Consider the following 144,179-nt stretch of genomic DNA (forward strand, 5'->3'; position numbering starts at 1 on the left):
CCCCCATGGTCACTGTCAGCCTGTCCTCTATTTCAGTGTCTTTGGTTATATTTTGCTTGTTTCTTTGTTTTGTTGTTTAGGTTCTTGTTAAAGGTGAGATCATATGGTATTTGTCTTTCACTGCCTGGCTTATTTCACTTAGAATAATGCTTTCCAGCTCCATCCATGCTGTTGCAAAGGGTAGAAACTCCTTCTTTCTTTCTGTTGCATAGAATTCCATTGCGTAAATATACCATTGTTTTCTGATCCATTCATTTACTGATGGGCATTTAGGTTGCTTCCAGCACCTAGCTATTGTAAATTGTGCTGCTATGAACATAGGGGTGCAAAGGTTCTTTTGGATTGGTGTTTTAGTGTTGTTAGGATATAGTCCCATCAGTGGAATTGCAGGGTCAAAAGGCAGATCCATTTTCAGTTTTCTGAGGAAGTCCCATAGTGCTTTCCATAGTGGTTGTACCAGTCTGCAGTCCCACCAACAGAGCACTAGGGTCCCCTTTTCTCCACAACCTCTCCAACACTTGTTGTTTGTTGCTTTGTTTATGATGGCCATTCTGAATGGTGTGAAGTGGTTTTAATTTGCATCTCTCTGATAGCTAGCGATATTGAACATCGTTTCATGTGTCTTTGGATCTTCTGTATGTCCTCCTTGGAGAAATGTCTGTTTAAGTCCTTTGCCCATTTTTTAATTGGGTTGCTTGTCTTCTTAGAGTGGAGTCGTGTAAGTTCTTTATATATTTTGGAGATGAAACCCTTGTCTGAGGTATCATTGGCAAATATGTTTTCCCATAAGTTGGTTCCCTTTTTATTTTGATACTGTTTTCCTTAGCTGTGCAAAAGCGTTTTATTTTGATGAGGTCCCATTTGTTTATATTTTCCTTTATGTCCCTTGCTCTAGGAGACATGTCAGTAAAGAAGTTTCTGCATGAAATATCTGAGATTTTCCTACCTATGTTCTCTTCTAGGACTTTAATGGTGTCACAGTTTATATTTAAGTCTTTTATCCACTTCGAATTTATTTTTGTATAAGGTGTAAGTTGGTGCTCGAGTTTCAATTTTTTGCATGTAGCTGTCCAGTTCTCCCAACACCATTTGTTGAAGAGGCTATTTTTATTCCATTTTATGTTGCTTTTTTTTTGTCAAATATTAATTGTCTGTAGAGACTTGGGTTTATTTCTGGGCTCTCTGTTCTGTTCCATTGGTCCATGTGCCTGTTTTTATGCCAGTAGCAGGCTGTTTTGATTACAGTGGCCTTGTAGTATAGTTTAGTGTCAGATATTGTGATCCCTCCTACTTTACTCTTCTTTTTCAAAATTGCAGCAGCTATTTGGGGTCGTTTATGGTTCCATATAAATTTTTGAAGTGTTTGTTTCATGTCTGTGAAATAAGCCATTGGTACTTTAATAGGAATTGCATTGAATGTGTAAATAGCTTTGGGTAGTATGGACATTTTGATGATATTAATTCTTCCAATCCATGAACACGGTATATGTTTCCATTTGTTTGTGTCTTCCTTGATTCCTTTCCTTAGTGTTATGTAGTTTTCTAAATACAGGTCTTTTACCTCTTTGGTTAGGTTTATTCCTAGGTATTTTATTTTTCTTTTTACTATTTCAAATGGGATTTTTTCTTGATTTCTGCTTCTGCTGTTTCATTGTTGGTGTACAGAAATGCCTTTGATTTCTGGATATTGACTTTGTATCCTGCTGTTTTGCCAAATTCATTTATTAGGTCAAAGAGTTTTTTGGTGGAGTCTATAGGATTTTCTATGTACACTATCATGTCATCTGCAAACAGTCACAGTTTTGTTTCCTCCTTTCCAATTTGGATTCCTTTTATTTCTTTTTCTTGTCTGATCACTGTGGCTAAAACTTCCAGTACTCTATTGAACAGAAGTGGTGAAAGTGGACACCCTTGTCTTGTTCCTGATCTCAGTGGAAAAGATTTTAATTTTTGCCCATTGAGTATGATGTTGGCTGTAGGTCTCTCATATATGGCCTTTATTATGTTGAGGAATGCTCCCTCTATTCCCACTTGGCTGAATGTTTTTATCATAAATGGGTGCTATACCTTATCAAATGCTTTTTCTGCATCTATTGATATGATCATGTGGTTTTTGTCTTTGCTTTTGTTTATGTGATGTATTACATTTACTGACTTGTGAATATTGTACCATCCTTGCATCCCTGGAATGAATCCCACTTGGTAATGGTGTATGATCTTTTTAATGTACTGTTGGATGTGGTTTGCCAGTATTTTTTTGAGGATTTTAGTGTCAATGTTCATCAGCGATATTGGCCTGAAATTTTCTTTCTTTGTTGTGTCTTTATCTGGTTTGGGAATTAGGATGATGTTGGCCTCATAAAAAGAGTTTGGGAGTCTTCCATCTTTTTGGATTTTTTGAAATAGTCTGTGAAGGATAGGGTTTAGTTCTTCCTTAAATGCTTTGTAGAATTCTCCTGTGAAACCATCTGGTCCAGGGCTTTTGTGTGTTGGGAGTTTTTTGATTACTGCTTCAATTTCTTTTGCTGTAATTGGTTTGTTCAGGCTTTCTACTTCTTTTTCATTGAGTTTTGGAAGATTATATTTTTCTAGAAATTTGCCCATTTCATCTAGGTTTTCAAATTTCTTGGCATATAATTCTTCATAGTAATTTGTTACAATGTTTTGTATTTCTGTGGTATCTGTTGTAATCTCCCCTCTTTCATTTCTGATTGTGTTTATTTGGGTTTTCTCTCTTTTTTCTTGATGAGTCTGCTTAAAGGCTTGTCGACTTTCTTTATCCTTTCAAAGAACCAGCTCTGGATTCATTGATCCTTAGAATTGTGCTTTTAGTCTCTATGCCATTTAATTCTGCTCTGATCTTGGTTATTTCCTTCCTTCTCTTTGATCTGGGCTGTCTTTGTTGCTGTTCCTCGAGTTCTTGTAGACGTAGGGTTAGGTTGTTTGTTTGAAATGTTTCTAACTTTTTTACGTGGGCGTGTATCGCTATGAACTTCCCTCTCAGGACTGCCTTGGCTGTGTCCCATAAGTTTTGGGTTGTTGTGAGGTCGTTTTCATTTGTTTCCAGAAATCTTTTGATTTCTCCCCTAATCTCATTCTTGACCCATTCATTGTTTAATAGCATGCTATTTAGTCTCCATGATTTTGAGTGTTTTGGGTTTTTTCCCTTGGGGTTGGTTTCTAGGTTCAGTTCCTTGTGATCTGAGAAAATGTTTAGTATGATTTCAATTTTTTTTGAAATCATTGAGGCATGTTTTGTGTCCTATCATGTAGTCTATCTTTGAAAATGTTCCGTGCACATTTGAAAAGAATGTGTATTTAGCTTCTTTGGGATGGAGGGCTCAGCATATATCAGTTAAGCCTATTTCATCTAGGTTATTGTTCAACACCACAATATCTTTGTTGATATTTTGTTTGGAAGATCTGTCCATTTTTGATAGTGGGGTGTTAAAATCCCCCACAATAATTGTGTTGCTGTCCATATCTTTCTTGAAGTCCTCTAAGAGTTTCTTTATGTATTTGGGTGCTCCTATGTTGGGTGCATATATATTTACAATATTTAGATCTTCTTGGTGGATTCTTGCCTTGAGTATTTTGAAATGACCTTCTGGGTCTCTCTTTATGGACCTTTTTTGGAAGTCTATTTTGTCAGATATGAGTATTGCTATCCTGGCTTTTTTTTCCTATCCATTTGCTTGGAAAATTTGTTTCCAGCCCTTCACTTTCAGCCTGTGCAGGTCTGTTATCCTGAGGCAGTATATGTGTGGGTCATGTTTTCTTATCCAATCAGGTATTCTATGTCTTTTGATTGGAGCATTTAATCCATTTACGTTTATCATTGATAGGTACTTATTCATTGCCTTTATGTATGCGTGTTTCTCTCTCTTTCTCTTTTTTCCTTTCTTTCCTTAAAGCAGTCCCTTTAGTATCTCTGGCAGAGCTGGTATGGTGGAGGTGTATTCTTTTACACTTCTTTTGTCTGGGAAGCTTCTTATTTGGCCTTCTGTCTTGATTGAGAGCCTTGCTGGGTATAGTAGCCTTGGTTGCAGACCTCTGGTTCTCATTACTTGGAATGTTTTTTGCCATTCTCTTCTGGCTTGGAGTGTTTCCATTGAGAAGTCAGCTGTTAGCCTTATTGGGGCTCCTTTGTATGTTACCTCCTATTTTTCTCTTGCTGCCTTTAATATTCTCTCTTTGTCTTGAAATTTTGCCATTTTAATTATGGTGTGTCTTGAGGTGGGCCTCTTTGGGTTCTTCTTGATTGGGACTCTCTGTGTTTCCTGGATTTATGTGACTTTTTCTCTTATCAAATTAGGGAAGTTTTCCATCATTACTTTTTCAAATAGATTTTCTGTCCCTTGCTCTTCTTCTCCTTCTGGTATCCCTATTATACAGATATTATTATGTTTCATATTGTCTTGCATTTCTCTTAATCCCTCTTCATTCTTTCTGAGCCTCTTTTCCTTTTCTTGCTCCTTCTAGGTGTTTTCTTCTACTTTGTCCTCTAGCTTGCTAATCCGATCTTCTGCTTCATCGATCCTGCTTTTCATTCCTTCTACTGTGTTCTTCAGTTCAGAAATTGTACTCTTCATTTCCTCTTGGCCCTTGTTGATAGTTTCTATTTCTTTTTTCATGTTGATGTAGTTTTCAGTGAGTTCACTGTAGCTTCCCTGTAGGTTCTGGTAGCTCATTGTGAGCTCATTGAGCTTCCTAACGATCATTGCTTTGAACTCAATATCTGATAGTTGAATTGCCTCTATTTCATTTAGCATTCTTTCTGAGGCTTCCTCCTTTCCTTTCATTTGGGGATTGTTTGTTTGTCTTCCCATTGTTTGTGAGACTCTTCTTGTTAGCCTCAGCTTCTTAAATTGATCTATTTTGGCTCCCTGGGTTTGTGGTGTGAACTTTTGTAGTAGAATAGCAGTGAGTTTCAGTGGTGCAGTTTCCTTGATCTCCCAAGCTCACTGGTTTCGGGCTGTCATTTAAGTTGGCTTTGTGTTTGCCTTTGGGTTTTGATTGTTGTTGGTTCTTTCTTTGGTGGTTCCTTCCCACCAGCTGGTTAAATGAGGGTCACTCTGTCCACCACCTGTTGTATTTTGTTGTGCTTGTGAGGGCAGGTTATGTTGAAGCTGGTTCTTTCATGTGTATGAGGTTTAAAGAATTCTCTCTTGCTCTTGTTCAGTTATTTGTATTGGGTACTGTCTCTACTATTTAGCTGTATTTCCAGATAGGTCCTGGATTGAGGTTTGTGTGGTTACCACTCCCTCCTTCACCTTCTTCTGTTGTTGTTAGTGGTTCCTTTGTTGTTGGGTTTCCTCTTCCAGTGGGTATCCTGGTGTTCACCACCTCCACCTATTCTTTTTTCTCATCAGTTGGAGGGGGAAGGCAAAATGGTTTAAGACAGCAACAGAATATTCCATGATATTTACAGTAGCAGCAAGTAGAGAAGAGATAGGAGATCCTTTGACTATGTATAGTGTTAACCATGATCTTCCATGCAGCTAGCTGATTTTTAGAAAGAATGGAAAGAAGATAAGACTCTTGTTGGGGAAGGAAGGATTGTCAGTTGGATGTATAAAGCAGGGAGGTTGTGGGAGGTCAGATTCTGAGGTAAGGTGAGAGTAAAGGATAGTAAATAGGTGTAGTGTGTGAGAGAATAGAGTTAACCACTACAGTAATAGAGTTCAGGAAACTTTGAAATGGGCTAAGATCTGGGGGGTGGGGGGTGTTGTGAAGTAATTACAATTGCATGGAACAGCAGTTATTTACAATAATATTAGGGCAACAATCATATGACAGAATCTATGAGATCTAGGTAACAAGAATAGGGAGTACAGAACCTCGAGTAGTGTGCTAATGGGACACAGGTGAGTTAAAGGACAGTAGATTAGCAATACATTATGGAAAGCCATATCAGGGGAGAGCTGTCAGGTCATACAATATATCCAGCCTAGCAAAGCAGACTATACAAAAAAGGAGGGATACAAAAATACTATTAAAAAAGATGTAAGAATACTGGAAAAATAATAATAATACAAATATGCAATAACTTGCAGTTTCTCTGTAATAGCAGAGTGAAATGTGTCTCACTGTCCCAGCTGTTGTGATGCCCCTTCTTTGGGTTCAACTTTGGTCTTTTCACAGATCCAGGATTTTGTCTCACTTGTAGGTATTTAGAAAAAATTTAAAAAAATAAAAATAGAAAAGGCAGACGAAGGAAGGAAGAAGAGATAAAATTGGAGGAATTGAAGAAGGAAGGAATAAAACAAGAAATCAGGAAAGAGAGGAAAAGAAATCAAAAGAGAATAAAAACAGTAAAAATTAAAAAATTAAGAATTGTTAAAAAATAGAATCAAATTAAAAAAAATAGAACCAAATTAAAAAGTGGCCAAACTGGTTTTTCTGGTCTTGCTGGCTGCGGAAGACTGATGGGTGATTGGTATGGCCTTTCTTCCTCTGTCAGTGGCACTTGCACTGGCTCTTGCACTATCTGGGAAGCTAACATAGCTCCTCAGCCTTGCTCCCTGGGTGTGGGAATCAGGTCTTTCCCCAGGGTTACTGCTGTGGACTGGGGTGCGGGGATGCTCTCCCTGCATGCGTGCCCTCGGCTGGGTGGCAGGGAGGCTGGAGCGACTGATCACTTTAAGAGAATTCCCCAAACAGTATCTGTCTATTCACTCCTTCCTCTTGAGAAATTCCTCCTGTTCAAGCCTGCCGGTCCACACAGTGGCCTGGCTTCTCCTACAGCCAAACTCTCCAGCCAGATCAGTGACTGTGGGGATCAGGGCCCACTGTGTGACCCAGCCCTTCTGGTGTCCACAGCCTCCAAAGGTGCTCACAGCCCTTGTGTGTTTGCTAGCACCTGGATTCCTCCCAGTGCCGCTCAGACCTTGTTTGGCTGGGGAGGGAGCAGTTGTCCCGGCTCCCTCCCAAGGACTCTGTGGCAAACCCAGCAGCGGGCACTGGGCCTGAGGCTGCAGCCCCTGGGCCACAAGCTGGTCCCAGGGATCTTACCTTGTAGCAGCACTCTTGTTAGGGTCCGGTTTTTCAGTTCTGCCACAATCCTTGGTCCCCTATTTTCACATATGCTGAAGTATGTTAGTTGCTTGCTTCTCTACTCCATAGATCAGTCAGGATTTTCTCCCCTGAGCAGAGGGAAGCCGAATCTGCTCCTTCCTACTCCGATGCCATCTTAGCCCCCGAGAAGTTTTTTTTTTTAAACATTCACTTGAGGACAGGTTTATTGATTTTAGAGAGAGGAGAAGGGAGGAAGAGAGGGAGAAAGAGAAACATCAATTGGTTGCCTCTTTCACGTGCCCCAAATGGGGACAGAACCCACTGCCTAGGCATGTGTTCTGACGGGAAATTGAACCTGTGACCTTTCAGTTTATGGGATGATGCTCCAACCAACTGAACCACACCTGCCTGGGCCAACATGAGAGGAGTTTTATGCCCCACCAAAATCTAGGTGGTAAGAACTTCTTTAGTTTAGTTTTCAGTTTTCTTTTAACCTCTGTCCCCATGTAAACTTATGTTAAGAAAGATAGTAGATTCAAAATTCTGAAGCTGAACTGGCAAAATATAACCAGAGTGCACAATATTGGTTCTCAAGCCAAAAAAATATGATGTAATTTGTTACTAAATCAACTTAATGTACTTTACTAAATGCCTTTGTTATAATCCTTGCAATAGTTCCTGTAGCTTCCTGGAAACTTAAGCTGTACAATCCATCATCTTCTGCTACTTTTCTGTTGCTAAATTTTCAAAACCAGGTTGTATTGAGATATCAACCAGGAAACAAGAATTATATACCCTTTTTCCCTCACCTTTTCTCTGGTGACAGTGCAACTTATACTGAATAATATTTTAGGAAATTCCAGAATTTTCCCAAGTGTTAAGCAAATGATCATTTTCACAAATGAGTTTGCATTTTAAACATACATAAAATTAGGCAAATAGAACCTCAATATAATAAAATATATTACAATCAAAGGGAAGATTTTCATCATGCAACATTTCATTTAAAATAAGTATCCCAAAGACATGTAGAAATTCAATAAAGTCTAACCCAGGGATTCTCAGTTTCAGCACCATTGACATTTGAGCCACGTGGTTTTATGTTATGGGGCTGTCCTGTGCTTTGTACGATGTTTAGCAGCATCACTGGCTTCTATCTCCCAGATGCCAGTAGCACGTGTAACTGCAGTTGTGACAATCCTAAATGCCTCCAGTCAACCTACAGATCAGCCCAAGTGGAGAACCACTGGTCCAACCTACTAGCAATCAGCCTTTAAAGCCAGTAAAAAACAAGCCAGGCCATTCAATAAAAGGGGAAGAAACATCAATACATGCTACACTATGTATGAATCTCAAAAACTTTATGCTAGGTGAAGGAGGCCAGACACAAAAGATTACATACTATATGATACCATTTATATGAAATGTCCTGCAAAGGTAACTCTGTAGAGACAGAAAGTAGATCAATGGTTGTCAGTGTTGGCTTAGGGATGAGGATGAACTGAGAATAGGTATGAGGAATCTTACTGGGGTGATGAAAATGTTCTGAATCTGGGTTATGGTGATAGCTTTCTTGACTGGGTAGGTGTCCTAAAAACCACTGAATTGTACAGTTTAGATGGGTGAATTTTATGGCATGTAAATTTGACCTCAATAAAGTATTTAAAAAAACACACATAAAAATAGAAGGGTAAAATGTACTGCAGAAGAAGGTAATCAAAATGGCAGGCAATCCTAATCCCAGTGATTTCTTCTAACTACAGGAAGTAGTCTCCTAAAATCAGAGATCAAATTCCCCATGTTCTGTCAACCAAATGACCGTTAGAGCAAGCCCACAATATTTTTTGCTGGCCAGACAGCTGCACGTCTGTTAGCACCTGATACAACTCCCTGGGCTATTTAATTGCTTGTAGCATTTGTCTCTCTATGGAAAATAACATGCATGCATGGTCACTCATGTTCAACATGGCCAGGAAGGAGACAGGCTGAGCAGCAGGGCACTGTTGTGTAAGACACTCTATGCTTTGTGTTAGTATATAAAATACTTCACTTTCATCATGAAGCGTGCCTAGTGTGACAAGTCAGATATGTGACGGGTAAAAGGTCTTAAACCACTCATAATTCCCCATTGTCCACTCAAACCTCCACCATAGTAAAACAAACAAAAAACACAAAACTTTCCTTTGGTGTGTACTAAATAACAGCTGTTGTGCCTATTCAAAGAAATTCTGCACATATTATTGAGCACATAGCTTCTTGGAAAATGTTCAGCTGCTGTTAATAAAAATATTTACTATATTTATTCTTAGAGGCCTAGTAATTTTCAGGGGTTTGTGGACTGTTGGACATGTTAGTAAGTAGGGTAAAGGAGCCTTCCTGGGGTAAGTTAGAAACACTAATATGGCCAAATACACAACCCAAAGTGAGGCAGCACTCAAAATTTCTAGAATCTTTAGCTCTGATGAAGCTAAGAAAAGGGAGAAGTTGGTTAGAAATTGGGGTTTTGGGGTAAGTTATTTCAAGACCTCAATCTGGCAAAGTTTTGGGCAAAGGGATGTGTCGATAATAAATTTATCCTCCCTGCCTCCACACACACACACATTTTATCTGGAAACTGGGGACATGGAACAGATGATTTTAATAATTAAATTTCCCCCTAAGGCTACACATTAAAAAGGATTCTTTCTTAAATGGCTCTAGCAGTTGATATGTTATATGACAAGAAATTCTGAGAAATTCTGCCTTTGTTTTAAGGCCCAGTAAACTGAGGACTGAAGAAATCACACTGGACCTCAGCATGAAGGCAGTCCATAAGGTGATGCACCCAAGAATGCTACCAACATTTCAGGAAAGTAACTGAAATAATAAGAAATTTTGATGGGCCCCAACCTGCAAACTGGGGGCTGAGGGCAAGAAGGGAGCTGATCTACCTGATTAAATAAATCCCATCAGAGTCCTTGAAAATGTCATACAGAATGTTGCTTTTCGCCTCAACTCTGATGATGGGCACTGGAAGATCATCAGCACAACAATATTTGTTGCACGCATGTTCTGCAAAATGCACACATCATAATTGTACCATGACATTTTGCTGAGCAGGGTTCAGGAAACAAACATATTTTAAAAGTAAGCATCTCCTAATATATGGTGCCATCTCCTAATAAGTAAAAGGTGCCATCACTGGAAAAAATCCAAAGGTTTTTCTCTTTTATTTTTTTAAAGATTTTATTTATTTATTTTTACAGAGGGAAGGGAGGGAGGAAGAGACAGAGAGAGAAACATCAATGTGCGGTTGCTGGGGGCCATGGCCTGCAACCCAGGAATGTGCCTTGACTGGGAATAGAACCTGAGACACTTCGGTTCGCAGCCCGCGCTCAATCCACTGAGCTATGCCAGCCAGGGCCTTTTTTTTTTAAACCTTAAACATTGCCTACTTATTTTTGGAAAAATAAATAAATAAATATAAGTTTAAGAAGTAACTTTGAAAAGTTTTTATACATTGACAGTTCCTGAGCTACATGAGCAAGCTGAGAAGGATATGGCTGACACAAAATAAATCCTTGTACCTAAGTGGTGCATGTTAGACTATTTTCCAAAATACCAAGGTGTCCTTTATTTCTAAAGAACATTATGGTTTCATGCTTTCTAATCATTGAGTTTTAAACTTATAGAAGCCAAAGTGGAGGACAGCACTGATTCAACATCTTGACAAGGTTCATTCTAGCTGTGAAAGTCACAAATATTTTTATCTTAACCCTTTAAAATATTTACACATTGTCTCTTTGGAATGGTTGTCATAACTAGTCTTCAATTGCCCCCATTGCTTCTTGTCCTACTCCTCAAATTTTTCTTTTGAAAAAGTTAATTCTTTTCCATAGACTTGAGGGTTTTTTGTTGTTGCTGTTGTTGTTGTTGTAGTTTTTTTAAGTTTCAGGACAAAATAATTCTTACCTCTGGGCAGGAGATTCACTCTGTGGTGTTAAAAGTATATTAATTTATACCTGATAATTTTGTATAGGACTGAACAGCTGTCATTGATCCAGAACTGTGTTTCTTAGACTCCATAACTCAGAATTGAACCTGTCCAACTACAGATCTCCAGGAGCACATGGACACTGCTACTGTTTACAAACCCATTTCTGTACAATCTACCCTTACCCCCATCATATCCCCTCCTCCCTGCTTGCTGAGTTCTTGGTCCATCTACCTTTTTCCCTCTCCTGTGCAGTTTCTGCCTTACCTCTTGTTTCTTTCTGCACCTTTGTTTTGGTCCTTCTAGCTTGGTTTCTCTTAGCTCTTCTAGCATTGTCCCACCAAGACAAGACCCCATCTCCATCTGCTGCCCCTCCAAATCTAGCTGCCACTCACTGGCCTGTCCAGACTTCTTCAGTGGATTCCAGACAAAACCAATTCAAGTCTATGTGTCACAGAGATGATTTCTGATTCAAAGTCTTCAAGGAAAGCAATTTTCCTAAACAAACATATCAGGTGAAGACATTGCTTGCATGGTATAGTTAATGGTGGCCTCTTCTATTTATCTCAACTTTATTAATTCATAAATTAATCCACTGAGAACAAATTACATCAAGATGAAATTGCTCGACCTCTGTTTCTAAATTATTTTGGCAGATTGCTCACATGAAGAGCTCATTTTTCATTGGTTCCAACACACTGCAGGGCAAAGAGTGCTGGGGTAAGAGTCAGACCTGAGTTCTAGATTTGGTTCTACAGCTGCATTGGGGTGCTCATGATTCCATAGGTTTGTTGGGAAAATGAATAAGTATGTGAAAGTGCTCTGTTAGTGGAAAACATTTGATAAAACATTATAGAATTGACGGAGTAAAAGTGATTTTCTTAATTCCATTGTAAACTTCTTTTATTTGGTGGGGGAACAAATTTTCATAATCTCGGAAAGAACCTGATGGACAGAAAATCTAGAAAGTCTGGCCTTTCTCCCAAGAAACCTGAAGAAAAGATGTGAAATAAAGCAGATGTATATACTGGACACTGTTTTGCAGGGCCGTGCACCAAAGGCACTTCAGATCTGAAATAGGAGTATGCGTAGGAGACTTGGCTATCAACATGTAGGCTTAGGACCCACTGCATAGGTTATTCAGTATTAGCTCACATCTTTTCTACAGAGTGATTTCAGCATCAGAAGTTGTATACCTCTGAAAGAAAAGTTGCTTTGAGCAACGTTTTAACTGGTACAGTGAACTTTGTGCAGAGCTAGTTTCACAGCAAACAATCAGCATCAAACTCTTCTGAGAAATGAGCATAAATTGTGAGAAAGGCAGTGAATGAAGAAATCCAGGAAATACAATGAAGCTATCAGATAGTAAGTGCATGGATTTGAGTGAAAGGTGACAAGAATAAGATCAATGATATTATAACAAATATATAATAGTTAAAAAATCCAAGCCACAGAAGGTAGATAAAACCAGAAAAGTGTAGCTGGGCTCTGGTTGGGGCTGCAGAAGCACTTTAAAGAAGACTCTGGAGAAGGTCTTTCCTCTGTACTTGAAGGCAGCTGACCCTCTGGAGTGGATGGACATGTGGGCTCAGCAGGCCAGGGGGCTGGCCCATTGCTGAGTGCATATGTGGTGTCACCAACAATTTTAATTGATTGACTTAAACACAGAAAAAGGAAATGAACATGTCAGCACAAGTTTGATTTTTTTAAAGCAAAGACAGCAAAAAAAATAAGATTAGGATCCATGTGGGATGGTATTGATAAAAGAAAGTTTAAGAGGTTGATTCAATTCCCAAAATTTGACTCTTATTTATTGTTTAAGAAAGGCTCAGAAACAAATGATGTCAGCACACAGGGAAGATTCTGAGCTCCTACCCATTTCACAATGTGCTCAGATTTCTACAATCCCCAGTGTGCTAAGTGTATGGAGGCAAGGAAGATCCTGAACATATTTGTAAAAATTGGGTAGGAAAGACTCAGTAAGCAGATGAGCTTTTGATGGGCTCGGCCAATCTCACTGACAAAGTGAAGAGATGGAGAACATGTGGCTCTCAGAACACACACTTACAAGGAAACGGGAGAGAAGTTCTGAGAGTGGAAGGTACAGACTTTGTGCCTTAGGATTCTGGGTTTTAAGCTGGAGGGTAAGGATGGGAGCCAGGGGCCTTCAAAGGTCCTTGTCCCCTGCTTGCTGGCCCGAAAGGTACAGTGACAGCCTAAACAAAGCAAGGCCACTGGGAGGCTCTGACAATAGATGAGGCAGAGAGGAGCAAGAAAAACCACAGGACTGATGACTTGAAAGGAGCTCCTGGCAGAATAGGATGCAAGCACCAACTGTGCTCCAGGCTCTGCCCTCAAGAAGCCAAGGTCCACTGGCAGAGGCTTGCAGTCTTATGTTAGAGACATGCACTTGGACTTTCAACACAGAGGAAGCACATATTTTATGACTGGAAAGTATCAAAAATTCATAAATTTTAAATTAGGTTCCGTCACCAAATAGAAGTATATTGTGATTTTTTGCAATAGAGGAAGTAGTCTTAATAAATTGTGTATACACAGAATCACTATAATTCTGACTCTCTGGAAGGCACTAAGGGGGTTGGCAATTTTAAACACATTTTAAACTGGGAATTCTTTGACAAAGAGAAAGGGGGTAGCTTCAGCCTCCACTGACATCTTGTAAAGTGTAGATTTTCTTATACTGAGTTTCTTAATAAAAAAGATATCAGAGGAAAACACAGCAAAGGAAAAATAAAGCAACTTTCTCATCTGGGTTCTCAAAAATAAACAGTTATCTCCAATTATCTTTGAAGAAAGAACCAGAAAAAATGAAACATGTGAAAAAGATATCTTCAAAGATAATTGGAGATGACTGTTTATTTTCATTATCTTTTTACTTCTGACTCTAGTGGAAAAATGAGTGGGCCAAGTCTCAGGAGATGTGATAAAACCAAATTAGAATGAGGGACAGGACACCCATCAACACTGGCCACGTGAAATCAGATGGGATTCCAGGGCCTCAACATTTTCTAAGAAAAGGGTGTTGATACAGAAAGAAAGTGAAGCACATAAAAGTTTCTTTTGTTTTTCATGTGGGACCTTATAAACACAGGGGTGTACTTACTGTATCTGAAAGCCAGGTCACCTATATGACAATCAGTAATAGTTATGGAGTGAAACAAGGAATAACAATGGCTGGGGTAGGTGTGGTGGTGGAGGAAATGGAGACAATTATACTTGAACAACAATAAAAAAGAGAGAGAAAAAAATGCATGCTATAAAAATGTTCTTTTATGGAATTTTCTATGTATCATGTGGATAAGAACAAAAATAAAATATAACAATAAAAGGGAGGAAAAGCTTACTAGTATTTTGATTACAATAATGAGTATTTTGAGAAAATGAGGAAAAACATATACCTGCATGTTGGTCTATCATATCAATGAATAATTACCATTTGTTTCTGAGCCTGAACTTTTGCAAATTTGTGATTTTGTCGAAACAACTTCTCTTAATGTCAGATTTGTCAATCTTTCTTCATTCATCATTGAAATAGATAACTTTTACTTTATTTGAATTTTGAAAAATTTCTTTCATGTTAAGCAACAGATACACAAAGAGTTAGGAAAAGTGTGAAACAAAAGGATGAAATTAGGAGAGATTTATAAAAATCCCATTTCACATCACATTCCACAAATTGCAAGTCTATATTTCTTTGGGACCAATCCCAGTGGCTTTCAAGTATTTCTTCTGTCAAAACATTTTAAAGACAAGAAAACATGTCAGGGGCCATCTAGAATGCCAGATTGAAATACCTGACTATGTTATTTCAAATTTACTCTGCAAGTGTCAAAATGTAACATTACAGGAATTGGAGATGAAACTGCCTCCATGGAGCTCAGATTCCAAATCATTCTGAATTTACTGGGGAAAAAAGGGCTAGCTGATTCCCTATGTGCCATCCCGACTGTCAACTGGGAGTTCTTCGCATTCAGTTCTGTACAGAATACATTGTTAATTAAAGGAGATGTAACAGGAACATTTGAAGTTTATCATTAAAACTCTATGTAGACACAGTCATTGTTTAGACTTAGAACTTAATGAATTTAAGAATCAACAAACAAATTTTTACAGAGAGGTGTATTTTATCACTGGCTCTTTAGGATTGCTGGCTATTGGTGCTAATAAAAAATAGACCAACTGTTAGTTATTTATTAAAATTTGTTCTTATAAAGGTTCTACATTTCCTGTACTGGGAGTGGAGGGTTCTGCTTCAATCTCAGTGGCTGTTGAGAAGGGACAGATAGAACTCCCTAATTCCTGGTGCTGTTTCATGTTTCCCCAAGGGGAGGGGGAGGGCAAGGGAGGGCATCAAGTTGCAGAGATACCCAGTTATCAAACCACACTGAAAGGCACACAGTGGAGTCCTGGAGTTTGGGTGAGGTGTTTTGGGAAGTCCTACCATATAAGACTTTGTGGAGAAGCATCTCTTCAAGATCTCAAGTCAGCACCAGGTATTCAAGAGAGCAGCTAGCTGCCCTACCCTGTGGAACCTGGTGAGGGCCCCTGACTGAGCGCTGGCCTTAGAGACACAGAGCATCCATCCCAAGCCACTCCTCTGGGCTCCTCAGGCTGACAGGAGGTGTTACTGCTTTGTGGCTTGTTGGCCCTCTGCCCCATCAGCCTCCCCCTACTCCCATTGTAGGTGCTACCTGCCAATAACCCTTTGTACCCCTAACTCTGCTAACTTCTGCTTTCAGAGAATGCAAACCAGCACTACTTGTCACTAATTCAAGGTGGCAACTATCTAGCTATGGCAGTTGCCTCACTTGGTAGATTTGCCCTTAGAGAGGTCCCACATGACATCCAGTCAGGCTGTGACGCCTGCTCCTCCCACGTCCAAACTGCTCTTCCTTCCAGCCCTCAGTCCATCCTGCATGGGCCCAAATCAAATCTAAGGTCCTCCATGGCTGCCCACGGTTTATAGGTTAAGGACATCCCTAAGTCCTTGTAATCCAGCACCTTCTACTTTGCAACCTCTAGCTTCTCACCGTCACCTGCCCTCATGCAGGTCCAAGGGCAGCTTCCAAGTCCACTGCATTCACTCCCATCTATACTTTTACTTGCATGCTACCCTCTATCCAGAATGTCCTTGACCCTTCCCCCAGAATATTCAGGAATGACTGCCTTCTCTCCCCAACTCAATTAAAAAGTCTTTGAGGATAGGGCTGCCCTGCCCAATTTTCTCTTTCTCTTCCCTTTTTCTTCTTCCCTTTCTCTTTAGCAAGCCACTCACTGGGAAGCATCTCATAAGTGGCTTTCATGGTCATCCATGGGCACTGGGGCATGACTGAGGCACTGGACACTATCCTTGCCTGCTTGTCATGACTGAGGGTCTTGTCATAAGGGCACAGTGCTTAGCAGATGCTCAGATGCCACAGGACCCTGATGGCCTTCCCCTGGAGGGTGTCATTTCTCCAAACAGGCCACGGGTAAGCACAGATCAGTGGGGGTGCACTGGCAGACAGGGATGCTTCTAGAGTGCTTTCTAAACATGAAAGCAGTGACTCAAAGGCCAAGCTTCAGATAGCACACTTCTGGGCAACACATTAAGACTCAGGGTCCCAACTCAGACCCATTTTCAGTATAAGCTTGTTGACACTCAGATACTTGGAAGCTGGTGGCACTTCCTCCATCCTATCACTGAGTCTGCCACACCCATGGCTGAGGGCTGGGGCTGCCTGTTGTAAGCAATTCCCCTGCTGTCCCCCATGGGCCACATCCTGCAGGCTCCTCTGCTTGTTTTTCCATCTGGTTAGGGGAGACAGGACAGGAGTATATGGGATGGGTCACTTATAGCTTGCTCCCTCTTGGCCTCTCCAACATTTCTTAAAGATTCACCCTTACATATTCCAGCTCTTACTGGCTTCTAGAAATGCCATCTCCCAGCCCTGTACCTTAGCCCCAAAGGTTGGAAGGAGGTACTACTGGTCTCTGGTTGCTTCAATGTCCACTGTTGCTTCCCTTGCCTCTGTCCTTGATGAATGCCTCCATTTGAATTATTTGAGTTCAATGACAGAAAATCCCTGAGCTTTTTGCAAAAACCTCACCAGACATCAGAGTTCCTCAGTCTGAATAGCGATCACCACATCAAGGGCAGGACACTATCTGCTTAGGGTCTTAGGCACTGATCCCCCCACTCTACACACACAGGACACTCTGGATTCCTGCAAAGGGCCTCCTGGGGCCTAAGACATCCCAGGATTCTGTCTGCTTCTCCATGCTAAATTGGAAATGCCCAGTTGGAGGTATGTATGGCAGCCATAGTGTACACACATGGGCAGGCTCTGGTGGAAAAAAGAACGAACTGACTTTCATTTGTGCCACTATCTCTCTTCCACCTTAGTCTCCACGTGAGGTCTCTCATGTAATGCAAACCCATTTTTAGAAAATAACTTTGACACGAATGTCCACGATTGTTAGCATTTCATTAGTTTAGCCTTCCCAGCGGTACTGGCATTTCAAAAGGAGTGTTAACTTACAGGCACACCTGATTCTCACTGCTTGGATTCCAACCCTCATTGAGCCACTTTCTAGCCCTGAGACTGATGCTCAAGTTCTCTATAATATGAAAAATGGGGGTAATATTAAAACTTATCATACAAGATCATCACAAGGTCATGATTTCAAGAAAGTCTCAATGCCAGTTCCTGTGTGTGACAGGAGCACTCGTGTGAGTGCTTAATGTGGCTGACCCTCACGAGGTTGTTTCATTATCCACATGAAAGGTCTTAGGGATTAGAAGGGGCCTTCCTAGACACATAAACTGCCACCCAGGAAGACTGTCAGGGAGACTGTCTCTGGCAACATCACTGGGCCACTAAATAGGGTGCCATCCAGCACTGCTTGTCCCTTCTAGGGAGTTTCTTTCATGGCAGTCTGGAGAAGTTCCCCACATGTGTGGGTTGCCTCCTCTGGTACTTCCCCAAGGTATTCCAGAGAACCGGAATCAAACTGAACCTTAGCCAGGCCTGCCTGGTCACTGGTTCAAGACCTCAGCCTCTCATTTGCAAAGCACTGAGTCTTTTCCCTCAACCTGCTCCATCAGGACCCGCACCTTTATACTCCTAGGAGGTGGAGGATGACAGGAAGTGGCTCAGACAAAGAAGAGAATGGATGGGTCCCTCTGCTTTGAGCCAGTGAGTATCAGGCATGAAGTGGGTTTCAGGCAACCCCTGTTGCTTGGAGCTGGGAGGCACCTCATTTTTGGAGAGTCCTGAAAGCTGCTGCAGAGTCAAGCAATGCTCTCCTCTCATACCTTCTTGCCTTTCCCTCTGTCACCACATCTGTGTGGCTTAACACAAACCAAGCAGAATTGGAACATCTGAGCTCCGGCACATGACAAGCCTCTCTAGGGACTCCCATTCTGAGGAAGCTCTGTAGCACTTGGGCCTCTCACCGTGGTAGACACACCCTTTGCAAAGCAGAAGGTGACATTTCTCTAGTGTATATGTAGGGGCCTTTTGTTTTTTTATTTTCCAAAAAGGCTCCCCATCAGTGCCTTGGGGAAACCCAGAGCTGACCAACAAAAGGCAAACCTGCTTACCAGAAAGTACAGTTCCTGTTTGTGCTAGTCTGGCCACTTCTGGGAGTGGGTGCATGAGGCCAGAGGGAAGGCAATCAGCAACAAGTGAACATTCAGGGAAAAGAGCGGCAAACACCATGTTGATGGCGAACACCACGTTGATGGCGAACACCACGTTGATGGCAATGTTCCATTCATACGTGTCACTTGTTACTAATGTGTGTTCTGGAGAACTGAGCAGCTAAGTGGGAAGACCACAGTAAGCTGACATGGTCTCCTTGGGTCAAGTTGGGCAAATGGGCAAATGATGAGATCAGCACTGTTTCCAAAAGCTATTTCAAACTACATCATTCCTAGAAGAAACCGTTAGTCGTAAAAAATTAATCCCTTCCCCCATTCTCACCTAGTTTTCTTAAAAAGGGCTTTGCCCAAAGGATCCCATCCAGAACGTCTTTTCTATTAAACCTACTGAAGTCAACTCTGCGTTCAATTAGAATATTGAGAGGCTGAGTACTTTCAGTCACCTGTTAAAATAGCTCTTTTGACAACGACTCTAATTAACTGAACTAGAAGCTTCAGGAACTACTAACTCTTTATGATCAACAGTTTGCATAGAGATCTACAGCCAAAATAAACCAAAACTTGCAGATGTTCAAATATGTACTGGTAATTCTTAGCCCCTGATGGAAAGAGACACAGACATAGCATTTGCAACCTTTAGTCAGATGCTTAGTAAGGTGGTTAAGCCTAAACTGCAAAATAGAATACTAATTCTGATACTAACTGCAATAATTATGTCCAGTTATTATAGTTACAGGTCTCAAAATCTCTAGTGTGAGTAGGAAAATCAGAGCCAAATGTCAAGACCTCTCTACATGATGAAAAACAGCCAGTGTGTTACACAATTCCAAGCTTTGACAGTCCTGATGAATCTCAGGCCTGGGAGAGAAGAGATGGACATGCTCAAGCCTTCAGCAACAAGTCAAAGGCAGTTTTTCTTTTTTTCAGTTTCTGCCTTTCTCTGGGCAATAAAAAGGAAAGGGAAGAGGAACTTCCCTCTGAAGCCTTGGTGATTTCTTGTTAAGTACATATATAAATATAAGCATGTTGAAAGCACGTTCTTAATAAAATTATTAATAACTCAGAGTCAGGATGGGAGGAGTCATCTAGTGTGGGATCACAGGGTTTTGAGTGTGTGTTCCCTATTTTTATGATTAGAAGCTGGTTTGCAGAGCAGCCTTCAGGACCAATGCTGGCTGTGTAGCATGAGATCTGACGTTTCCCTGGGAGCCCAGGTACCTGAGCTCAATATGCCCCTTGATGCTGTATGCATGATTCCCTTTGAGGTTAAGAATTTCTAAAACTAAAATTTACAAACAACAAAACACAGCTGTGTGTATGCACACACACACACAGGCACACCAACCACTCAAATTTATAGGTTATCTCTATGTGTGAGTCACATGAAATAGCTCCAGAGGCTGAAAGTGGGGTTCCCTGTTGAGACAGAATCTAAAAAGCACCAGAACCCAAGAAATTAAAGAGGCCACGAGTGGGAAGTCATCCTCATGGAAAAGCAAAAATGCTGTCGAGGACATGTGAGGTCACTCGAGGTTAATTAAGGTACTCTGAAAAACGAGACTTAAGACAAAAAATCACCCTGGGTAGAGAGAGGACATAAACAGGGTGGTCTGCCTAGCACCCAGGAAGGGCAGTGTCAGGGAGCAAGCAGGAGCCCTGCTCAGCCTAGGGAGAGACTGGAGGATGGAAGAGGTGCCGTGGCAACAGCACTGTGATCAGGGGACGAGTCAGGTCAGGACACACCCCTGCCCCAGGCTTTCAGCCCCATGTCCATACTCATAGGACAATGCTGCATAACTGATTTGGCCTCCCAAATATCTTTATTTTGTGCTTCAAAAGATATTTTACTCCTTTTAGATTTATTCAGATATAACTGACATAAAACATGTATGTTTAAGGTGTACAACGTGTTGATTTCTAAAGATCTTGATAATGACAGATGGCCTGCCTATGGGATAAAATTAGTCTTCATAAAGCTAATGTCCTATCTTTCACCATAAATTAAGAAATTGGACATTTGACTTCTAGACTAATTGTCACAAGTCTGGTTCCTGGGAGTCTGCTTTGGGTGCATGGACAATTTGAACTCAAAGCTGGGTCACACCCAGGGATGAGCCCTCTTAGAGGTCTAGCAGTCCCTGTGAATCTAACTTTGACATCACAGAGCCTTCACACCACGATCACAGTGCAGAAAGATGCATGAACCAGGTTAGGAAGTGGGTCATTGGAAGCAAGGTTCCAGAGAGTGGCAAGGCTACCAAACCTCTTCCACCTTCAGTCTGGCCCCAAGCCCTTTCCTTCTCTCTCCCAAGCCTCCCTCAGGAAGTCCATTTGCCTCCTTGATTCCTCTTCATCTCCACACCAAGATCCTGTTCAGGGTGCCATCTTCTACCAGCTGGATGGCTGTAAAAGCTGCCTCTTGACTGGCCCCCATTGTGAACACCCCATTCTGCACCCACACATCAATCACAGCACCTGCTTGCCTGGTACATTCAGCAACCACCTGCCCCTCATACCCTCACACTGCTTACAAGGCTCCAAATTTGGGAATGAGCCCTGCAGGAGCTTGGTTAACTCCACGGGCTGGTGTGAGAAGTAAACCAGTTCCTGTACAGCAAGTAGTGAGCAAATGATAAAAGGTTGTGATAACAACAGCCTGGTTAACCAGGCCTTTGTTCATGTCTGTGGCAGCTTTGTCAGCACCACTTGCCATGGCTGCCCACGTGCTATAGGTTCAGTCATTCTTTGCTTTCTTGTGTCACCAGGCTTCTGCTTGGACTCCCCTTCCTCCCACTGTGCCCAGTGAATTCCAGCACACAGGCTTCAGGTCTCACATTAGGTATCACTTTGTCTGGGATGGTTTCCTGAATACCACCTCCCTCACCCCAGAACTGGAATGGTGTTCCTCTATTCCCTTTCCCACATAGCACCGGGAGTGCCTATCTAGTCCTAAGGATCTGCTCTGTAATGGCCAATCTTCCTAACTGCCAACCTACCAAGTCTTAGAATCAGGATGTGTCTATGCTCGCTGCAGGAACCCACAGGGCCTGGTGTGATGAACACACAGTGAATGCAGTGAGGTAAGTGCAGGTGTCCCAGTTAAGTCTCCTCCACTGTAGCTAGGATTCTGAGTTTCAGGCTAGAAAGGATCTGTGTGCAGAGATAACTCACAGAAAGAAATAGTCTAAGAAAACTTCCCCAGGCCATGACCACCTCATCTGAGAAGCCAAGGCCCCAGGGCAGCAGGACTCAACTGTTCCACCTCTTAAGTGTGACCCAAAAACCTGGTGTAGTCATGGACAGAGAAGGGGACTCTCTGCCTCTAACATCTAAGCATGGTCAATACTATATTTAACAGAAACATCTTGGGCCTCTCGGTTTGGGACATGGGAGTACTCCCAGGTACCTCTCATACCTAGGCAGGCCTGTTGGGTCAGAATAAACATCTTAATGTCCCAAACCGATCAGTGCCATATTGTCTCACACCCACCAGGGGCTGCTGCCAGAGTACCCCAACACAGCTCCCAGCTCTCCCCCAGCTCCTTGCCAGGATCTTCCAGGCATTAGAAACAGACATTTAGAACATATGGCAAGCCTGCCACCTACAGTCAAAGGACCCATGTTTACCTGCCTTCAGTTCAAGCAAAACCTATCCTTGGAGTAAAAAGTTAAATTCCTCCCCCCTAGTCTCCCCCAGCCCTTAGATTTACACAAGGAAAATTTAGAAAGTCCTCTTGAATTACTCTTTGACCCAGTCTGTATTTCTTCTAATGAAAAGCTGAATGTGGAATCAGAATACCTGCATTCAACAACACACAGTAAAACGCTCACAGAGTGCCCAGGCTGCTTCCCTGTGGAAAACACAGTCATTCCAGGGGTGCAGACATTTAGTTCCCATGCTGTACAGAAACACACAACTCCAATATCTGCATTTCTTTCTGCTCAAAGTGAGGATCAACTCTTTTCTCATGGAGACATTAATTCACTTTCTTAGTGTCTGCTGTGCTAGCTCCTGGGGGAAAACAGCATTACTGCTACAGCAGCAGGTTCCGACCCAAACCTGCTTCGTGACACTCACAGGCAGAAATGCAGGTGACGTCCAAGCCTCAGCTAAGCAAGAATGCACTGCACAGGGATAAATGTGGCTAAGTTGCCTTTTATTAACAAAAATGTGTAGTTGTTGGTAAATGCCATCACAGAAAACACAAACCATGGACAAAACACACCGAGAGATATCCTCAGCTGGGAAATAGAAGAACACGAACAGGTTTACACAGCACAACCACCATCGTGAGAAGTAGTCAGATCACTAATGGTAATGGAAACACGGCAGCAGGTGCTGAGACTGCTCTTTACAGGCATCAAAGTCAAGGTTAAAGAAATAGCTGCAGCAGTAAAATTAAGGTAAAATACATTCTTTTGCTAAAGAGTATCCTTAGTTCTCAACATATAATACTATCGCATATGTAGTCAGTTAAAATTAAAAAAAAGTTTACAGATCACTTCTGGATACTTAAAAATAAACTCTAGGTTGCTTTTCTTTTTGGCAGCACCAGACTAAACTCTGTGGCTTTGCAATATTTCAGAAACTTCAGGTGCATTACAGTCTTCTGAGAAAGGCCCAGTACTTCAGAATTCCAGGTGTGGCTGTGGAGAAAGAACATTACTGGCAACAAATATTAAAACGTTTCAAGATCTGCAGGAATATATTTAGATGTTCTTAAGTGTACACACACTTATGCATTCAAGCTGATATCCTAAATACTTTTCCAATTAACATATTTACATTTCTTTTTGGTTTAAGAGGAAAAACACTACAGGCAAATTGTTCTATCTACATATGAATAATTCGGTGGCCATGTTTCCCTTTCAAGAGGAGTGTGTGGAGTCAGGTGACTTCCTTCTCCTGGTCCCCAACAGCTCCTCTGTGACACACACTCTAAAATGCATGGGATAACTGCTCTTCTTATTCGGGGGCTCTTTTTCTGGTGGGGTCAGAGAAATAGACTACATCATCTTTTTAGGGAGAGGCGAGGATATTTTTTCATTCTGTGGCTCTGCCTGCTTAAAGTATCTCTGCCGGTATTAAGGCCTGCAGCACACAGCTGCTCATGGAGCACCAGGACGCCTGCTGCCCCAAACTGCAAACTGCAGCTACTCTTCAGCCTGCTGGCCTTGGCCTGAATGTGGAAATTTACCCACTACAAAGCATTATTGGAGGCCAAATCAGAAACTTTAAATAGCTCAACAACACTGATGCTTTCCCCTTTGGCTTCAAAAGTAATCATGACTGAACATTTTCACCTGTGAGGCCGAGTTGATTGGAATAATGAAAAACATCTTTTCAAAAAACATTTAATGAGGTAGCTAAGATCAAATATATCCACAGCATACACGAAGGTGCCTAATAAGTGCTCAGGCATTTTATAATGTATTTTTCAATGCAAACTGCTACAATGCCTAATAAATGCTCGTTCTTTCCAATACCTAACAGTGCATGCAAATCTTCTGAAGGGCCCCTTGCAGAGTGAGAATAGCAAGAGGTTGGGAGTGAGGCTGTACAGGAGGGGAGAGGAAGGGCACTCTGGGCACACAGCTTTGGCTGAACTGCTACTGCTCCCCGTGGAACTAAAATGCAATTGGTGCCAACAGAGAACAAACACCAAGTAGAACTTGGGGACCTAATGGAGTAAAAAGGGGGCCTTGACTTCAGGCAACAAGAAGCCAAGACCCAGGGCACTTTCATTAAGGTTTAGGCAATGCTCAGAGCACTGGCCGCCCTCACCTTGAGGTCCCTGGAACCCTCCTTGGGAGGGAGTCTGGCCTCCTGCTGCCCTGCCAGATGGCTCCTGGTTCTGTGGAGGCTGCTGCTCTCGGCAGCTTGGCCTGCAGTTCTCACTGTGTGTTCACAGGTATGGGCTGCTTCTGGCTGAGCAGCATTTCAGATGTCAACTTTAAAGCCTCCTGTTTGGAGTCTTGGACCAAGGGAAAGGTAGCAATACCAGTCCTGGCAGGGTGGATTTTGTGACTGTTCAGCATTGTTCACACTCACACACTGACACATTCACACATATGTGCACATGCACACAGGTATGTGAAAGTGTGGGAAGCAGGGCAGCCTCCAGACAGTGCATCAAGTTTTGGAGTGACAGGAGTGGGCAGAGTAGAGGCACCTGAGGCAAGACTCGGCGAAGTCCTGGGATGGAGTCTGGATCCACCATCTTCGCCACCCTCCCTTCCTGTCCTCCAAGGCAAGGTGGCCACCAGCACACCAGGGCACCTGGTGGCAAGGCAGGCACCAGGTCGCAGCATTAGGTTTCCGTAGTATAGTTGCTGTAGGCCAGAGGAGGCAGGGCCTGCAAGCTGGTCCCCCTCCACACGCCAGGTTGGGCCTCCATGCGCCCTTGCTCTTTATATTTACCCAGAATGTTTCTGGCTTCTTCCGTGTCCTTCAAGGGGTTCTCTCCATATTCTTCCTTCAGCCACTGCCGGTACTAAAGGTGTTGAAAAAGAAAACCAAAATTTCACACACTCACCTGCATCTATGTAGACTTTTACGTATTATTAAGTGGTACAGGTTTTGCCACATATAAGCTGGGAAATAAATGGGCATTGGGCAACCAAAGCTCTGTGGTTGGCCAGACAGTAGCAAGAGGAAGAAATCACTGCTTCTCCAAGGTTTTAGCCTGCGAGATGAAAGCAAGCCAAACCAAGAAAACAGCACTTGCCCCAAAGGAAGAGAAATGCAGCTAACATGGGGTCTAGGAAGATGGTAAAGGGTAATGTCCTATGGCTGCAGCTGGTGCACAGGGGCCAGTGAGGGCTTCAATGTGTGATGTAGCTGAGGTGTCCTTGGACCAGATATCCTCTGGGGGCCTCTCTAACTTCAACCTCCATGCTTCTGGGAGTGTACAGAAAGACTGAGGTATCTTCCCAGGGTCTGCTGCCTACATCACCAAAGTCCCCTAAGAATGGTTACCTGATGGACTTCATGCTTCTCAAACTCCTGCAGCTGCCTCTGGAAGCCCAGGTTGGGGTTAGCACAGGACCTCCCGGCACGCACAGTGTGTAGGGCATCTTCCCAGCCAAAGTCAGTGACGGTCATGATGTACGCAGTCACCAGAGTCACACTCCTGGAGACACCGGCCAGGCTGTAGGTCCAAGAGAATGCCACACGGGCAAGGAAGATTTAGGATCCACAAGTCTAGCTTCTGATCCACTTGGAGCAAGGTATTCTGTGGACCCCATTTTAGAAAGTCTTCCTGCTTTGGATTATGAGTGGACAGCAAGCCAGTATGTTACTTGGATATCACTCAGAAACATACAAATATCTCTTTATTACACTAGAATCTCAAGCATTCCACAGCCATGGGTAATGTCCTATGGCTGCAGCTGGTGCACAGGGGCCAGTGAGGGCTTCAATGTGTGATGTAGCTGAGGTGTCCTTGGACCAGATATCATCTGGGGGCCTCTCCAACTTCAACCTCCATGCATTAACCTCAACCAACTTCAACCTCTAGTGCATTAGCTTCATTTTTTATAGATTTTCTGCTGGCTACGGCTCTGGACACTTCAGTGTTACGATTAGCATCCCTCTTCAGATAGTTCCCATTTTCCCAGACAGATAAAATAACTAAAGCACATCGAAGGATCTTGAGGGGTCTGGCATCCACACAAGAAATCCATTTATAACCTACAGTAGTTTAGACTGTAGTAGTAGGTGTAGTAGTTTAGGCTTTCCATGTTTTTAAAAAATCTGGCTTTCTTAGATTTGTAAGGGCTAAATCTATAACTTAAAAATCCCATTAAATACAGAAGCCCTACTAAATAGTTTGTGGTCTTCCTAACACAATTAAGCAGAGCACCCAGAGGACACAATACACATGTGCTCTGAAACTAAGAGTCAATGTGCACACTCTGCAGAAAATATGGTCAAGTATCTCTAGCAGGCTGAGTAAGGGGACCAATTTAAGATCATATGTAAATTAAGGTAGTCACAGAAAGGTTGAGCTGCATCAGACTTAAGAGTGTTTTAGCAAAGGTTTGAGATGGGGAAGTTTAGCAAATTTCTCATTTTGAGAAAAGCCTATCTTCAGATTTTCACAACTGTATGAAATACAATTTCCTAGAATACCAGACTTACACATAGTTAAAGAATAAATAATAATAATATACTAATATTATACTAATAATACTAATAACCACTTTCAAGTAGTGGCTCTTTTCCAAGGCTTCTGTCAGCAAAAATGACAGCTTTTAAAAAATACCATCTCTTGAGTTGAGGAGGCTATCATTCCCCAGGATCCCTAGAAAGCCTGGTACAGGAATTCGAAACTCCCCTTAAAGTGCTCCAACTATAAACCCCCCAAGTGCTTTAAAGCAAATATAAATAATGTTACAAAATCCACCATTTGTATTTATAACATGGCCTACTCTTTTTAAAAGTAAAATAAATAACCACGCTATTTCAAGAACTTTATAAAACTGCAAAACACCCATTTGAAAGCAATCAAACCACCTAGTATCCCCACTGCCCCGACTCCTGAGTGACTCCTGTGGACATCACTCGATGGATCTCCATCCTCTACCCCTGTCCTGGCAGGACTGCCACCAACCCGAGCAGCAACATTCTCAGGAGTCACCACTTTGTATTTCCAATAGCAACTTCTCTGGGGGAAACTCAAGAGATTACTAATTAATACCAAGCCTCACTCAAGAAAGAGAGCAGACATGTTCAGCCTGTCCTTTGACAGCAGAGCTCTGGTTCTGGAACGCTGGCAGCTGGTTCCCTACACAAACCAGGTATGTTATTAGAGTGAATATGAGGTAATATAAATGAGGACTGACACTCACCGAGAGCTCATTATGTGCCATGTTCAGTGCTAACAGCTTTGCGTGTGCTGTCTTTGTGTTATGCGTGTTAGAACTGCTTTTTGCACAGTGTATATGCACCTATGTATATGTATACATCTGCAGGTGGACAGCTGTATATAAACTGTTTAATTCTAAGAGTCTTTTCAGATCCTTTCAAAGCCAAGTAGTAAGCCAAACACACATAAAAAATCCCAGTCTATAAATGGAGATAGTCATTTTGGTGTTACAGTAACACAATGCTAAATATCCATATGTGCAATCAAAACTCTTCAGAAAGAAAATGTCTTGAAAGACCACTGAAGTTTCAGGAATGAGCTTACAAATATGTACCCTTTGTAGGAGGCTATTCTGATGAAATATTAGAGGTAGGCTAAAAAGGGAGTTTCTGTTGTCCAGTAACCTTGACAGTCCCTACAGAAATCCTAACCGTGAAAAGAAAAATCCTAAGTTAGAATGAAATTTTGAGTTCTCTTTCAACAAAAGCAAACAACATCCATCAAGCAGGTGGGGTCAGATGGGATTTATGTTTCAGATTTACAGGGCAGAGAAAACTATTAGGAGATGAAATAATTAATCACACAGAAAGACACTTGATAAGAATCCAAGCTGAGTAGAACATACTAAACTGTGACTAGGCAGGAGGCATACATACCAGTGCACAAGACAGCCTTCTCCCCTCAGCCGGCACTCATGAATGAATTTAATACTTTCTTTGAAATGTCTTGTCCTAAGGGGAGAAAAAAAAGAGAGAAGTGACATCTGTCTACTCAACACATGATGAAAAGAAAAATCCGCCTGAGGTTTGTTAGAAAGGTCTCAGTGCCCCACAGCTTCCCACAGGTCACACTGTCTGGGTCTGGAACTGCCTCAGTGTTAGAATCCATCACATACAACGCTCAGGTCTGGGGAGGGCTGCTGGCTTCTGGGCTTGTCAGAATTTCTCTGCAAGAACTCCTAAAACACACAGTTGTCACTGACTGGTGGTTGTGGTTGGGTGATTTCTGCCCAGTTGCACCCTGGCCACCCACAGCCATTCTCGTGAGGGAGGTGCCAGGTCCTAAAAGCTAGTTTACTTCTGACAATCTGAAAAACCTAATAGCACTCTTCTACATTGGCCTCCCTTGAGTTTGGTAGGTCCTATCTGCATGCAATAGAAGAGCTGTGTGGAAATGCCAATTTCAGCTCTAATACTACATAGCAGCTTAGTGGCTGTGTGGCCTTCCACACAAAAGTCACATGGCTTCCTTTAACCTCAGCAGTAAAGTGGGAATAATGTTTTATGTGTCAATATGCTTTTATATACCCTCAAATTCTCCACAATGATAAAACAAGGATCCTCACTTCTTTTGCCCCTTAGCTTTGCTACTACCATTCCTCCTGCTATTCATTCATTCAGTTGTGTGCACCAGCTCCATTCCGGGTTTGGACTGTTGGTGGGTTAAGCACATTTACTCCGAGGGGACCTACAGAGTTAAATGCTTTTCAATGTCCTCTCCCTTGAATGGCTTATAAAGCAAACAAAACATCTGAAGTTGTCCATGGACTAAATTCATGTTCCCGTAAGCTCTGACTGAGTACTGACTATTTACCAGGGATGAGGATGATATAGTTTCCAACCACACAAACTAGGTCTACTGTCTCATGAAGGATGACAGGACAAATGAACTTAATAAGAATGGGAAATTAAGGTGTGGCATAATAAACTCAGCCAGGTCTGACTGCAGAGGAAAGTTACTAAACTAAATGTAGATGCCCAGATGAAAAAGGACATAAGACAATAGAGGAACTATAAAAGTGTTTGTAGGCAAACACACTCTACAATCAAACACAAAGCACAATGTTGCCACGGGTGGAAAGTCCTCGGGTCCTATCCAAGGACTCAAGTAGCTCATCTGAGATTTCTAACTAGCAGAGCATTGCAAGATATGTTTTTGTTAAACTGCCCAGGGACAAATGCTCCCAGATATAAATTTATAAAGTGACTCAGGGCACTGCAACTCTACTCCCAAAGACTGGCTTGCTATAGAACAGGCAAGAAAAGGTTCCTATTGTAATCCTGACATCTGAAGTGTTAGTACCTAAAGGGTCCTCACAGCCGGGATGTGGAGCAGTGAAGTTGTGTGGAAGAGGTGGAAGCTGGGGGTCATGAGACCAGCAGGAGCCCAGACCAAAGGCAAGGTGCAGTAGCAGGAGTGAGGGTGCAGGCTTCAGTTTCCCATCTCTCAAACAAAACCAGCAATCGGGAGTTGGCAGTGAACTGTTCTGACTTTGAAGTATTAGAACTGTGGCAGAGCATCTTCAGTCACACTGATTTTATTTGGGGCAGCAAAGTGCCTAGTTTCTCAGAATATCTCTTCTTCCTTCCAGTTCTAGCCACAGAAAAGTAAAGGAAAGCTTGTGGTGGGGAATTCTGGGAACGTTTTCCCTTCCGTATAAAAGGAAAATTATCTGTCTCTGCCCTAGGCTTCCTGACAGGGCACTGGAAGTGAGCACCATGCTTAGAGCTCCATAAGACACCTGTAACCACAGATGACAGGCCCTAGAGGTGGAAGGGTAGCAGGATGGAAAGGGGGACATCAAGAAGCTGCTGCCCAGGCCTGGGAGCCCCACATTCAGGCTTCTTGGTCAAGAAAGTTAAGTAAATAAATGTCTTTATACACTCAAAACACTTTAACTTAAAACACTGTCAATCAGTTATTCTGCTACTTACACCCAAATACAATCTTCCTACATATCAGCAACTACTCCAACAGTTTTGAAAACATTGAGCCAAGTCTTCTGGCTTAGGAGTGTTCTCAGAACACTGCAAAGGCTGCCAGTGACATAAGTGTTGTTGTGGCAGTCACCAAGGTCTTGCAAAGATGACAGATGAACCCTTTTATTGAAACTTCGGAATGAAAACCTCTTCTTAAATCCTGTTTTTACACCTGCATGTTCCAATCCACATGCACAAAGGAACCCAGGTCTTAAATATTGTGGGGTGTACCTGGGTTCAAGAGTCAGCCTTGTCACATCTCAGAATAAGAGAGTGGGGAGGATGTAGGTGTGGTCAGTAGGGTGACATCCAAACGCCAGAGCTCAGAGGAAGTACGTGAAGGATCTGAGGAGCCAAGGACGTGCCCTCCTCTGCCCCTACCAGCCCTTTATTCTTTCAGCTCTGTCTGTATCAAGTATTAAGTGCAGGGCAAACTCATGGAATGGCTCCTGTGCATCAGTGCAGAGCCCTAGGGCACCTGTGAAAGGACCACTCACAGCCCTGGCCCAGGAAAAAGTGATGCCAATTAAGTGCCTGCTCTCAGCCCTGCTATGAAACTTGCTCATGACCACATTAGGCACAAGGCCGTGCCAGGCAGACATTCCTAGAAATGCCTTTTCCAAGAAGAGCCAGGAGGCAGGAGTGCTCATGCCTGCTTTGGTGTGCTGTAGGGAGGGGGTGGTTTATTTCCAGGGAAGCTAATGACATAAGCCTAAGCCCTGGTCATTAAACTCCCTCCTCCACAGTGGGAAATACCCACGACTCTGGTCCTGACATTGCTCAACCCTCCAGTGTGAAGCAGAAGCACAATGTGAAGTACCATCCCACCACAAGCTGATTCAATAAACACAGGTTCCCTATTCCTGCTCTTCACTTTGTACCTTTACTTCTACACACAGACATGGGAGTTCTTCTGCCCTAGGAAAGCCAGCTGTGCTAACTCAGAAGGAAAGGACAGCTTACACGTGTTGCAAACTCACCCAATATGACTGCTGCTGCTGACAGCCTCGAGGGAACACCCTGGGCCAGGAAGATGGGCACTTTAGCTGAGAAATGGCCTCATGGGGTTTAGAAAACTGCTGGTAGCTGCCACTGTCCTCAACCCTTCTTCTTCTTCCTCAGTTTGTGCTGCTCCTCCCTGTGAACCAGCATATAATATCCCCAACTCTTCCTTCTCTCTGCCCACAGGCCAAGGACTAGAACCAGCCAAGTTTTGCTGGCCTGCAGAGAGCTCATAGAAAGTATGGCAGATGGACCTAGCAAAGCCACACCATATAGTGTTCATTTGTTGAGGCTGAACAATTTCCTCGTACCCTAAGACGACAATGCTTGGTTGCTGTGATCCCCACTGTGGGAAATGAGGCAGCCCTGCCCTGTTGAGGACTTTGCTTGTGTGAACAAAAGCCCAGAGATCCCGCCAAGCACCTTGAATGGCGGCTGGGCTTACTCTCAGCCAGGTAAACTGAGAGCAAATCCACAGGATCCAGAAAGCCTCTCCTTCCCCTCAACAGAGTATGAATGTGTGAATGCACATATGTGTGCATGTGTGTATGAAAACAAAAAAATAGGAAAGGCAAGCACCCTTAGATTTTCTTTTCCTCAGAAAGGATTGCTTTAAAAAAATGCAGCAAGTGGGTGAAGTGTTTAATTTGGCCCCAGGCCCTAGCAGGTGAGCTCAGATCAGACAGCTGCTTCCTTCTGGGGTGAAATCAGCTCAGGACCCCCAGGTCCTGCAGGGCCCCCTCCAGCTGGAACACTGTCCAGGAATCTCTCAGCCTAACCAGAAGCAAGCAGGAAGGAACATTATGGACCCACACAGACACTGGTAGGACTTTTCTATCAGTGTACTGAATTAAACACATAAAATGAACCCACACTTATATCAGTGATTCCCCAACTTTTGTATTTCCTGTCAACATTTTTTAAAAATGAGAAATGTATATAGCACATTTTTCTTTCTTTTAAAATTATTTTTATTGTAAGTTTCAATTGTACATGACATCTGTATGTACTACAAAGTGATCACCCCTAAAAAGTCTAGTTACCATCCATGACAATATAATTGACCCCCCTTCCCTCCTCTCACCCATCTCCCACCCCATTTCCATCTGGTAACCACCAATCTGCTCTCTGTACCTATGAGTTTGTTTGGGATTTGTTTGTTTGTTCATTCTGTTTGTTTTTAGATTCCACATGTAAGTGAAATTATATGGTATTTGTCTTCCTCCTTCTAACTTATATCACTTAGCATAATATACTTTAGGTCCATCCATGTTGTCCCAAGTGGCAAGGTGTCATTTTTTTATTGGTGAGTAATATCCCACTGGATATAAATGCCACATCTTCTTTACCCACTCGTCTATTGATAGACACTTGGCTTGGGTTGCTCCCATATCTTGGCTACTGCAAATAATGTTGCAGTAAATATAGGGGTACATATATCTTTTTGAATTAGTGTTTCCATATTCTTTGGATGAATACCCAGAAGTGGAATTGCTGGGTCATAAGGTAGCTCCATTCTTAATCTTTTGAGGAACCTCTACACTGTTTTCCATAGTGGTTGTACCAATTTACAATCTTACTAATAGTATACAAGGGTTCCTTTCCTCCACATCCTCCCCAGCACTTGTTATTTATTGTCTTTTTGATCACAGCCATTCTAACAGGTGTAAGGTGATATCCCATTGTGGTTTTGATTTATATTTCCCAAACAATTAGTGATGTTGAACATTTTTTCATGTACCTGTTAGCTATTTGTATGTCTTCTTTGGAAAGATGTCCATTCAGATCCTCTGCCCATTTTTCAGTCAAGTTGTCTGTACCTTACTTTTCATTCTGGTAGGTAAGGTTATTTTAAAAACAAACTAAAAATAAAAAACTTTCTGTACCATGTGGTACAAAATCATTTCACAAAGAACAGTTCAAAACTAAAGAATCTAGGAAGACATGGTCTAAGACTAAAACATAGTTCAAGTTAAATAAGGTAAGTCTTATGAAAAACACAATACACATTTTCCACATATTTCTCATTTCTATAGACTACAAAGTCCTTAGGAGTTGTGTGTGTATGTTCTCAGGTGCATATTCACACATGTGTGTATCTGTCTGGAAGGGCTGCCAAGGGCCACCTAACTTTGATCTTGCATAATTGCTTTCTAAATAATAAAAATAAAGAAAAATGTCAGTGAGTATAAATGATATTAGCTAAACTAAAAAAATACAAAAAGACAGAAAGGTAGAATAAGGCAAGACAATTTTACTGATATTTAAATCTTTGTATTGCTAATGACTCTTCTCCTCACAAAAACCTCAAGAAATTTAGAGATCTGTTTGATTCTCAAACCACTGAATGTCACAAAGACTTTATTGTAATGATGTAATGTTACTGACTCCACAGCACAGACCAGACTCCCCTGAACTTGACAGAAGGAGAAGATAAAGAAACAATAATTATTCCCTCAATGATGTCTAAACACAAAATACTAACTTAATAAACATTAATATAAGAAAGAACTCATGGACATGGACAACAGTGTGGTTGGTGATTATAGGGTAAAGGGCATTAGGTGAAGGTGGAAGAGGGTATAAAGGGGATAAATGGTAATAAAAAAATAAAATAAAAATATAGACAACTAAAAATAATAATAAAAGGTAAAAAAAGTGTCAAAAAAGAACAAATAAAATAAGCTACTATACATTTCACAATTCACCATCAAAGTGCATTAATACTCCTTACTTGATTGAATACACAGATAATGTAATCTTATTTTTGGAGATGCTTAGTGTTCATAAAAACACTTTTAGTTATCTCACCTAATACTGTAACAATTGTATGAGATAGGTATTTTACAGTGAGATAAGTACAATGAAAATAACTTGCCTAAGAAAGCACAGAGAGAAAGCAAAGACAAATGTTTACAAAGACTTAATTCACCCAACCCACCCCGCAATGGCCACTTGGAAAACATGCAGTGTGTGCATTTGACATAAACTCTAGGATGTCTCTAACTGACAAACTATGCAAAACAGGCAGCCCAGGTCTGGGGGGTAATTACAATCATGAGAACTTGAACTTTCATATTTCCTCACTTTGCAAGGCAAGGTAGTTGGGGGAACTGAGCTGAAATTTTAATGTGTTAATGTTATCTCAGTTTTCTGCATATTAAGTTCCTGCAAGATCAGATGGGGAGTTTGGGAATATTAAGGTCAGTACAGAAAATTGACCTTTCTGGGCAGTTAGTTTGCAACAACTGAATGCCACGTGAAAGCAGTTAGTCTCAAAAGGTCACTAACCTCTCACTAAACATACTTAGCAAGAATTCTTGTTGTTATAGAAATTTGTGGGCAAAGAGTTAGGGTATAAAATCTTAAATTATAACCAAAGTTGGAAACAATTTTAAAAATCTGTAAGTTTAAAATAGTAAGCAATACAATTTTCTAGAATTTATTCTGTCATTAAATATAGGCATTCACATCAGACTAAAGAACTGCTAGTGCTAACTGGCTACCCAGAATACATTTCCTTATTACTTATTTCCAAGTAATAGACATAATTCCTCTCTTTTGTTAACAACAGCACTAAGAACATTTGTCTCCAGAGCACCCACACTGATTGATGATAGAGAAATGACGTTTCATCTCAGCTTTCATATGTTCCTAATATTTACAGGCTACATGAAATGAGGCAGGTCATAAACAGAGTCAAGTGTTCTGCCTGACAACATTAAATTAATCATCTGATTATATTTTGAAAGCATGCTCACCACTAGAAAGCATGTTATGAAATGCTTGTAACATGTAAAGAGAAATTCAAGCTACTTCATAGGTTGTCTCAACATATGAAGCACACCCAAAGTTCAAACTTAACTCCATAATCTCCATATAACTTTGGTAGAGCAAGAAATACTTACAGAATCATGGACATTTACATGCCCAAAGCCTTACTATGCATAAGTTTTGCTATTAGTAATGATTTAAAAATAAATGTTTCCCCAAAGAATCACACAAGTGCCTGTGAGCATAACTCCCACAGCAGAGAGCCAGTGTCCCTGCCTTTCGGGAGCTGTGGTCTGACTTCCCTTTCCAGCTGAAATAGAGGTTGCAGTCTCATAAGACTTCACTCCAAAGAGCAGCAGTAGTGCATTCTCCACACAGTTCTGCCATCAGCCCCAAGCATGGATGCTGCAGTAACTTCCTGTTGGAAACTGGATCCCACACTGCACTTTCATCCAGACACAAGGAAAGGGTTAAAAAGGCAAGCCACACATTTTAACAACATCTCTGTACATATTTGAGACAGAAGAGAACTAACTCAAATCTCATGGGTTAGCCCTCTGGCACTAAAGTGTCTGGGGTTGGACTGATTTTGCCAGATCTAAAATGACCCCTGAGACACTGGAGCTCAGAGAAGTGGCTGTTGCACCCTCTGGAACCTGGTCCTTCCACATAGGCATACCTTCTTTCGACTACCTTTTCTGCAACTCTCAAGATACACTAATACATTAATTTTCAAAAGTGCTTACAGTTCATACAAAACACTTTCACATACAGGATCTCATCTCCAAAAATCCTGAAGGCAGGCCTTTTTCAAATGAAAGAATTAAGGTTTAGATGGGTTAAGATGACTTACCCAAGACAGATGAAACTGGGTTTAAATGTGAGATATCTAATTCTAGGTGTATTGGCCCCGTGTCCATAGCAAAGGAACACTCAATTCTCAATCCTCACTTAGTAAGTCAAGGTCACTGCCCTGGCAAGCACAGTGCTTGTCTCCTCATAGGCTGACAAGTCCTGGGGGCAGCTCAAACACAGGGAGGTAGTCATCTGCCCTGACAATACCCAGAATGTGTTACAGTTTGATTCTTCCTAACAGTCAAATCACCAATCAGGTATTGACAAATTCAACAGTATGTCAGAATCTCAGTTTGTGATAAGAGCAAAGCAGCCATTCTAAAAATAGCCATCAAAACACAGGCAGAAGATTGCTGTGGCCTTCAGAGAAAGGCAGAGACTCACTTCCTTCCGTACACACCATGCCCTCCCAACCACTTCTGTTTCTTGACACGACTAGTAACCAAGGAAGTTCTCTAAAGCTTCTTCCCCTCCCTCCAGATCTAAGCTTCTACTGTTTTCCTAGTAATCTTAGTAAAATCCTTCCTCCAACAATTTTAAAGATTGACTTTTCCTGTGAAACATGGACAGTCACTGTGAAAACACAAGCCCTGGGTAGGACATATTTGCCTCCACTTCCAACCTGCTCCTGCCCTTTCCTGGTCTAACTCTATACCACCTGTCCCCTGATCAATCCTCCTCACCCTTCTCTACATCAATCCGTCTGACTCTGGCCCCATTTTCTTTTTTGCCAAACAGGTAGATCCCACAAAATTATTAAATAACCTATGATTTCTCTTCTCTGCGGCAATGAAAAATCAATGTTCCAATTTGATAGCTTTCAGAGAGGTTAGATACTTGGGATAATACACATAAGGATACATGGTATACTTCTGATATGTAGGATGTGTAGGCAATAGAACTTGAGGATCATGAAGAATGAATCCTGACAAGCTTATGGACTCTGAAATTCACAAATACCTTCATAGCTTATAACTTCCCTGATGAAAAGCAGTAGTATGTAATTGTAGGAGGATCATTGTGTCTGCCCTCCAATAACAACGCAAAGCTGCCTGAGAAGCAGAGGTTGAGGTCTGTGGGTACGCTGAATGGCTAAATACCTTACTTCTGCCCCTAGCCTCTCAGCCTGCAAGGTTCAAATCCATGCTTCTGTATACTTTAATCTACTCTACATCATGATCTTTCTGGGTCACTTCTGGAAACTGAAGAGTGTGAATGTTGGAGCTATAACTGCTGTGGGTCTCCAGAGACCTGTCTCCCATTCTAACAAAGTATAATCCTATGGGTCTCCATACATTTTCGGTGACCTGGAAAAGATGGCAATAACAAATTTTTCTTTACAGGAACAAAATGATGTCAAAGATGTATCCAGCTGTGAAGAAATAGAGGAATATACTTTGCTCAACCAGAAAGATCTACACACTCCAACTCGGACAGGCTTTAGAAGTATGCTGTTTCACATAGTGGCCCCCAGCCACGTGGGGCTGTTGAGTATTTGAAATAAAGCTGATCCAAACTGAGGTGTGCTGGAAGTGTAAAAATAGCTAATCTGATTTTGAAGACTTAGCATGAAAAAAGGGATATAAAATATCTCATTTTCTAAAAATTGAGCACAAGGTTGAAATTATAGTATTTTAGATACACTGGGTTAAATAAAACATATTACTAATTTTATTGCCACGTATTTTCTTTTCACATTTCCAAATGCGTATCCTAGAAAATTTAAAATTACACACATGGCTGCATTTGAGGCTTATATTCCATTTCTATTGCGCAGTGCTGCTTTAGATAAAACCTAACATCTTCTTCAAGGGTTTGCCTCTAGAGAAAGGATGAACGTGCTCAAGGTTTGGTTTGAGGTATTCTTTGTAAACATTAGACTCTTCTCCACAGACATCCCATCAGTTAGTGTAGAGCAAAAGGACCTGGAAAAAGAAGCATGCCTCCAGCTTTGTCTACCTCGGCAACACAGACAGACCTCTGTGGGCCTCATGATCTCAGCTGTGAGGCAGCAGCTGTGCATGGCAGCAAGAGTCCCATTGGCTCCAATGGCTTCACTTTCCTTTACTTATTTGACTTTACAGTCCTTTATTCATTTATAATAATATAAATGAATATTTATTCATTTATAATAACAGGAAAAAAAAGCAACTTACAGGTTCTGAGATGGTGAATCGGCTGCTGGAATGCACAGGTATTTAACCCCCTGTAGAATGATAAAAAAGAAAATAAAAAGATGATACCCAGTATAGAAAAATATTTAAAGGAACTATTTACTCAGGTCAAAAAAATAAAAAATAAAAAGGAGAAGTTTTTCACTTATCTTGTGTTGCCAAGGAACTGGAGAAAAACTCTTTAATTAAGGTTCCTGGTTATTTTCCATGACCATGTGTACAAATATTCATGCTCCAGTTTGGAAACAGCTTGTAGACTGGGCACATTGAAAAGTGAAATAACTGAGTCCTTTCCAGTAAGTGTTAACAAGTGTCAAAACTATCACCTCAGGTTCCTGTTCACATATTTCACATTTTAACCTATTTCATTTAGAATCCAGTTAGTAAAAACCTTAGCATGATATCAACAATTCTTATGTTACAGTTTCCTAAATCAAATCTTAGTGTGAGGAGAATTACAATTTCACTGATGCACTTGGGGCTTCTACACATTGAAAATATGATTTATTTTTCTTCCTTTCTGGAAAAGTAGAAGTTTATTTACTAAACTAATATGTTTTTTTAAAATAGACAGTTGGAAAGAAACAAACTTCATATAGTTCTCTATCAAAAATGTATAAAAATGTAGTTCTCTATAAAAACATAAAATGTTTATATAAATTCATGTTGTACAAAAATCACACTAACTTTGAGTTTTATTAAAAACCTGTTTCTTCTTCACAAGTACTTAAAGTATAGTTTAAAAGGTCTTCAATGTCAAGTAAAAATATAAAACCCAGAAATCTCAGCAACCTTTGCAAAAGAATATGGATTCATGAAGACCCAGATGAACTGTTTTGAACCACTCCTCTCTTGGTAGCCTAACCTCAGAATCTTGGCACCATATCATGGATGGTAAGTGTGTGTGGGAACACATCAGAAACTAGAACTACAATCAACCTAAGAATAACTGAAGGACAAACATGCAGAACAGAGGTGGAGGCAACTATAGGTCCCTTAGCAGATAAAGTCATAAAATAACATACATTCTAGAATTTTTGAAAGTTTTGCAATTGATCATTAAAATTTTACTATTAACTCCTGTCATCAGGAATATCTGTGTTGTACATGCTAATGTAGTCTTGTAAGGGAATATCTAAATTTGTAGCTGCCCCAAATCCCATTACAACTCCATGGTTTGATGCTCCTCTACATAGTGAACCACACTCCCAATACAGAATCCACACAAACTACATTACTCAACCTCCTCTGCTATTAGGGTGCAGACTTCGGGTGGGATTTCATCATCTGACATACCTACACCAGGCAGATTTGGAAATAGGGTATGGGAAGAGTAAGATGGGTAAACAGTACCTGCTTGGCAGGTACAGATAGTGGCAGAGGTGGCAGCAGACCTCACTGGGCCAGTTGTGTACTGTGGTCTGGATATTGTTCCTAGAATTTCAGCTGAAATCCTGGTTCCTGCAACTCCTCTGAGACCATAGCTCTCAATAAATCACACTGAACTGAAACTGGCTCAGAGTGAAATCTGTTGTCTGCAATGAAGACACCAGTAATACAACTGCCCTCTCTGTCTCCCACTATTATGAGAGGCCAGAAAATTCTTCCCCACTAAGTTTCTATATTTTTTTATAGTTTTGAGTTAATCATTACATTTCCCAACAAAGCCTCCTTTGCATCTTGAAGAAGATGCTTTTTACCATTGCTCTCAACCTGGTGGGAACACTTCACATGAGATCACACAGGCTCTAATATGTCAAGGATAAAAGTTGAGGATCAGCTGCTAGAAGAAGACAGTGAAGCAGCAGTCTTCCTCTTTCAAGTTTCGCTTTATCGTCCCCAAATGCCCCCTTCTGTCTCTGTCCTGGTTTTCCTGGACTTTGGGTGCTCTGTTCTGCTGAAAGTATCGAGGCAGTTGGCTGAAGTTCTCAAGCTCCTCCAAACCCAGACAGGTATTAGAACAGTAATTTTAAGAGAAAGAACATGGAAAAAGAAATTATACTATAAAGAAAAGTCATTTCACTCCTCCCCTCCATAGAGGCCAAACAGGCTTATTAGTATAGATACACACACTGGTCATTTCATACATCTGCCACAGAAATGATTCATTTTTTTCTTTTACTCTTAAATGAGAGTTGGCCACAGGTCAAACCCAGAAGCTTGTAGAATTCTTTCCTCCCAGACACTACCTCTTTCAGAACAGTACTTTCAGAGGGACAAGAGTATTTTCAGGTTTCCAACTTCTCTTCCATTGTGATCATCAGTCCAAGAAACATAAATTAGTCAGGACACTGAGGTGGATCCTCTATAAGATAGAATGAAAATGCATGCCTGTCACACATGCTGACTGATAGCCACTTAATTTGGGCAGAATCTAAAGTCAGCCCAGCCTATATATTGGGAGGAAAGGAAAAAAATGAAAAAACAAACAACAACAACAACAAACAGAGAATGGCCTGAAGGGGATGCTAAAAAAATCTTAGCTTATTAAGAGCATTTGCAATAAATGCCAACAGTGTAGTTAGAAAGCATTGTGCTTCTTTTAGGCATTAGTGTGACCCCAAATGGGGTCTCGTCCCCCTTTGTGATGCCTGATGCACGAAAGGAAAGGAGGCCAGCCCCACAAGATAGGAGCAAACTGCATAAAAATGGCCAAGGGGATCCCATCCTTCCTGAGCAACAGAGGGTGAGGAGGTAACTCTGGTCTGTGGCAGGACTCTCACCTTTACTAGCTGGGATCAGCATGCAGCATCTACAGCTTCCCATCTGTGAAGCTTCTAAGAGGGGGCAAAGTAGCACCCAGCCATAAGTTTGGGAATCCCCGACTGTTAAAGCAGGACAGAGAAAATATAAAACACAAGATAATATCATGTTCTCTCAAAGATATGACAAAAACCTTCCCTGGAAAGGTGTCAGGCACATAGTAGGTAGGCCCTCACTAAATGTCCATTGAATGATGAGAACAAAGTAAAAAACAATTAACATGAAGACCACACTATAAGAAGGCTGCAAGAGAAGAAAAATGTTGTAAAGGGCCCATGCCTTATCCTGATGACCACACAAACGAGGCTGGACTTCTGGCCTGTGCGAAGGGCACATTGCACAAATGTCCCAGATACCAGTCTCTGCCTGTCTCCTCCAACTGGATGTACTAAGGAGAATCACGCGGTGATCTACAATAAGACGGGAACAAACATGCAAATGCAGTAAAGAAAGGAGTCAAAACTGTCAAATATTTTCAGTTGCTTGCCACCCAAGAACATCTATTTATCTTGGCTTAGTCATTAACAAAGCACAAAACGTATCTCTCTTGGAGGCCACAGACTGTAGAACATAAGGTACCTGAAAAAAGACTGCAGATGCCTGCACATGTGTATAATTCATGGCAGTTAATTACTAATTCAGAAAGCAGCAAGAGTGCTGGCAGCATGAAGGACCTCAATGCTACAAGAAATCTGGATGAACTTAAAATATAAAATTATCCTAGTGGTAATAGATTGGGCTCTGCAAATGTTTTAATGTGATGTAGAATTGATTTTTCATTTAATTGGACCTAAACAAAAGACCATGTCTAGTGCTGAAGTGTGTAGAGAGAGAGATAAGTGACAGGGTGTCTCTGTCTTTAGCTAAATTATAGAAAGTATAATAAACTTAAAATAAAACAAAAGTACATGGACATTCTAGAACAATCTGAAAGATTGTTACATTATAAAAATAGCAGCAGTGTTTCCATTTGGATAGCATTATGCAGTATTTACTACTTTATATTACCTCTAATATTAAAGAATCCATAAAATTAAAATTGTTCATCTTCTTTTTAAAATAAAATTCTTACTAAATAAATTAAAATTCAGTAATTTACATTATGTTTCAAAAAGTGATTGGTGGAAAGCCTAGTAATATTCAACTTTTATGGACCTAATAAATGTCAAGTTACAGATTTTTAGTTTAGACAGCAGGCCCAAGACTACACTGAAATATATATAAAAAAAAATTGAGTCCACACTTTAAGACTATCATGGCTTCTGTGAAGAAGAAAGAGCAGCTAATTTCTTTTGACTACCTGGCAATTTAAATAGCCTAACATGTTCAGATAATGGCACCAATACTGATAAGATGGGAGCCAGAGGAAAAAGGCAGAGAATTACAGAAAAGCCTTTTATATACACTGACCACATGCACACTGAATATTCATAATACCAAGCAACACATTAATTAGTATGACACAATGTGGAAAACATTAGGAAAATACAGAAAAGTAACAATTATGTGAGACCTGCCAAGTAAAGCTGTTTGGATGAAGTTTTCGTTTTGAGTTTTGGAAGAAACAATAGACATCACTTGGTTGAGAACAGGGCTTAGAAAGTATCCCAGTGGCTCTTCTTGAGCAAAAGGTTAAAGCTTTCTAAGTGCACATTCTCAAAAGTTTTAGTACTGTTCAGTTTTCTGTTTCAACAAGCACAGTAACCACCAAAAGTAAGTTTTGGCCTTTCTTTGGGCCTGAAACTAAAGAATACACCTGAAATGGTATGTAGTCAAGTACTTAAAAGTAGGGGGAAGATGCTGATTTCAGGACTAGTTAAGAAATCAAACTCTCGCTTGTTTCAAGTACAATTTCTAAAATTCACTGGGTTTTTTTTTCCCTGAAACATCATAAGTAAGAGTCATTGAAGAACCTAATTGACCTTCTACTTTTCAAAAGAAAAATCAAGCCCTTCAGAATCTGTTTTCTCTCTTCCAGGAAAACAAACAAACACCAGTTATAGAATATAATTATATTCTCTGCAATGACCAATCAAAACCTTAGAGAAAATACAAGGAGAAGGAGAAAGAGTTTGCTAAAGTGCCAGAATCGAAAAGTCACTGCAATGGAAGAATTATTTTAGCTGCTAGTAAAGCTGACATTATTAAAAATCTTGGTTTTTCTATCTTATCCCATGAAGTACCAGTAGCAACATGGGTGTGTACTTAGGAGAGGTCCTCCTAAAGAAATGCTTTTTCTCTTTGGCAATCACACTTATGAGATATCAGGGTAGTATGCTGAATTGGACTTTGCAGTTCCCCAAAACAGAAATCATTATTAACACTGATCATCTAATACCCATTGGAAAATTGAGCAAAATAAACTGGGGATCCTATTAGGAGCTAATTTTACAATAGTCTCCAAAAAGAAACATAAAATTAAAACAAATTTAAATTAGAACTGTTCCACACCTGACCAGAAGCAAGACCGCGGCTTATACAGTAGTCCCTTCTTATCTGAGGTTTTGCTTTACGTGGTTTCAGTTACCTGTGGTCAACCACAGTCCGAAAATATTAAATGGACAATTCCAGAAATAAATAATTCATAAGCTTTAAATTGCACGCCCTTCTGAATAGTATGATGACATCTTGCACTTTCCCACTCCATCCCACCTGGGACGTGAATGATCCCTTTATCCAGCACATCCATGCTATAGATGCTCCCTTCTCATCAGTCGTCTGGGTTATTAGATCTACTGTCATGGTATCACAGTACTTGTGCTCATTCCACCCTTATTTTACTTAATGATGGCCCCAAAATACAAGAGAGTAATGCTGGCAATTTGAATATGCCAAGGAAAGCCATAAAGTATGTACATTTAGGACAAACATTTTAGATACAGAGTCTGGCACAAATAACACCCTTTTTATTACAAAATCATAAGTGTGTAATTCTTCAACATAACAATATCACACTCAAGCACACCATATGACATTTTAGGTGAAACGTTCAAATTAAAACTATAAATAATTACACCCATATTATTGCCCTAGCAACCACACTTAAGCAGGTGCTACTTCAGTCAAACCCTGTATACATACACACATACACACACATATATAAATATAGGGTTCAGTGCTATCCATTGTTTCAGGCATCCACTGGAAGTCTTGGAATGTATCCCCCTAAGATAACTGTACTATTAGAAAAAACAAAAGTCTCTCCCCTTTGAGAAAACACCACTCTCTGCATTTCATTTTATTATGGTAAAGTACACAAAAATATTCATAACATTTTAGCCACTTTTAACTATATAGTATTAAGTATATTCACATGTACATCTCTATCATCCATCCCCACAATTTTTTCATCTTCCAAAATGGAAATCTGTACCCATTAAGCACTGGCTGCATTCTCCCTCTCCCAACTCCTGATAACATCCTTTCTACTTTCTGTCTCTACTTCTGCACTTTTATATAAACCTCAAGTTAATCTGACCCTGAAAAACTAAAGCTGGCCAGACTCTTTTTTTTTATCCTCACCTGAGAACATTATTTTCATTGCTTCTAGAGAGAAAGAGAGAGGGGAAAGGAGAGAAAAAAACACTGATGCAAGAGAGAAGCACAGACTGGTTGCCTCCTATTTTACACTAGGATTAGGCATCGGGAATCAAACCCACAACATAGGTATATGCCCTGACCGGAAATCAAACCCACAACCTTTTGTTTATAGAACAACACTCCAATCAACTGAGCCATACCAGCCATGGCTGGCCAAACTCTTAAAGACCCAAGAGATTGGAACCACTGACTTGAAAATGCTTTCCGAAAGCAGAGGCTAGGTTTGATAAGCTTAGTGCCCTTCATCAAGCACCCTTTTCAGAGTGTGGCACTCCAGAGAAAGCAAATGAAAATTTCTACCTAGTCTACGTGTATGGAAACCAAACCCAGCACCAGGCACACTTTTTTATGGCAATTTTTTACCATAAAAAATTTGATTATTATTTGTAAATTTAAGAATTTTCATATAGCCAACAACATTTTAAGGGGAAAAGGCAGAATGCAAAAGTATATCCATAGTAATGTTATATCTGTAAAAATTTATACAGGTCTTTACACTAAAAACCGGAAGTTAGCATAAAAAAACAAAAACAGGTAAGGTCCAGGGGATGAGATTCTTGGCCATCTCCCCTTTTAACTATTTGTACTGTAACAAAAATCTCGAAAAAATAACTATAGAAAATGACCACAGAGGATAAACAGTCATTCAGTTGTGCTACATAATTGACATTAGGTATAGGTTCTAAACTAAAGATGAATTTTCCTAAGGTACCTATCTGCCACTGATTCTTCCTGCACTAGCTAAATTTAGGAAACGCTACTACAAATAACAACTTCCAAGAACTCTGTGGTGCTTGATGGGGTGGGGAGGGGTGGTAAGGTCAGAGTGGAGAGACAAGATTTAGCTCTTGATTTGATTTTGTGAGAAAAAATGCAAATGAGAAACCTCTAACACCTGTTGACTTCTTTCAGGTTAGTCAAAAAATGACATACATTTGACTTGTCAGATCAACAAATGAGGACCCAAATGCTTATTTTTGCTCAAGCTATTTCAATGAAAGGCTAAAGTGGGCATAGTCAGTGCATCAGATTTCCTTGAGCCAACAAGGGTGGGTTATGGGAAGACAGTGAGGGACGTTCACGCCAGCTCAAACCCACCACCGAAAGCCCTCTTCTGTGATTTCAGTTCTTTCTGAGGACTTGCTGATGTACTCGATGTGACTCATGCAAGCAGGGCCAGTTTCAGCTATGTCTCCAAGCCAAGGAATTGCAGAGTATTACTTAATAAATGTTCATGCTAAATGACCATACAAAAAAATTACTGTAAATGAAAACATGCTTAGGAATTATCAGGAGAAATCAGCAGTGGAAACTTCATGAGCATTCTACAGATTCCCCTTGTAAAACATAAAAAGGTAAATTTTCATTTGGTCATGTGTCTTGGCTACTAAAACAAATTCAGTAGGTCCTTCCTGTTTGCAAGTAAAGAAGACTCACTCCAAATCCTTTAACACATGTCTACAGCTTACCTCCTAACCTCACCTTCATGCTTTCTCCCTGCTACTTCCCCCAGCTCACCAAACTCTTGGCATTCTGGCCTGCTTGTGAGTCTCTCCAAATGTCTTGTACTTTCCTGCCCCCCGCTCCCCACGTTTCCTGTGGATTCTTCTCTCTGGAATACCCTTCTCCTTCAGGACTCTTTCCAGAACTTCCCCAGTAAAACTTCCCCTGAGGTGACCCTCAAGCCTGTGCACAAAGCCTTCCTTGACCTCATCTCCCTCCCCTCAGACTAACTCAAGCTCCCTGTTCTGAAGGCCCTCACTATATACAACACAGCACTAAGTTAGCACAAAGACACTAGGGACCCAGCACAGAGGACAATAGTTGGTTGTGAATAGTTAGTCTTCCCATTAGGCACCAAATTCCTTCAATGCATAGATCCTATCTTAGTCACCTTTCTTTCAGTATCCTAGGACCTTTCCAAAGATCAATAAATGTCACAAAGTAAAGGAAGGAATATATGGGAAGAGAGATCACTTTTATAATTTTGAGCACACGGCTACCAATCCCATGTGCCCCTAGGCTGGGCTTAGCTCCTACAGTTGGCTCCATAGTCAAGGTCCATGAGAGGCAGGCAGGCTGGCCGGCCAGGTGCAAGGTGATCTAAAAGGCTATCTAATTTTCTATACACTCTACGTGGTCTCAGCAGGATGCTGGGCCTGGTCTCATTAATGATGGAAAACTACAATTAAGGTGAAGGCAGGCAAAATGCTCAGAAAATTTCAGGAATTGAATTAAATTGTAGACTAAACCACCCCAAGTTTTAGACCAAACACAGGATCCCAGAAGATGCTGGCCCAGTCAGTGAGATCTATCCCAGCTATAGTCCCAGATACCTGACCATGAAGACAAGCATTGGCAAATTGAAGACTGAATTTATTGGGACACAGCTATGTCTGCTCATTGACATATATTGTCTCAAGTTCCTTTTGCATTACAGGGACAACAGAGTACTGCCACAGAAACCTTAGGGCCCCAAAAGCCCAAATGTTTATGATCTGGCCCTGGACAGAAAAAGTGAGCCAAGCCCTGGTCTATATAGTGACATTTCACAAAGTCATTTTGGTAATTTGGAGTCATTTTGTGTATCATATTTTCTCTCTCTGTTTAAATATCCGGTCTAGTGCACTGCCTTCTTGAATTGCCATTTCATCATTAGTTGTGCTCAGTTTTCTTCCTTACTCTGCAATTACTCTTCCTTACTCTGTTTGTTATCTGTGGCCTCTACTTTGATGGCAAACGTGGCATCGCAAAAACCAGGCTGCAGGATGCTGACAGCAGATGAGTCTGGAGAACCAGTGCAGACAGTTTGTCTCTGAGACCCGCACAAGTGCACACCTGCCAGAGCTACCCTCACCTTCTCTGCAAGGTGACTCTGTGCCCTCTTAAATACAACTCTCTCCTCATGGAGCAACATAAACTTGTTTGAAACATTGCTTGTAGTCTCTTTATAGACTACTAAACACGTGAGGTATCAGACCCTGTCACTTATGATAGAATGATAAATCTACTGCAGGGTGAATTACCAACTTTGTAGATTGCCACTTGTCTTCAGGCTTGGACATAATCCACAACCCTTAAGAAGATTTTTCCAAAAAACATTCATAATCTCTTGGGCGCCATGTCACATCTTCCATGTGGAATTGATCAGACCCTAGAAGTGGTTTCGAGAATGAAGCAAACACTTACACAGAATAGGGAACTGCCCTAGAGGGCTGGCCAGTCCTACATGGCCAGGCAAACAAAATGTGAAGGATGGACATGGTATAGGTCAGTGTATGAGCTGCACAAGAAGGGCTACAGTAAAGCAGAGGACAGAAACTCTCCTGTTTCTCCTAAATACAAGGAAGAGCATTCCTCTACAATGCACATGACTGTGGGTTATTAGAGATTGCACTAAATTTCTGTGTCTCATGGTACAGTCACAGACAGCAGGTGTGAGGTGTTCTGTTTCCCAAATACGACAGGAAAGAGGATCATTTTCCTTGTTCTGCTTTAAGTATTGGCTGGTCAGTGTTCCAAGTCCTTTCTTGCAAAGGCACAGCCCTTCACCAAACCTTCTCTGCCTTATGGCTGCCATGGAAAGCAATCCAACAGGCTATTTTTACCCTGACAGCTGCATCCTCTTGTACTGGGCACAGAAGGAAGTCTCAAGCCACCTTGGTTAGAGCCTGTACAAGAGGAACTCTTGAGGAGAGAGATAGATAAAGATAGAGGTAGAGACAGAGATAGAGATAGAGATAGATAGATAGAGATAGAGAACGAGATAGAATGAACAGGGACTATCAAGGAGGCCAGAGGTCTCTCGCTGGGGTGGGGGGGCATGGGGTGAGGGGCTTTGAGATGACTGGTGGAAACCATTCAACCACAATGCCACTGCAATGCAAAAGCACCAGCAGGAGAGGCTTCCATCAGAAGAGGTTTAAAAAAACATTACAAAAAATCAAATGCCTGAGAATGGAATTCTTACTTTATTAGCTATGAGATTTACTTTGTCTTTAGGGCATTGATGCAGGGTGTCCTATAATGCAGTTTAAATTAACAATCATTTACAGTATATTTGGAACTGCCTTCTGTTTGGGTACTCTGTGGCCATGTATTTCATTAAACAGGTACATTCAAGTCAGACTGATCTCACTGCTAGGCCCTGACTGCTTGCTCTAAAGGCCAGTGCACTTGGAAATGACCTCTAAGACACTCTGCTTAGGAAAAGTTTCCAGGGCCAGGAGGCTCAAGCCAAGGTCTGGGCTTGAGACGACTTACCCCATGATTACATAGTATTAGGAAAGTTGCAACCATGAAAATGATAAAGGGATGGTTCAATGGCAGCTTTCCCATATGTCCTCTCCTTTCTCTGGAAGGTGGCTGTGTTTCTTGCTGAAAAAGGCTTACAAATCACCTCCCTTTAGTTGGGGAAAAATCTGAGAAGCAAATAAGCATGTCCACACATTCACCCTCAAAGGAAGGAGGCTGTAACTCAGACTGAGATGCATGTACTTCCTCTCCTTCTCCTTGTGCTGTAAGCAGCTCTGGCATGGCTAGCCTGGCCTGTCACCATGCTTGCCCTTTGTTTTCTGAAGATGCCCCATTCAATAATGAATGCTGAGATTTAACATCGGTACTAGTTGTGGTGATAGCTAAAAGGAGAAAAATAATTTCTCAATTCATATTTGGGGATCAACACCAAACACTGCCCCACACATGCAAAAGTCTCCAAAACATCTCAAGAGTCAGATCATAGAGAGGGGAAAGCATTGCAAAAAGCAGTGTGGGCATGACCTGGTGCCCAAGTGATGACACTAGCTAGTGGCTATTGCTTCACTCTGAGGCTTTTCAAATCAGGCTGGACCACTTCCCCTGCAGGTGTGGCAGGCACAAGGTCCACCTGCAGTCCCTACCAGCAATGAATTATTATGAGCACCTGAAAATGGCAAATTTGCTTAAACCGGACTTTAGTAAACCAAGCTATATGTAAGTTATTATTTTTCTTATGGCTAAAAACAGTGATGGCACCAATAGAGCCATTAACTCTGCTTTGGATCTTAACCAACCACTTAGAACTTCTCAAATATCTGATTGCACACCAAAAGGCCCTTCACCCAAGGAGTCTGCCACCAATTCTGCTCTCCTGGGCTAGACATCCTCAGGCATGCCACCACCCCCAGGACACTCAGGGTTCCTGCTGCTCTGTAATCACATGCTATGCTGCCCTGACCTGGAACCAGAAACATGTTACCCTCATAGATTCTTTTCTCCAAACTCCTCTTTCCTTTTAAACTCCTTGGCAAAATTGCACCCCTATGAAAGCTTTCCAGATTTGCTCCAATGAAACTTATTCTGCCCCACCTAGTGTCCACAGCACCTAACATGGCCATGCATGACAGTCTTCTTCTTAAGGATTAATGGCCAAAGAACTGCAGAATATCTGCCCCAGAGCTCCTGTTCTCCACACCCTCTGTACCCTGGAATGCCACTGCAGGAAACCTCAAGGATTATACTCAATGAGTTGAGACTACTAGAACTCATCAAGGGGTGTGGCCTTAGGAATAATAATCAAGGTGTATTCGCCTCACAACACGTGGTGACTAATGGGATCATGTGTTTACATGCTTTAAATGATATAGCACCACTTAAAGCCAGATGCTTCCACCCTCTCAGGATTCTGTTTATCTGCTAGCCTTCTAGTTGTGCTGTTGTAGCATTTTCTTGCATGATTTTATTCAACCCCAATAGCTTAGCTGATGATGCTGAAATCTTCATCTTTAGCCTAGATCTCTCTTGAGCCCTATACATATATTTCTATCTAACTGGGAATATCACATGAGCATCTCACCCAGAACTGAGCTTGGTCCATTCTCAACTCCATCTCTGCCTCCTGGAGCTCCATTGGCACAGCAGCTGTCCTTTCAGACTCTCAAGGCACCCTGAACTTCTCTGCTGTTTTACTCCCCATGTCTAACCAGTAAACAATTCTGATTCATTCCAATTGAGAAATATCTTTCTATATTTTGAAACTGTTTTATGTTTCTCTTCTTTTGCTTTCCATTCTATTTATCTGATAAAACTATTGCTATGCCACACTTTTTTTGGTTGATGTGTGCTGAAGACTCTTTTTCTATCCTTTGATTTTCAACCTTGCTGTGTCCCTTTGTGGAAATGACTTCTATGAAAAAATCCTACTCCCCAGTACCCTAGTTCAAGACTCGTCACTTCTGATCAGGATTACTGTAAGACCTTCCTATCAGCTTCCTTGATATCAATTTCCCTTACTCTATCTCCTTCCCTAATCAAAAGCCTGGAAAAGAAATCTGAATGTGTCACCTGACTTTGATAAAAATTTTTTGCTAAGTTTCTGCTTCACACAAGATAAAGATGAGACTTAACTTGACAAATAAAACCCTTCCTAATCTTCTATGACCCTGGTTTTCCACCCTGACCACCTAAACACCCGCTCTACTGAGGCCTTCATAAGTCCCAGAACATACCTTGCCTCTGCATGTCCAACACCCTTACATGTTCACTTTCTTACTCAGATGCCCACCCCCATTCCAACTGTTACTTCTCATAATTAACTACCTAGCAAATCTTTGTAATTCTTTAGGATGACACAAAAGTGTCAACTCCTTGGCAAAGCCTGACTGACCTGGCAAGGTTAGTCATTTTCTCCTGGGTGCCCCAGGGATCCTTACCTCTGTTATGTGTTTGCAACTCTGCACTACTGTAAGTATTTCTGTGCCTGTTCCTTCTTAATGCTAGGCCCCATCTTACTTCTCTTTGTAGTTTATCCCCAATCCCAGATACAAGGTAGTTACTCAATGAACATTTGTTGAATCTTAAGGAATAACTTCCAGTTTAGCTAAAAGGAGAGCTGAAGATGGTGCCATCTTTACCCCACCAGGCTGACCACCTTCTTCACTCTACAAGCAGTTGTCGTCCACACATCTCCAGTGGGTTTGGGCTTATTTCTCCCTTCCTGGCCAGCCTGGAAGGGCTCTTCCCACCGAGACGCAGCTCCTCACTGAACCAAACCATACTAGTCATACAAGGCTGCCTCAACACTCCTCTTTACCAACCTCCCCAGCTGATGGGCATGAGGATCTTGTATGAACAGACAGAGTCTCTACCATACCATCCACTCAATGCACTTCAGCACTTCCTGGTAATCTAGGTGCTGCTGTGTTGATGTATACCACCATCATTCTAGCTGCAGCACGGAGAGGAGACCATGTATTGCATGCTGTTCCTGGGACCTTGGTTGGGAGACCCTGGAAAGTCTTGCCACTGGTATATTCTCCATTGAGGACTGGGATGGATATAAACCAGGCAAGTCCATTCTGGGAACACAGTACTTGGCACACAATGTGCTTGGTGCTTGACCCCACAGGAGAGGTGGGACCAGAGTGGTGCTAAGCAGGAAAACACTCTAGAAACTGGGACAAGATTTATAGAAAAAGTCTGGGAAATATTTTGAGGAACTCTTCAGCTATGTGGGGACTGGTAATTGTGAGCTAAAAAGAGGGCACACAGCTGAAATATAGGGGGCTCTGGAAAGCCAGGCAATAGGAAGGTTAACACAGATCTTTCATACAGAGACAAAAACAGTAATTCCTTTCTAGAATCAAGAAAGTACTAGAAGATTTCAAGCCCCTTCCAGTCCATTCATGTTGAGATTCTGGCTTTAGAACCCATTTGCAAGTGAGTTTGCTACAGAAAGGTCAGCAGCCAGATGGAGCTGCATTCTATGCACTTGACTGCCCACACACAAGGAACTCAAATGCAGCTTGATTCGAGAAACAGCAATTACTAGACAGTTTTCGATACCTACCATAATCATTTCTATTTGAGTCATTTCTATTTAAGTCTGAGGTTGGCTTCAAACAAATTTACCTCAACACATAAAAGCTGCTGCAAGCCTTTGGTATAGTAGGTACCACTGATTTGGGGGCAGCATCAAAGAGAATTTCCTAGAGAGGTGAAATCAACTGAGGTTCACTGGAAACAACTGTCAATCTGAAAACCATTCCAGGTCAAATGATGACTTGTTTGCAAAAATCCTGTACCTCCACAGTGATTTGATAGTATGATGCTTTTTGTGATGCCAGTAAAGTAATTGAAATCATCCACATTGGAAACAATGGCCAATTCAAATAGGAAATCTTGCCCAATGCTTCAAGCTATATAACTAGGGGAACTATGAATCCTCAAAAAGTCACAAACTCATTTAACTGAAATAATCAAGTAGAAGTAGACAGAAATAGACAGAATTAGACAGTAGAAGTATACGAAAATAAAATGTATACATTTAAAATCTGTCTTGGGTTTTCTTCTTCCTTTAAAGATTGAGATGACTGAAATGAATGCTTTGTACCTCCTGACCATGAACAACAGGAATGTAGCTTGTCTGATGTCACACATTCACATATGAATCCATGGGAATCATTGTTACCAGAGAACCTATTCCAGCCAATCCTGTACACCCATATGCAATCTACCTATCACTATGATGACATCAAGAGTATGTCCACCCACCTGCTTATCTTCCTGTCCCACCTTTCTTCATTCAGAGAGATACAATGAAGATACTCCCACTATATAAAAAAGTGAAACTCATCCTTCCCACTCTCTTCTCCTACCTACTTCTTTTCATCATTCTTAGAGTTTGATATGGTCCTTTAAAACCCTTATATGTGCATTTACACATTTTAATACATAGAGCAGAAATATATAATTGATAATTTTACTTATATGGGATCGTATTATAGATATTACTCTACAACTTGCTTCTTTTGGTTAACAATCTTTTTCTGTGCACACATATAAAACTTCTTTTTGAAATGCAGTAGAACATTTCTTAATATGGATAAACCACACCTGACCTGTCCCTTCTGTGTACAAGTCACGACATGTGGCTTTGAGCAATTATCCTTCTTGTGCCAGGAGGAATGTGGCCTATGGCTCCTGTGACTTGAAGATCATGGACAGAATGGACCCGTGGGTTCTGAGGGCTGAGGACTGATGTGGTCAGCAGGTATAAAGGCACAGCTGGGGGTGAGGCCCTGCAGTCTGACTGAGTGGCCACCAGAGGAGGATCATAGGCAACGAGGCTCTCCCTCATGAGCCAGGACATGTGCCCCTATGCCTTAAATGTTCTTTCAGCTCTTCCTGATCTGGCTATAATCTCCCTGAAATCTGAGACAACATTTCAACCAGCTCTGCCCCTGCCTTGAGCATGCTGTCTTGTCTGTGTCAAATCTTTTAAATTATTATTCACTGGCTGTGTCTTTCATGTATTGTCCTCCTTGCAGGACCAAGCTTCTAATGCAAACCAAAGGTAGCTGAAGGGCCCTCAAGAGATCAAACAGAAAGTCATAGAAGTTTCACAGAGGACTCTTGGCTATAATAATTTAGCAAGAAATAATCCTGAACAATGGGCCACAACAGCTCTATAAAACAGGGCATCTACACCTGCCAATGCTTACAAGTGAGAGCCTGCACAAACAACCCACATAAATGAAGCTGCACTGACTTAACCAGACCCTCTGGCTTCACAGATTACTTGTGATTAACAAATCATTCTTGGCACAGCTCTTCTTTCAACCCTTATTCTCACACCAAAGAGCCACAAATAACCAAAGGCATGATTTCTCACTTTGGAAAAGAGTTGAAAAATGTATGTGGCTCTTACTCTCAGCAAGCATCTTAAGAGGGAACGCCATGTAGCAGACCACGCTGAGTGTTACAGGAGAACACCAAAATTCCAAATGTGGCACCTGCTGGCAGTGGGCCTGGGCCAGCTTACAGAGGCAGGGAAGAGAAAGATAATCAAAAAGAGGTTAAGGAAGCCACTCAGTATACTAAAGAGCTGTCACAGAGCACACACAATTCACAACCCAGCAAAGAGTACAAACACAAGTATTACAGAAAAAAGGGAAGAAGCCCTGAGGTTGAAGGGCACTGGGAGTGTCCTTCTCAGAAGGAGAGCTGGGCTGAGCTTTGTGAGGAGGGTAGTACTTGGGTGAGCAAGAAAGGATGAGAGAAAAAAGTGCACAAAGAAACATAGTTTCTTATACTTCAAGTGCCATTTAAAAGCTTGCTTTTGGTTTGCTTTACATTTGAGAAGCCAAAAAAACTTTAGAGGGAGAGAAATGGGGATGGTCTTCAGACAGACATGTAGCAGGGGAATGAGGTCCTTCCAGGAGCCCCTCAGTCTCTCAGTACCACTGTCTAAACAGACTGAACATCTTACCTTGGTTAGTTTCCTCATAAATAAATGGGACAATGAAAAGAGCAGAACAGACATACAGATAACAATTAATGTCAGAACCAGGAGAATTGGCCAACTACAAACAAAACTATCAAAATTAAATTTTCAACCTGGACACCTCAAAAAAGAATGCCTTTAGTGTTAAAGGAAATATAAAACAAAATCACCAGGAATAAATCACCGAGATGTCTGCCTATGCAAACATCTTATTCTTAAAAAATGATAATAAAAAAGCTGCAACTTAAATGGTTCAGAATATCAAAGTCACGACTTAAAATAGACTATCCAAGCTGAATTCAAGCTCACAAACCTATTTGGTATACATACAACTATCTGTTTCAATATTTTTTCTATTTAATCCTAAAATATATATTATTTAAAAATTAAAATTCTTTGGGTTTTTAGCCCAGCGAATACTTTTTAAAGCATTTTTGTTAATAGTGAAAAAATAGTTTTGTTTTCTGCAGGTGTTCTGGTTAAATACCCAGAATGAAAAATGAAACAAACTCTGAAATTTTTCACATTAGAAAGACAGAGTTCTGTTTCTTTTTTCAAGGGAAGAGAGAAGCCTTTCATTACTCAATATTACTTCCTCAGCACTAAACAATATGAGGTTTCTGATTTGAAAAAGCACCATCTTTGTGAAAGGAGTTTTTACCCCTCTCAAATCTGAAGCAATCAGTAGGTGCTAAAGACACAGCTCACAAATAAGAAAACACTTTCAACCAAATGCAAGCAACTTCCCAATCTAGTTCTAAACACAGAAACACATAAAGGGTTTCCCCTAGTGACATGCTATAATTATAGGCCTGGGCTTAATTCCTACTGAAATTATGTATGTTGCTATGACTTTTCCCTCCTGGCTCTGCCACCTGCTAGCAAGTGATTTGAGCAGCTTATCAGGCCCAATTATGCTGTGAAGGGACCAGGACAACGCCATGTGCCTTGATGGGCTCACAGAGTTCTGGGAGGATTGAATGAGAGTGGTGTAAACTTGTGCAGCCAGGGCCCCACAAGAAGTCATGTTTTGTCACTGTCTACTAGCCTCTCCTGGCTGGAATTCCAAGGACCAGATTTCCCAAATTTCTAATCCTTTCCAAAAACCTAGTCAAATGCCTGGTCACTGCAAATGCCTTTAGAGCTACATGGCAGAAGAGGGACCTTGTTCTCAGAGTTTCCACAATCTCTGTTCCCACGTGATTTCTAGCACCAGGGAACTGCCCTGAGACAGAACTCTTTTTTCACTGACTGTAATTACTATTAATACTTATAAAATAACCATAATACTATTTTGTTTATATACTAAGGGCTTTGCCAGGGCAGATATTGAGATTTACTTCTGTTATCTCTAGTACCTACCCTAGGGCCTGGCATGTAGTAGGAGCTCAAGAAATAAATAAATCATTAACTCCCTGTCTTCAAAGGAGGAAGGCATTTGAGTCAATAAAAAACCAAAAACATTGCTAATAAAAAGTTGAGAAGAATGAAACTGTGTTGGTGATGGTCTGGGGAAACATGCACTTTCATACACTGATATGGCAATACCTACTAATACTGCTAGCAAAATCAGGGGCATCAGTCATGCTATTACAGCAGGGGTCCCCAACCTTCAGGCTGTGGACCAGTACTGGTCCGGGCCTGTTAGGAACTGGTCTGTACCAGCAGGAGGTGTACGGTACTTGAGTGTACTGTACATGAATCATCCTGAAACCAGCACCCTCTGCTCCCTGGTCCGTGGAAAAGTTTTCTTTCACAAAACCAGTGCCTGGTGCCAAAATGGTTGGGGGCTGCTCTATTAGAGGACCAAGGCAGTGAGGCACTCTGAGAAAAATCTCTGACCTGAGAGAGAAGATTCAGGTTTCTATAAAGCCACATACCAGCTGCTGAGTTGACAGCAAGCTCTTTCATGTCTCTGAACTTCACCTTCCTTGAGCACATAGTGATAGAGTCAAATAGGTAATCTCTTGGACCTTGTTCAGCTGACATGAAAATGGAGTCAGAGCTCTTCAGAATCTCATATGTCAGCTTAGGGCTGACTCCAGTGAGTATGAAGGTCCCCAAGTTTCTACCAATTTTATGAGTCTTCATTCTGGAAGATGTACCCCTCAAATATTCTTTGGAAGGGAGAATAATTGAGGCCTCTTTCCCTTAGGTCACCACCTCACTTCCTGGTTCAGAAGATAAAGTAATCTTGTCTCACCCATCAAAGGAGCATTAAAGACAAGCTGGCTCTACTCCATAACCAGAGGCAAGGCCCAGCCTCTCCAGAGGCCCCCAAACAGTGTCTTTCATATTCTTCTGCCTGTCAGGTTGCTAGAAAGAGTGTGAGACCCTGCTAATGCCATGTTGGAAAACCCCTCCAAAAATTACCCAAATAATGGAAAATCATATCTAATCTAACTAAAACCAACCAAGTTCCTTAAAGTCTTTCCTAAATAAAATCAATAAATGTGTAGTAACTAAAGATGTCTCCAGCACATTCATGAGGACCTTCATGGTGGCTGCATTTTATAGTATCATTATTGGCCAGGTGTTACGACATTGCACCCAAGATGATGTAAAAGCTGGAATGTGTGATCTTCCATTCTGCCTCTTTTGCCTATACCAGCATGTCACAAAAATTCATGCTCAGGCAGCCTCAGCTGGTAGCAAGATCAGGCTTGGCCATGTCCTTGACTCTAGTCCTCTAAGCTTACCAGGTGTACAAGCATTCCTCTGAAGAAGCACTCAACCAGGAGATTTACCCTAGACTCCAAGGGGCGGCAGGCCCCTTTCCAGGGTCCTCTTTAATCTGCATCCCCATGACCATATTCAGTAGAATATAGTTCCATAGACAAATTGGTTCCCTGCTCAGAAAGACTGGTAAATGTGTTTTCAATGCAGCACTTGAGAACCGTCATTTTGTCAACACAACTGTGAATCTTCCAGAGGGGTATTAAATTCCTTAAATTTACTTATTTTTTGCAAAGCATCACATTCCAGGCCTACTGTTTGACAGCCTATCCTTTGAGAATCGTCACTGAGCTCCTGACCTATGACCTCTGTTTTAGAGACCCCACTGAACAATATGACTGCCTGCTCTCACTCAGCTTCCATCACAATAAGAGCAGACCTAAAGATTCTAAAATCTCTTGCTAAGTGATGTTAAGCACCCAGTGCTTTAAAACTCATTCAGATGTTTGCTGAAAATGTTACAAAGAAGTACCTACAACATACTGCTCAATGCATAGATAATTTCATGACACCAGGACTCACAGAACTCCTACATGGAAGTGACAGGACTGAAAGCTTTCAATTTTAGATAGTAACTCCCTCCCTCTTCCAGCCCAGCCCCAGACTAGGACTACCCAGAGTAAGTCAGAGGTCATAAGATAACTATACATGATTTTGAAGCTCTTAGAAAATGAAGCAGGTGCCAGCTTTTTTGTCCCTCATTCTTTATCCTTCCAGCCTTTATTAGGGCCCCTCACCAGGTTGGGGAGCAGCTCATGGCAGGTGCTCAGCCTTGCATACAATCTTACTCTAAACCAGTAACAACCCTGATTTACCACGGGCTGGGCAAGACCATGGCTTCTGGAAGTGATTTTGAAATTAAAGACAGAAGTCTGCCTATACGCACAAGACAGAGGCTAAACCAAGGTGTGAAACATCTGATCCATGCCTGGTGAGTCTCCTCTATTCGAATAACAATGTGAGCATGTCAGGTCAAAAACTTCTGGTGCCTAAGTTTTCCCCCACTGTTATATCGGAGAAGTTATTGTTTTAATTTTTATAAGAATGTATTGATAAGTTACTTGTGAAGTTAAAGATGAATACAATAAGAGGGGCAATATTAAATTGTACTATGGTAAAAAATAGTGGTCTAACCCTTAATAAATATGAAATCACTGGAAAGTATTTTATCAAGTTGAGGTATAAAAGCACCAGAAGACTACAATAGGATGTCAAGCCATCCCCATGAAGAAAAGGTAGAGCTTCTCTTTCTTTTTTTGAAGGCATAATTTGTCCTTATAGACTGAGCTATAGAAGAAATAAAAGAAGTATGTAGTATATTACTGATGGAACACAGTTTGTCCAAAGCTCTGAGGGTTTTACGTAAACAGTGGTCTCTCTGCTGGGTTACAGTCCCACCAGTTTTACTTTCCAGCCCTTTGTTTCCTGGTGTGTAAAACAAGGAGGTTGGACAGATAAGGACAGGAGCTTTTTATTTCTAACACTTGAAGGTCTTATATCTAGAGAGGAGTTACACTGTGAATAGACTAAAGGGCCATGTTCATAAATGACAACATGCTCCACTAAATGCAATATGACGTTGGGAGGCAGGCTTGGAGGGTGAGGGCAGGAAGGACATCTACATCATTTATTAAAATAAAGGAAACCTCAAGCCTCATGTTATGATTTAAGAGGGAATCAGTCATGACCAGTTTATGTTTAACTTACCATCGTGGCCATAGCTTAGCTATGTTTTAAATATAAAATGTCATTCATAGATGAAAAAATGGAGTAGCTATCTTCAAAAACATTGTTATATGCCAAAAAATGATGTGCTATTATTGTTGCTGTGATTTTCAATAAAATCTTGCTGCAACACAAATTATAGCACCTTAAAAAGCCATGAGCTAAAACACCAGAAGGAAGTACAAGCTCACAGATCTGGAGAAATGAACTGAGCTTTACTTACTACCTATGGCTCTCTGGTGCTATTAACATCTAATAGAATCACTTATCATTCCATGTCTTCAATTGTTTTACACTAACTGCAATCTGGCAGCTCTAATGGCTAAGGAAAACAGATAAATTTAAAATAAAAATATATTATCTATTCTTGCATAATATGAATTTAAATGAAAACAGCGTGAACTAGGATTATTTCTTTCAGAACAAGTCACTGCATTCTCTCTAACACCACCCTAAAATAGAAAAATACAATACAACCATACCTGCATTGTTTTGTGAAAAAAGCTACCCTGGTCTCTGTCAAGGATAGGGGACAAACAGATTTGCTCCTGGCCAACAGCTGAAGCCATCCATTTCAGTAATAGTAAAGATGTTTTTGAAATTAGTGTACAGGCAGATACACCCTGTTTTCTCAAAAATCAAAAACAGAACAGCTTTTACACTGATAGTCTCTGTACCAGAAAAGCCTTGGAAAATCTCCAGTAACAATTTATCTCCCATTGTTTTTTATTCCCAAATGTAAATGGTATATAACTGAGCTTAAACAAAAAACAAAAAACAAAAAAAATCAGGAAATAAGCAGCCTGGATTCTTTTGTATGCTAAAACTGGAGATAATTTAAAAAATATTTGATTTATATATTTTTAGAGAGGGGGAAGGGAGGGAGAAAGAGAGAGAGAGAAACATCAATGTGAAAGAGATACATCAATCCATTGCCTCTCACATGGCCCCAACTTGGGACCAGGCCCGCAACCCAGGTATGTGTCCTGACTGGGAATTGAACCAGCAACATTTCAGTTTGCAGGCTGGCACTCAATTCACTGAGCCACACCAGCCAGGGCTAAAACTGGAAATAATTTTGAAAGAAATGAAACGGATTTAAAATGTCCTTAAAATCCAGAAGGAAATAAATGCAGCATCAGCTTATTCTTTGGTAAACAGCCAAGAAAGCCAAGCTAGCAATGCAGTAGGAACACAGTCAGAAAAACCATATACCCTTCTACCTTTCCACAGACAGGGCATGGACATAAGTCTGGCCTAAGCCAAAACTAATACAGCCAGCAACTGCAGGGGCACACCGGCATCAGAGAGAACACAGTTGCTTTCACTACCGTCCTAGGCACTCCGTAGCACATGGCTCTCTTACCTCTAACATTGGCCTGGCACTGTCGTGGACAGAAAGAATATGGGTCACCTTGTTCTTGCTCAACTGCTCTGCATCTCTGGCATCTGACAAAGAAGACAGACAGTTCAATATTCTCTGCAAGTGAATTATTCCTAAAGTTTAGCCAGAAAAAAATATAAAATGATTTCCATATTTCTTTCTTGAAGTTCATAATTGACCATACCCAGAATAATTTAGATGTAGAAAATTTAGTACTATCTCTTTTTATATACTTTGCAGATAACTAAATTTATTTTTGATTGGCACATCTAAAATCACTACTTTGATTTTAGAGACAGAGCAGCAGTGAGCTTCCAAAGTCAGTTCTGGAGACTGTAGGACAGAATCTTCCAGATTCTGAATCTGCCCAGGATTTGAATTTTAAAGGTCAACAGTTGCTTAAATATATTTTTCCTTTTTTAAAAAACAGCTTTATTGGGACAATTCATATGCCATAAAACTCACCCTTTTAATGTGCATAATTTAAGGGTTTTAGCATATTCGGAGTTGTTTAACCATCACCACAAGCTAACTTTAGAACATTTTCATCACCCCATAAATAAATTATTGTAACACAGATTAAGATATCAAAAAAAGTGGTTTGGGAATAAGATTATACACTTTGAATACAGAAGGCCTCTCTATACCACCAATAAAACAACTGACTTTTGGACTCCAAAGGAAGTGGCTGTTCCTGGTGGACCATACTCCTTTCTGTTTCATTATGGTGCCATCTGCACTGACACACCACTTTGGAGTTGCCCTTTCCCATAAGCACAGGCCCTGTCTGCCTATTTGAAAGTGAATACAATGCTTCATCAAAGCTTCTGGATGACACTGGATATTTGATTTTTCAGGACTATACATTATTGATGTCTCTGGATGGCTGCCTACCACCATGGGCACTAAGGTAATGAGCTACAGATGCAGCTGTAAGACTCTGGCCATGGGGCAGTCAGCTGGCTCGTGTGCATATGCATAAGCCTGAAAGTGTCACATCAGCTTTCTCTGAGCACAGAATCACAGGGGCAGAGATCTGTCCTGTGCTGCTCAAACCCAGGCCTGTCAAACAGAAGTTGGGCATCACTTGGAAGCATACTAAAAAGAGACTCCCAGGCCCACCACATACTTACACATCATAACCTGCACTTTTAATAAGAACCCTAGAAGATCATGTGCACTGTATATGGGAACCCTGGACAGCTTCCAGAGAATGACCTTTGATAGTGTCCCTTCCCGACTACAGATGTTAATGCATTTCTAAGCTAGAAAACAATTCACAACCACTTGCCATCACAGTTGCAACAAGTCAACTGTGATGTATTAATAAAATCAATGGGGAGATTGCAGTTTAGAATTCAAATGAAAAAAAATCTAGAGGAAAATTTGCTGACCACTGTTATGTTATCTCTTGGGACATGAGATTTTTGGGGAATTTTTCACTGTACATATTACTGTCATGCTTGGATTTTTATTTTTATTTTATTGATATGGGGGGACATAAATTTGTTGTTCCATTTATTTATGCATTAATTGGTTGATTCTTATATGTGACCTGACTGGAGATCAAACCTGCAGCCTTGGTGTATTGGGATGATGCTGTAACCAACTGAGCTACCCAGCCAGGGCTCATATTTGGATTTATAAACTTAAACAGCTAACCATGTTCTTTTCCTTTCTCTCTCAGCATGTCCCTTGGCCCCTGGACTCTTGTCGCCTGTCTCCCTTTACCCTCCCCATCTCCAGCGCCCCTTGATTTAGCTGGCCTTCTAAAGAAGCAAACATCATCTTTCCACAGTGGGAGTGCTGATACAGAAATACACAACAGATCTTTCTCCTTTGCTATTAAATGTTCCCTGCCTAGCTGGAAGGAAGACCCCACCCATCGCTGGGTGGACCTCACTGAGCAGCAGATGGGTTCCTATAAGATGCTGTCCTAAAGGGCAAAGTGACAGCCACATGCTTCCTTAAGAATGAAAATTAGCACTCTATACTGACACAGAAGATGGACAAAGGTCACCAGTCCCAAGATGTGGGAAATGCTAGAATGAGTATGGGAAATAAGCCAGTCAAGCAAAGTAAAGCAGAATTTCCTCTCAATAAAATTCTAAAAATACAGTCAAAGAAGCAGAAAAAATTAACATTAACAACACAAGTGCTCAAGAAAAACATACATTTGGCTGGAAAGAACTTCTTTGGTAATGCTTTTCCCTAACTCAAAGCACCTGCTGCACTGATCTGTGGACTCAAAAAGATGGACATACAGATGAGAAGAGGCAAGGAAAAAGAGAAAGAAGGTCTCTGTTTTAAAGAGATCCAATTCCCTCTGCTTTGACATTGAACCCCAAGTCATGTCTGAGCCATTCACAAAAAAACTTTTGCCTCCCCATTTGAGAATCTGCTGAGTGATGGGCAAGAGACTGCAATCTGTTTTGCAGTTATACTCCCCACTGCAAAATTTAATGACTTTTAGAGTTACAAATTAGTATGCATTAAAATAACTTCTAGTTACAAATTAGCTGTTAGTAGCTTCAACCTTTAACTGGATACACTTCCAACCAGGGCTGAGGGCCAAAATAGGGCTGTTCCTACCTGTTTCCTTCTCTATCAAATCTTGGCTCAGACATTTATTGGCCCTGACCTTGAACAAATTTTTCTGTACTTCCCTCTTCTCACCTGTAAATTGGAAAAATGGTAAGAGTAGCACCTCAAAGGTCTGCTAGAAGTACTAAATGATACAAAATGCTTAGAACAGTGTTTGGCTGGCATGCATGCTGTTAAATGTTATTATTGTCATCATTATTATTACCATGACAATCAAATTAAGTCCCAAGGCTGTGGTATGGGTCTCAATCTCCATGACATCTGAATATTTCCAACTGTATGCTTACTTCAAAGACATCTGATTCCCAGTTCTCACTGCACCATCTGAAGCTCAAACACTCAACTCCCAGCTTTCCTAGGCTAAACTAACAGTAGACCACCACAGATCAATATTTAGTACCTCACCATCTCAGCCTCATCTGAACAACCAGGGAACCACAGCCATTCTCACTGAACAAAAGCTCTGAGGCCTCAGACATGTACATCACCTGCACATAGTGCCTGAACTTGCTTCCCACTTTTCTAGATTTGTGAGGACATCTTCAAAGTATGAGGGCCTCCTGTGTCTGCTGACATCTAATTCTGCACTTGCTAAGTGGTGAGGAAGCAGCTAACCCCACCCTCTTGGCCTAGGGAGGAGCTGAGCTTTGACTTTCCACTCCCTCCCTTCCTTCTTTGTATCTGGACAGAACCAGCTACCAGTCATAAGCATCTCAAAAGAAAGGCTCTCATCAAAGATAGGAATCCAGAAGCTGGGGTTTGTCTGTGGGTTTCTTTCTAGGTGGAAAATATCACCAGGTGTTGGGAAACTGTGATTCATTGCAAAGTTAAAAAGAAGAAACAGGAAATTGTACAGTGACATGTAAAGGATTCCACTGGAAGGAAGGAAGGGAGGGAGGGAGGTAGGGAGGGAGAAAGGAAAGGGGAATGGAGGGGAGGGAGGAAGGAAAGGGGAATGGAGGGGAGGGAGGAAGGAGATGGAACAGAAGGCCACTCGATGGCTGGATGGAGACTATGGCCACTAGAACCAAGGTTTGAGGAGCACTGCCAATCCGCACTCTGAAAAATAAAGATCTCTAGAAGAGTAAAAAGAATAAAAATTCCACTAATTTTTTTTTTACATATTTCAACATTGGTGGTTGTATTACAATAGGCATGTATTATTTCTAATTTAAAAAGAGAAGAAAATGACTAAATGAGACATCATGCTAAAGCACAGATGACAGCTGAATTCACTCTCCAGGAGAAGTCATGATCCTTTCACCTTGGGTTTTCACACTTGCTATCTGACTAATGCTGCTCAGTGCCTACTGCACACCTGAAATGGAGTGGGTGTTTTATGAACATCTATCTCCTTCCACAACAGCCCAAAGCAGGTGTATGGTTCCCATTTCACAGACAGGGAAGGTAAGGAGGGCCTGAGCCTGCCTTAACTACAGTGTACCAGGCATGAAGTGGGTGCTTCAGCTGCCTTTTCTGGCTCAGCCCTCCGGTGCTGATGTTCTCATCCCTTCATGTACAGGTTGCTTAAAGTATCGAGGACAAACATTTGGCTTGTGGGCTATGGGGTAACTGAATTCCAAGACCAGCATCTCCACAGCTTCTTTCCAGTCCCGTTCTGTGCCTGACCATCCCCCACACCACCCCACTTACTCTGAACCACTGAGGATCAGGAGACTATCCACACCAGACTCCTAGCACAGTGCCCTACACATTGGGAGCTTGCAACAAGTTTGTGAAACAATTGAGTTAATTCACAGGCAACCATATAAGACACACTTCCTTGCAGCTTCTTGTATAGTAAATGCACTCTCATGCCTTTGTTTGAGATAAGCCTCACACTTGGAAAGTGTTTAAGAAATGCTTGGTGAATTAATATGTGAATCAAATACAACCACATACTAATGTCAGGATAACAGAAGATGACGACAAAACACCAACTATCTGAACAAAGACAGATGTGTGTGGGTTGCTGAAGAACCCTCTAATGGGTGAAATCCACAAAGCAAGAATCCTAGAACTGTGAAGGATTCCCACGTCACTTGATATTTAGAAAATAGGTACAGATTTTAGTACAAAAAAAGTTTTAAATATTTCCTTAAAGCTGTACATAATGCCCTTCTGTAAGAAAGTATACTTTTATGTGTAAGGATAAAACTTTCACAAACTATTGGTGGAAGTACTGTATTTTTTGGACCAAAAGACTTACCTAGGTTTTAGAGGAGGAAAATAGGGAAAAAATTTGAAGCAAAAATGTGGTAAAATATTTAATAACATAAATAACATAATACTTCATCAATGTAAACGTAAACAGAACTCAACAGCAGCATTAACAAACAAATCTGAGGGGAGGAGGAAAGTGTGTCTTATAGTCTGAAAATATGGTATTTAATTTGGTTGATATTTATTATAATTTTTATTCTATTTAATTTTAATTTAATTTAATTTTATTGTAGCTCAATTACAGCTGTCCCAGTCCCTGCCCCCATGTTCTCTCCTGGCCCACATACCCCCTCTCCCACAGTCATTCCCCACCCTGTTGTCCATGTTCCTGGGTCCCTTATATGTGTTCCTTAACTAGAATCTTCCCTTTCTTTCCCCATTATCCCCTTCACCCCTCCCCTCTGGTCAGTTTGTTCCTTATTTTCATGTCTCTGGATCTACTTCACTTGTTTGTTTTGTTCATTGGTTTCCTGTTATAGGTGAGATTATATGGTATTTGTCTTTCACTGCCTGGCTTATTTCACTTAGAATAGTATCCAGTTCCATGTATGCTATCCCAAAGGGCATGAGTTCCTTCTTTCTGCTGTGTAGTACTCCATTGTGTAAATGTACCAAAATTTACAACATTGTGTAAATATTTTTGAGGTTGTTGATGTACAGTTGTCTCCATTTTCCCCCTATCACTCTCCCCCACCACAGCCAACCCTACTTCCCACTCTTGATACTACTCTCCTTTTGGTTTTGTCCATGGGTCCTTTATACATGTTCCTGAAAACCCTTCCCCCTTTCTCCCCCAGTATCCCCTCCTACCTCCCCTCTGGCTACTGTCAGTTTGTTCTTAATTTCACTGTCTCTGGTTATATTTTGCTTGCTTGTTGGTTTTGTTGATTAGGTTTTGCTTATAGGTGAGATCATATAGTATTTATCTTTCACCACCTGGCTTATTTCACTTAGCATAATGCTCTCCAGTTCCATCCATGTGTTGCAAAGGGTAGGAGCTCCTTCTTTCTTTCCATTGTGTAGTATTCCACTATGTAAATGTACCACAGTTTTTTGATCCACTCATTTACTGATGGGCACTTAGGATGTTTCCAGGACCCAACTATTATAAATAACACTGCTATGAACATTGAGGGGCAGCAGTTCTACTGAATGGGTGTTTCAGGATTCTGAGGGTATAATCTCTGCAGTGAAATCACTGGATCAAAAGGAAGTTCCATTTTTAGTTTTTTGAGGAAATTCCATACTGTTTTCCACAGTGGCTGCACCAGTCTGCATTCCCACCAACAGTGCACTAGGGTTCCCTTTTCTCCATATCCTTGCCAGTACTTGTTGTTTGTTGATTTGTTAATGATGGTCGTTGTGACCTGTGTGAAGTGGTATCACATTATGGTTTTAATTTGCATCTCTCTGGTGGCTAGTGATGTTGACCATTCTTTCACATGTGTATGGACCCTCTGTATATCCTTCTTAGAGAAGGATATACAGAAGGATGTCTCTTCAGGTCCTTTGCCAATTTTAAATTGGATTTTTTTGTCTTCCTGGTGTTGAGTCCTATGTGTTCTTTATATATTTTAGAGATTAAACCCTTGTCTTAAGTGTCATTGGCAAATATGTTTTCCCATACAGTTGGTTCCTTTTTAATCTTTTTCATGATTTCATTAGCATACAGAAGCTTTTTAAGTTGATGTACTCCCATTTGTTTATTCTTTCCTTTAAATTCTTTGCCCTAGGAGATATAATGGCGAAAAAGTTGCTGTGTGGGATATCTGAAAACTTTTAACCTGATTTCCTCTAAGACTTTTATGGTATCATGACTTATTTTGACATTTTTTATCCATCTTGAGTTTATTCTGGTGTATGGTATAAATTGATGGTCTAGTTTCATGGTTTTTTTTGGACATACCTGTCCATATCTCCCAAAACTATTTATAGAGGAGGCTATGTTTACTCCATTTTATGTTCCTGCACCCTTTGTTTAATATTGATTGACCATGGAGACATGGGTTTATTTCTGCACTCTCTATTCTATCCCATCAATCTATGTGTCTGTTCTTACTGGTACCAGACTGTTTTGATTACAGTGGCCTTGTAATATACTTCAATATCAGGTATTGTGATCCCTTTCACTCTGTTCTTTCTTAAGATGGCTGAGGGTATTTGGGATAATTTATAATTCCATATAAATTTTTGAAATGTTTACTCTATACCTCTGAAATATGTCATTGGTATTTTAATAGGAATTGAGTTGAATTTATAAATTACTTTGAGTAGTATGGACATTTTGATGATATTAATTCTTCCAATCCATGAACATGGTATATCCTTCCATTCATTTGTGTCTTCCTTCATTTATTTCTTTAGTGTTGTATAGTTTTCTGAGCACAGGTCTTTTACCTCCTTGGTTAGGTTTGTTCCTAGGTACTTTATTTTTACTGTTGCTATGGTAAATGGAATTTTTTCCCAATTTCTGTTCCTGGCAATTCATTCTTTATGTCCAAAAGGGCCTTCAATTTCTGAATATTGACTTTGTATCCCACAGTTTTGCCAAATTCACTTATTAGGTATAGTAGTTTTTTTGGTTGAGCCTATAAGGTTTTCTATGTACACTATCATGTGATCTGCAAACAGTGACAGTTGTACTTCCTCCTTTCCAATTTGGATGCCTTTTACTTCTTTTTCTTGTCTGATCACTGTGGCTAGAACTTCCAGTACTATGTTGAATACAAGTGGTGAAAGTGGATACCCTTTCCTTATTCCTGATCTTAGAGGGAAAGCTTTTAGTTTTTGCCTATTGAGTATGACGTTGGCTGCAGGTTTCCCATATATGGCCTATATTATGTTGAGATATGCTCCTTCTATTCTGACTCTGCTGAATATTTTTCATCATAACTGGGTGCTGTATTTTATCAATGCTTTTTGAGCATTTATTGATATAATCATGTGACTTTTGACTTTCATTTTGTTTATGTGGTGTATTATGTTTATTGATTGGTGAATATTGTACCATGCTTGCATCCCTGGGATGAATCCCACTTGATCATGATGGATGATCTTTTTAATGCACTACTGGATCTGGATTGCAAATATTTTGTTGAAGATTTTAGCATCTATGTTCATCAGCTATATTGGCCTGTAGTTTCCTTTCTTTGTTGTGTCTTTCCTGGCCTCATAAAAAGAATTTGGGAGTCTTCCCTCTTCTTGAATTTTTTGGAATAGTTTGAGAAGGACAGAAGTTAGCTCTTCCCTAAATGTTTGGAAAAATTCACCTGAGAAGCCATCTGGTCCAGGGCTTTTGTGTGCTGGGAGTTTCTTGATTACCGCTTCAATTTCATTCGTTGTTAGTCTGTTTAGGCTTTCTGCTTCTTCCTGATTCAGTTTGGGAAGGTTATTATGCTTCTAGAAATTTATTCATTTCACCCAGGTTGTCTTGGCATATATTTATTTGTAGTAATTTCTGACAATCCTTTGTATTTCTCTGGTACCAGTAGTAATTTCTCCTCATTTGTTTATTTAAGTCCACTCTCTTTTTTTCTTGATCAGTCTGGTTAAAGGCTTGTTGATTTGTTTATCTCTTCAAAGAACCAGTTCTGGGATTTTTGATCCTTTGAAAAGTTCTTCTAGTCTGTATGTCATTTAATTCTGCTCTGATCTTGATATATCCTTCCTTCTACTTGCTTTGAGCTTTGTTGTTGTTCTTCTAGTTTTTGTAGATGTAGGGTTAGGTTGTTTTTATTTGAAATGTTTCTATCTTTTTTAGGTAGGCCTGTATTTCTGTAAACTTCTCTCTCAGGACTGCCTTCACTGTGTCCCATAGGTTTTGGCCTGTTGTGTGTTTATTTTCATATATTTCCAGAATCTTCTTGATTTTTCTTTTATCTCATTGTTGACCCATTCACTGTTTAACAGCATGTTATTCAGTCTCCATGAATTTGAATTTTATTGAGTAATTTTTTGCTTGAGGTTGGTTTCTAGTTTCAAGCCAATGTGATCCAAAATGCTTGATATGATTTCAATTTTCCTGAATTTGTTGAGGCTTGTTTTGTGTCCTACCATGTGGTGTACCTTCAAAAATGTTCCATGTGCATTTGAAAAGAATGTATTATTTTGCTTCTTTGGGGTGAAAGGTTCTGTATATATCAGTTAAGTTCATTTGATTCAGTGTCACAATATGCTTATTGATACTTTGTTTGGATACTCTTGACGGTTGGGTGTTAAAGTCCCCTACTATAAGTGTGTTGCACTCTATATCTTTCTTGAAGTCCTCCATGATTTTCCTTATATATTTGGTTGCTCCTATGTTGGGTGCATATATGTTTACAATGGTTATACTGTCTTGATAGATTCTCTCCTTAAGTATGATGAAGTATGTTTCTCTGTCTCTTTTCATGGCCTTTGTTTAGAAATCTAGTTTGTCTGATACAAGTATTGCTACCCAGACAATTTTTTCATGTCCATTTGCTTGGAATATATTTTTTCCCCCTCTTTGCTTGAAGTCTGTGTAGATCTCTTGTTCTGAGGTGGGTCTCTTGTAAACAGCCTATATGTGGGTGATGTTTTCTTATCCATTCAACTACCCTATGTCTTTTGATTGGAGCATTTAACTCATTTACATTTAAGGTTATTGACAGGTACTTATTCATTGCCATTTTTCCCCTTTGAACTCGTGTTCCCCCCTCTCTATTTTCTTCATTTTCTTAAATTACTCCCTTTAGTGTGTCTTTCAATGCAGGTGTGGTGGAGGTGTATTCTTTTAGCCTTCTTTTGTCTGGTAAATTTCTTAATTCACATTCCATTTTAATTGAGAGCCCTGCTGGGTAGAACAGTCTTGGTTACAGGCCTTTACTTTTCATTACTTGGAATATTTCTTGCCATTCCCTTCTGTCTTATAATGTTTCTGTTGAGAAATCAGTCACTAGCCTTTCCAGAGCTCTCTTGTATGTTACTAGCTATTTCTCCTTTGCTGCCTTTAAGATCCTCTCTTGTCTTTGAATTTTGCCATTTTAATTATGATGTGTCTTAAAGTGGGCTTCTTTAGGTTCATCTTGATTGAAACTCTCTGTGCTTCCTAGACTTATGTGACATTTTCTCTTGTCAAGTTAGAGAAGTCTTCTCTCATTACTTTTTCAAACAGGCTTTCTATCCTTTGCCCCTCTTCTTTTCCTTCTGATATCCCTATTACATGGGTTATTACATCTTAGGTTGTCCTGCATCTCCCTCATCCCCTCTTAATTTTTTTTGAGTCCTTTTTCATTTTGTTGCTTTTTCTGGGAATTTTCTTCTACCTTGTGCTCCAGCTCACTGATTCGATCCTCTGCTTCATCTAACCTGCTTTTAGTTCCTTCTATCATGTTCTTCATTTCAGATATTATATTTTTCACTTCCTCTTGGCTCTCTTATCAATAGTTTCTATGTCCTCTTCCATACTGGTGTAGTTCACAGTAAGTTTTTTGTAGCTTCTCTAGAGTTCTTTGTAGTTCACACTGAGCTCCTTGAGTGTCCTTCTGATCATTATTTCCAATTTACTGTGAGGTAGTTTTTTTGCCTCAATTCCATTTTGTAGTCTTTTTGGGGATTCCTCCTTTCCTTTCAATTGGGGGTTATTTCTTTTTTAGGTGACCTTTCTTGTTTGTTTCTGTGTATTAGATTGATTTGCTTCGACACCCTGTCTTCGTGGTGTGACATTCTGTGCTAGGATACCTGTGGGGATCAGTGGTACAGGCTCCTTGATCTCCTGAACTGGATGCTGTTGATACCCATTATGCCATTTATGCAGCTCTCTAGTTGTAATTGGGTTTGGTTGTTGTTGACTTTCTTTGGTGGGCCCTTCCCTCCTGGTGGCAGACTGAGAGTCACTCTGCCTACCATGTCTTGTACATTATGGTACAGGTGTTACCAGAAGAAAACCAAACAGCCCAGGACACAAACACACATTTGCAAAAACCTTCACCCACAACCACACTATTAATAGCAAATAAGCCAATATTAATAAAGGTGAAAAGGGTTTAGGACTATTATAAGAAATTTAGAACAAATATGAAATGATTGCAACATTAAGTGATTTTGTAAGGGTCAAGGGAGGAACAATAGTATGAGTTGGGAATATAGACAAGGCAAAGAGTAAGGAAATAAAATTTACATCATAAATAAAAAAGTAAGGAAGGGAGGCAGAATGGAGTAAGAGAAAGGAAACATAGTATTAGCTTTAAACAGAAAGTTTATGTGTGTGTGTGTGTGTGTGTGTGTGGAGAGAGAGAGAGAGAGGGAGAGAAAACAACGAAAAGAATATATATATATAAAATAATAGGGACATAACTGGAGAAAAAGATCTACCACAGCAATATCAACAACAAATGAGCTAAGATTTATTTATATAGGTGGGATGGGAATAAGAGGGGAAAAAAGAGCAAGCTTATGAGATGTCTAGAAGAAAGAGAAATTATTTTGAGAGGATAGAGAGAGAAGGAATACTAAGAATGTGGAATGAAAACAAGGCTAAGGCAGGGAAAATTAATATTTAAAATGAAAAAATGGGCAGGAAGAAAGCAAAATGTAGTGAGAAGGGAACGGTAAAATTTGAGAATTGAAATTCAAAAATAGTGACTATTTAGAAATAAGATTGAAGAAATGAAACAACCACCACCTTATCCACAACCAACGAGCAAAGACTGATAACAGTGGGGAGAGAATAAGGGTATTTTAAGAACTGAAAAAAGAATGTGAGATGACTAATGACAATTACAAATGGTTTTGAAAGGCTGGAGTGGGAAGAAATAGTTAGATTGTGGAATAAAAACAAGTTGTGACAAGAGAGAAAATAGAATTTAAAACAAAAATAAGAAGAAGAAAGAAGGTAAAATGGAATAGAAGGGAAGAGCAAAATATAGGATCTGAAATAAACAATAATATAAAACCTGGTGCCATATTATGCCCAAACTTGAAGGATAAGAAACAAATGTTAACAGTTATGCAGGAGAAAAGATGGCGCCTTGTTGTGCCAGTCTCTATTTTCTCTCTGCTCTTCTGGGTTTAGTAGATCAGTGCCCAAGGATCTACAGCTCCTAGGTGTCTGTTGAAGGGTTCTTTCACAGCCTTTTCTTTATTTCCCCTGCGGTAATGTACCACTCAGCAGGAAACTCCTGAGCCTGGACCCGAAGATCTGCAGGACCTGTAATCCCAAAGGTGGGGGTTGTGCTTGCCTTTCTTCTAAGGCTATCTGGCTGGCTGTAGCAAAACTCAGGCATTCTGCTCCTGCCTTCCAGTCCCGAGCCTGTTGCTCTCTTGCAGGAGGTTTCGCCCAAATTCTCCTCTCTGAACAGCCTTCTGCTCTCAAGCTGTGCTGATTTAGGTCCTACCATTCCTTCAGTGTACTCTATTCATCTTCATTTTCAGTTAGCAGAGCTGCTATGCCTGTGTGCAGGTGTAGGGGCCCCTTTAAAAATAGTTTCTGTGTGGCCTCCACACTATATAGCACCGGTCCCTAGGGACCCAGTTCTTCACATGGTCCCCCTCCCCAAAAACACACCATCTCTTATGGACAGGACTGGACACCACCTTTCAGAACCTCTGACAGTTTTAGATAAAGTTTTTCTCAGGATCTTTCCCAGCTGACACTGGAAAGAGTCTCCCAGCTATACTATAACACAGGGCAGGCCAGTTCTTGCTTACTGCCATGCACTCCCCACACTCTGGTCCACATACTCTCTCACTCATAGATGTTTTTACTCACTCTCCACTCTGTGTTTTGACTGCAATTCTGGTCTGGGTCAAGGAGCAAGTGGTTGGAGCTGCCAGCTGCTTTGCTGCAATCTTGGATCTTTATTACAATTTTTAATTTGTAAATACCTCATCTAGTAATTTACTTCTAAGAAATTATCCTAAACTCTGTTTCAAATACAAAGATACACACCCCCCATGAAAGCAGTTAATAAAAACTCACTAAATAAACTCCTAAAGATATTTGCTCTTTAATATATTCCGGCTCCAATGGGCTGCCTACCACAAAACACTTGGTGCTTTTTCAGAATTACAAAACCTACTGATTTAGGAACTCCAGTACTAGTTTTAACATGTTCTCATAGCAATTGACACCTAGCTGTCACCTCCCTGTGCTTAATTCTTTTTGAGGAGGAGGGCCTTCTAGGGAAAACGAGGCAATAAATATTATGCAGAGAAATCATAAAGATTGTTTTTATAATCAATTTGAATCTGAACTCACAAATTTAGACAACCAGAAAAATGACAACAGTATATTCTGGCTTGTACAGTGAGGGAAGAGTTATATTTCAGATACCCATGACAAAGTTTGGCTCTCTTGACCCCACAGTCAACTTGTTTCTGCATGTTTCCTACCTGTAGTACATCCTGTCTTCATGCTATAGAAACAGTGTTTTCAAGTTAGATACACTCAAGGCATCACACAGCATGGGAACCCACTCCTCCTTGCCTCTTTGCCTCCATGCACTTTGCTCCATGGGTTTCTACTCACCTCTGTGACCACAGAGTATTTTGAGACAGAGAAGCTAAAAATAAAAAGTCAATAGCTGATGGCAAATCAATAAATACATATTTAATAAGCTTCAGAGGAATGTGTCAAAAGAAAAGTCATCAGCTCTGGCTGATGTGGTTCAGTGGACTTAGTGCCGGCTTATGAACCAAAGGGTCACAGGTACAATTCCCAGTCAGGGCACTTGCCTGGGTTGTGGGCCAGGTCCCCAGTAAGGGGAACACGAGAGGCAACCACACACTGAAACTTCTCTTTCTCTCCTTCTCCCTCCCTTCCCCTCTCTCTAAAAATAAATAAATAAAATCTTTAAAAAAAAAGTCATCACAAGATGAGAATAATCTGCCAAAGATAAATTTGCCTCTTATTTTTTCCAGGTGATTAAAACAAACAAGTTTCTGAAAATTTATTAATAATATCTAGAAAAAAGTGATAAAAGATTATAAATAAATTCCATGGCTGCTAAGCATATCTTTCAGCCATTTTTGTCAGATCATGTTCCAATAAGTGTGCAGAATTTAAATGAAGATCAGAGGTCAAACTGGAAATTGCACAGTCTAAATCATTCTGTCAGCAATAGCTAAGGGGTTGGGGCATGAGAATGAGGGTCCTACAAGGAGCCTGAGCACATGTGGTGGCCATGTCCAGACCAGACTTTGAATAAACCGAGTTTATACCTTGGCTCAATCATGTGTGAGAAGGCTAAAACTGATGACCTTTTAAAAAGCAAACTTACCTTTGGGTGAAAGCAACCCAAATGTGTATCAATAGATGAATGAATAAACAAAATGTGGTATATACATAAAATGGAGTATTATCCAGCCCTAAAAAGGAAATTCTGACATGTTACAATATGGCTGCACCTTGAGGACATTATGCCAAGTAAAATCAGCCAGACACAAAAGAACAAATACTGTATGATTCCACTTATATAAAGTTTCTGCAGTAGTCATATTCATAGAGACAGAAAGTAGAATGGTGGTTTACAGGGGCTGGGGTGGTGATGAAGAGGTAGTGTTTAATGGGTATTATTGTTAGTACTGAATGGGTATTAGAAGTACTAACTTTCAGTTGGGGAAGATGAAAAAGTTGTGGAGATGGATGGTGGTATAGTTAGCAATGTGAATATAGTTAATGCCACTGAACTGTATGCTTAAAATAATTAAAATGGCATATTTTATATTATACATATTTTACCACAACAATACAAAAACACAAAAACAAAACAAAACTAACTCACCTTTGAAGTTGCCAATATAGAGACCAGGCAGGATCTAGGGGAGAGACATAGACCAGACATGAGTGTTACAGACCTGAAAGTGACAGTGTTTTGCACACAGAGGCAGGGCCCTCACCAGAGTAGCTGGAACATAGCTCAGGCAGACTGCCTGCCACATCCACTTCCAGCACCTCCCAAGGAGGTCAGCATGCCTAACCAGTCTCCAGGGCTTTGGCCAGTACTAAGCCTGACCTAATAATGTATGGATGGTGGCATGCTGGTGTCCATCAACTCACAGAACTTAAAAGACCAGGATCCCCCACAGGTCCTCAAGGATCCCATGTATCCTTCCTCACTTCAAGCCCCTCAAGTGCTTGCTCTTTGGCATCTTGAGTCCAGCCACAAACCCAAGTGCCTCCAGTCTCCCCTTTACCCCTTCTGCTGGCCTTTTCTCCTATGACTCCTCTTTTTCCTTACCACATCCTACATTCCCCCTCCAACACCCTACACACTCTTGTACATCCCAGCCTTCTATCACAGCTCCAGCAAACCCATCCGCTGCTGTGTGAGGTCTTTGTACATGCTGTTCCTACTGTTGGGCAGCTCTGCCTCACGCCCAAAGGAGGCCTTGTCTTGATGCCCGAGTCTAGAATAGATCCCTGCTTTGGTGCCCACAATCTGTTGTGCTCCCCTTGTAGTGATGCTGTCATGGAGGCATTACCAGGTGAAGGTCTGTCCATTCTGCTGGTCTGGAAGACTCTCTGGGCAGTAAACACACCCTGTCACTCACAGCTGTATTCCCAGCTCCTGGCCCACAGCAAGCCCATGATTATCATTCAATAAAGAGTTGCTAAGTGAATACGTGGACTCTCTAAATGTGCAAGTTAATTGAAGATCTGCTCTTAAGGATCTCCTTCTCCTAAGAAGTGGTTCTCAAACCAAACTATACATCAGAATTACCAGAATCTGTTAAAAATTCAAATTTCTGGACAAGCCTCCAGCCCAAGCCTCCATTCCAGTAGATTCATTCCAGATCTACTGGTATGATTCAGTAGATCTGAGATGAGGATTGGGGACTGTATTTTTCACAAGCACCCCGTGCATACCCCCAGTTCCTAGGCAACACCCTTATGTTAGTTTAGCATCACCACTGCACATCCTCTCTGCTTCTCACTCCTTATTTTTGTCCACTCCTACCAAGAACTCTGAAAGCAGCACATAGTAATGCTCATCACAGGCATGGAGTTCTTCAAGTATCTTTGACTTACTAAAAAACTGATGGAATGTGTACAAATTACTACAGGGGCCTTCTGACCTATTCTACCTAAGGCAGCCACATTTGGGTTCTGTTGTTGAGACCACAGACCCTGATGCAGGTTTTTCAAGCCATAAAATATACAAATGCAAATAAGTTTCACAAACCATCAAGCAAGTCACAGACTAGCAGAGCCCTACCCAACATGAAAGCAGCACCCCAGTGGCACTCCAAGAACCAGTCAGAAGTCACTATGACAGGAGATTCCTTCTACTCTGAACTCCACTTACTCCTCATATAGCACTTCCTTCCACTACTCCTGGAGCTACAGTGCAGCAGTTCCTTTGTTCAGCTTCTTAGGCCTCCCCTCTGATTTACTACAAGAGCTTCCTAGAGATCTCCCTGACTTGACTTGACAAGTCCAAAGGATTCCTCAACCTACCTCCAGCATGCAAAGTTAATCAGGTGATATTTCAGGTTAAAAGCTTCTTAGGGCTTCAAGTAGCTATCAGGATAACATTCAAATTTGACACCTCAGCAAGTGAGACCTTGAAGGATTGAGGTTTTTATGTCTACGGCCTCTGCCCTATGCCAAGCACCTTCCTCAATCTTTGCCATATTCAAGGACAGAGAGACACAGGCCAGACCCCCCAATTTCATCATCCAGGTTTTATGGGAAACAGCCTAATTTTCAAAGAATGTCAACTGCATTAAGACAAACAACTTTCAGTATTGTGATAGATAGATAAATAAAACACATGTGCAGGCTGACTATGGCCCATGAGAAGTCTAATTTATCTGCTGCCTGCATCATATTTTGTGTTCATCTTTCCTCTAAGCTCAAATGGTTTTCACTTGATTGATAGGGTACTTAAGTAAATGTTTTTACAGCGAAGAAATAACCAATGTGAATAGAGTGAGAAGAGGTGAAGCAAGGGAAGGAGAGAGATGAACCAATGTTAAATGACACTTGCGAGAACAAACTTTGTCCCTGTCTGCCCAGTCAGACTTCCATGTGGGGTCAGTGACACTAGGCCAGGGGCTGGGGCTGGGACTGGGACTGGAAGAGAGCAGCATCCTGAAAGGACATCAGGGCAGAGAGCTAGCAGAGGCAGAGGTCTGAACTCACTAAAATCAAGGAACCAACTTACTAAAAATCATTTAAGATGTACATTTTGTATGCAGTTAAAATATTTTAAAGCAATATAAGGGGAAGATGGAGTTGTATCAGTGAAGTTTTAAGTCCATTTCCCAGACCAGAAGAGTAAGCTAGAGCTTCACAAGCTGGAAATAAAAAGTAAATTTCTCAATCTCATTTTCTGTAGTTTCTTCCACATAAAATTCCAAAACAAGATTAAGGGAGGCTGGAGGATTGACCATTGGCAGGGAGAAAAATTACATTTTTTTTCAAGGAGAATAAAAGCCCATGAAATTTAAACTTCTACACTAATCAGCTTTGCGGTTCAAACTTGAAACTCAAAAAAACTGACCCAACTTCTCCCATGTTGTTGCTAGTAATCCCTAAGTACAAAAAAAGAAAATGAAAATAAATAATTTGCTAGGAGAGACATGGCTTATAGGGGAACCCAGGGAAGAGGTGAGTGTTCATTTGGGATAACATGTGAGCTCATGGAGTCTGAATTCAGTCCAGAAGCAAGAACACAGTAGGAATGAAACCATGCTCACATGGTAAGAAGGACAGATCAAAAACTTACAAATGCAACTTGGGAATGTTCTGTGACTCTAAAAGACTAAGTTTAGAATTGATCCTAGCCACCTCTAGGTCTTAGAAACAACTGTTCTTTCCCTCTGCAAAGGATGTTCTTTCCCCATTGTTCACCTAGGCGGCTCCTTGTCATTTAGGTGTCCCATGAAATGACAGCTCCTAGGGAGGTCTATCCCAACCACTAAAGTCCCTATTACTCTATCACATCACTCTGTCTTACTTTCTTCATCACATTTATCGATACCTAAAGTTATTTAATTTGCAAACTTTTTTGGTTGACCTTGAAGCAGGGACCATGTCTGTCTTCTGCCCTGCTGTGTCCCCAGATCCTACCATTGAGTCTGGCACATTAAAAGATAACCACTAAAGGAAAATGATACTGCTGGTCAATAAAGGTTCTTGTTTTTTTTTTGTTAAAAGACTGTCTTAAGATAGACTATGAAAGGTAGACTCCTTCTACAGTAATCCTTTGAGACCATGCTAAAAATTTTCCATGGTTGATGGCTCCTCTTGATGAATATTATTCACATCTATACCTTATTGGCATTGGTCATACAAAAGTGCATAAAAATCAGCTCCTTAGCCACAAAAAAACTCTTAAGCACAAAAGGATACTGCTTCTAAGACAGAAAAATATTTTGAATTGACTTTTTAAATAGTTCTCTTAGTTTTTCAGGATGCAGTAGAATCTAGGACCACCATTCAAACAGATATAAGGGTGGCAATTCTTGATCAAGCAGCACTACAGGTAATGGGACTGGGAGGGTTTGTGATTCTCCCTAGGTCAGCAAGGACTTTCTGAATTTTAAAGCCTGGGTAAGGGGAAGAACTTTGGTGGATTCTTTAAGGGTTAAATGTCATAGACTTTCTTAATACCATTGGTTTATGAACTTAACCAGTTTGCATTTATAAAAGGAATTTTCTGAGAATAGTCTTATGTACATTCATATGCCTGAAGCATCTATTCCTTCAATATGAAATAAAACTACAATGTTGAAGAGAGAAAGTATCCAGGGGGTGGTGTAGAGGAGACAGAAGGACTACCATCATAGAGCTACAATAAGCCCCACAGACACAGCTGTAGCAGTGTGCCACTCACAATACACTCGCCACCCACAGTACACTTACCTCCCACAAAGGGATTCCTCTATAAGCTGCCTGGGACTAGTTCGGGTGGAAGGACCTTCTTGTCTTGCACACTCATTTCCCCCTACAGGATCTACCATAGTGCCTGGACAATAGCAGGTGTTCAACAATGTAATTTAATGAATGGGTGAATGGACAACTAGGTGAATTATGAAAGCCACCAAGTCAGGTATCACCATGTGGAGACAGCAGCATCTACTACACTAAGATGTCTGAACTTCCAGCTCCTTACCATACCAAAACAGTGCTTCTCAACCTTTTAGGCCCTCTACCTCCTTGTAAGAATTATTCAGCTTCAGATCACACAGGCCTGAGGAGATTGAGTGAAGAACCCTAAATGGGGGATGATTTTGCCTTCCGGGGACACCCAGCAATAAAACCTGGATATATTTTTGGTTGTCACATGTGGGGAGGGAACTACTGGCATCTAGTGGGTGGCTGCCTGGGATATTGCCAAAACTCCTAAAATGCACTCAACAGTCCCACAACAAAGAACAATGCTGCAGAAGCTGAGAAACCCTGGACTATACATAAGGGGCATATTCCCTCTGCTCTTTTCCCTTTTAACTATATTCCTTTTGTGACTATGTTCCCTTATCTTCCTAAGGAGAAAAAAGCCATTTTAAAACAGATGTCAACCATATCCAAGGCATCTGCCATCACTACTATAACTATTGATGCACCAAATTCAAGTGCAGATTTGTACTTTATAGTTCTCAAAAATGTCTTCTAATAAACTCTCATTTGCTTCTCTCAAGAATTTGAGTAGAAACTGAGGTAAGTACCATTATACTCATTTTAAAGCAAATAAAGAGACTAGATAAGCTACCCCACATCACTATGAATCGAGGGACATAAATTGAAGCTCAGAAACATTGTGTCTTGTTCAAGATCACAGCATGAAGCAGCAAGAGTGTAGAGACACTCCAAGTAGGGCTTTCTGATACCACCATCCTTCTTAATAGTGGGTCTCTCATGAAAAAGTGATACACTAATTGAAGTGTTTGCCTCCCATTACCATGAGCAAGATATAGGAGTAAGCTTCCTATAAATACTGGGACAGCACTGTTTTCCACCAGGAAGGATGCTTTCAGAGGACATGAAGCCATAAGAAAGAAAGAGGCCACCAGCCTGCACAGCTGAGAACTGCATGAATTGAACCAATCCTGACAGTCAGTGGGGGAAAAGGCACCAGAGCCAGACAGTCCTCATATCCTACCCTAGCATGGTAATACTTGAGCCTGTTTTTAGGTCATTAGGGTTGATCAAGATAAAATCACGTACATGGAAGCATTTGGGGTGGGTTTCTCCAACATAATGCTGGCTAGACAAAGACTAGATTTTTGGTTTTTAGTGAAGTATTCTAGTACTTAAGACTAATAAAATGACGAGGACAGGAGTTTTCTTTATGGGCCTCCCCCAAAGATGTGGGGGTTTAGACACTTGAGAGAACTTTGAGTCAATTAGGAGTTTGCCAAGGCTCTACAAAAACATGATATTGGCATGTTTAGCCTATTTAGTTTAATTCTAATCCTCCTATAGACATTTACTACACTGATGTTATAAGTACAGTGAGGCTCTCTTCATTATGGCTATGAACCAGATCATCTGGCTTCGAGTCCAGGCTCTGCCATTTACCCAATGGGTAATTTTGGGCTTGTCACCTAACCTCTGTGTACTTCCTCTGTAAAATGGGAATACAAATAACCCTACTTCAGAGGGCTGTGGTGAGGATCAGATGAGTTCTATGTGGTAAAATCTCAAAACATTTCCTGGCACACAATAAGCTCATTAGTGATTATAATTTGGGCCAGTTCAGAGAATCTATTTGGGAATTGCCAAAAAGCAATGAAATGACAGTTTTAGTTGCCTGCCTTTCCTTCCTCCTCTTAATCAATGTCAAACATGAAGAGAGGAGGTGGCTTTCCTATTTTGCAATTAATTTGTAGTTCTGAAGAGTTTTTCAAGTTACTTTTAAGTGTCTTCAGAATTCACTTGGGATGAACTGGCATCCTAGCTCAAAGAAGGAAAGACTGCTACAATCTTCAAAATTAGTGGGAACTGGATTCCAAATACAGTTCTGCCACTTCCTAGTGTCGTGACCTTAGTCATACTACTTAATCTAAGTCTCCATTTCCCAATCTGCAGAACCTTGCACAAAGAGGATAAGACAGACTGACCTCCCAGGACTATAGTGAGGCTTAGATTTTATAAACTGTAGGCATGTGATATGAGACTCAAAAAGTAATAGAACACAACTGCTGTGTTCTCTTTCTGTATTTTCTCATCGTCCTCAATTGGACAGGATACAGAAGCCTCTTTCCTTTGTATTCTGTGTTAACAAACTGTGTACACCTGAGATGGGCATGACATTCTCCTATAAGAGATTGGAACAACTGGGTAAGACCCTCTATGAGGGCATGAAATGTAAATAAAAACTGCTATACTCAAAGCAGTCAGAACAGAATCTGCATGGGTTAGTTCATATGTTTTCCTTTACCAAGGATGACCAACTTGACTGAGGCTGGAAAAAAATGTTATCCCAGTAACCTCAGGACACACATACTGTAAATTATGTTTTTAGTTCTAAGGGTATTTAGAACTAAACATTTATATGTTACTTATAAATGTTTTTAGAAGCATTTCTATGGTTAGCACCTTATAATAATTCCAACTGATATACTGCGTATCAACCTTTTTTTTTTTTTTACAGATAGGGAAACAATGAAGCCTAGTTCCAAGTCACACAGTAACACATAGACAAATTCTAGTTAAGGCTTTTAATTTCTGGCTTCCAGCAACCTACTTTGCCAATAATTAATCTTGTAACTTTGAGCGATTCATTCTGATCTTAGCTTAGACATCTTTACCCCAGCAGGATCCTTGTTCTGGCTTGAATGACACTTCTAGCTTTCTTTCATCACGTCTATTTAGCCCAAGCTTCTGAAATTGTTTATCTTATCCTCTGGAGCCTCTACTCCTCCCCACCCTGTGTTTGTGCATGTATGCTCTCTCTCTCACACACACACACACACAGACACCCATGTTGTGTAATACAGTAGCCATTAGCTACAGTGGCTAAGTACTTAAAATGTGGCTAATTCCAAATGAGGTATGATTTAAGTATAAAATATACACCAGATTTTGAAGACTTAGTACAAAAAAGCCATAAAGCATTGTATGAATAGTTTTATATATTGGTTACATGTTGAAATGACAATATTCTGAATATATTTCAGTCAAATAAAATATATTACTATGATTAACTTGACCTGTTTCTGTTTACTTTTTTAATGTGGCTACTAAAGAAATTTAAATTAAGTATATGGCTCACATATTTCTATTGGGCAATCACCAGTCTATACTGAACGTTCTATGAAAGACCTTTGTTTGTGTCATTACCATTGTACTCTAACCTCACCACCTCTACCATTACAGCACCTAACTGTAATAGCAAGTACACAATAAACATTTGTGGAATTAAGGATGTCTCTAAATCTATCTGTATGTATGTTTCTCAATGCCTACATTGGACATAGTGGCTCTATTTACAATACAAGCTGGTTTGTATAAAAATATTAGCAAGAAATTTATTACTTTTTTTTAAAGGTAAAATTGTGATATGAATAGGACTGCTTTTGTTGACAACCCTGAAATTAATTTTGAACCCTTGGATAATCATTTATGTTTTGAAATATGTTCTTTAAATTATAATACATATGTAACAAATTAAATGATGAAACAGCTGGAGAGTAAACAATTTAAGTGGAAAAAACTGCAGAAAGAACAAAGGATAGCTAAGGTTTGACCACAACTAATGGGAAAGCAGACAGGGCCCACAAACTTGTGAAAGCAACTTTATTGTTCTATTTTAATTTAAGAAGCAGAAGACTTGTGATGCTGACAGACTCCAGTACTAATGGGGACGTAATGCCAAGTATTTATTCAAAAGACAGTCTGTTTCCAAACTTTATCAGTGTCCCACCAACCATTCCCCCGCTCAACAACAAAAACAACCCACACACAATGTATACAATTCTGGTTACCAAAAACCTCAGATATGCAGGCCCAAAACACACAAAAGTTCTTTCATAAACTGGATCTGCAGAACACAAGAAATACAATGTGGGCAGGAGAAAAGAGTTAACTACATACATAGCACTACTTCTACTGCCCTTTTCCTTGTCACCTAACATTCCCTACCCCACATCTGACACTCCAGCTAAAAGAACCAAATCAATACTGACCCCAGTGCTGATGCAAATCAAAAAATAAAGCCACATGGATACATCCACCAAATATGAAAACTGAATGTATGTGGAGAAGTGGGTGAATGGAATGCAATTGGGGAAGAGAAGCAGAAGACCAGAAGCTAATCTCTGTCCCAGGACCATTTTAAAGACCTGTGGACTTGTCTTTGTTAAAGGCTTTTTAAAAGTTTTTGCTTTAATGTCTTCCCTTTAAACCAGTAGTGTCAGATCACGCATCCTTTAACCTTGTAGTTGCCATGAATACATACATGGTCAACTCCCAGGCAGCTCTGAACTGCAAGAGCTGACATCTGGTACCTTCCATTGGCAGGAAGGATACAAGACTATCCCACAGCCTGGCGGGTGGGCGTCTGGAGAAACGAGAGCAGAAGGTGGGGGCCAGAACAAATAAAAGAGAGCTGCACGGATTTTCTAGAAGGCATAATCTGCACAAGCAGCCAGCCAACAGGTTGGCCTTGTTGCAGAAGCCACATGACCCAGTATAAATCAGCTTTGAAGCTGTTCTCTCACCTGTCCTGCCCTCAATCCCACCAACCTCAGGACTGTCAAATTCTCTGTCCACAAGAAAGTTTCATCTGTACACACGGGGAGTTAAAACAAACAAACAAACAAACAAAACCCTGAGGAGAGAAGGAAGTTACAGAAGACACCTATCTATTGCAGTTTACTAATGACATGGGTGGTGACGCTTCAAGAACCCAGTCTGGGAGCGAAGTGGGGAGAAAAAGAAGAAACCGCAGCGCTCGGTGCTCAGCCAACGCGTCGGCAGAACTACCAACGCTTTTATAAAGGGCAAGCAGGTCGTCAGCCGCAGAACACCAAGGGCAGGGCTGGCGCGCGGGGGACGGGGGATGGGGTAGGGGCGCTGCTCACCCGGAAGCCAGCAGGGCCCCGTCGTCGGGGGGGGGGGGGGGACACGCAGGGGCCTGGATACGCAGACTCACCCAACACCGCCCTGATGCACCGCCCCCTCCCCACGGTGAAGTCGCGGGGACGAGACACCAGGGAGGCAGGTGCGGAGCGAGGACAGGGCAACCGGCGGGGCTTGCTCTGACCAGCAAACACCGCCGGAGGGAAGGCTGAAAAGTGGAGGCAAAAACAGCACAGATGAAAGAAAGACACTTTACCTTGTTCATCCCATTTCCCATGGTGGCTGAATGCGAACTCAAGTACCCTTGGCACTGAGGGCGCAGGCTCCCTACTGGCGTTACTGCTGGAGGATTAGGATCAGGTGGGGCGGGAGGGAGGAGGCGCTGGGGAGGAATTTCGTGCTCTAAGTATAAACAACAACAACGACAACCGGGGCCGTCCGGGAGGCAGGGCAGTTTCCAGGGACTCCGCAGGGACTCTGGGGCTTTCCGCCCCTCCGCCCTGGACTTCCCGGTCTGGCCGGGCACAGCAGCGGGGTCTCTGCCGGGAAACGGTCTCGCTTCGCCCGCGTACGCCCGGAGCGAGACCCTCGCACCCCTCCCCGGCCGGCTCCCAGGGAGCTGTAGTCTGACTCCCCGCGGCCCGCGGCCCGCGGGGGGAGGGGCGGGAACCAGGGTTCCCAGCGCGGGCGACTGTCGAGCGCGCACGCGCGTTCCCGGAGCCGGGCGGCGGGCGGCGGGCGGGGGCGGAGCGCGGGGGGCGCGCAGGCCTCACCCCAACCTAGAGGCAGAGCGTCACCAGCTATCTCCGGCAGGTCCGAGTCACCAAAACATCCGCAGACCTTTTCCCTTGGGGCGACTCGTGGGGTCGGGGGCGGGGGCTGTTACGGGCAGTCGCCACCCTGCCTTGAGGGCCTCGGTGAATCAGGTGCTAATCACCGCGGCTCCCCTGACTGGTTTTTCTGAATACCGCGGATTTAGGCCCCGGTCGGGGGATTCCTGTGGCTCTCCCCCACCCACGAGGACCGAGAAGGCACACGCGATGAGGAAAGGTGGACTCGGTTACTCATCTCTGAAATGACCCTACCTCCTTACCCTGGGAGAGCAGATGGTCGTATCTTAGACCTCTTACAGTGGCTTTGGCCATCTAGTGTGTCCCTATTTAGATTATAAACTGGCTCTGGTAGGTGCATGGGTATGTTGACACAATTGGATTTGGAAAGCCCCTGTCCTCGTTGAGCGGCAGAGTAATGTCTGCGTTGTGATTCTGCCTGGAGTGGACCATTTTCTAACCTGTAGCAGAGTTGTTTTGAGTATTCTGTCACCCTGACTAAAACTTTTAACTTCTTCCTTGGGGACAGAATTCTTGAGCTAGGGTTTCTCAGTTTCATTTTTATATGGTCAGCAATACCCTGGGCATAGTAAGTACTTAATGAGTGTTTGTTACACGAACACATGCTCTGTCTGATAGGGCTGAGCTCATCCCTGATGACCTCATTTCATCTGCTCCTCCTTATTCACTGAAAGTTACAGCTACATTGGCTTTTTGGGTGTTCCTTGATCATACCAGGCTTGATCACACACTTGGGCCTTTGTGTGGACTCTGCTTTCTACCTAAACATCTCCATCTTTAGTTCTTTGCATATTACCAAATGTCATTTCCTCAAAGAGGCTTTTCCTTACCACCCAATTTACAGTAGATTATCCAGTCACTATCATATTAAGCCTGTATTATTTTCTTCATAGCACTTAACAGGGTCAGATATTATATTTATTATATTTATTTGCTTACTTTTTATCTGTTTCACTAGAAAGCAAACTCCAAGGATCTGGACTTATTCTGGACTTACTCAAGGAACTGGACTTGTCTGTTTTATTCTGTACTATAGCCACGTGGACTGGGACAGTACCTGTCATAGACTGGGGGGAGAGGGGGTGAGTAAATATTTGTTGAATAAATTAATGAATTTCAGGGGCCTGAGAAAACAGCAGTGAGAAAATGCAGACATTTTGGAAGGAATTTGCAGACTCCATCTTGGCCATTTTTTTCCTTGTATGCCACATCTCCTGTGAAACAATAGGTACCAAATCCCCACATGTAGGAAGCCTCCACTCAGAGTACACCCAAAATTGTCTACTGCAGGTAGGATGGGACCCAGACCAGGCATCACACTTTCTGCCCTTTAATTCTGGAGTATTCCTTTCCTACCACCTTCACTTCTTCTACTCCCTCCTGCCTTCCAGTCACCCCGGCAGCCCACCTCTTACCCCTCTGCTCATTGCCATCATTTTTACTGACTTCCTGCTTGTAGACAACACAGCACGGTTAGTGAACTGCCTGGGGAATCCCAAGACCCACTTTGTTCCTAAATCTCACAGTGATCTTGGGCATGATGGTCAATTTTTCTGAACCACTTTCGTTCTCTTTAAATAAGCATTGGACTATGAACTTTTGAAAGTCCTGTCCAGCAATCAGTGAAGTATTCCTACTTCCTTCCACTCTACTTGTGCTGTTGTTGCTTCCAGTAGCCAATTGAACTTTCAAGAACACAACCAGTTCATGAGATGGTACTTGCCCATAAATGACAAATCCATACCCAAATTTTCTTTTGTCATTCATTTGGAACTTGTTCTTCCTCTTATTTCAGTCCTTATAGGTATATTTCTCTAGCTCAGATCATCTGCTTAACAGTCTCTCCTAGGCTCAGAACCTGCCATGCTGATCATCTAACAGAAGATCTGGCACTCTGGCCTGCTTTCTGTATGGCCCTATAAAATATAGCACATGCTCAGATTCTCAATTTTAGATTTTATGTTCTCAAATTTTATTTTATTTTATATATTTTTTGTTAAATGAGAAAAGAAGAGACCATTAACATAAGATGTCAGAAGAATCAGATTTTTAAAATTTATTATTTTGTGTCTGTTGAGGAGGGAGTAGGGTATCCATAAAGGATTATTTCCCTCACAGATTGGATTTTACAGTTGTAACAGGTTTGTTTACTTACTGATTTCTGTCTACATTTTCTAACAGTTGTTGAGAAAAGAAAGTTGAAATACCTCATTATAATGGTGGATTTATCTATTTCTCTTTTGAACTCTATATGCTTTTACTGCATATATTTTTAAGATTTTTGTTAGGTGCATACACGTTTAGGACAGCATGTTCTCTTGATAAAATGTCCGTTTTCTCATTGTAAAATTTTCTCATTATTTTTGGTAAAGAAGTCTTTTTTCTTGTCCAGATTTAGTTTGTCTAATGCTAAGCCACTTTAACTTTCTGATGATTTGTGCTTACATGGTATATTTTACTTTTAACCTACAATATCTGCATCTTTATATTTAAAATGCACATTGTTTACTTAGTATATCAGAAGTTTACAAACTATAGCCCAACGACCAGCTGGTTTGGTTTTTGTAAATAAAGTTTTATTGAAACAAACAAAAAAGACTACTTCCTCCATCCTATCCTAGACCTTACTCCACCTCCCTCCATCATAACAGTTTTACAGTTTGTCGGCCTTGCATTTCTATTACTAAAAAAGAGAAGGGAAAGTCTGATCCAATTTGGCAGTATGTCCCTATTTTCTCTCTTTTCAAAGCACAACCGCACAGCTGAAGCTCTCAGGCCAAACAGGTGTCCTGCCCATTTCCAAGCTCTTTCCTTTCTTCCTGCTTTTATAGCTCCTGATGATGGAAGGAACGGAAGGAAGGAAGGGTACTCCTAGTCAAAGCTGGCATGCTTCCCATCTAAAGGAGAATCTTTTTGCATTCTCTCACTCATAAAGTTTATAAGGCATGATAAGCCCAGTGGAATTTCTCTCCATATAAGATTTTTTACTTCCACTTTCCTTCCTGCCATTTTTATGTCTGTTAGCACATTCAACACCACAAATTTTGGCAACAACTCCTAAACAATTAAGCCTTCTTGTGTACCCAGTGAGAAATGGTGTATCAGTCATACGGGCCAGCTGGTCCATACACATGTGGTTAAGGGTAACTGGTTAGTGAGCAATTCTTTGAACTTTAAGTTGGGAGTGTGTGATATCCCACAAGCAGAAGCTTAACCATTAGAGTCAGCCAAATCATTAGGGGTGTTACTGATAATTTCAGAGAATCAAGATAAACTTCTGCCCAAACGAAAAGTATTTGTATAATCTTCCTTGGTCTTTTGAATATACTGTAATCCAGAGATTTAGAGGTTCTCAACCTTTAGCATTGCTGACATTTTGGGCTGGATAATGTTTTGTGTGTGTGTGTTGGGGCGGGGGGGGGGGGGCACTGTCCTTTGCATTGTAGGATATTTAGCAGTATTCCTGGCCACAGCTACTATTTGTCAGTAGCACCCCTCAGTTATGACAGTTGGAAATGTCTTCAGTTCCTGGAGAGCAAAATGTACCTCCTGCCACTATTACATGTACAATGGTGCCACAGAAATGAAATCTCTCTTTTTCTGTGTCATTCTTTTTTTCTCTCTTTTTCTTGCTTGATAACCAGTTATGTCTACACTAATAGATAGTGTTAGTTCTTTACAGAATTCTCAGGTCACAAATTAAGAACAAAAAGTTAACATGAAGAGAGCTAATCTAGCCAAAGCATGAATGGAAATAAAAGAAAGCTAGAACTTAATGAATTGTGGGAAGAAAAAAAAAGGTGGTGTCTAGAACTACCAAAGGAAAAGCACAAAGCATCTTCTGTTTCTCCAGAACTGTCCAGAAAGAGGGTACCCAGGTGCCTGCTTCAGGCCATGTGGAATGGGCCCCTCAGTGACCTCACCCTTTAAAAGGCCACTGATTTTCAGACCTCCAAGCAGTCTTCTGATTATAAACTTGATTTCCTCTTTATACTTAACAGGTTTGAGGAGCTCAAATCTAAGATCAGAGAGAACTGGAGACTGTGGGGTCAGAGAAAAACAGCAAGAAGAATGGATATCTAGCTAGGCTAGCTGGGCAGAGAGGGAGTTGGAGAATCTGAAAGGAGGTTAATAAGGAGATGCTAGCAGGCATTTAGTTGGGAGTCAGTAAAGTGTGTCAGCATGTAGAATTTCTGGGAGCGTTGGCAGAGGCAAGGTCAGTCTGGGAGGAATGGAGTTATTAGGCAGATAATATAGCAGAGTATCAGGCAAAAGAAAAATAAGACAAAGCCCTGGCTCTTAAAAATTGGATAGAAGGTGACACTGTTAGCCTATACATGTTAATGTGTACACATGCTGACATATTGTCAACATACATAGTTCCCAAAATTGTAAGCTTCGTTACGGCAGCAGGGCCAATTGTTATCAGCCTTAGTATCCAGCACCTAAAATAGTTCCTGAAATGTGAAGAAACATTCATATGTCCAAGTATTCACAAATAATTCATCCTTTTTTTTATATGCCAGGTACTCCTTCAACACTGCATCTACCCACCTTTACTTTTCTAGAGCAAAGCAATTTCCAGGTGGGATGGCTCTGTCATCTAGGAGTGACCAAAGTTTTACTGTCCTTTGTTTTTTAAACTGAGGGAGTGTACCCTGATGAGAGAGAGAGAGCCCAATACTTTTTGTAGCTCCGCTCTTGATATGTTGTTCTTTGGTCTTTGGTTAAGAAACCATGCCTGGCTTATGAATATCCATCTTGTAGGTTGACTATGGTTATTTTCCTTATCTGGAATGGTTTGGCTTAACCAATATACTTCCTTATCTCTGCCAAGGAATGTCTACCAGAGATAAAAAACAAGTCCTTTTTATGGTTTAAAAAATTTTTTCTTCGTTGATGATCCAAGTTCAAAACAGCTGCCAAAATCTGAACCACTAATGTTTTTTTAGACTAAGTGGAATAATCATCTTTTTCATTTAGGTCTGACAGTACTGGTATAAGATACAATTTGGGCCTTGCTTTCTTACCCTAATTTACCTGCACACAAAGAGACACATCCATGAACCTTTACCAGTTGCCTTCTATATAGTAACATGTTCGTGCTCTCCAGAGCTTTATAAAACTTGATACAAAGTGACCACCTGGACTGCAATCTAGTGTAGAGTGGGATAGTCCCTAAGTATCCCTGGTTGGAGGATCTCGTCTGTCTGCATTTACCATACCTGATGGCCAGATGCTCTTTTTGGAGGTGCACTTCTGCTTCTTCAGATGCCTGCAAGGGCCAGGGGATGGCCCAAAAGTAAAGACCTAGAGAAAATGGCAAGGGAAGCCCCAGCTCGGAGAAGTGATTGGTCAAGGTTAGCCCTTTGAGAATCTAACATCCATTTGCTAAATGTTCCTTTAGAGCTCTCCCTAGTGAAGACTTTTGTTTTGGTTGGTTTTGTTTGTTTTTCACCCTATTTTGTAAAGCAAATTGAACTACATCTGAAGATATTAAAAAATGTCTGGGTAGGGGGCTGCAGCAAGAAGGGGGTTTCCTCAGAGAATGGAATGTCCCAAGACAAATTTCACTTATGAGAGGGAAAGTCCATTTCATATGACATAATGGTGTCATTATTAAACACTCTGGTGGGTTTTACTTTTGTTAATATTTATCATAATATTCATTAATCATTGATCATTAAAACCCCATGAATTATGAAAACTCCATAATAAATAAAGTGCTTCTTAGCCTAGACAACAGACCAGGGTTATTTTCTTTCTTACCCATGCCAGAGCACTTGTATTTTCTCACTGGTCTGCAGGAGTCCATCTGCCCTTATTCAGACAAGATATCTCACCCAGAGCCACATGTTATTGAAAGACACCTATTAAGTGCCAGTTGTCCTGTGCTTTTTACCATCTTAGTCACAACTAAGTTGTGCGCCCTTTCTATACAGAGCTTCTCTTCAAATTTGCACAAACAGTAATAGAACAACTGCAGAGAGGATAAGCAATTGCCGCACAAGTTATGTTTGGTTCACAGGAAGTTAGGGCATATTACTGTCTTACATCTCGTATACCCAGTAAACCCTGAAAAGGGGCAGACAGTCTGAACCAAAGCTCGCCCTGGTTCACTGACACATTACTTGCATACTGGACAGACTACAACAATGTCTCAACCAAAAAACATTTATATTTGGCTTTGCAATGACGTCAGTTTCTCCCCTATGTTGCTCCAAAATAACAAGGAGGTGCTATTTTACCTCTCATAATTAAAGGGTCCATGAAGGTGCCTTTTCTATATCAAAGGCATAGCTTGTCTTGCAGGTGACATGAGATCTCTGTCTCTACACACAGAAAAACTGGTGACTTAAATGACAGTTCCTTTCTTGCTTGTGGAGGATTTGTCTAGCAGCCCCATGGTGAGTAAGTGCTGTAGATGGGTAGAAAAATAGAAATATAAGATAGTGTGATAGGTGGACATCTTTCCTCACTGCAGTGCTTTTTAAAATATGTACAGTTTAAAATGAACTTTTGCTTTTAAAATTTCACTATTTTTGTTGCAGTTATAATAAGCAAATGAAGCAGGAAGCTCTCTGCAGCTCTCTGTGGTTATTTTATTTAAGCTGTGGATGAACGTGTGTGTGCTTTTTCTCTTGAGTGGTAGCAACTCTAGAACTTGGGAGTTGGTGTAAGTGTTGATTCCAATTGCTAGGATTAGTACATATCTGACTATCACAGATAGGGCTGCAGAAGTAAAATGTCTAAGCAAGTGGTCAGCAATACCACTTTGAAAAGGACCATTCTTTCTTCTAGTTATCAGTTTAGGGTAACAGTTTCACAGAATAAGATAATACTCTCTTAACTCTCTTTACCTATTTCCCAAAGAAATATATAGTCTTTGCAGCAGCCATTTAATTTTGTAGAATATCTTATTTCTAAGACATTTAATCATTACATAAAAAGAGGAAGCAATTTGATTCTCTGACTTGGTATAAAGTATCTCTTATGTGGGGTGACCAAATTGTCCCAGTTTGCCCAGGACTTCCCTGGTTTTAAAACTGAAAGTCCTGTGCCCTAGGAGGCCTTTTAGTCCTGAGCAGTCCAGGACAGCTAGTTACTCTACAGATACAGTGTATTTGGGGGACATATACATCAATTTTAAATGAGAAAAAATACTTAATTATTATTTAAACATCTTCCTCTTTATTACAAATAGTTCCATGAATGAAATGTTGAAAAGGAGCAGGTGCTTCCCATTACTGGGCAGGGCTAGACAGATTTCTGCTGCATTGTACACAAAGCAGAAACTATTCTCTCCTAGAGGGTTGTAGTGGGAAATTGATACCTTCCAGAAGGGAAATATTGGCAGAAGAAAAGTCAGTATTTTTCTCTGGAGAAAAATACAGTTTGATTTCTCCCCAAACAAGTCATAGTTGTGTTAGGTTTCATTTGAATATTTTCCCTAGAAACTATCTCAGAGTAACCATGCACATCTACTAGATTTTCCTTATAATATTAAATTGAAGAGATAACAATGCTAGAAAGAGTAAGTGCTTATTTTAAAAGAAATGGACAAGTGGTTAGATTATCATAATATGGATGGTTTGGGTACCTAAATACATTAGTGTTTCCTGGTCTTGAATCTACTCCCTGCCCACTGCCCCACAGCCCAGTTCTGCTCTCCAGGTAACATGGACTCAGAGGTCCTGGGCATGCATATTCTCCATCTGCAAGCATTCAGGTGGCTTTTTAATTCACTTAACTAGCATTTATTGAAAGCCTGTTATGTTCTGGGCATTGTCCAGAAGCTCTGAATGCAAAAATAAAAACAAAACTACCCTACACTTAATGCACATCTATTATAAGTCAGTGGAAAAGAGGGGCTTATATGTAAATACCTTCCATGCAGTGTGGTATACTCTGAGTGTAAAACTTGCTTTGGGAAGTTAGTGGAGAGTACTCTTATAGCTGCCTCAGCAGCCTCTTCTTTTCTGTAAAAATAGGCATCATATTTCTGCATTTCTGGTATGCAATCTCCTTTTGAAATATAAAATCATGTGTTTTAAATATAATTTTGGTTATTCAGAGCCAGGAATATAAGGTTGCCCTGTCTTAGTACCACATTCTAGAACTCTTGGTTCCTAAAGTATCATTTCCAAAGATGCTGTGTTGTATGGAATGATGCATGCACCTTGTACCCAGACATAATAAAGGCAACACCAGAATGTGCTCTTGTTTATAAGCCAAAACCAAGTTTAGTGGCTTCCCACCTTTCACCATCCCCACCCCCTCCCCTTGCCCTTTATGGGATTCTCAAAGGTACCATTTTCAAGGGAAGATTTGAACTTCAGAGGAGTTACAAATAAATAAAAGCCACACACACACACATACACACACATGCTAGTTTGGGAAATATTCAGCCTTGTGAAGGAAAACCTTTTCGCCCGTACTTCTTGAGGAAAACCTGGCCTCAAGAGGTAAATGGTTGGTAATGAGCTAAATCAGCAAACTGAATTTGGCACATATTGAAGAACATTGAATTGCAGAACTTGAAGCACCTTTGACAATTGTAAGATTCTAATCCAAGCCACTTGGCAATTGAGGCACCAAAATATTAGATGATTTTCTTAGGACTACACAGATAAGCAGTATCAGAAAATATTTGTTGTTCCAGGTTCCCCCCTTATTGCCCAGGCCCCACCTCTGATTACTTGCACCTCCCCACTATCCAGCAACTAGGAGGTCAACCCTCAGGACACCTCAAAGCCTTCACAACTTTAAACTCTGCTACTACTCCAGGCTGCTTTTATTTGGGTGGGTCAATAATCATGATATAGTAATATATTGAATATTCACCCTGAGAAGGCTGGATGAGATTCCAACCAAAGACAAGGAAGGCAACAACTGCTTCAGGTGGAGGGAGGTGTGTGAACAGTGGCACAAATATGGTAGGTAGTCAGACAGGCCTGAGAAGAGCAGGACAATAAGCCAGATATGGAATGTCATCAGGGCAGAAAGCCCCAGGTGCCTAGCAACAGGCAAAACTGGGAAAACAAGGGCCTCACCCCTGGTTGGCCTTTCCTCCCCTGGCATATCACTGGTCATGCAGTTTAAACCCCTTGACTTTTGATATGGCTGGTCTGCAGTTTGGACCTTCTCTTGACCTTTCATATTGCTGGGTATGTGGTTCAGGCTCTCCCCTGACCTTTTCTGCCCTGTCATGTTGCTAGTTATGTGGTAGACCCCCCTTAGAGGAGGAATAATGGGCAGGAGAATAGCCTCATATGACACCCATACAAGCCCTTGCACAACCACTCCCTTAAGCATTAGCCCCTAGGGATAACATCTAGGCCTCAGTTGTGTTTCAGCTCCAAGCCCAGAAAAGCCACAAAACCAGACCAGCTATGCCAATGTTGACATCTGGATGAGCTGCCTTGATTGATGACACACTGCCCTGGCACCTACCAACCAGTAGAGACCACATCTCTAAAAGGACACACCTGGAAACCTGATGAATATTCTATTGAGATCTTCCCTTGGGGCCTCCCCCTTGAACTCCCCACCATTAAAAGCTTTTAGGATGGAGGACCCAACGTGCTCTCCCTCTCTGGAGTGTGCCTGCACATTTCCCAGCTCTCTTTTCTTTCCCCCATGTGCATCACTTTTACCTTTCTTTCTCCTAAGCTCCAGGCCCCCCCTTCTTTTGCCTCTGTAACTTGTTTCCTGAACCTGTTTCTTCTAGAGCTCACTTCTTCCACCTCTGTGACTTTCTAAACAAACTTTTACTTATAGTTTGAGTCTTGGCTCTGAATTCTTTTCTAGCCACAACTCAAGTTCTGAGGTTGCTGAAGTGCAGTCTGGGCTGACTCCACCCATCAAGATCTTGTGCTGTTTTTGCCACCAACACAAAGGCTGGCGGTAGAGGTATGGTTCAGATAGTAATGTGAGTGGGGCCTTAGCAAGACCCTGAGAAATTGACGGGAGGTTAAGGCCTTGAGTGCATCATCTCTCTGAGAATCATTTATTAGGAAAATTAACCTGTCATTAGCACTGAAGATGGATGAGTTCGGGAACAGTGAGATCTACTAGGAAGGTATTTCCATAGTCTAGAGATGACGTACTTACATCTAAAGAAGTCAGATGGACAGAGGGGATAGGGTAACATGGAGCAGGGGGAGCATTAGTCAATGACTAAATTGTATCACAAATATTGCACACCTACTATACACCAGATACCAGCCTGGGCCTTCAAGATACAGAAATGAAAAGGCATGGTTTTTATTCACAAGGAAATTGTAGTTCCATAGGGAACATGGGCAAGGGATTAGTTAGATGCCATACTGTAAGCTAAGTGTTGGGGACAGGAGAAGGAAGTGGCTAAGGGAACTCAGAGAGAAGGCACTATATTAGTGTCTTAACAGGTAGCTGAATCCAACAAGATAGTTCAGGTAACTGCAATGAGGAATTATCTCATGCAAGGTGTGCCAGAATTGAGAAAACACAAAGTAGCTGCTGAGGCAGCAGGAGATGACTATGGTGAGAAACTGTTGCCACCCCTAAGCCTCAAATGGCTAGAGGAAGAATAGGTTGATTGGACCCCAGTAGAAGCTGAAGCCATGGCAGTGGGCCACCTGACTGGAACTGTAGTTGGGGAGTATTGTGGGCTGAATTGTGTCCCCTGAAATTCATATGTTGCAGTCCTAATCCCCAGTACCTCTGAATATGACTGTGTTTGGACTTTGGGACTTTTAAAAATATAATTAAGGTAAAAGGAGCTCATTGGGGTGGGCCCAAACACAACTGGACTGGTGTCCTTGGGAGGAGATTAGGACACAGATACACACACAGAGGGAAGACCTTGTGAGGACATGGGGGAACACCCATCTATAATCCAAGGAAAGAGTCCTCAGAAGAACCAACCTTGCTAACACCCCAGTCTTGGATTTTCAGCCTCCAGAGCTATGAGATGATAGTTTTTGTTGCTTAAAGAAATAATAGATGTTGTTGGCCCAGTGTATGGTGCTTTGTTACAGCAGCAGCCCGGGCAAACTAACACAGAGAAAGAAATCACCATGGCCAGAAGCTTGATTTGATCAGGGAGGCCATGGAAAGAGATACTCTGGCCTTTCTCTCCAACTGCTCTCTCATCTCACTTAAAAGCTAAACACATCTGGAAGTCGGCCAAGGAGCCCAACTCATTTGTTGTGTATGTTTAGTCTTCCAGGGCACTTGTGGGACAAAGGGGGTAGGAATAGAGCAAGCTGGGAGAGGGAGTAAATAGAAAATAATCCTCAAAGACATCTCATCTAGTTTTGAGAAGTCAAGGTGGGTACATGGAGGAGTGACTCTTGAACTGAGTCTGGAATAACAAGTTAGTTAATAGGTTGATACTATTCTCCCCTTTTTACAAATAAGAAAATTAGGCTCAAAGAGGTAAGCAAATGGCTAAGCCAGCTTTCACGCTCAGGGCTGCCTGGCTCAATAGCCACCAGTACAGGTTGCATTCCTGAGGGTACAGTCATCAGCCAGACAATAAAGCCTGGATAAAGGGCAGTTTCAAAGAGGTTGCTACAGACACAAAGTCATTTTGGTAAGAGAGACTGTCACACCCTGGAGGTCATGAAGTGGTTTACCAAGTTGAGCGTATAGAGTGCAAAGTGAGAGAGGCAAGATAGGAGAACGGAGGCAGGACCAGATGAAAAACATCCTCATATGCCATGTTAGGAAGTTTGGATTCCTCAGAAAACTTGGAGTTTTTGAAGAATTTTGATTTTGGAATGAGCATCTTGAGGGCTTTTGGAAGATGTCATATTCTAGCAGGTGAGACTGAAGATGGGAAAATCAATTAAAAGGCCTTTGCAGAAAGCCAGGTGAAAAATAATAAGGGTCTTAAGTACAGACTGATAGTGAGGATGGAGAGAAGAGGACTGATTGGGGAAACAGGAGGGGCGAGAATACACTGGACTTGAAGACTAACAATGTAGAAAGTGGGGAGGAGAGAAGAGCAAAGGACTTAGCTTTCCCAGGTTCCTAGCTTGGGAAAATGCATGAATGCTGGTGTCATTCACAATAGCTGAGAACACAGGATTGGTGGGCAAATGATGATTGCTGTCTGAGCAGGCTGAGTTTCAGGTGTCTCTGAGTTACGCAATTAGAAAATATAGAGCCAAATTACACAACAATGATGTAAATTTTGTTAAGTGTCTTACAGCATAAATTACAATATGTTGATTGCTCTGAAAAAATGATTATTTTTCCTGCAATTGTTATAAGAGACAAGGTAATACCACCATGATTAGGTCAGTTATAAGTATGTTATTTCAATAATTTGTTAAGCAGTTATTAAGTTTTTAACTTTGCATAAAGTACTGAAGTAAGTGTTGGGAGATGGAAAGGTTTCAGAGAAAGGTGAATAAGACAGATTTTTCCAGGAAGAGTTGATGGAATACCAAAAATAAAACAAATACATGACCCAAAAACAAAGATGGTGGAAGTGCTAAGTGTGGAATAAATGTGGTCATTGTGTATCTAAAGATTCCCAACTTAACACAGATATGGTGATGTGAGCTACCTACACATCCTGTTCGTCATCTTATTAGCAGTAGAAAATAACATAAGGGCTAGAAAAAGGTGATAACTTTTAAATCCACCTGGGAGAGCAAATTATCCGTATCATGCAGTATATCTCTCTCCAGAGTAGTATCTCAAATTAGCTCAAATAGGCAACAAATAATGAGTAAGTGCATTATGAAATGCCAATATGTATAAAGATAAAAAATGCCTGTGTAAATAAGTGGCTCCAAAGATTGTTTTATGAGACCTTAATTTGAAATAATTTATTTTATCATTCATATCATCTTCAGTGATTTGGTAGTTCTGACAACCCCAGTTAGGATCAGAAGATAGCCCTTTAGAACCAAGTAGTGTAAAAGAGGGACAATCTAATTGAAATATGGCTCTTAATCCTCCTAAAAGTCTCTTGCATCTGTGTGGTTATGCTCTTGGTCAAATAATGTCTTTAACATATATTTGAATAATAAAGATAAAGCACTATGCATTTCCTTTATTGCAACAGAAAAAACTATACATTTGTAAGGCCAACTAAATAAGTAAAGTTCTATTTTATTATGTTTTAATTGAAATCACAATAAAATAGGAAGAAAGATGAGGAGTTCTGATACATAGAAAACAAGGAGTATCATTCCCACTCTAACAAGTAAAATCTAGGTAAACTATATACTAATAACTTTACTGTAGGGTAAACAGAAGCAGTCTGGCTTCCCCACCTAGGTGTCTGGGTAACTAAGGGAAGCAGTTTTCCATAACCTTGAATGGGCCTGATAAGTAGTGTTCTTATAGCTTTGAGACTGGGTCTGATAAATGGTTCTCTTAACATGAAGTGGGCTCGCATGCACAGAATCATGCTATACAATACAACATCTTGGCTTTCTGCCAGCTTTGTTTGTCTCTAGTATTTAAGGGGGTAGGGGCTTCCCACTGGACACACGCAGCTTGCAGCATGCATGGCTCTCTCACCCGCCTTTAAATAGAGGAGTGTCAAGGATCCCCAGGCTCTGCACAGTTCCTCTTGTCTGTCCAAATCTAGAGTGGACATGCCAGGCCTCAACAGGCTGCAATACATCTACCCATCAGAGACCTAAGGTCATAAGTTAACTAAATAGCTCCAAGTCCGAGGGAAGATAGGTCCTTTAAAGGATAGACAGGATATGAGCACCTGTCCATCAATAGTAAAACATGGCAGGAAAAGAAGCTGGATAAAACATGAGCAGGTAAGAGCTAAAAAATTTTTAATACAGTGCTTCATACTTGAGCTAGTGTAAGAGACACCTACCTGACTTAAGAATTTGTGCACACCTGTAGCTTCTTCCCCTTAGAGTTTCACCAGATTCTCTTTGGTCTGATGAGGGGAGGAAAGGGCAGGAGATTGGAAAGAACCTCCTATGGTAGTGTAGGCATGGAAAAGGTGAGTGCTGTCACTTTAGGAAAATTAGGAGTCACACCCAGACCTTTTGCCATTGGGAGAGGGGCAATAATGTCAGTCCTAGGGCACAGGTGAACATGCATTGTGTTGATGGAAGATTAAAAGTAAAAACACTCATCATGGCCCAGTGGTTCAGTTGCTCGGAGCATTGTCCCATACACCAGAAGGGTACAAGTTTGATTCCAAGTCAGAGCACATACCTAGGTTGTGGGCTAAATCCCCTATCTGGATGCCTACAGGAAGCAATGGATTGATATTTCTCTCTTTCTCTCTCCCTTTATCTTTCTCTCTAAAGACAATAAACATATTCTCAGGTGAAAATTTAAAAAAGAAAAGTAAAAACCCTGTATCTTTGGGCGAGGGACAGAAAACAATCCTGGACCCAGGATCCTATAGCAATACCTTAGGTGTCTCATGCCACTGGGAGAGGGCAAGAAAGTCTAACACATGGGGTTACCAGATTTAGCAAATAAAAGTATAGTTAAATTTCAATTTCAAACAAATGATAAATAATTTTATTTGTGCAATGTTTGGGACATACTAATGCTTAAAATATTGTTTGTTTTTTATGTGAAAGTAAAATTTAATTGGGTTTTATCTGACAACCCTACCTATACAAGACCTGCCAAAGATATACAGAAGAATTTTACTCCATGGTAGGAAGGGAAAAGCTCAACCCTGAAGTCCCAGGCACACAGCGCCTGCCTAAAACTGACAACAGGACATGCTCCTGTTTCCCACCACAAAGATAACAAACACTAAGTAACCAGCAACACTAGTCCACCATTGGCAGTGATAGACAAGAACATGGAGAGAAAATCTGTCTGTGGTGTGAGAGCACACAGAAGACCCAAAGCCAAGAATGCAGCAGAAACCTTAAGGAAAACTGCCACCCTAAGCACCATCTAATACCAGAGAAACATGAAGCCCGTGGTCCACTGAAGGTACCCAGAACCAAAATCCAATTGAACTCCTGACCAGATTGACTTAACTCCCTGAATTAACTACTAGAAGAAAAGTCATCCTCTTTCTAGGAAGAAATGCTAGGCACCTGAGTATATATACAAAAGAAGTGGAAGCAAGGACTTACACAGATACTTGTCCCCCAATGTTTATTGCAGCATTATTCACAATAGTCAAAAGGTAGAAACAACCAAACATCATCAACAGATAAATGAATAGGCAAAATGCAGTATATACTTACAATGGAACATTATGCAGCCTTGAAAAAGGAGACAGCTGTGAAATATGGATGAACTTTAAAAACATTATGCTAAGTGGAATAAACCACAGCAAAAGGATAAATATTGTATGATTCCACTTATATGAGGTATCTAGAATAGGCGAATTCGTAGTAGAATAAAGGTTACCAGGGACTTGGGGAAGGGAGGAATCAGGAGTTACTGGGAATGATAAACTGTTACAAAAATAGTAGTGATAGTTGCATAATATTGTGAACATACTTAATTTTTGTTATATATTATATATAATTTAATTTACCAAATCATACATTTAAATGTGATTAAAATGGTAAGTTTTATGTATATTTTACCACAAAAAATAAGTTTTAGAAGTCTTAGGTTCTCAGGCTCAGGTGACTTCACAGGCATATATTCCAAACACTTAACAAAGAAATAATACCAAGTTTACACAGTGTTCTGGAAAATAGAGACAGAACACTTCTCAAGACATTCTGTGAAGCCAGCATTGCCTTGGTACCAAAACCAAAGACAATACGAGAAAAGAAAACTACAGACCAATTTTATCATGAATATAATGTAAAAATCCTGAACAAAATATTAATAAAGCAAATCCACTGATATTTGAAAAGTATAATAAATCATGACCAATTAAGATTTACCCCATAAATGCAATGTTGGTTCAATATTAGAAATTAAACTAAATAATTCACCACATCAATAGACTAAAGAAAAAAACTCTGAATAGATATAGATTTTTTTACTTTTTAGAAAACCCAGCAATTGTTTCTAATAAAACTCTCAGCAAACTAGGAATACAAGGGAATTGCCTGAGAAAAGAAATGTATTAAATACCTGCAGCTGATTAAAAGATAGCAGCAGAGTAGCTAGAAGCTCCATCCACTTGCTCCCAGACCCAGACCAGGCTCTACAAAGCACAGAGCAGGCGACGGGAGTCCAGTAGAGAGTGACAGTGAGAGTGTGTGTGAATAAGTATGTTTTGGATGAGAGTGTGAGGAGTGCACAGCAGCCTGCCTGCCTTCAGGGTGCCCAGGAGCCAGTGGCCCAGGCTCTCCAGGTGGAGCCACCACAGCTGCCCAGCTCAGCACTTCTGGCTGCTGTGGTGGATCTTTTTCTTCAATTTGGCCCTCTTTTTTATTTATATATTATTTTTATTATTTTTATTATTTTTATTTTGTATTTTGTTTATTGTGTGTGTGTGTGTAAATGTCTGTTTAAATCTAAGATTATATACTTCCCTTCTATTACTCCACTTCTGTTCTGGCAGCACCTGTACAACAGTGTATAAGACATTGTGGATTGAGTGACTCTCAGCCAACCAGAGGGAAGGTCCCACCAAAGAATGACCCAACAACAATCAAGACCCAATTATAACCAGAGAGCCCACATTAATGGCATAAAAGGCAGCCCAAGAGCATTAAGCTCAGGAGATCAAGGAAACTCTGACGACTGAGCCCCACAGATCTCCTACCATAGAAGATCACACCACAAAGACAGGTAATCAAAGCAGATTAACCTTATATGCAGAAACAAACAAGAAGAGTCAACGAAAATGCAGAGACAAAGAAACAACCTCCAATTGAAAGGAAAGGAAGAATTCCCAGAAAGACTGCTAAATAAAATTGAGGCAAGCAATGTATCAAACATTGAGTTAAAAATAAAAGTTATAAAGATGCTCAAGGAGCTCAGTGAGAACTACAAAGAACTCTAAGGAAGCTATAAGGAACTTACTGTGAACTACCCCAGCATGAAAAAAGACATAGAAACTACCAATAAGAGCCCAGTAGAAATTAAAAATACAGTATTTGAAATTAAGAACACAGTAGAAGGAATTAAAAGCAGGTTAGATGAAACAGAGGATCAAATTAGTGAGCTGGAGACAAGGTAGAAAAATAATTCCAGACAGAGCAACAAAATGAAAAAAGACTCAAAAAGGATTAAGAGGGTTTAAGGGGGTTGCAGGACAATATGAAACATAATAATATCCATATAATAGGGATACCAGAAGGAGAAGAGGAGCAAGGGATAGAAAACCTGTTTGAAAAAGTAATGAGAGAAAACTTCTCTAACTTGACAAGAAAAAATGTCATGGAAGTCCAGGAAGCATAAAGGGTCTTAATCAAGAGGAACCCAAAGATGCCCACTCCAAGACACATCATAATTAAAATGGCAAAATTCAAAGACAAAGAGAGAATCTTAAATTTGACAAAGAGAAAATTTTAAAGGCAACAAAGGAGAAATAGCTAGTAGCATACAAGGGAGATCTGATAAGGCTAGTGACTGATTTCTCAACAGAAACACTACAAGCCAGAAGGGACTGGCAAGAAATATTTCAAGTAATGAAAAGCAAAGGCCTGCAATCAAGACTATTCTACCCAGAAGGGCTCTCAATTAAAATGGAAGGTAAACTAAGAAGTTTCCCAGACAAAAAGGAGTCTGAAAGAATACACCTCCACCAAACCAGCATTGAAAGACATGCTAAAGGGAATAACTTAAGAAGATGAAGAAAATATATAGAGACAGAGGAACACAAGTTCAAATGGAAAAAAATGGCAATGAATAAGTACCTATCAATACCTAATGTAAATGGTATTGTACCAAATAAGTACCAAGTGTAAATTAATTAAATGCTCCAATCAAAAGACATAGAGTAACTGAATGGATAGGAAAACATGACATGTACATATGGTGTCTATGGTGCATATATGGTCCACCTCACAACAAAAGGTCTCCATAGACTGAAAGTGAAGGGACGGAAAAAAATATCCAAGTAAATGGAAATGAAAAAAAAAACAACAAACAAACCTGTGGTAGCAATACTTATATCAGACAAAATAGATTTTAAAATAAAGGTCATAAGAAAAGACACAGAAGGACACTTTATAATACTTAAGGTAATTATCTATCAAGAAGATAACCCTTGTAAATGTATATGCACCCAACATAGGAACACCCAAAAATATAAGGACAATCATGGAAGACTACAAGGTATTGACAGCAACACACTCATAGTAGAGGATTTTAACACCCCACTATCAACAATGAACAGATCTTCCAAACAAAGAATCAACCAGGATGTTGTGGCACTGAATGACACTCAAGATCTAATGGACTGAATTGATACTTACAGAACCATTCTGACAAAGAAGCAAAATATACATTCTTTTCAAATGCAAATGGAACATTTTCAAGGATAAACCACATGGCAGGACACAAAACAAGCCTCAACAAATTCAGGAAAAGTGAAATATCAAGCATCTCATATCACAATGGCTTGAAACTAGAAACCAACCTCAAGGAAAAAACTCAAAATCAGTCAAATTCATGGAGACTGAATAACATGTTATTAAATAATGAATAGGTTAACAATGAGATCAAGGAATAAATCAAAAAGTACCTGAAAACAAATGGAAATGAACACATAACAGCCCCAAACTTATGGGACACTGGGAAGGCAGTCCTGAGAGGAAAGCTCATAGCAATACTGGCCTACCTAAAAAAGATAGATAAATCTCCAAAAAATAACCTATCTGTTCATCTATAAGAACTAGAGGAACAATAACAAACAACACAGAGAAAAATAGAAGGAAAGATATATCAAGATCAGAGCAGAATTAAATGACATAGAGACTAAAAGAACAATTCAAAGGATCAACAACACTAGGAGCTGGTTCTTTGAAAAGATAAACAATATCAACAAGCCTTCAATCAGACTTATCAAGAAAAAAAAGAGAGAGGGCCCAAATAGATAAAATCAGTAAAGAAAGAGGAGAAATTATATGAAATTCCACAGAAATACAAAGGATTGTAAGAAATTACTATGAACGGTATATGCAAAGAAATTGGACAGCCTGGATGAAATGGGCAAATTTCTAGAAACATATAATCTTCCAAAACTGAATCAAGAAGAATCATAAAGGCTAAATAGACTAACAACAACTAGTGAGATTGAAGCAGTAATAAAAAAAAAAAAACTCCTAGCACACAAAAGCCTTGGAACAGATGGCTTCACACATGAATTTTACCAAATATTTAGAGAAGAGATAACTACTATCCTTCTCAAACTATTCCAAAAAATTCAAGAAGAAGGAAGACTCCCAAACTCTTTTTATGAGGCCAGTATTATCCTAATTCCAAAACCAAGAGAAGACACAACAAAGAGAAAACCACAGGCCAATATTGCTGAAGAACATAGGTGGTAAAATCCTCAACAAAATAATGGCAAAGTGGATCCAGCAACACATTAAAAAGATCATACACCCTGGTTGAGTGGGATTCATCATAGGGATGTGGGAAGGTACAATATTTGGAAATAAATAAATATAATACACTACATAAAGAAAATGAAATACAAAAATCACATGATCATATCAATAGGTGCTGAAAAAGCATTTGATAAGGTACAGCACCTATTTATGATAAAAACACTCAGCAAAGTGGAAATACAGGAAGCATACCTCAACGTACTAAAGGCTATTCACAAGAAACCTACAGCCAATATTACACTCAATGGACAAACACTAAAAGCTTCCCCCCTAGGGTCAGGAACAAAACAAGGCTGTCCACTTTCACCACTTTTATTCAACATACTATTGGAAGTTCTAGCCACAGTAATCAGACAAGAAAAAAATAAAATAAAAGGCATCCCAAATGGAAATGAAGAAGTAAAATTGTCATTGACTACAGATGACACGATAGTGTACATAGAAATCCTTACAGGCTCCACCAAAAAACTACTTGACCTAATAATTGGATTTGTCAGAACAGCAGAATACAGAGTCAATATTCAGAAATCAAAGGCATTTTTTGTATACCAAAAATGAAATATCAATTATTTCATTAAAAAGGTTGAGAGATAAGGTGGGAGCATAACCCAGTTCTCCCTGTGCCCAGCTGGAACACCTAGACAATCTTCTGAGGAACAGAGTGAACAGCCAATGGAATCCCAGCTTCTATGAAGTTTGGAGGCCAAAAAACTGCAGAGGACATTGAAAGCCAGAGGGTGAGGAGATTGCACTGGGACAGTAAGGTCCCTGGGATCTGTTCAGGGACCAAGGCTCCTGTGGTCCCTGGCCCAGTATCTGCCACAGAATATGAGGAGAAGAGTTAGATCACCAGTTCCCTCCCCTACCAGAGCAGGGAAGGCAGCCCAGTACCAGGAGAGACCTGGATGCTGGAAGTCGCTGGGGGAAATGGAGATGAAGTGTGAGACACACAGATGTGGTACACATCTGCTGGGACTGTGGACACCAGCACCACAGAAATTGAGGTGCCAGGTGACAACTGGGGAAGGGAGGAGTTGGGCCATGTCAGACTCTGACTCAGATAGTTTCCAGACTGGTTGGAAAGTTGGGCTGTGTGAAAAGCTGTGTGCTTGTTAAGAATGTTGGACAGGTGCTTTGTAACTCCCAAGCAGTGTCTGGCTTGCCCTGAGGGTGATTTTAGCTGCATGCACCCAGAGACTCAGTGGTTAAGTGGAACCACTCACCCAAGTTTGTCTCATGCTGTGCACCAGACACTGAGGGGCTGAGTGAAACACCATGTCTGAGATTGACTCATGCTCTGCACCCAGTTACTGAGTGGCTGATTTGAGTCTGGCAGCTCATGGAGGACCTGGGCTAGAAAACTGTGAATTTTACTGTCCAGACCTGGTCCCTATCCTCACAAGACCATAGGAAGGGAGAAAATCAAAGCCCAGCCTTTCCTCTTCCTGTGGCATCTAGGAAGACCAGCAGTACTTGCTGAACAGGTTTAAAGTCAGCAGGAGGCTTATTATTATTTTTCGTTTTTATTCCTCTCTCTTTTTTCTTCCTTTTTTTTCTTCCCCCAAGTGAGACAATAAGACACGGAGTTGCGAGGAGTCCAGAGACAGGTCAAAAGGAGGAGCACAAGGCTAACCTCTAAAACTGCAAAACTGGGACAAATGTCATTTTGCTATCCCATAGAGCTGACATTTTATTGTTTATGTGTATTATTTTTATTTTTAATTATTTTTACCACTTTTATTAGTATTTTTTCTCTTCCTTATGTTTAGTTTTCCTCATTTTATTTCTCTGTTTAACTGCATTGTTTGACTGGTTTGCCTTATTCCCTCTTTGTTGTATTTTGATTTCTCTTCTTTCACTTCACCTGTGTCACAAAAACACACAGCTCTTGATCGGATACCTTCTATTCTGGTTATCCAAATCATATATTTCTTGTCATATTATTGCTGTTCAAGTACTATTGTAAAAAATTGTTGTTCCATACACTCATACATACCACACAGAAACCCTCCACTTCACTTTAATCTTGAGCATAATTATTGTTGTGGTTAACTCTATTCTTTTTCATACTACACCTATTTTCTATCCTTTACTGTCACTATATCTCATCATCTAAAACTTGCACAAGTGCTCTGTTTTCTGAATTCAGCTCACAAGCATCCTCCCCTCCAACAAGAGTCTTATCTCTCTTTCAGCTTTTATAAAAAGTGGCTAGTTGGGTGAAATATCACAGTTAATGCTATACTTATCTAAAGACTCTCCTATCTCTTCTCTACTTGCTGGAACTTTAAATCCCATAAAATACTCTCCACCTGTCTTAATCCATTTTGCCTACCCTCTGCCCTGATCACAAGAATAGGTGGGAGCTGCGGACATCAGTATACTTGCTGGAGGAGAAAAACCACCAGCAAAGGAACCACCAGAAGGTAAAAACACAAATACAATAAGAGAACCCCACACAAACAGAAGAAAGGGCAAACCTAGATGGTCCAGACAAGGAGATCAAAAACACCACACCACCGAACCCCATAGAATTCCTACCATAGAAGTTCATCCTACAAAGACAGCTAGCAAAGTTAAACATCAGGAAGTGCAGAAAAAAACAAAAAGAGTCACCTAAAATGGGGAGACAAAAAGAGAACATGCAATCAAAAGGAATGAAAGACTCCCCACTAAAAGAGATAAATGAAATGAAGGTAACCAAACTATCAGATATAGAATTAAAAATACTGGTTATAAGATATTCATGGAACTCACAGACAACTACAAGGAAGTGAGAGAACTACATCAGCATAAAAAAGGAAATAGAAACTATATACAAAAACCAGGAAGAAATGAACGACCAAATATCAGAAATAAAAACATACTAGAAGGAATTACAAGCAGGCAGGATGAAGCAGAACACAAAGTCAACAAGCTGGAGGACAAGGTAGAAAAAAACACCCAGATAGAGCAAGAAGAGGAAAAGAGATTCAGAAAGAATGAAGAGGTGGTAAGGAAGCTGCAAGACAATATGAAACGTAACACTATCCATATAATAAGGATACCAGAAGGAGAAGAAGAGCAAGGGATAGAAAACTTGTTTGAAAAAGTAATGATGGACAACTTTCCTAATTTGATGAGAGGAAAAGTCATATGAATCCAGGAACACAAGGGTCCCAGTCAAGAGGAACCCAAAGATGCCCACTTCAAGACACATCATAATTAAAATGGCAACATTTCAAGACAAAGAGAGCATGTTAAAGGCAGCAAGGGAGAAATGGAAAGTAATATACAAGGGAGCCCCAATAAGACTTCCATTGAATGTCTCAATGGAAGCGCTCCAAGCCAGAAGACAATGGCAAGAAATATTCCAAGTAATGAGAACCAGAGGCCCACAACCAAGACTACTTTATCCAGCAAGGCTCTCAATTAAAGTGGAAGACCAAATAAGGAGCTATCCAGACAAACGAATCCTCAAAGAATACACCTCCACCAAACCAGTTCTGCAAGAGATTCTAAAAGGACTGCTTTAAGAAAAGGAAGAAAAAGAGTGTGAGAGAGAAAGGAACATAGGTATGAAAAAATGGCAATGAATAAGTACCTATCAATAATAACCTTATATGTAAATGGATTAAACACTCCCATCAAAAGACATAGAATAGCTGAATGGATAAGAAAGCATGACCCACACATACGCTGCCTACAAGAGATGCACCCCAGAGTAAAATACCTACGTAGACTGAAAGTGAAAGGCTGGAAAAAATATTCCAAGCAAATGGACAGGAAAAAAAAGCTTGGCTAGCAATACTCATATCAGACAAAATAAACTTCAAAAAAAAAAAAAAAAGCAAGAAAAAGATACCCAGAAGGTCACTTCATAATACTCAAGGAGAGAATCCATTAAGAAGACATGAACATTATAAATATATATGCACCCAACACAGGAGCATCCAAATAAATAAAAAAATCTTGAGAACTTCAAGAAAGATATTGACAGCAATGCAATTATAGTAGGGGATTTTAACACCCCACTGTCAAAAATGGATAGATCTTCCAAACAAAACATCAAGAAAGATATTGTGGCATTGAACAATGTCCTAGATCAAATGAACTTTATATATATATAAATATGGAGAGAGAGAGAGAGAGAGAGAGAGAGAGAGAGAGAGGGAGAAAGAGAGAGAGAGAGAGCCTTTCATCCTAAAGAAGCAAAATACACATTTTTTTCAAATGCACATGGAACATTTTCAAAGATAGACCACATGATAGGAAACAAAATAAGCCTCAGCAAATTCAAGGAATTTGTAATCATATCAAACACTTTCTATGACCCTTTCTAAGGGACTGAAACTGGAAACCAACCTCAAGAAAAAACTCAAAAACACGCAAACTCATGAGATTGATTAGCATGCCATTAAACAACGAATGGGTCAAGAATGAGATCAAGAAAGAAATAAAAAAGTTTCTGGAAACAAATGAAAATGAACTCACAACAATCCAAAACTTATATGACACAGCAAAGGCAGTCCTGAGAGGGAAGTTCATAGTGATTCAGGCCTACCTAAAAAGATAAAAACATTTCAAATAAACAATCTGACCCTACATCTACAAGAACTGGAGGAAAAAAAACAACAAAGATGGCCTAGAGCAAGTAAAAGAAGGAAATAACCAAGATCAGAGTAGAATTAAACAATATAGAGACTAAAAGTACAATTCTAAGGGTCAATAAATCCAGGAGCTGGTTCATTGAAAAGATAAACAAAATCAACAAGCCTTTAAATAGACTCATCAACAAAAAAGAGAGAGGACCTAAATAAACATAAATATATATAAACATAAACAAATATAAACATAAATAAATCAGAAATGAAAGAGGAGAGATTACAGCTGATACTACAGAAATACAAAGGATGTAAGAAATTACTATGAAGAATTATATGCCAAGAAACTTGAAAACCTAGGTGAAATGGATACATTTCACCAAGAAAAATATATATCTAGAAATCAAAATTTCTAGAAAAATATAGTCTTCCAAAACTGAATGAAGAAGCAGAAGGCCTTAACAGACCAATAACAGCTGACAAAATTGAAGTAGTAATCAAAAAACTCCCAACACACAAAAGCCCTGGACCAGACAATTTAACAGGACAATTCTACATAGCATTTAAGGAAGAGCTAACCCCTATCCTTCACAGAGTATTCAAAAAAATCCAAGAAGACAGGAGATTCCCAAACTCATTTTATAAAGCCAGCATCATCCTAATCCCCAAAATAGATAAAAACACAAGAAAGAAAGAAAACTTCAGGGCAATATTGCTGATGAACATAGATGCTAAAATCCTCAACAAAAATATTGACAAACCACATCCAGCAATACATTAAAAAGATCATACACCATGACCATGTGGGATTCATTCCAGAGATGCAAGGATGGTATAATATTCACAAATAGATAAACATAATACATCACATAAATTAAAACAAAGACAAAAATCACATGATCATATCAATAGATGCAGATAAAGCATTTGATAAGGCACAGCACCCATTTATGATAAAAACACTCAGCAAAGTGGGAATAGAGGGACCATTCCTCAACATAATAAAGGCCATATATGAGAGACCTACAGCCAACATCATACTCAATGGGCAAAAACTAAAAAGTTTCCCACTAAGATCAGGGACAAGACAAGGTTGTTGACTTTCACCACTTCTATTCAACATACCATTGGAAGTCCTAGCCACAGCAATCAGACAAGAAAAGGAAATAAAAGGCATCCAAATTGGAAAAGAGGAAACGAAACTGTCATTGTTTGCAGATGACATGGTACTGCACATAGAAAATCTTATAGACTCCACCAAAAATCTGCTCAGCCTAATAAATAAATTTGGCAAAACAGCAAGATACACAGTCAATATTCAGAAGTTGGAGGCATTTTTGTAAAGCAACAATGAAATATCAGAAACAGAAATCAGGAAAAAAATCCCATTTGCTATAGCAACAAGAAAACTAAAATACCTAGAAATAAACCTAACCAAGGAGGTAAAAGACCTGTACTCAGAAAACTACAGAACACTGAAGAAGGAAATTAAGGAAGACACAAATAAACAGAAACATGCACCATGTTCATAGATCGGAAGAATTAACATCATCAAAATGTTCATATTACCCAAAGCAATTTATAGATTCAATGCAATACCTATTAATGTACCAATGTCATATTTCTCAGATATAGAACAAATACTTCAAAAATTTATATGGAACCATAAACAACCCCAATACCTGCAGCTATTTTGAGAAAAAAGAGCAAAATAGGAGGGATAATAATACCTGATGTCAAACTGCATTAGAGGCCACAGTAATCAGAACAGCCTGGTACTGCCATAAAAACAGGTACATGGACCAATGGGACAAAACAGAGAGCCCAGAAATAAATCCAAGTCTCTATGGTCAATTAATATTCAACAAAGGGGGCAGCAGCATGACATAGAGTAAAAATAGCCTCTTCAACAAATGGTGTTGGGAGAGCTGAACAGCTACATGCAAACAAATGAACTTGATCACCAACTTACATATTCCACAAAAATAAATTTAAAGTGGATAAATAACTTAAATATAAGTCATGGCACCATAAAAGTCCTAGAGAATAACATAGGCAGGAAAATCTCAGATATTCATTGTAGCAATATTTTCACTGATATGTCCCCTAAAGCAAGAGACATAAAAGGCAGAATAAACAAATGGGATCTCATCAAAATAAAAAGCTTCTGCATGGCTAAAGAAACCAGCATAAAAAAAAAAAAAAACCCTATGGGAAAACAGGTTTGCCAATGATACCTCAGAAAAGGGTTTGATCTCCAAAATATATAAAGAATTCACACGACTCCACTCTAAGAATACAAGTAACCCAATTAAAAAATGGGCAAAGGACTTGAACAGATACTTCTCCAAGGAGGACACACATAGGGTCCAGAGACATATGAAAAAATGCTCAGCATCACTAGCCATCAGAGAGATGCAAATTAAAACCACAATGAGATACCACTTCACACTGGTCAGAATGGCCATCATAAACAAAGCAACAAACAAGTGTTCAAGAGTTTGTGGAGAAAAAGGGACCCTAGTGCACTGTTGGTGGGATTGCAGACTGGTACAACCGCTATGGAAAACAGTATGGAATTTCCTCAGAAAACTAAAAATGGATCTGCCTTTTGATCCACAATTCCACTGCTAGGATTATATCCTAAGAACCCTGAAACACCAATCCAAAAGACCCTATGCACCCCAATGTTCATAACAGCACAATTTATAATAGCCAAGCGCTGGAAGCAACCTAGGTGCCCAACAGTAAATGAACAGATCAAAAAACTATGGTACATTGACACAATGGAATTCTATGCAGCAGAAAGAAAGAAGGAGCTCCTACCTTTTGCAGCAGCGTGGATGGAACTGGAGAGCATTATGCTAAGTGAAATAAGCCAGGCAGTGAAAGATAAATACCTTATGATCTTACCTTTAACAGGAACCTAAACAACAAAACAAACAAGCATGCAAAATACATAACTGGAGAGATGGAATTAAAGATCAAACTGACAGTAAACAGAGGGGGATGGAGAAAGGGATAATGGGGGAAAGAAAGAAAAGTCTCATCTAGGAAGAGAAAGCCAGATGTGGGAAGGATTGAGGGTGGGAGATAGTGCTGGGTTGGGTGGGGGAAAGTGGTTCAGGGAAAATGGAGACAACTGTACTTGACGAACAGGAGAGAAAGAGAAAAGAAGGCAGGCAAATTTGTAATACAATCTAAAGTTTGTTAAAAATTATTAAATCTTTTAGGGCCTGAACAGCAATGAAATAATGTAAAAGGGGCTAATCAAATGTATATATTACTTAGTGCAGAAGTTGGATACGTGGCTGTTAGTGTTCTTTAGTGTATGAGAGAAGCATGAATTTGCCATGAAAGTAAAAGCATGCTCATACGCTTCTAAGACCAATAACTTCATAATGGCTTGCTGCCTTTCCAGATATCCTAAGGCTGCATCCCCAGTCCAAAAGACTTTGTACTGAGGTAGCTTTTTCAAGCACAAGTCAGTTCCCATGCTCTGGAAAATTCATGTTTGCACTCAAGTATGGCCATTTTCTCACTGTACTACCAAGTCTTCTATGGAGCTGCTGAGATAGCTTAGGGGAAAGGTGGAAAGTTAGGACTAGATGTTTTATTACCCAACACAGAAAAACATGGGTGTGGCTGGTTGAGGACAGCATAGTGTAGGGCTTAAGGTAGTTGCTTCTTGAAGATAAGAAACAAGGAATTAGGAGCCAGAGCCCCAGCAGCACAAGAGGAAATGTCTACCCTTGAAGAGTTCCAGGATAGCTATGTAGAGAATGGTTACCTGATCCTGTGTTGTGACCTGTGATTTGTTGGAAGGCCCAGCTCATTTATGAGGTTCAACACTAACTGCCTCAGCTCACATGCTGCAAGTGCAAGGCATTTTCTATAGTTCATTCTAAATGTTAAGGTTAAGTGCTGCTTTGAGGGAATAAGGAACACCTTATCAAAGAGGTAACTCTTGTAGGGCAAAAACTGTCTCAAGATATTGTAGGTCCTACTTCCTACTTTGTTCACTTATTTAGCATCAATCCTTTTTCTCTCAGAGATTCATTGATAGAATTTTATTAATTTAAGTGTAATCAGACCTCCATTGTCAGAAGACAAAGCAATAAAGTATTAAGTTTTAAAATACTCATCAAACAAGACAACAGACAGGAGACATAGGCCAACAAAATGCTAGCCTTTCCACTTGGCCAAAGTCTGGTCTCCTTCAAATTTGCATTAATCATGTTTTTAAAGAAGTTTTCCCCAATTAATTCCACCCATTTTTGTTCTCCTCTAAACTATTGTGTCATGATATGCAGTCATGGCAAATGGTTTAACAAGAATCTACACTTGTTGAGCTACTGTTCCTCAAGCATCTAAAGTTGGAGGAGAATAACAGCTAAATACTCAGTACTGCAAGGACAAAATTATACCAAATATATGCTCAAAACATTCTTAGCTTCTGGACTGGTGATACAAGTTATAAATTAGTGGTGAACAGGTCAACAAATGGTCCAGGATAAATAATGAAGAGAAAATCCCCAAAGCCATTAAATTGAATTTGCCCCATAATAGCAGCTATCTCATGTCTAATTTCATGCACAATACCATTGATGAGGACTTCAGTGAAAAAAATGGGTCACTTGGACAGGGAACCAACAGTGATGGAAAGGAAACCAGGACTTAAATCAGTGATATGGATCACAAGGAAAAAATAAACATTCAACTAGAACACAATAAAGAAACAAAAATTCAAAAAAATGAGGACAAGCTTAGGAACCTCCAGGACAACTTTAAATGTTCCAACATTGAAATCATAGGGGTGACAAAGGAGAAGAGGAAGAGGAAGAAATAAACTTACTTGAAAAAAATAATGAAAGAGAACTACCCTAATATGGCAAAGGAAATAGACTTCCAGGAAGTCCAGGAGGCTCAGAGAGTCCCAAAGAACTTGGACCCAAGGATGCATACACCAAGGCACATCATAATTACATTACCCAATATTAAAGTTAAGGAGAGAATCTGAAAAAAACAGCAAGGGAAAAGAAAACAGTTACCTACAAAGGAGTTCCCATGAGACTCATAGCTGATTTCTCAAAAGAAATCTGGAAGGCAAGGAGGGGCTGGAAAGAAGTATTCCAAGTCACGAAAGGCAAGGACCTACATCCAAAATTACTCTGTCCAACAAAGTTATCATTTAGAATGGAAGGGCAGATAAAGTGCTTCCTAAATAAGGTCAAGCTAAAGGAGTTCATCATCACCCAGCCCTTATTATATGAAACGTTAAATGGACTTATCTAAGAAAAAAAAATAAAAATATCAGCAGTAAAATGACAACAAACTCACAGCAATTAACAACTGAATCTAAAAACAAAACAAAAACAAAAACAAAATAAGCAAACAACTGGAAGAGGAACAGAATCACAGAAGTGGAGATCACATAGAGGGTTATCAGCAGGGGAGTGGGAGGGGAAGAGAGGGGGAAAAGGTGCAGAAAATAAGTGGCATAAATGGTAAGTAGAAAATAGACAGGGGGAGGTTAAGAATAGTATAGGAAATGGAGAAGCCAAGGAACTTACCTGTACAACCCATGGACATGAACTAAAGGGGAGGAATGTGGGTAGGAGGGGGTGTGCAGGGTGGAGGGGAATAAAGGGGAGGAACAGGGACAATTATAATAACATCATCAATAAAATATATTTTAAAAAAGGAAAAGTGAGTCAGTCTCCTCAGGTGTAGCATGGGGCAAACTAACACGTAGCACATTAAGAGGAATTAAGTGATATTTAAAAGTGGCTAGTGTTGTAGCTATGAGACCAAGACACCAGCCTTTGATTCAGCAGGTATGAGCCCAGACCTAGGTATCTGTGTTTCAAAAAGTTCCTTAGGTGATTATAGTGCATGGGCATAGTAAAGAAACATGTAAACAACTCATTGTCTGTCTGGCACATGGTAGGCACTTGATTGTTGCTTTTTATGTAGAGAACATAGGGCTTCTATCTTTCAGGATACTGTAGCTTTTTTCATTAAACACAATGACAAGATCAGCTCTAAATGAATAGCTCAGAGGGAGAGAATAAGGGAGGGAGAAAGGAAAGGAGTGAGATAGAGATAGAGAGAACTAAAATGAACAAACAATCGCATTTATGGTCTAAAGCAGTACTTTGACATTCAAAAATTCAACCTGAGAGGCCACAAATGTCTATGATATGTGGTCATGTATAATTTTGCTGAGGTAAATTTTAATCATTTTTGCTTCATAACTGTAAGACTAAGTACCTTAGTTGATCTGTATGCTTATGTACTGATCACTATATAAATTTTATTTAGGCTTTTTAGTATTGTATTTATCACTATAAATAGATAAAAGCTTTGTTTTTAGTGACAGCCTGAACTGCTATAATACAAAGATATTTCCAAATTTGGAGAAATGGAAAAAGTCTCAGAAAATATTCCAGAATATGTAAAAAATCCATTATATAATTACATTTTAATATAAAGGAAAGGTCTTATACTATTTTAGAAATAGTTTCCAGAAATAAAAAGTTGCATGAGAAAGTCAGAGTGCATGGCATGTTATACATCCAACATTTCAACAATTTGTCTGTTTGCTATTCTTTCAAAGGGAGGGGGGAGGGAGGAAGGAAGGAAAGGAAGGAAAGAAGAGAAAGAAAGAGAGAAAGGAAGGAAGGGAGGGAGGAAAGAGAGAAAGAAAAAGCAAATCCTGGGAAAAGGAGAGAATTTCATTTCCAGAGTCATCACATTATAAGTTTCAAATGTTCAATTTTGAACAAGAAAAAAATCATAAAGTGTAGAAAGAAACAGGAAGTATGACCCATTCGGAGGAACAAAATGAACTGGCAGAAGCAATTCCTGAGAAAGACCAAATGACAGACCTGCTAGACCAACAACTTCTTAAAGATGCTCAAGAACTGAAAGAAGACATGGATAGCCAGGAAAATCATGTATGGACAAAATGGAACTTTCAAAAGTATAATTGAAGTAAAAATTTTACTAAAGGTATTAAAAAACAGATTTGAGAAGGCAGAAGAAAAAAATCAGTATACTTTAAAAGGGACAATTGTCTGAGGAAAGAAAGAATGAAAAGTTGAAGAAAAGTAAATACAGTCTAGGGTATCTGTGGGACATAAACAAGAAAATTAACACACTCATTTTGGGAGTCACAGAGAAGAAAGATAGAAATAACATTGAAATATTTAAAAATTGAAGCAAGATATAAAGCTACAAATCCAAGAACTGTAACAAAGTCTAAGCAGGATAAATTCAAAGAGACCCACACCAAGACAAGTTATAATTAAACTGTAGAAAGCCAGGCAAAAGGAGAATCTTAAAAGTAGTAAGAAAGAAGTTATTTATTAAAGTAATTATAGTGAAATTATCAGAATATTTTTCACCAGAAACCTTTGAGTTCAAAAGGCAGTGGGTTGAAGATTCAGAGTGAAGAAAGAATAAAACTGACAACTGAGAATTCTGTATTTAGCAAAACTCTTTTTCAAATATGAGGGAGAAATTAAGATTTTCCCAGATAAACAAATGCTAAGGGAGTTTAGCACTAGAACTCACTGCAAAAAGTGCTGAAGAAAATCCTTTAGGTTGAAATGAAATAACACCATGTGAAAAAATAAAGATCAGTAAAAGTAAACACATAGACAATTATGAAAATTTAGGTTTTTGTAATTTGGTTTGTAACAAAACTTTACATTTTGCAGAAGATTTAAAACACAAGCACATAGAAAACCAAGAATTAGTCATTATTTTGGGCAGCAGAACTTATAAATATGTAATTTGTGATGTCAACAAATAAAAGAAGGTGAGGAAAAAATTCTATAGGAACAAAGATTTTGTATGCTATCAAACTCAAGCTGGTATATATTCAAATCGAAGTGTTAATAACTTTAGGATGTTAAATGCAATCCCCAGGGTAATCACAATGAAAATAGCTATAGTGTATACAAAGAAGACTATGAGAAACAAATAAAAATGTTTCAATTGTAGGCAAAATAATCCAGTAATTCAGGAAATGTAGGACAAAAAATACCAAACAAACTATAACTCCTACAGAAAATAAATAGCAAAATGGCTGGAGTAAGTCCTGTCTTCTCAGTAAATAGTTCAAATGTAAATGGAGCAACCTTTCAAATGGAAAGATATTGGCAAAATAGAATTTGAAAAAATGATCCAACTATATGTTGTCTACAAGAGATTCACTTTAGAATCAAAGACAAAAAGAATTTAGAGTGAAAGGGTGAAATGATATTTTATGTACATAGTAACCATGATATCTGTGGAGGGTATATTGATATCATACAAAAGACTCAAATCAAAATAGTCTCTGAGAGAAAAAAGAGTATTATATAATAATAAAATTCAATTCAGCAAGATGACATAACAATTATAAACATATACACACCTAACAACAAACTCACAAAATACATCTGATGCAGAAACTGATAGAATTGAATGGAGATATAGATAGTTCTCCAATAATAGTTGGAGATTTCAATACTCTACTCTCGATAATGGATAGAAAATAGACTGAAGATAAGTAAGTAAACAAGACCTGAACAGCACAATAAAACAACTGAATCTAACAGTCATCAATAATAGAATACTTTACCCAACAACAATAGAATACACATTCTTCTCTGGTGTATATGGAACAGTCTTCAGGATAGACCATGTTAGGCCATAAAACTCATGTCAATAGATTTCAAAAGATTGACATCACATTAAACTTCTTTTCTGAATACAACTTGATATTAGGAATCAATAACAGAAGGAAGTAGAAAAATCTCAAATATGTTAAATTCAATAGTTCACTTTTAACCAAAGGATCAAGGAGGAAATCACAAAGGAAATTAAAAAATACTTATATATGAATAAAAATGAAAATATTAACATAACAAAATTTAAAGAATTTGGTGATAACACTGCAAAGAAAAATTTATAGCTATAAATGCTTACATTAAAAAGGAGATCTTAAGTCAATAATCTAAATTTACACTTTAAGGAACTAAAAAAGAAGAACAAACTAACCCCAAAGCTAAAAGAAGGAAGGAAATAATAAAGATTGAAACAGAGATTAATAAAATAGAGAATAGGAAAATTATAGAAAAAATCAATGAAGCCAAAAGTTTTGTTCAAAGACATCAATAAAATCTATATATCTTTAGCTAGATGGACTAAGATAAAAAGAGAAGACCCAGATTATTACAATCAGAAATAAAAGCGGAACTATTACTACCAATTCTGCAGAGATAGAAAAGATTATAAGAGGGCATTGTAAATAACTGTATGCCAACAAATTGGATAACCTAGATAAAATGAACAAAATCCTACAGACACAAAGCCTACCAAGACTGTATCATGAAGAAACAGAAATCCAAATAGACCTATAACTAATGAAGAGATAGAACCAGTAATCAAAAACTTCCCTACAAAAAAAAAAAGACAAGGACTAGATGACTTCACTGGTACATTCTATCAAACATTTAAAGAAGAAATAACATCAATAATTCTCAAACTCAAAATGTTGATGAAAAGGACCACGTCCTAACTCATCTTAAGAGGGCAGCATTGTCATGATACAAAAGTCAGACAAGAACAGTACAAGGGGGAAAAATGAAGGTGAAAGAATACTCCTTATAATATTAATGTAAAAAATGTTGAAGAAAATATGATCAAACTGAATCCAGTAGCATATTAAAAAGACTATACATGATGACCAAGTAAGATTTATTCCTGCAGTGCAAAGATACTAAACATGAAAATTAATTGTGTAATACACATTAACAGGATGAAGGGGCAAAACATTAAACAAGCATTTTAATTGATGCCAAAGAAAGTATTGACAAATTTCAATACTCTCAAGATAAAAAAACAGACAACAAACTAGAAATAAAAAGGAAACATAAGAGCCTATGTAAAAAGCAAGCAAACAAACAAATAAACAAAAAAACACCTCACAGCTAACCTCATAATCGGTGGTAAATGACTGAAAGCTTTTCCTCCCAAATTAGTAACAAGAGCCCTGGCTGGCATAGCTCAGTGGATTGAGCGTGGGCTGAGAACCAAAGTGTCGCAGGTTCGATTCCCAGTCAGGGTACATGCCTGGGTTGCAGGCCATGACCCCCAGCAACCACACATTGATGTTTCTCTCTCTATCTCCCTCCCTTCCCTCTCTAAAAATAAATAAATAAAATCTTTTAAAAAATTAGTAACAAGAAACACAATACAGTATACGTATGAAGTGTTACAGAATTGTACACTTGAAACCTATGTAATTTTATTAAGCAATGTCACCCCAATAAATTCAATACAAATTAAAGAAAAATAAAATAAAATTTGTAACAAGACCAGAATGTTGATTTCTACTATTTTATTCAATACAGTATTTAAAGTTCTGGGCTGTCTAACTTAGTTTGGGATGCTGTAACAGATTACTATACACTGGGTGGGTTAAAAAATACCTATATTTTTCACAAATCTGGGTAATGATCAAGGTGTAGGACATAAGAGTCCTTGGTGAGAGCTCTCTACAGTTTGCAGATGACCTCCTCCTTGTGTATGCTCACAATGGAGAGAGAGAGAGTGGGGGGGCATCTTGCTTGTGACTTTCATTTTAAAGGCACAAATTCCATTCATGAAAGCTTTACTCCTATAACCAAATCACCTCCCAAAGACCCCACCTCCAAATACCATCACACTGAGGATTAGGACTACAGCATATGAATTTGGTAAGTGTGGGGAGAGTTCAATTTATAACATAACCAGAACAATTAGGCAAGAAAAAAAGGTATCAAAATTAGAAAAGTAGTTTTAAAATTATTTTGCTCATAGATGGCATGATTTTATATGTAGAAAACCCTGAAGAATTTACACATATCCACACTGAGAAGAAAAATAGAACTAAGCAAAGTTACAGAATACAAAACCAACATACAGAAATGATTTGCATTTTATAATGAATGCTTCATAAATTAAAAAAAACAATTCCACTTGCAATAACATTAAAGAGAATAAAATGTTTAGCAATTAACTTAATGAAAGAGATCAAATATGTGTACTTAAAACTATAAAACACCATTGAATGAAGTTAGAGATACATAAATAGGAATATATCTCATGCTCATAAATTGTGGTATTTTACATGTGGCAATATTTCCCAAAGGGATCCATAGAGTAAATGCAATCCCTATCAAAATCTAATGATATTTTTTTGCAGAAATAGGAAAATGCACGTTAAAATTTATATTGAATCCTAAGGGACACTGAGTTCTTTATATATGAGGTCTGTCCAGAAAAAGTCCAGCAATTATTAATATAATGAGAATGTTTGTTTGACATTGATATAACCTGGCAGCCAAGGAGAGTGGTCTGGAATGCACATGTGTGAGCAACGACAATTTCACTGTACTAGTCAGCAGGAGCAGTAGATGCCATTGAGTGAATGTGTGTACTGTGTGGCTGTTGCTGTCAAAATGACTGAGCAAGTAGAGCAACGAATTTGCATAAAATTTTGCATTAAGCTTGAACATTCCTCCATGGAAACTATTCAGATGATTGAGAAGGCCATAGTTATGGGTAACTGGTGATTGGCAGCGCAACTGCCCACAGTACACTGAATGTTTGGTAACTTTCATTATGCTTCATTATGAAAGTGTCCACTCATTCAATACATCTCATGTAGAGTGTTTGCTGAAACATCAAATCACCCAGGTGACTCAGCCCTGTCACAGCCCAGGTTTGGTATGCTGCAACTTCTGGCTTTTCCCAAAACTAAAATTACGTTCGAAAGGAAAGAAATTTCCAGCTGTCAGTGAGATCCAGGAGAATACAAAGGGGCAGCTGATGGCAATTGGGAGAACTGTGTGAGATGCCTACTTTGAAGGGGACTGAGATATCATTGTCCTATGAACAATGTTTCTTGTATCTTGTATCTTCTTCAAAAAATGTCTCTACTTTTCATATTACATGACTAGATACCTTCTGGACAAACTATATATATATATATATATATATATATATACAATTTCCAAAAAAAAAAAACCTGTCCTCCAGGTTTATCTTCTGGAGGACAGGCCCCACTTCTGTATTACAGGCTTTCACTGCTAGGGGAGTGTTCTAGGAACCAGTCTTTATCAGTGTACCAGCTGGTGTTGTCATGAGAAGCTGTATTCAGCTTCAGTGAATTGTTTTTAAGATTCTTTTAACCCCTTTGCCCATTTCATAATGCGTGATTTACAGTGCAACTGCCCACAGCACACTGAATGTTTGGTAACTTTTGACCCAAAATGGCATGACCCCCATGTCTCAACCTCACCATTCATCAGATCTTACCCCACATGGCTTTTTTTCTGTTTTCCCAGATGAAAAAGCCCCCAAAGGGAAACATTTTGCCATTGTGGAGGAAGTGAAACAAAAAAATGTCAGAAGTACTGAAAGGCATCGAAGTCAATGAGTTCAAAACTGTTCTGAGCAGTGGAAAAACATCTTGATAGGTATATTGCATCAAATGGAGAATATTTTGAAGGTGACTGAAGTTTAAACATGTAAGAAGAAATACACATTATTTTTATAAATAAATTTAATTTTTGGGTTCCCCTCATATACTCGAAAATATGAACAAATTTAGAGTGCTCACACTTTCTTATTTAGAAACTTACTTCAAAGCTACAGAAATCAAAACAGTGTGGTGCTGACATAAAGACAGACATATAGACCAATAGGTAAAGCAGAGAGTTCAGAAAGAAACACACATAGATGGTCAAATTATTTTTGACAAAGATACCCAAGCTATTCAAGGAAAGAACAGTCTTTTCAACAAAAGGTGTTTGGCAAACTGGATATTTATTCACATGCAAAAGAATAAATTTGGATGCTTACCTAACCATGTACAAAATTAACTCAAATTGAATAAAAAAACATAAACATAAGAGCTAAAGCTATAAAACAGAAGAAAAACACTAGGAGGATAGTTCATAAGACTGGATTTGGCAAAGATGTCTTGAATTTGACACCAAAATCACAGGCAGCAAATGAAAAGTAGGTAAATTTGACTTCATCAAAATTAAAAATGACTTGAATCAAAAACACTATTAACACAGTAAAATGGCCATCCACAGAATGGGAAAAAATATTTGCAAATCACGTTTGTTTAGGGATTAATATCCAGGATATTTAAGAACTCCTAAATCTCAATAACAATAAAAAACAAAGCATGCCCTGGCTGGTGTGGCTCAGCTGTTCTTTTCACAGTGGATTGAGCACAGACCTACAAACAAAAGGGTGACTGGTTTGATTCCCAGTCAGGGCACACATGCCTGGGTTGCCGGCCAGGTCTCCAATGTGGGGCACGCAAGGCAACCACACACTGATGTTTCTCTCCCTCAGTTTCTCCCTCCCTTCCCCTCTGTCTAAAAATAAATAAATAACAACATTAAAAAACCAGCACAATTAAAAAACGGGCAATGACCTTAAATAAATATTTCCCCAAAGAAAATAAACAAATGGTCAATAAGTACATGAAGTTTGATATCAGTAATTATTAGGGAAATTTATATTAGGGAAAATCACAATGAGATATGATGTCACAGTTCTAGGATGAGTATTATTTAATCAAACAAACAAACCAGAAAACAAATGTTGGTGAGAATGTGGAGAAATTGGAACACTTGTGCACTTCTGGTGGGGATATAAAATGATGTAGACATTGTAAAACAGTATGATAGTTTCCCCCAAATAAAACAGAATTACCATATGATTCAGCAATTCCACTTTTGAATATATAAACAAAAATGTTGAAACCAGGTACTTGAACAGATATTTGTATATCCCTGTTCATAGCAGCATTATTCACTTTATCCAAAAGTTGGACATAACTCAAATATTGAATACCTTCCAACACATCATTCATCATGGGCAAACAAAATGTGGTTACAAAATCTGGTATTTCATACAATGGAATGTTATTTAGCCTTAAAAAGAAATTCTGAGAATGCTTCAACATGGATGAACCTTGAAAGCATTATTTTAAGTAAAATAAGCCAGACACAAAAGGATAAACATTGTATCATTCGATTCATATGAAATGTCCAGACTAATCAAATCCATACAGAACTTAAAGAGATCAGTGGTTGCCTCAGGCAGGGGATCAGAAGATGGGAATGGGGAATGACAGCTGATGGGTAATGGGTTTCTTTTTAAGCAGTGAAAATGCTGTACAATAGATTATGATGATGATTGCACAATTCTGTGAATATTAAAACCATTAAATTATACACTTTGTTAATTAAATTTATTAGGATAACATTGGTTAATACAATTAAATAAATTTCAGGTGTACAACTTTATGACACCTGTATAGTCTATTGTGTGCTCACTACCTGAATTCTAATCTTACATCATCACATACAAATTTGATCATCTTTACCCTCTTCTTTCTCACCCCATTCCAATTCCCCTCTGGTTATCAGCATTTTGTTGTCAGTATCTGAGTTGATTTTTATGTTTCTTTGTTTTTTTGTTCATTTGTTGTTTTTTGTTTTATATCCCACTTCTAAATGAAATCATATATTTAGTACTTGTCTTTTTGTCCATTATTTCACTTAGCATAATACTCTCAAGACGCATTCATGTTGTCACAAATGGCAATATTTCACCTTTTCTGTGGCTGAGTAGTATTTCATTGTATGTATGTATCACCTTTTTATCTAATTATCTATAAGAAATCTTAGGTATTTTTATATATTGGGTATTGTAAGTAATGCTATGATCAACATAGGGTTGCACATATTTTTATAAATAAGTGTTTTCAAATTTATTTGGTAGATACTAAAAAGAGGGATTGCTGGGTTATATGGTAGCTTAATTCTTAAGTTTTTGAACAACATCCATATTGTTTTCCATAGTAGCTCCATCAATTTACATTACCATCAGCAGTGTGCAAGGGTTCTCTTTTTCCACATCTTCTTCAACACTTGTTATTTCTTGTCTTATTGATAATAGCCATTCTAACAGGTGTGAAGTGGTACCTCATTATGGTTTTGATTTGCATTTCCCTTATAACTAGTAATGTTGAACATCCTTTCATCTATCTGTTGCCCATTTGTGTGTCTTCTTGGGAGAATTGTCTGTTTAGGTCCTCTGCCCATTTTTTTAACTGGATGTTTTTTGTTATTAAGTTGTATGAATTTTTAATATATTTTGGATATTAACCCCTTACCAGAGGTTTGTGTGCAAATATCTTTTCCCATTCAGCTGGCTGATCTTTAGTTTTGTTGATGATTTTGTTTGCTGTGCAGACATTTTAAATCTGATGTAGTCCCATCCATTTACTTTTGCTTTTACTTCTTTTACCTTAGCGGTCAAGTTCACAAATCCACTCTGAGACCAAGGTCTGTAACTTCAGTGCTTATGTTTTTTCTATGTATTTTGTTGTTTTAGGTCTTATATTCAACTCTTTAATCCATTTGAAGTTAATTTATGTATATGGTTTCAGATAGAAGTCTAGTTTCATTCTTTTGAATGTGGATTTCCATTTTTCCCAAAATTACTTATTGAAAAGACTTTCTTTTCTTTATTCTATGTTTTTAGTTATTTTGTGGGAAATTAGTTGCCCCTATATTTGCAGGATAATTTTAGGGCTATCCATACTGTTCCATTAGTCTGTGTGTCAGTTTTTCTGTCAATACTGTACTGTTATGATTACTGTAGCTTTATAATAGAGTTTGGAGTCAGGGAATATAATACCTCTGGCTTTGTTTTTTATTTTCCTTAGGATTGCTTTGGCTATTTGAAGTCTTTCTTGTTTCATACAAATTTGATAAGATTTTTTTTGTTCTGTTTCTATGAAAAAAGCATGGCAATTTTCATAGGGATTGCATTAAATCTGTATATTGTTTTTGGGTAATATGTCCATTTTAACAATTCTTCCAGCCCATGAATATAGAATCTTTCCATTTCTTTATGTCTTCTTCAATTTTTTTTTCAGAAATGTCTTGTAGTTTTTAGTGTACAGGTTCTTCACCTTCTTTGTTAAATTTATTTCTCGGTATTTTATTCTTTTTGTTGAAATTTTAAGAGATATTTATTTATTTATATTTTATAGTTGGCCAAATACAGTTGTCTCCATTTTCACCCCATCACCGCCATCCCTGTCTCCCACCCTCAAACCTACCCCCATTGGCTTTGTCCGTGTGTCCTTTTTACATATTTCTTAATGGCCCTTCCTCTATTTTCCCCCATTATCCCTTTCCACACTAAATTCATGTCTCTTTCTGGTATTTGTTATTACTGTATAAGAACACAATGAATTTTTGTATATTGATTTTATACCCTGCAACTTGAATGTTTATAGTTTTTAATAGTATTGTGGTGCAGTTGTTGGGTTTTCTGTACACAGAATCAAGTCATCTTCAAATAATGAGAGTATTACTTCTTCATTCTCAACTTGAATGCCTTTTTTTTTGTTGCCTAATTGTTCTGGGTAGGACTTCCAGTACTATATTGAACAATAGTGGCAAAAGTGGGCATCCTTGTCTTGTTTATAATCTTTCAGATTTTTACAACTGTGCAAGATATTATTTGAAAGTGTAGCATAAATGATCTTTATTATATTGTGGTACTTTCCATCTACATCTATTTTATTGAGCATTTAAAAAATCATAAATGGATATTTTATCTTGTCAAATGCTTTTTTGCATCTATTGATATGATCATATAATTTTTGTTTATTAATATTGTGTATAACATTAATTTGTGGATGTTCAACCATCTTCACACCCCTACAATAAATCCCACTTCATCATCATGTATTTTCCCTTTAATGTATTCTTATATTCAATTTGCTAGTGTTTTGTTTAAGGTTTTTGCACCAAGTTTCATTAGATATGTTGGGCTGTAATTTTCTTTTCATCCCTCCCTCCCCTTCCCTTCCCTTCCCTTCCCTTCCCTTCCCTTCCCTCCCCTTCCCTCCCTTCCCTTCCCTTCCCTTCCCTTCCCCTCCCTTCCCGTCCCTTCTCCTTTTCTTTTTTCTTTTCTTTTCTTTTCTTTTCTTTTCTTTTCTTTTCTTTTCTTTTCTTTTCTTCTCTTCTCTTCTCTTCTCTTCTCTTCTCTTCTCTTCTCTTCTCTTCTCTTTTTTTGCATTGCCCTTGCCAAATTTTGGTATCAGGGTAATGAGGTCCTCGTAAAAATTTCTTTTTAAAAAAAATTGGAAAAGATTGAGAAGGATTATTAAATGTTTGAATGTTTGGTAGCATTTACTAATGAAGCCATATGGCTCTGAGCTTTTGTTTGTTGGGAGATTTTTGATTACTGCTTCAAATTCTACTTTATACTTCTTTATAAGGTTGTATACTTCTAAGGATTTCTCCATTTCTTATAGGTTATTGAATTGGTGGCATAGAGCCTTTCATAGTATTGTTGTGTAATCTTTTGTATATCTGTGGTGTCCATTTTGATTTCTTCTGTATTTATGATTTTATTTGTTGGAAACTTAAAGAACTAGCTCTTTGTTTCATTATTTTTCTAATTTTTATTGTTCTCTATATCACACATTTCAAGCTTGAGTTTTATTATTTCCTTACTTCTACTGACTTTGGGCTTTGTTCTGCTTTTTCTAGTTCTTTAAGGGGTAATGTTAGATTGTTCATTTAGGATTTTTTCTTGAGATAGGTTGGTAATGCTACAAATTTCCCTCTTAGTACCAGTTTTGCTGCATTCCCCAAATTTTGGTATGTCATATTTTAGTTTTCATTTGTTTCCATATATCTTTTGATGTCTTCTTTTATTTTATCTTTGGCACAATAGTTGTTCAATAGCATTCTGGGTAATCTCCACATATTTGTGATATTTCCATATCACAAATCCATATTGATGAGTTAAAAATTTTCCCATCTTTCTTCTTGTAGTTAATTTCTAGTTTCATAATATTGTTCTTGGATAATATTATTAGTATGATTTCAGTTTTCTTAAATTTGTTGAGACAAATTTTGTGCCCCAACATATGATCTATCCTTGAGAATGTTCTGTGTGCACTTGAGGAGGAAGTGTATTATTTCATTTTGGAATGGAAAGTCCTAAAATATCAATTAAGTATTTTTGGTCTAATATGTAATTTAAGGTCTATATTTATTTACTGATTTTTCTGTCTGGATGATCTGTCCATAGCTGTGATTGGGTATTTAGGTTTCCTGCTATAATTTTACTTGTTCAGTTTCTGTTTATGTCTGTAAGTAATTGCTTTATATATTTTGGTATCTCAAGATTGGGGTACATACATATTGATGAGTGTTATGTCCTTTTGATAAATTTCTCCCTTTATTGTTATAAAATATCCATCTTTGTTTCCCACCACCATTTTTTGAAATCCATTTTGCTGGTTATAAGTATGGCAACAACCACTTTTCTCTGGATGCCATTTTCTTGGAGTGTTATCTTTCACCTCTTCACTTTGAGTCTAACTTTTCTTTGGAACTGAAATATGTCTTCTGTAGGCAACATATAGTTGAGTCTTGATTTTTAATCCACTCTGTTACTGTGTCTTTTGATTGGTGATTTCAGTTCATTTATATTTTGATTATTATTGATACATGAAAGCTTACTACTATCACTTTATCCTTTGTTTTCTGATTGCTTTTTATATCTATTGGTTATTTTCCCTTGTGATTCTGTCTGCTATTTTATTTTGTCAGTTTTCTGTAATTTTTCTCTCCGTTTCTTCATTTTTTTGTTTAATGTCTCAGGTCTGGATTTTCATTTTGGGTTACCATTAGGTTTTTGTTAAATGTCTCATACAGGACTTCCAGTCAAGATGATGGCATAGGTAAACATGGCTCACCTCCTCGCACAACCTCATCAAAATTACAATAAAACTACAGACACCATTATTTAGAACTGCAAGAAACTGATCTGAATGGAAGTCATACAACTACAAATTTAAAAAGAAACCACATTGAGACTAGTAGGAAAAGGAGAGATGCAGAATGATCTGGTCCCATACCCTCATGTGGTAGATACAAATCAAGAGTGATATCTTGAGAGTAAAGAGTCTTAGCCCTAAACCAGGCCCCCAAGCCCAGAGTTCCAGTGTCAGGGAGATAAGTCCCCATAATTTCTGGCTATAAAAACCAGCAGGCGTTGAAGTTGTGGAACACAGAAACATCTGGAGTCTCAGGAAATTTCTCTTAAAGGGCCAACCCACAGACTTATTCAGTTTCATGCCCTCTGAGGTTCAGTACAGGGTAAGTAGCTTAAAAGATACCAGAGACATATGGGAACTAAAGTGTCTGGCCTCAGGGAGAGAGCTAGAGGGCAATTTTTTCCCAGAGAGAAGTGCTGGAAGAAGCCATTCTTCCTTATCTGAGCCTTCCCCCCACCCACAGAGCTGGCAGGTAGGCACCATGTCTGAGATTCCATCAACCAAGCTCACACTATTTGCACTACTCTGGTGATTTCATGAGGCCCTGCCCCATCCAAATTTTGGGCCCACCCAAGCTCTTCCCTGTGGCTTTTCCATATGAATGGCTTGTCTTGGCTCATGCTTAAGATTTTGTTAAATTCTCTCAAACAAGAAGCATCTGTCCTCAGTGAGTCCTGTACCTCTTTTTAAGTGGCCTGTGGCCCATGCTAGCAATAGCCAATCTTTTCTCAGAGGTTGGCCTCACCTGGGCACCTCTAAGACAAAACAATAGCAGGCATCTCTAGATTGCTTTGTAGTTTATTCTGGGTGGCACCAGACATAAAAATGGTGGTGGCTGACCTTGCCCTCCACCTCCTTAAGAGCCCAAGAGCTTGTGCACCCAGTAGACAGCTTCAGACTACATCAGAGCACCACTGAACCACCTCCACAGGTGACACACTCAAGACTTGGACTCAGTGGACACCAGAGCCCTGCTGAAGCAAGTCTGGCACTGTGGAGTGGGCTCTGGCACTGCTTGCTGATCCTGCATGGTGGTTGGAGGTTGGTGGTCATTGGTCACAGCCAGTCCTTGCAACTGATCTGACTAGGCAAATTCCTCCCATTGATGTGCCAATTGCAATCAAGGCTCATCTCAAGAGGAGGGTGCACACAGTCCATACAGTGGGTGCACCTTGAATACACAGCTTGGTTGATAGGGAGGCTGTGCCACTGGACCCTACAGGACTCCTAATACATTAGGCCACTCTACCAAGCCTGGGAGATAGAGAAGCTCTATCTAATACAAAGAAACAAATACATGGATGCTACTAAAATGAGGAGACAAAGAAACATGGCCCAAATGAAAAGACAGAAATAAACTCCAGAAAAAGAACTAAACAAAATGGAGACAAGCAATATACTAGATGCAGAGGTCAAAACACTGGTTATGAGGATGCTCAATGAAATTAGTGAGAACCTCAACAGCATTAAAAAGATCCAGTCAGAAGTGAAGGATACACTAATTGAAATAAAGAGCAATTAACAGGATATCAAAAGTAGAGTAGAAAACTTGAGAATTATATCAGCAATTTGGAATATAAAGAAGCAAAAAATACTAATCAGAACAGCAAGAAGGAAAAAGAATCTAAAAACATGAGAACAGTGTAAAGAGCTTCCAGGAAAATTTCAAGGGCACCAACATTCGCATTACTGGGGTGCTGGAAGGAGAAGAAAGAGAGTGAGGAATGGAAAATCTGTTTGTAAAATAATGACAGAAAATTTCCCTAACTTGGTGAAGGAAAGAGACATGCAAGTCCTGGAATTGTAGAGAGACCCAAACAAGATGAACCCAAAGAGGCCCCCACCAAGACACATCATTAATAAGATGCCAAAGATTAAATACAAAGAGAGAATTTTAAAAACATCAAGAGAAAATTGGTTAGTTACCTACAAGAGAGCTCTCATAAGACTGTCAGCTGATTTCTCAATATGAAACTTTTCAGGTTAGAAGGGATTGGCAAGACATTCAAACTGATGAAAAGCAAGGGCCTATAACAAAGATTATTCTGGAAAGCTATCATTTAGAATTCAAGCACAGGTAAAGAGCTTCCCAGACAAGAAAAAACTAAAAGAGTACATCACCACCCCCAGTATTATATGAAATATTCAAAGGTCTTCATCAGAAGAAGATTAGAAGATATAAACAATAAAATGGCAATACATACATATCTTTCCACAATTAAACCTAAAAAACAAAATAAACAAACAAGTAGAACAGAAACAGAATCATAGATGCAGAAAATGCTTTGATGGTTGTCAAATGGGAGGGACTGGTGAAAATGGTGAAGGGATTAAGAAGTAGAAATTGATCACTACAGAATAGCCATGGGGATGTAAAGTACCACATGAACTAAAAAGTAGCCAAAGAACATATATGCATGACCCATGGATATGGGCAATGGTATGGGGATTGCTTGAGGGAATCGAGAGACCTGTGTAAGGGGATGCAAAGTGGGAAAAATTGGGATAACTGTAATCAGATTGAAAAATAAAATATAATTTATACTAAAAAAATAAATGTCTCATACATACAATAGTCCTTTACCGTCTTTTAAAAAATATTTATTTATTCAGAGAGAGGGTAAGGGAGAAAGAAAGGGAGAGAAATATCAATGTGAGTTTGCCTCTCACACATCCCCAACTGGGGACCTGGCCCACAACCCAGACGTGTGCCCTGACAGGGAATTGAACTAGTGACCCTTTGGTTCAAAGGTCAGCACTCAATCCACTGAGCCACACCAGCCAGGGCAGTCCTGTATTCTGATTGCCTCTCATCTTCATTCACTTCTACTTCTGGAATTATTTTCCACCAACTCTTTTATAATTTTTATCATAAATTTTCTCTGTTTATGTTGTGTGTTCATTACCATATTGCATTAGTTGTACTTATAAAGTTTGTCCAGAAAAAGTCCATCCATTGTTAATATAATGAGAACAGTTTGGGTAACATCTACATAACCTGGCAGCCAAGGAGAGTGGACTGGAAAGTGCAAGTGTGAACAATGGTGACTTTACTGTACTAGTCAGTGGGGGTGACAGACACCATTCAGTGAACATGTGTAATGTGTGGCTGTCCCATTCAAAATGATTGAATGAGTAGAACAACAAATCTGCATCCAATTTTATGTTGGCTTGAACATTCTTCTGTAGAAACTGTTTGGATGATTCATAAGGCTGCAGCTATGGGCTGCTGGTGATTGGTAACTTCATTATGACAATGCACTGGCTCATGCACTGCATCTCATGCAGAGTTTTTTTACAAAACATCAAATCATCCAGGTGACTCAGTCCCTCTAAAGCCCAGATTTGGTGTCCTGCATCTTCTGGCTTTTCCTAAGTCTAAAATCACCTTTGAAAGGGAAAAGATTTCAGACCATAGATGAGATTCAGGAAAATACAACAGTGGATCTGATGGCAATTGGGAGAACTGTATGAGGTCCCAAGGGGCCTACTTTGAAGAGGACTGAGGTGTCATGACCTATGTGCAGTGTTTCTTGTGTCTTGTATGTACTTTAATGTATGGTTTGATTTTTCATATTACACTGCTGGATATATTCTGGACAGATCTCTCATATTTTAAATGATTCTTCTGCCTTTTAGTTTCTATGTTATAATTAACTGTTTAATATCCTGTTCTTGAGTAATATTACAATTTCCTGTCCTGTCTTTCTGTATGATAGTCAGAGTTATGTATACTTTTGTCTTTTCATTTCCAACAAAAGATCTCTTTTCAACATTTGCTGTAATGTAGGTCTTATCATGGTAAGTTCCTTCAGGTTTTGTTTGGGAAAGACTACATTTCTCCTTTATATTTAAAGAACAAATTTTCTAGATAAATTACCTTTGGCTGATGCTTTCTGTCAATATTTTGAATATTTACTTTCACTTTTTTCTGGCTTGTAATATTTCTATTGAAAAAAATTAATGATGTCTAAGGATTTCTTTGTAGATTACAGTATTTTTCTGGTTGCCATGATAATTTTTTCTTTGTTATTAGTTTTTGACAGTTTGCATAAAATGTGTTTTTGAGAGATCTTTTTGTGTTTATGTAATTAAGTGTTCTGTTAGCTTGTTCTGTGCTGACATTCAGTTCTTTCCATAGGCTTTGGAAGTTTTCATCAGTTATTTCTTCATCCTTATGTAATTCTTTTTAATGAAGTCAGATCATTCCTATAAAGTTCTTTTTTTCTTTTTTTTGTTTTTACTCTTAGTTCTTTCTCTTCTTCCCTCGTGAGTTATTTCGAGATTTTATCTTTAAGCTCACTAATTCTCTCTTATATCTGGTCTGCTCAATTTCTAATGCTCTGCAATAAATTCCTCATTTCATTCATTGAGTTCAGCACCAGAATTTCTGTTTGGTTAATTTTTAAAGTTTCAGTCTCTTCAGTGTAGTACTCTTTTGTTTACTTATTTTATTTCTGAGCTCATTGAACTGCCTTTCTGAATTCTCTTGTATTATGTTAACATTCTTCCTAACTGAATTTTTAAATTTAAGACACAGTCTTCCATGACTGAATTTGGTTTCTGGAGACTTTTCATGTTCTCTCTGTGCTCCCATGTTACTTTGGTTGTTCATGGTATTAGATGGATTTTTTTTCTCTGCCTGCACATTTGAAATAGTGAACTTTTTTCTCGCTTAGATACTCTCACTCTCAACAACACAGCATTTTGATAGGTGTGGTACTTTTTTCCCAGTAAATGGTGTTAGAGGACAAGTTTTTGTTTTCTCTTACCTGCACAACTTGTGCCTCTGTAATTCCAGTAAATTGGCATCACTTTAATTAAAGAAAATGTTTCTTATCCACTAGAATTGTGAGTGTTCCCTGTATGACAAGCTCACTTTAATTATGCAACACCACTGCTGTGGTGGAGGAATACGGGGGGGGTAATTGAGAACCAGTTTTGTTATCTCCCAGTGCTACCTTATTTTTATTAATGGCTGCTGGCCCTGCTGTATTTTTGGAGTCATCTCCACTGCCTCCGCTGCACTCTTCTGAGATTGGTGTGGTGATGTGGACTAGTTCACAATCTCCCAGCTCTGTTCCCTGCTACCTATGGCTGTTGCACTACTGTACTGTTTAAGACTTCAGTATTTATCAGTGTCTGCCATGATAGGGAAAGGCAAATGGGGATGTATTTTTCCTGGGGACCAATGCTTCTGCCCCTTTTACACTCCAAGCTATAGCATGAAGGGTGCAACCTGCATTTTCAACCACTACCATGCTTGTGTTGTGGCAGTGGGTAGTAAACTCTAACTGCAGTCACTGTCCCTGTCCTTCTTTCCATTCTGTTTCTCCTAGTCATTGCAATACACCCACCTACAGCAGTTCTGATGCATTGATCTTCAGATGTGCTTGTGTGTTGAGCTGGGGATCCTTCTCTGAATTGTAGTTATCTAACTTGTAACTTTAAAAGGAGAAACAAAGGAATCTCATTCTGCTGTGATGTCGATGTCCTCTGTGTTGTACTCTTTAAAAGAATGAATATTATGGTATATAAATTATATGTCAATAATGTTATTGAAAATAAATGCTGAAAATATTTAAAAATGACAAAGGTAAATTTAACAGACATAAAATTTCAACAGAAGGTTAGAGGTCAGTTACTTGATCCCTTCTCTTGCTCAGATCAGCTTGTTTAATGCACCCCCCCCCCAGCCTTGCCTCATTTGCCCCTTCTTTTTCTTTTTTTTTCATTTGCGTAGGCAACAAAGGATTCTTTTTTCTTTATTGGTAGTTAGACTTCATTTGTTTCATCTCATGGTATTATTAGCTCCAAATGTCAGCCAAGGACTAATGCTGGAGTTTCCTAAATAACCTCTTCCTTCCCAAACACACTGCTCCTTGGGTAAATACTTCTCTGTACCTTGTTCAATTTGGCATTGAATACTAGTTCCTTTACTAGTGACTAGCTGCATGAAATTAGGAGATTTATTAAATATTTAAAATCTGACTTCCTCATCTACAAAAGGAGTACATCATGCTTGTACTCATTTCTTAGGTTGCATGAAAATTAAACGAAGTGATACAGCTGAAGAACTTAGCCAAGTCCCTGGGACATCTTAGTACTTAATAAGTGCTTTTATTATTTGATTTTCTAAACTGGAACACTTCTATTTTTTGTTTTTGAAGGTATCACTGGCAATTATACTAAGACTACTCTTTATAGGGCAATTCCATACTGTTTTCCACAGTGGCTGAACCAGTCTGCTTTCCCACCAACAGTGTATTAGGGTTCTCTTTTCTCCACAACCTCATCAGTACTTGTTGTTTGTCGCTTTATTTATGATGGCCATTCTAACTGGTGTGAAGTGGTATCTCATTGTGGTTTTAATTTGCATTTCTCTGATGGCTAGTGATAATGAGCATCCTTTCATAGGTCTCTTGCCCCTCTGTATGTCCTCCTTGGAGAGTATATGTTCAGGCCCTTTGCCTATTTTTAAATTGGATTGTTTGCCTTCCTGGTGTGGAGTCATGTGGGTTCTTTATATAATTTGGAGACCAAACCTTTGTCTGTTTGATATATATTGGCAAATATATTTCCCCATATGGTTGGTTCCATTTTCATTTCACTGATGTTGTCTTTAGCCATGCAGAAGCTTTTTAATTTGGCACACTACCAGTTGTTTATTATTTCTTTTATATCCCTTGGTCTTGGGGACATATTGGTGAAAATATTGCTTTGTGGAATATCTAAGATTTTCCTGCCTATGTTTTCCTCTAGGACTTTCATGGTGTCACAACTTACATTTAAGTCTTTTATCCATCTTGAGTTTATTTTTGTGTATGGTGTAAATTGGTGGTCAAGTTTCATTTTTTTTTTTTTGCATGCAGCTGTCCAGATATTTCAATACTGTTTGTTGAAGAGGCTATTTTTTCCTCCATTTTATGCTCCTGCCCCCTTTGTCGAATATTAATTGACCATAAAGACATGGGTTTATTTCTGGGTTCTCTATTCCATTCCATTGATCTATGTGTCTGTTCTTATGCCAATACCAGGCTGTTTTGAGTACAATGGGCCTCTAATACAGTTTGACATCAGGTAGTGTGATCCCTTGTACTTTGTTCTTCTTCCTAAAAATTGCTGTGGCTGTTAGGAGTCTTTTATGGTTCCATATAAATTTTTGAAATGTTTGTTACATATCTGTGAAATATATCATTGGTCTTTTAACAGGGATTGAGTTGAATCTATAAATTGCTTTGGTAATATGGACATTTTGGTGATGTTAATTCTTCTAATCAATGAACATGGTATATGCGTCCATTTATTTGTGTCTCCCTTAATTTCTTTCTTCAGAGTTATGTAGTTTTCTAATTACAGATCCTTTACCTTCTTGGTTAGGTTTATTCCTAGGTACTTTATTTTTTTTGTTACTATAGAAAATGGGATTTTTAAGAAAAATTTCTGTTTCTACTCCTGGGATTATAACCTAAGGATCCTGAAACACCAATTCAAAAGAAGCTACGTACCCCAATGTCCATAGCAGTGTTATTTATAATACTCAAGTGCTGGAAACAGCCTAAGTGCCCATCAGTAAATGAGAGGATCAAAAAACTGTGGTACATTTACACAACAGAACACTATGCAGCAGAAAGAAAGAATTCGTACCTTTGTGACAGCATGGATGGACCTAGAGAACATTATGCTAAGTGAAATAAGCCAGACAGTGAAAGACAAATACCATGTGGTGTCACCAGTAAGTGAGCTTGACAAACAAGTGAGCAAAATAAAACCAGAGACATGGAAATAAAGAACAAACTGACAGTGTCCAGGGAGGAGGAGGAAGGGGTATAATGGGAGAAAGAAGAGGAAATGTCAAGTTAAGAAACATATATACAGGACCAATGGACAAAGGTGAAATGATTGAATGTAGGGGTTCGGTAGGGTGAAGGAGACTAATGGGGGAAACTGGGGCCACTGAATAAAAAATGAAAAAGAAAGACTACTTTTTATAAGGAACTGAAATGATGTAACAACAAACTTTAAGAGTACTTATAAAACCTTATAATGTTTCTACAATGTATGAGAAAAGAACTTATAACTTTATAGTTTCTGACTTTTTCAGCCAAGAAATGTATGGTAAGAAGAATAATAACCCTCCTCACCTATGAAGGTGTCAATATCCTGTCCCTGGTATTTGTAATTATGTTACCATACATGGAAAAGGAGATTTTGCAGCTGTGATTAGGTTAAGAACCTTGAGATGAAAGATTGGCTCAATACTTAAAAGTGAAAGATGACAAAAGGAAAATTAGTTGGAAAGATACAATGTGAGGAGGACTAGACTTACCATTTCTTTAAAGATTCAGGAAGGGGCTGTGAACCAAGGAATCCAGTGGACTCTGGAAGCTGGGAATAGCCTTCAGTTGACAGCCAACAAGAAAACACAAGTCTTGGATCTACAACTTCAAGGAACTGAATTCTGGAAGGAAAAAAAAAAAAGGAGGAAATAGATCCCCTGCAACCCATACAAAGGAAAGTAGCTTTCTGACACATTGATTTTTGCCCAGAAAACCCATGTCATAGTTTATTCTGCAGAACTGTAATCTAACTTGTGTACAATTTATATATTTTTAAAATTTTTATTGAATTTATTGGGCTGACATTGGTTAATAAAATTATACAGATTTCAAGTGTACAATTGTATAATACATCACCTGTGTATTGCATGTTTACCACACAAAGTCAAGTTTCCTTCTGCCACCATTTATCCCCCCTTTACCCTCTTCTATCTCCCCCACCCCCTTTCTCTCTGCCGTCTGGGTCTATAAGTTTTGTTTTTGTTTAATAACTTCACATTTTTCACCCAGTCCCTCAGACCCTCTCCCCTCTAACATCTGTGAGTCTGTTCTCCGTATCTACCCATTGATGGACATTAAGGTTGTTTTTAGTTGTAGCTATTACACATAAAGATGTCATAAATATTTATGTACAATATTTATGTACAATATTTATGTCTTTGTTTAAACATGGCTGGATCATATAGTGGGTATACATTTAAATACATTTAACTTACATTCTCACTAGAAGTATATGAAAGTTCCATTTTTTCCACAATCTTACCAACACCTAGTTTGGCCAGTCTCTATAATTTTAGACACTTAAATATATTTGAAGTGGTACACCATACCCTTATAACACATGATGTCGAATAATTTTTCTGTGCTTATTTGCCACTTTATGACCTCTTTTGCTAAAATGTCTCTGTAAATTGACCATTTTAATGGGATTGCATGACATCTTATTATTAGGCTTTCAGAAATCTTTATATATTCCAGATACAAGTCTCTTATTAGAGTTGTGATTTGCAGGTATTCTCTTTGTGGAGCTTTTTGATAGGAAGTCTGAGAAAACAACACTCTGTGGTACAGCTCAGCAGATAAATTGTTGGTCTTGGCATATTCAAACAGTAGATTATAATGAGACTCCATTCTTCCAGTCATTGAGAAATTGAGGATACCAAATAGGTTTTCAAGACAGTGGATCACTTAAACATGTACAAAATAAAGATATGGTCTTTATGGGGTAGAGATAGAGTCTTGGTTACAGAAAGCCAATTTACTAAACTGGAACAGAAGGTCAGAGTGTAACAAACAGGAATATGTACTTGGTGACAAATGACCTACCTTAGAGATCCTTACATGCCTTTCTACTATGGACATGTTTGGTACCAAAATATGGGACAGAGCTACATTCTCAGGTTGTATTTCATTAGATAATGCTGTGTTGAGTGGAAATTTGTCTGATGAGGGAAACATAACATTGTCAAAGTTAGGTCATATCAAAGCTAGTTGAGTAGGTAGACTTGTAAATATATAGTTTGAGATAACTACAAAGAAATTTGGAAAGACAAAATGTATGGACCCTTATCTCACACTGTGCATATATTCCCAATGGAATTGATTTAATAATAAGTTGAAAAAAAAATGAAACCAGAAAGCACAAAAACAAACTAAAGGAAAAAATAGTTTTCAAAACAACCCTTGAGTAAAGAATCTTTGGATAACTATTTCATAAGCCTCAGAAAATATTGATAAATTTGAATACCACAGATCAAATATTTCTTATAGCAAAAGCCACTGCAGAGTCAAAGGACAAATGAAACACTGGCAAATAAATATTTACAAATAAAATTAAAACAAAGGACAAGTTACTCCAACCTATTATGAGACAATTTATATATGTGTGTGTGTTAAAAACACATATATAGTTTTTTTCACATATATAGTTTTTAAATAGCAAAAGATGAGCTATGAATGTGAGCAGACAATTTATCTTTAAAAAGCAAAAGACTGAAGCATGTAAAAAGGATGCACAATTGCACTTATAATATGAAAAATTGGATTCATTGGTATAGCTGCATAGTTGAGATGCATTGCTATAGTGTATTAGTGAAATAAGCCAGGCAGTGGAAGACAAATACCATATGATCTCACCTATAAGTGAAACCTAATCAACAAAACAAATAAGCAAACAAAATATAACCAGAGATGAAACAAGGAACAAACTGACAGTAACCAGAAGGGAAGGAGAAGGGGGTTAATGGGGGAAAGAAGTGAAAGGGTCATTGAGGAACATGTATAAAGGACCCATGGAAAAAGCCAAAAGGGAGTAGGATTGAAGGTGGGAGGTGGGAATGGGTGGGATGGGGGAAATTGGTAGTGGGAAAATTGAGACAACTGTACTTGAACAACAATAAAAATAAATAAATAAAAAAGATACTCACCAAAAAAGAACTCCTAAAACTCAATAGCAAACTAACCCAATAAGTAAAATGAGCAAAGGACATGAATAGATATTTCTCCAAGAAGATATACAAATAGCCAGTAAGGATGGAAAAAATTGTTAAAATCATTAATCATTAGGAAAATGCAAATCAAAATCACAATGAAATATAACTTTATACTTATTAAAATGATAGAAAATAACATGTGTTAACAAGGGTACAGATAAATTAGAACTTAAAATGGTTCAGCCATTGTGGGAAATAGTTTGGTGGTTCCTAAAAAAATTAAAAACAGATTACCACATTACTCAGAAATTCCACTCCTGGGTATACACACCAAGAATTAAAAACTGGAACTCAAATAGATAATTTTATGCCAATGTTTATTGCAGCATTATTTATAATATTTAAATATCCACCAAATGGTGAGTGGATACATAAAATGTATATACATTCAATTAAATATTATTTGGCCATAGAAAGGAAAAGAGCCCTTATGTATGTTACAACACAGATGAACCTTGAAAACAATATGCTCAGTGCAATAAGGCAGACACCAAAGGACAAAAGTCATACAATTTCTCCTATTTAAAACATTTAGAATGGGCAAATACATAGAGACAGAAAGTAAATTAGAAGTTATCAAGGACAAGGGGGGATATGGAGGAAAATGGGGAATTATTGCTTACTGGGTACAAAGTTTCCATTTGGGGGTAATGGAAAAGTTTCAGATATAAGAGCTAAAATAGTAAACTCTTAGAAGAAAACAGAACTTTCAGCCAAGATGGAACCATAGGTAGATACACTTTGCCTCCTCACACAAGCAAAAGAAGGACAACAACAAATTTAAAAACAAAAAAAAAATAACCAGAACTGCCAGAAAATTTAACTGTAAGTCCAACAACCAAGGAGTTAAAGGAGAAATATTCATTCAGACTGGTAGGAAAGTTGGAGATGGACAGCTGGGGTGGAGGGGACCTGTGGCAAGGCAGGGGCTGGAGGACCAGGGTGGACAAGATGGAGGCTGGTGGAGCAGGCAGTCCCATATTTTCTTGCAGATAAACCAGGAGGAATAACTGGGGAGTGAGGCAGACCACACAACCCAGGGTTCCAGTAAGCTTCAAAACTTCTGAATACAAACACCTGTGGGGGTTGAGGTGCTAGGAGAAACTCTCAGCCTCACAGGAGAGTTCATTGTAGGAACCCACACAAGGTACTAGAATATATACAAAACCACCCACCCAGGAATCAGCACCAAAAGGGACCAATTTGCTTGTGTGTAGTGGAGGAAGTGACTGAAAGCAGGGCAAGAGCCAAGCAAGTGGCATTGTTCCCTCTCTGACACCTCCCCCACATACAGCGCCACAGCACAGCTACATGGGTTGCCCCACCCTGGCAAATGCCTAAGGTTCTACCCCTTATAGTGTAACAGGCACACTGAGACAAAAGATATATGGCCCAAAAGAAAGAACAGATCAAAGCTCCAGAAAAAATAAAACTAAGTGATGAAAAGATAGCCAATCTATCAGATGCAGAATTTAAAACACTGGTAATCAGGATGATCACAGAAATGGTTGAGTATGGTTGCAAAATAGAGGGAAAAATGAAGGCTATGAAAAGTGAAATAAAGGAAAATTTATAGGGAACCAATAGGGAAGGGAAGGAAACAGACTCAAATCAACAAATTGGGACAGGAGGAAGAAAGACACATTCAACCAGAACAGAATGAAAAAAAAAAAAAATTAAAAAAAATGAGGAGTGTAGGAGACTGTTCTGAGTGGCGCGGGCCCAGCTCCCACTCAGAGATGCACAGGGCCCACACCCATGGATAGGTTCTCCCATGGGGAATCAGGCCTGCAATGTGCCTAGGCCACTTTGAGTCTTGCTTGTTGCTAAAACTCCCTCACCCTGAATTGAGGACATTTACTGCAAAGTAACTTCCTAAAATCCATGTTAAACCTTCCAAGGATGAGTGTAACTGATTCACCACTTTTGCCTTTCCATTTGCAAATTTCCCTCTTCTGTGATGTGATTAGCAGCATTGGCTCCTTTGTTTTTTGTAAAAGGTAAACACCTAAAGCAAACCTGTGCATAGTAAATGAGGATCATCATGTAATGGGTGAAGATACTCAATAGAGGCCTGTCATGGTGGAGGCCTCGGCTTTTGCTCCCCTTGAGAGAAAAGCCATGCTGTCCCTTTTCCTCCACCAGACTCGGTAGTGTGTGTGAATGTCTCATTTCATCCATAATGATGTGGACATTGTGGGCTGGTGTCTGAATTAAGGAGAGGCTTAGGAACATTTGGGACAACTTTAAATGTTCCAACATCTGAATCATAGGGGTGCTAGAAGAAAAGGAAGAGCAGGAAATTCAAAACTTATTTGAAAATATAATGAAGGAGAACCTCTCTAATCTGGCAAAGGAAATAGACTTCCAGGGAGCCCAGGAAGCTCAGAGAGTCCCCCCAAAAATTGGGCCCAATGAGGAACAACAAAGGCACATCATAATTACATTACCCAAGATTAAAGATAAGGAGAGAATCTTAAAAGCAGCAAGAGAAAAGGAGAGAATTACCCACAAAGGAGTTCCCATGAGGCTATCAGCTGATTTCTCCAAAGAATCCTTAAAGGCAAGAAGGGGCTAGAAAGAGTATTCCAAGTCATGAAAAGCAAGGACCTATGGCCAAGATTACTGTAGCCAGCAAAGCATTTAGAATGGAGGGGCAGATAAAATGCTTCTCAGATAAGGTCAAGTTAAAGGAGTTCATCATCACCAAGCCCTTGTTATATGAAATGTTAAAGGGACTTATCTAAGAAAAAGATTATCAAAACAATGAACAGCAAAATGACAACAAAGTCATAACTACCAACAACTTAACCTAAAAAAAAAACCCCAAAACTAAGCAAACAAGTAGAACAGGAACAGAATCACAGAAATGGAGATCATATGGAGGGTTATCAGTGTGGAGGGGGGAAAAGGGGAGTAAAAGATACTGGGAATAAGAAGCATTTTTGGTAGACATTAAATAGACAGAGGTAGGTTAAGAATAGCATAGGAAATGGAGAAGCCAAAGAACTTATATGTATGAGTCTTGGACATGAACTAAGGGTGGAGAGAATGCTGGAGGGTGGGCTGGTGTAGGGCAGAGGGGAGATAAAGGGGAGAAAATAAATTGGGACAACTGTAGTAACATAATCAGTAGAATATAAACAAAAAAGAAAAAGAAAATATAGGCACTAAACTCCTTGATATTAATCTCAGTAATATTTTTGGAAACAAAAGAAAAATAAACAAATAAGTCTATATAAAACTACAAAGATTTTACACATCAAAGGAAACCATGAATAAAATAAAGACAACCTACTGAGTGGGAAAAGATAGTTGCCAGTGATACAGCCAATAAGAGATCAATATCTAAAGTATGTAAGGAATTCATACAACTTAGCAGTACAAAAATAATCTGATTGAAAATGGGCAGGGGATCTTAACAGACATCTTTCCAAAGAGGACATACAGATGGCTGATAGACATGTAAAAAGGTGCTCAATGTGACTAATAATCAGATGAAGACAAATTAAAGCCACAATGAGATATTATTTCATACCTGTCACAATTACTATCATCAATAAATCAACAAACAAGAAGTGTTGAGTAGGTTGTGGAGAAAAAGGAACCTTTTTGCACTGTTGCTGGGTTTGCAAATTGGTGTAGCTACTATGGAAAACAGCATGGAGGTTCCTAAAAAAATGAATACTAGAACCCAGCAATCCTACTTCCGGTTATTTATCTAAAGCAATGCCAAACACTAATTTTAAAAGATATATGCACCCCTATGTTTGTTGAAGTATTATATACAATAGTCAAGATATGGAAGCAACCTAAGTGTCCATCAGTAGATGATTAGACAATGAAGAGGTGGTAAATATTGTGGACAAAAAAGGGGCCACTTATTAAACCTATCAAGTTCAGGGGAGGCCTCCATGGCAGGCCTTAAAAATTCAGAGATGTCAAGTAACCACATGGGATGGTCTGAGATGAAAACTTTCTAACTAAAAGCAATTCTTGGCATGTAGTCATGTCCTAGGTGGGTATCTTCCTTAACAATGATCAATTTTTACCTTAAGTGAACCTATTATGTTTTTGCATCTACAATAGCATACCTTTGGAATGTCAGAGTGAACTCCTTTTTCTAGACCTTTCAGGGCACAATGTCACACTAGAGAGCTCACAAAACCCCTTATTGTTATCCTGTTGCTCAAATACCATCTGTATGTGCTGTAAGTGTTAACTGTTAAATATCCTGTATTCTCCATTGTAAAAGATGTATTTGTCTCTTTGTTTTACTCTTTAGCTAATCTCAGAGATTTCTCCATTTTGCCTTCTCCTGCCTCCCTAATCTATGACCAATGGATTTCATGTAACCCTCCTTATGCCTCCTCCTTTGATTGTAATGTAGAAAACAAATTGCAAAATGGCCATTTTCCCGAAGATTTTCTCAATTTGTTAATTGAGAAAATCTGTAATTTGTAAATTTCCTTCCTGGAAATTGTTGTCAGTTTGGCTCATAAAATCATAAAAATTCTCTATAGTTTTGTACAGTTCTTACATTGACAGTATATACCATGAAATGTTACTTGTTCATAAAAATATGAACTCTTACCATTTGAGACAATATGAATCGACCTAGAGGGTGTTTTGCTAAGTGAAAGATGGGAGGGTAATTGGGGGCTGGGTGGAACTATGAAAGGATTAAAGAGTACAAATTTTCAGTTAGAAAACAGTCATAGGGATATAAAGTAGAACTCAGGGAATATAGTCAATAACATTATAATAATTATGTGTGGTGTCAGGTGGGTATTAGAATTATTAGGGTGATCACTTCATAAGTTTTATATATTTCTAACTAGTGTGTTGTACACCTGAAGCTAATGTTATATTGACTGTCAGCTGTAATAAAAAATAAAATAAATAAATTTTCTGAAGGATTTTTTAATTAAAAAAGTAAAAGAAAAAACTACCAGTAAGACTCCTCTGGGAAGAGACACCTGGAAGCTTATGCCCCAAGTCCTGCATTCTTAGTTATGTATCTTTTTCTGTTGCTGATTTTAATTTGTATTATTAAATTGTAACCATAAGTGTATCAGCTTTGCCAAATTCAAATTCTGTGAGTCCTTCTAAAGAATCATTGAGTGGT

The 144,179-nt window shown here is 39.5% G+C and overlaps 1 protein-coding gene and 1 long non-coding RNA gene across 3 annotated transcripts; one reads left to right on the forward strand and one right to left on the reverse strand.

Moving 5' to 3' along the window:
• Positions 1–22,792: 22,792 nt before the first annotated feature.
• Positions 22,793–85,088, reverse strand: DUSP22 (dual specificity phosphatase 22). 2 transcript variants are annotated; one of them, XM_036026616.1, is made up of 8 exons: positions 84,634–85,088; positions 75,130–75,163; positions 63,152–63,235; positions 60,542–60,624; positions 38,073–38,122; positions 28,183–28,257; positions 25,636–25,807; positions 22,793–25,150 (listed from the first exon to the last, which is right to left on the reverse strand). In XM_036026616.1, exons 1-8 carry the CDS (start codon positions 84,652–84,654, stop codon positions 24,968–24,970), a joined length of 702 nt encoding a protein of 233 aa, XP_035882509.1. In that variant the 5' UTR covers positions 84,655–85,088; the 3' UTR covers positions 22,793–24,967. The 2 variants fall into 2 exon arrangements, with proteins under 2 accessions (XP_035882509.1, XP_028369509.1); XM_028513708.2 differs by lacking the exon at positions 63,152–63,235.
• Positions 85,089–85,097: 9 nt separating this feature from the next.
• LOC118500757 lies at positions 85,098–96,633 on the forward strand. Its single transcript, XR_004903341.1, has 2 exons — positions 85,098–85,427; positions 94,574–96,633. It is a non-coding gene; the product is annotated as an uncharacterized LOC118500757 (long non-coding RNA).
• The last annotated feature ends 47,546 nt before the right edge of the window (positions 96,634–144,179 follow it).

Source organism: Phyllostomus discolor, chromosome 5, assembly GCF_004126475.2.
Source record: "Phyllostomus discolor isolate MPI-MPIP mPhyDis1 chromosome 5, mPhyDis1.pri.v3, whole genome shotgun sequence".
Taxonomy (NCBI): domain Eukaryota; kingdom Metazoa; phylum Chordata; class Mammalia; order Chiroptera; family Phyllostomidae; genus Phyllostomus; species Phyllostomus discolor.

Bases quoted from the DNA above. Each gene is read 5' to 3' on its own strand.
- DUSP22 (XM_036026616.1), bottom strand. From the start codon at position 84,654: ATGGGAAATGGGATGAACAAG. The intron at 28,258-38,072 runs GTAAGTTGCTTT...TTCTCCCCTTAG, and splicing joins GATTCACCATCTCAGAACCT to GACAAGACATTTCAAAGAAA. The intron at 25,151-25,635 runs GTAACCATTCTT...CAACACCTTTAG, and splicing joins AGAAGCATGAAGTCCATCAG to TACCGGCAGTGGCTGAAGGA.